At 28.3% G+C, this 115,981-nt stretch overlaps 4 protein-coding genes across 6 annotated transcripts; all 4 read left to right on the forward strand.

Moving 5' to 3' along the window:
• The first annotated feature begins 3,289 nt into the window (after positions 1-3,289).
• Acbp1 (Acyl-CoA binding protein 1) lies at positions 3,290-4,757 on the forward strand. The gene is made up of 4 exons (XM_067283035.1): positions 3,290-3,434; positions 4,059-4,173; positions 4,300-4,362; positions 4,503-4,757. The coding sequence occupies exons 1-4, from the start codon at positions 3,420-3,422 to the stop codon at positions 4,574-4,576; spliced, it is 267 nt and encodes an 88-aa protein (XP_067139136.1). The 5' UTR covers positions 3,290-3,419; the 3' UTR covers positions 4,577-4,757.
• Positions 4,758-19,910: 15,153 nt separating this feature from the next.
• On the forward strand, positions 19,911-20,689 carry LOC136985659 (uncharacterized). Its single transcript, XM_067282983.1, has 3 exons — positions 19,911-20,114; positions 20,181-20,392; positions 20,461-20,689. Exons 1-3 carry the CDS (start codon positions 19,911-19,913, stop codon positions 20,687-20,689), a joined length of 645 nt encoding a protein of 214 aa, XP_067139084.1.
• A 2,590-nt stretch (positions 20,690-23,279) lies between these two features.
• On the forward strand, positions 23,280-57,467 carry LOC136985690 (snRNA-activating protein complex subunit 1-like). 2 transcript variants are annotated; one of them, XM_067283020.1, is made up of 9 exons: positions 23,280-23,416; positions 27,664-27,694; positions 33,558-33,685; positions 35,504-35,644; positions 42,913-43,020; positions 49,186-49,295; positions 49,399-49,444; positions 56,905-57,143; positions 57,362-57,467. In XM_067283020.1, the coding sequence occupies exons 3-8, from the start codon at positions 33,569-33,571 to the stop codon at positions 57,136-57,138; spliced, it is 756 nt and encodes a 251-aa protein (XP_067139121.1). In that variant the 5' UTR covers positions 23,280-23,416; positions 27,664-27,694; positions 33,558-33,568; the 3' UTR covers positions 57,139-57,143; positions 57,362-57,467. The 2 variants fall into 2 exon arrangements, with proteins under 2 accessions (XP_067139121.1, XP_067139122.1); XM_067283021.1 differs by lacking the exon at positions 57,362-57,467 and having other exon boundaries at positions 56,905-57,181.
• A 14,937-nt stretch (positions 57,468-72,404) lies between these two features.
• Positions 72,405-111,829, forward strand: LOC136985700 (transmembrane protein 198). Of its 2 annotated transcripts, XM_067283031.1 has the most exons (6): positions 81,113-81,741; positions 82,864-83,029; positions 92,907-93,236; positions 101,392-101,625; positions 104,359-104,496; positions 110,526-111,829. In XM_067283031.1, exons 1-6 carry the CDS (start codon positions 81,691-81,693, stop codon positions 110,651-110,653), a joined length of 1,047 nt encoding a protein of 348 aa, XP_067139132.1. In that variant the 5' UTR covers positions 81,113-81,690; the 3' UTR covers positions 110,654-111,829. The 2 variants fall into 2 exon arrangements, with proteins under 2 accessions (XP_067139131.1, XP_067139132.1); XM_067283030.1 differs by lacking the exons at positions 81,113-81,741; positions 110,526-111,829 and adding an exon at positions 72,405-72,566 and having other exon boundaries at positions 104,359-104,522.
• Positions 111,830-115,981: the final 4,152 nt, after the last annotated feature.

Raw genomic sequence — 115,981 nt, forward strand, 5'->3', positions numbered from 1 at the left:
ATAGATCGATCAATCATGATTGATTCGATTAAAATGATGCAATCGTCTCACAAATCACTCAGTGAAAACAAATTGATCTTTTTTCGAATCATTTCAACTTCGTTTTAGAAAACATTCTCATTGCATAATGTGCCCACCAGTGCCCGAATAGATAAAAACCACTTAACGCAGGTCGTGGGTTCGCACGTCGTCAACGGGCTGGTCACGTGTAGTTTTTCAGAATTTGTTCTCGTTAGTACCACCTAGGTTAATAAATACTTTTCGTTTTAGATGAATCGATCTGTAAGATCAGATCTAAGAGGATCTCATTTAGCAAGCCGATTATGGGTTTGACTAGACCGATAATGAGACGGTAAGTGGCGAGAGACGGGGCCCGACATCGGGACGGACAACCCTCGAAAAATTCTTGAGGTTTTTCGACCTATCCAGATTCAATCTTGGGTCCACGGATTGTAGGTTGTTATCTTAACTCCATCCGGTCATTAACTTTCTCAGTCATATGGCCTTCGAAAAATGTAGTATATCATTGAAATGTATTCAGAAAGTTATGAGATCTTTCGAGTGAATTGCTTTATTGTGCAAACAACCTATGATTTTTTCCTGGTTAAGTATAAATATGCTATTACTCAACGAGAGTAATTTCTGTAAAGTAAATATAGTATTTCATGGTCATTTTGGTTAGCTTGTATGCGAACTAGATTTCTTTCCGGAAAGCAGGATATAATCCCGAAACTCGACTGTTTTAATTGAATTTGAAAATCCCAAAAATTAGAAAAATATCTGAAAAATCCAAAGTATTTCCCGAATGAATAAAAAATTATAAATTTTAATTCTGTGCTATTTAAGATGTGGATTTCTGGAAATGCAGTCTAGTTCTTAGACTTCGATAAAAGAATTATATTATTTAAGAAAATGTTTTAAAAATGTTATTGACGCTTTAAATGCTCTAAGATAAAATTAATTTCAGATGAAAATATACTGTCATTGCTTATTTTTATTTCCTTTTATATTTTTTATATTGGTTAAATATCCTTATGTTAAGATTAGTTAAGTACGTTGAAATGAAAAAAAAAAATCGTTTAAAAAACAATTTATTTTCTTATTTGTAAATACAGTTAATTGCAATTTAAATAATACGCTGCTTTAGTGTTTTATTTATTCTCTGAAAATAAATAATAGAATGAAAAATGCTTAATAAATTATTTCTGGATTTCTCAGAATCCCCAAAGATGGTTTTTCTCTTTAACTCTTTTCTCCCTAAGGGAAATAAGATGAATTTTTTTCAGCAATCCTGTAATAATAGCTAGGCCCACAATGGGTTGTGAAGTATCAGAATAGACTATTCCCTAAAAATTCCTTGGGTTTTGCGATCTATCCGGATTCGATTCCGAGTCCCTCTAGAGTGGATGTACCGCCACTATAACCGGTTGCCCACCGGCCGTCCTTTGGAGAAGGTATCGTTTTCCTGTAATTACCTGAATGAATAAATCTGTATACAAGGAAAACCATCATTATAATTGGAAAATTTATATTAGTACTTGCTGTACTCGTATATAATATTTTAATTCTTAGAGGAATAAATTCAAATTGATTACTTTCTGTATTAGTGTTATAGTCGACCCAGTTTCTACTCGTAATTCTCTCAAGGTGAAGACAAAAACAAGATCTTTAGATAATAAACTATACGCTCTAAAAGTTTGTTTTTGTTTTTTCCGGACTTTAAACGTCTTTTTTTTTTACTTTACTGTATTAATTTTAAATCCTCAATTATTTCTTGACAAGATAACGATCGCTATACCTATCTTACGTGATCAAACAATTCATTGAAACTGAGAAAATTACTCGACTTCTTAGACTCATATGATAAACTAATTTAAGAAACCAAAATCATGCATCGAGTCATTGATTCTTTATAATCATTTTATTCGTAGCAAATTTTTTGATCTTTCGAATGATTTGAGTCAGTATGAGTCATCAAATCAACAAACAATTCCATTGGAAACTCAAACTGAGTTCTCAAGCTCGAAGTGATCAATCATTTGATCGAATCCTCAGAATGATTCGATTAATTGAAAATAATCGTTTCGCTTGTCACTAGAATGAATATTAAATAGCATATTTATTTATTTGTAAGATTTAAACTTTGATTTAAAAAAATTGTTTTTAAACATAATTTTATTAATTATATTCAGATTTTTTATAATTATATGCATAATACGCATCTATTCATTAAAATGAAATAATAATAAAAATACGTGTAATTACGGTGGCTACCTGCCAAGACAAGTAGCAGCTTCGTTCACTAGCTTATTATTGTTTCTTTTTTATAAAATCATTCGTGTGCAAAATAATTTTAACCAACATCAAAACATTATTATTACTAGTTATATATTCTTCCATCCTCTTCTCTGTCATGTAATTGGTCCCGAATTCGTGTACCTTTTCATAAAATTTGTCTTATATAAACAAATAGAAATTTTTATCAAGAATATAAACGTAAATATACCCGAAACCGGTATTCTTCACAATTAATACCTATTTTATAATATCTGTTTCAGACACAACAAAATGAAAGTACTTTACGTTAAACTATAAAAAACTTTTTATTTTTGATTCTTTCTGTGGACACTAAGGGATTCTGGGAACTCTGTGGACACTAAGAGATTCGTTTTATCACGTACTGTACATTGCGAATTCGCAATGGGGAAGCCTGATGATAAACGGATGACGCCCGACATATCCGGAAAAGAATATTTTCCGAAAATTCCTCTGGGATCCCGGATCCGATCTCAAGTTTTCCAGAAAAGTAAAGATTAAAATGAATATTATATATTATATTATTTTATTTTTTGCTCTTTCCGCCCTGTGGGCACTAAGAGGGCATCTTTTAGCAAGCCCATTATGGGTTCAGTCAATCCCACAATGGTGATGAGGGACAGGAGTCGACATATTCGGTCGGATCACATCCCGAAAATTCCTGGGGATTTTTTCGACTCTCCCAGATTCGCTCTCGGGTCTCCCAGAGCGGTAGGTTGCCACCTTGACCGTTCGTCCGTCTTTATTTTATTTTATAATTTTTTCTTGCACGTTTAGAATACCAATGACTTTTTATTTCCATCCTAAAAATAAAAATAAATTGGCTCTTCACTTATGTTATTACCCATTATATTATTTAACAAGTGAGTTAAATAACATAATGGGTTGTTTGAACTCGTTATAAAATTGGACACGGTGTAAAATAAAACAAAAATAACCGCCAATTCCAAACTTCAGATGGCGCTGAAGACAAATATTTCTGATATAAACAGTAGAAACCTTCCACACTCATTATTTGAATTTCCGTATTCGTCATTGTGGGTTTGTGGTTTAGGGAATTTGCTTTCCTTTTAACGATTAACGCTATTTGCATTTCATAGAACATGTCTCTCGACGAGGTGAGCTTTATATCTGAATGTATAGTCAATTATGTATCTTAGAATGTGTTTTTTAATATTTAATTAATAGAAAGAGTACTTATTTAATTTAAATATAGACTATATCAAAAGTCTAGAAAGTAAAAATAGCTATATTTGATGTTTCGGACTTAGAAGTTTATAGGATTTGGACTTTATAAGTTTGAATTTGAATATATATGATTTAAATTAAAAGATAATTCCTTTCCTTTCTTTGAATGTTAGTCAAAAATTTTATATTACATTTAACACGTATTAATTCAACTTCAAATCTATACAAATCCGAAGTTATAAAGTCCAAAAGATCAAACATTTATCATACAGATAACTCCAAAACTCCAAAGTTACTCAAATTCAAAGATAAAAATCCTAAATTTAAAATATGGTGTTTAACTGGATTCTAGATTTTGGACTTTTGTATAAATTTGGGTTTAGCTGATTATAACTAAGGTGAAATTTACATAAATCCAAGGCTCAAATAATCTGAAATGTATTCTCTTTATTATATTTAGGATTACTTATAAAAAAAATAAATTATTTTTATTTTACTTCTTCACTCATCTTTACTTCCAATACAATAAAAATTAATTTTTTTTTTTTTTTTAGTCTTTCAACAAGGCAGCTGAAGATGTTAAGAATTTAAAATCCAGACCTACTGATCAAGAATTGCTAGAGTTATATGCACTCTATAAACAAGCAACAGTTGGGGACTGTAATACAAGTAAAGTCCTTTTTGAATAATAAAAATTGTTAAATATAAACAGAAGTTAAAAAAAACTTTTTTAAATTAAGATCATTTTCCCCCATTTTTGAATTATAATTTTACTAATTATCAATGTAATTGTAGGTCGTCCTGGAATGCTAGATTTAAAAGGAAAAGCTAAATGGGAGGCATGGAATGGGAAGAAAGGTATATTTACTTTCTTCTGAGAAATTTCCTTATACAACTTTTTGTGTAATTCTTATATTCTATACAACTTTTCCTCAATTTTATAAAGGAAGTTATCTATGTAAATGTTTAAAACAATTTTTTTTTTTTTTTTTATGTAGGCATGAGTCAGAATGATGCTAAGGAAGCATATGTAAAATATGCAAATGAACTCATTGCAAAATATGGAAATTAAATTATTCTAAATGTAGAATTACATGCTTTATTATATATTCCAAGCTTTCATTGAAAGCGCTTGCTTTTTGTCTACCAAATTCAAAAGATTTTTTAATTATTATTGTTTATATATTGATATATCATCTGTTGTTTAAAATTTATGTATATTTAAGAAATAAACATTATTTTCCTTTTTTAAATTAATTGTTGTTGTTAATATATACTTCATTAAAATTCCACTTTTATCTTAAATTATTGTTTTAATGTGTGAAAAAGCACAACCATAAGTTACATTATATGCATTTCAAAATTGTTTATAATATGACTGATTATCATAATTTACATTCAACAATAAACAAATATTTTTTTAAAGATTTCTCAAATCTACTAAATCTTCAAAATTTCATTTTTTTTTACTGATAAGATCCTTGCAAAGTTAGTGATTAATTCAAAAAGTTACTTTCCTATAAGGTCTTGATTGGCTTTATTTTTAAAAAAAATATTTTAATTCATTAATTTAAATTAACAAGTTGTAAGTGTAAGTAATAGTTTCATAGATTCATAAATTGTTTAAGCAGTTCCTTGTATATCAGTTCATAGTAAAATGTTTTCCTTGAATGTTTTTTCCACTTTTTATTCTATGTAAGTTATATTTTAATCTAGTGGATTTAATTCTAAATGTGTATGAGGGTTTTAAATAGATTAAAATGAACATTTTTAGTTAAAATATTCAGGTGATAACGTTTAACATAAATAAGTCTATGTACTGATATCTTCCATTCTTATGCAGTTTTTCTATTTACATAAGTAACTAGTTATTTATAGTAATACAACAAATGTTGAAATAGAAAATCATATTTAATTTAAAGTATAAACTGGTATTTTATCATTAACAAAAAAAATTACTACAGGATAAAGTGTATTTATAAAAATTTTTTTATTAAATATAACACAAAGTTAGAATTTTCTGTTGTTTTAAAATAAAACTATATTTAATAAATCTTAAGACATTTTCACTATTCTTGCTTCTTAATTTTAAGAACTACTATATATAAATTGATATTTTAAAATAGAGAGAATATAAAGAGCAAGATTGTTAACTAGAGCATAAGCAATATTTAGTATGAAATGTACTAATCATATTTTTTTGTACTAAAAAATGATTCAGTTAATCAATATAGTCAATAATCATGCAAGAGTGTAATTTTATAGATGAGAAAAATTCATCTAATTGTTAAAGGATTTGTTTTGCATTACATCAATCATAATTTAACATATTTAATCTAATTATTTTTCATAAAACAATAGAAAAACTATGGACTAAAGTAAAGTATATAATAAGCATATAAATGTAGGTTATATAAATTAGGTCAATACAAATATAGACCTATATATTTCCTAATTTATATCGATAAAAGTTAACAGATATTTTTTAAAGTATACTTATTTTAGGCTTTACAGAGGTGTTGACAATTTAAATTATTTCTATATTTAAATAGCTTTACCTTATCACTAAAACAATCGTACAGAATTTTTTTTTCTTTGATAGCAAATACTACAATTTGATTTTACTTTAAGAGAATTTAAATTAAATTTTAAAAAATCATGTAGAAATTAAATTTTTCACTAACAATTTAAAAAAGCTTTAAAATTACTTTTTTTCCAATTAAATGCAATAATAATTTATATACTATAAAATATGAATACAAAAAAACTGTCTTGAAAAATATTATTTAAGACATTGAACAATAAGAAAATCACAATTTTTTGGTTTGAACTTTGTGTTTTTCTTATTTTACTTCATGAATCCTGAAAAAATTTAAAGACTCATTCTTAAAGAATAGAATGATATTTGGAGCGTGACAAAATGAAGATCTTCACCTTGACAGAGGATAAGCCAAGTTTTTAATATAAAAAAGGAGAATATATTTTAAACCATAATTGTGTAAAAAAAATTAATAAAAGAAAATGAAATATAAAATAATTATGATTATATAAGTAATTATACCGTAGGAAAAAAAATCAGGAATAACTTCTCAGTCACTATCAATTGCATTAATTGCACAATTATTTTTTAAGAATTGTTTAATTCTTTGAAAATAATTATAGAAGATTGAGAAATAAAAATTGTTTCAGCATTATATAATTTTTAATTATTTCAAATTTAAAAAAATTAATATAAAATATTATGTAATAAATTGGAATTGTTTCAATTGAAATAATAATCAGTAATTTATTTCAAATATACTGTATTATCCAAAATTTTTATTATAAAACTTCTTTTTGATATTAATTTGTAAATGTAAATATATTCTAAATACAGTAATTAAAATTTTTAAATTAACTTATTAAATTTATACATCTGTATATAATTTTTATCAAATTATCCTATATCCTATACAATCTTAATATATTTATCACTATTAGAATATTTGTTAGTTATTTTTATTTAATGAGAAAATTCTAGAAATATAAAAATTACTTCATATTTCTCTTATTGCACAAAGATCTGAAGATAAATATAATGACTTATATTCAATTATATAGTTACTGTACCTTAAAATGAATACAATAATCTGATGCAAGGATTAATTTATACATATTAGAAATACCTATTTTGTAACATATATAAATATATTCTGATATTTTAAATTCAAATAAAGGAAATCCAACAGAGAATTATGAAAAGTCTCATTAATCTGAAATTTTCTGAATATTTCAACTACACTTGAAAAAATTCAAGTTTATTTTTATTTTTTTTAATAAATATTTTGAAAGAAACTATACATTTTAATAAATAAATTTAGATATTGATACAACCATGAAAATATTTTAATATAATACATATAAATCCAAATTTTGTTTAAAAACATGTAAAATTATATAATTTAAAAATTTTTATATGGACCCTTGATTTTTCTATTCATTGATTTCTTTAGAATATCATATTTTATCAAATTTTATTGAAACATTCAAGCTTTGCAGCATTGAGTTTTAATAAAAATAATATTTTATAATTCTGAAACAAAATGGCAGACGAAAATCATCTTGTAATTTTAATTAGCAACGTAAAAGATATTTAAGTATTACATTGATACAATTACTGTCATTTTAATTCCTCCCTCTTCTATTCAAGCAATTTTAGGCATTGTGTTGATTCCTTCTTCTCTAATTTATATAAAATTATGTTCATATGCTCCTTATCTATGCTTACAATAAGACTGTATGTATCTTTAAAAAATTGCAATCTGAATATTTTTAAAAGTTAATATGTTTTTATATATTTTTAAATGCAAAATACCTCAAAACTATCTTACATAAGCAACATTTCCTTACCCATATAAGCAAACGTAAGATTCTCTTAAACGCTCAAATGTTTACATAAATCTCAATATTCTCAGACCTTAAAAATTAGAATTACTAGTTCAAATATTCGAAAAAAAATCAATAGAGACAAACGGACAGATAACGACAATGACAAGTTATCTGATTTAAAAATAAACATATTTATATAATTAATATCTTTAAAGAACTTTGAAAGTATGCACTTCTAAGAATATAAAAGTAAAGATTATTTGTATTTTTAATGTTTATAACACTGAAAACTTTGTTTTAATTATAAATTTATTAAACCATGTGATAAATATAGTGCATACTATAATAGTAACAAATTGTGTTTTTATAATTGTGATACTGGTATTTTGAGACTATTGAGTAAGCAAAAATATAACAGGTAAATATAGGTTAAGTACAGTTCATCCTTGTCAATCACGGAAATATTTATGATGTTACTTCTTTAAGAAAAGAATCAGGATTTTACAAATACTTAAATTTTATTAAACAGACATAAAATTGTTCATGCATCAAGTGTAAAAGAATTCATACAATTAACAATAAACGTAAAATTGTTCATCCATTTTCAATGATATTTTACATCCTATGCCCTATTAACTTTTAAAGAATTTAAAATGAATTTTTAAAAATCGATTTATTTATTATAAATTTAATAAAACTACTTACTCTAAAAATAGGGAAATACTTCTAGAAATTTCTAGATTTGTTTCCTATTTGATTTCTCTATTTGCCTTTCTCAGGTCAAAATCTATCAGACTTAAATCAACATTTTGAAACTGTTTTTTTTTTTTAATTTATTAATGAAGAATATTTTTGGCTTAGGAATAAAACTTTTTTTCTAAAATAATGAAAAAAAAAATTTAAATTTTGTAATAAATATTAAACTGTTTTTCATCAAGATTTGAAATCTTTCATGACAATCAGGATGCTAGAAATATAATTTTTAAAATTTCCTACTTAGTTTGTGCTTTGAAATGATATTTAGTCAAGGAATTTCAAATTTTATTCTATTAATTTTTTTATTGAGTCATTAACATTTATTATTTTTTATATATGATAAAATGAGGACACTTTGGCAATATCCATTCTTACTAAATACCTTAATATTTATGTTTTTCTTGTAGAACATAAAATATATTAAGAGTATTCAATCGTCAAATAATTTAAATTAAAGCTGCAAGATAATCTTAATGAACTGTTTTTTTTTTTTTTTTCATTTTAAATGTATTTATTCGGAGATAAAAAGGGTTTTGAGATATTTTACTTCTTAACTATTAAACTGAATAAAGATATTTATAAATTAGGCTTCTGTTCTACTTTTCATAAAAATTAAATTTTTTTACAATTTTTTTGATAATTATTATAGCAGAACTTTTTTTAACATATTGGAAAATTATCACATTTATGTAGGGAATAAAGAACAATTTGCTATTCATCTGAGATGGTAAAAAATTATTTATTTTATTGAAATTGACCAATCAAAATATCAGAATATTTTAAAATGTAATTTACAATTTTCATTAATTTCTCAATGTAATTTGCGTATTTGTTGTTTCAAATCTTTTTAAAGTAAATTCATTTACCAGAGCTCCATTTATGCGAATTTATTTTAACGCGATTGAAAACATTTTTTAATTTTAAATAGACATTTTATGTAAATAAATGATAATTACATCAAAAAGTATGCTTTCTGTTATCAGTAATCTCTCATAAAGACGTGTATTCAAAAAAACATAGTTAGCTAAAACTTTTCTACCCTCTTTTCGGCTAAAACTTTTTAAATAAGGGTAAATACTGTATTTGAGAATTTGGAAAAGATTCCTATTTTAAATAACTTTCCATGGTTCCATGCGGTTTTCATTTATATGCTGTTTTCGTGGAACCAATTATTCGTGTAAATGGAGGGATTAATGTACAGGTTCTATAATAAATTAAGATTAAATTAAGGTAAAAAGCATAATAGAAGTGAAATTTTAAGTAAAAATACAATAATAAGCCCATTTATTTATAAAACATAGCAATTTATAATCATGTATTGGTATATTGTTTGTTATCGTAATATCATACAAAGTATAGTACGGTACATTAGGCCTACATGTAAGCCTTAGTCAAAGAAAAAGAACACTTGTTCTTTAATTGCTTCACAAAATTTGTCAAATTAAATAAGATTTATGAGTAAAATTGCATAGTATTATATAATAAGAATAATCATTATTTGTTTCATATTTAATTTTACTTACATCACCCAAATTTAGAAAAATTTATATATTTTCTATTTTTTATTATGATAACTCTATAATAAAGTTTCTTTGCGCACTTTTTATAATAAAAGAGTATATAATTTTAAATAAAATTACATCTTATTTCTGATAAGTACTAACATTTAAAATAATTATAATTCTAAATTCTTTATCTCTTGCAATAAATTTTAAACGTCATTACTTTTTAACCTATATTTAAATAACCTTGATCTATGAAAAGAGTGTACTGTAGTTGTTATATAATTTAATTGCTTTTTACGATTAAACCTATAAAATGTATTTCATTAATCAATATATTTATTAATCTATAGCATTTATATTTTACTTCACATTATTTATTCAATAAAAAATTGTATTTTCTTCCTCTATACACACGCACACACATATAAGTTATATATATTTCCCCTGGTAAAAAGAAGCAATACAGAAATATCTCTAAATACTATATTTATTTATTTATTTTTGATAAGAAGTCACCTCATATCACTACATTTGCATTATTGTAAGGTCGTTGTCCTTCTAATTTTGATCATGTTTTACAACATTGCTTAAGATAGTAATTGCAGGGATTGCCTATTTTCGGTTGATATCAAATAGGTTTTAACATAAAATATAAAAATTTTAAGATTAGTTATAATAAAATATATAATACTTTTCTGAAAACTGGAACTTGCAGCTTAAGTGGATCGTCTAATGTAAAATAAATTAACATTACCATGTATAAACTTTAACCATTTCATAATTTTCAAAGTGCTCATATAATATATAAAACAGTAAATATTTCCATTTAGATATAATATGTTGAATAGAGCATGATTCCATGTATCCACAATACTCTTCTTTAGATTCTCAAGAACGTATTTTATACGCAGTACAGTATAGCTTACTCAATATTTAGTTAATTGATATTATTTCCAAATTATTGTCAATTATACCAATTGCTTTAGTTATGATTACAGACAATTGTTAGAAATTTAACGACGTTACAATTTAAAAAAAAAAAAAAAAAAAAAAACGAATGAGATCTTTACGTAACAATTGTATTATAATTTGCCGTGAAACTAATACCAAAATAACATAAATATTTTGAAAGAATAATTTCAATAATTTCCTTATTTTTGTCTTATAAAGTATCATATGTCGGCATAAAATAACAAAAATAGAACAGCACGATAATAATAAGTAATAAATGTAGATAATTTACAATAAAGAATTCATAGTATAAAGTTATTGCAATTGATTAACAAACTAATAAAACTGTCAAGAAGAATTTCGGTTGCAAAAAATATCAAATAATTTGAAAACAATTTCGAAAATACATCCTGTTATTTAAAAAAATAATAATAAATCAAATACAGTATCAAATTTTAGAAAAATTGTGAAATAATTATTTAAAATATATGAATAATCAATATAGATGGAAAAAATTATTTTCACTTAATCATTATTCGTACTTTTATAGTACAGTTGGTTCAAAAATAAGTTTTTTCTCCCATCTCTCTAAAGCAAACTTTATACATATATATTTTTAAAGTATGTATTTCGTGCTAAGTGGAAAAATAACGAAAATTTACATAATTTAAATTAAATTATAACGATTATTTATTCTCTAAAGAATGTAGAATAAATAAAATAGTAGGAGAGGTAAAAAGTAGTAGTAGTAGGCGATAAAGGCGCTAGCCTTTTCGAAAAGGTGGTATGACCGGATTTGAATTTTTTATACATCCAGGATAAGCAAAAACACTTACATAGCGTTTTTGCTTATCTTAATTGTATCCATATCCAATCACAGCGCAAGCTGATGCGTGATTGGTCAAAAATTGTCTCGACAAAAACATGTCACCTACGTTATCCATTCTATTTCTATCATCTTTTTAAACTCGTGTCGTACGAAATGAGACGATTATTGTTAGCACATATTCTTAATAAACAGTTATACAATGTTTTGTTTTATAAAATAAAATAGATTTTTATTATAATTAATAACGATTTCCATTGAAGAATACCGATACATTTTATTTTAGGTGATGAATATTATATAGGCTACTTAAAATTTAATAAATAGCACATAAATCAATTAAGCAATTGCAAATAATTATAATTGCTGATAATGTAGTAATAAGTGAAATAATTTTAAAAGTTACAAATATGTTCTGGACTGATTAAGTTTTTATGCTTTTATAATTATTTTGAGTCACGAGAACACAGATTAAGTAACTACTGTATATTAATTAACTACAATTATAATACACTAATTTTTATTAATACCTTTAATAAAACGTTTTTACTATCATCTTATATCTGTATGAAAAGTTCTTACATTTTATATCAAGTAATTTATGCATAGCTTATTTTTTATACTTTTTCTCTCGAGAAATATTTAATAAAAAATGCTATACCCTTCCAAGTTTAAAAACATTTAATTTTATAATTAAGTGTAAATGCTATGACTGAAAACTACTTTTCAGTCATAGTATTTACCCTAAGGGTAAATACTTGACTGAAAAGTATACATTATCAGCATAGTATTTACCCTAAAGGGTAATACTATACTGACTGCTAATACTATGACTGAAATACTTGACTAAACTGCTAAACTAAATACTAAACTGAAATACCAATATTGGTATTTCAGTTTAGTATTTAGTTTAGCAGTTTAGTATTTGAAATACTAAAAATACTATACTAAAAATAATACTAATACTAAAAATAATAAATGTTAATGACTCACCCTTTAGAAAACGTTTTCTTTCCTAAAGAGAAGAATCATTAGATAAATCTTCAGGCATCAGCTTAAATAACTTTAACATTGTCTTTCTAGTACATTAAAAATGATCAAGTATAATTGTAAAAAGCATCATAAATTATTAAGTTTCATTAAATCATTAGGGTGTAAACTACGATAGATAGATTGTAAAGATAACAAATAAGTTTATAAAATATGAAAATGTATACCATTAATTCATACAAAAAAATTCATGCTTATAAATATAAGTTCCAGATAACAATAGATACACATTTATTTCATAAGAAATTATACAAGTAAGCAAAAAATATTGGAAAATACTTAAAATCTAGCAAAAATAGGGTAAATTAAAAGCTATTTTTTGTTATTCGTGAAAGTTATAGTTTTGTATTTAAATAAAAATGCTAAAATATTATGCATACCACATTACTGATTCAGCTTTGTTTTATCAGTTCTATGTACTGTACATAACATAGTTACAAAAATAAAATGAACATTTGGAAGTTTATTAATTGTGCAAATATAAAATTACAAAATTGAAAATAGCTTTTCTTTTCAATCTTAAATCTTTAAAATTTCATAAATGTTTGTCAATTCAAACATAAGAAAGCATGTAATATTTATATAACAATTTAGTATAAAACTCATATTTAAAAAATTGTAAACATTTTAGTTATATCAGAGATCTTTCGACCACAGCTTGAGCTGATGGTATACATCCAGGTTGTATAAAAAAAAAAACCTAAAAAGTTACAGAAAGTGAAATCTATAATGTTACTCTATAACGTCGTTTCTCAACCTCAGGTCACGACCCAAATAAAGGTCGCGAAGGAGAGAATATTGAAACGGCCCTGGTCGATGGCGCATATGCGTAGATATCGCGACATTCTCTACTACAGAGCCATAAACCTTATTAATAATATAGAACATTTACTATTGTCAGATTTTTTTTCATTAAAAAATCTAAAAAGCTATTATACAATGATTATTAATTTATTGCTACCAGTTTAATAATTTTTATAATTATTGTTTTCTTTAATTATTTACTATAAAAAGTAGATAAGAATAAAATAGAAACAATAATTATAAAATAATACAATCTCCAGTTATAAAAAAAATTGGAATGAAAATGAGTATAATAAATATAAAGCAAACGAATATAATGTAAGCAAATGCACTCGTTTAGTATTTTGAGTCTCTCATAAAAAAATACAAGCTTTAAAAAATTACTGTATTGATGAGAATATTAATCGATGTTTTTCTCACTTTTAAAGGGCGAAAATTACTCTCGACTTATATTCAAGTCTGATTAAAGTTTTCTTCAATTTCGATAACTGCCTGTGGTATGCATTGTGCAGAGTTATTAAACTGACAATAAAATTCAGTGCATCAGTTGTTTAGCAATGCTAAACGCCAGTCAAGTTGTGACCTATCATGCTGCAGCCCTAATACTATGTGCAGGAATTAAGCATTTCTCACAATTGTAAATAATCGATTAGCCGATTGTTCAAAAACAATCGACTGAATTAAGTCGATCGTTTGCATTAAGCCGATTGTTATTGCATTTAACAGAATCGGTCAGTTTTAAATAACTCCTACAAAAATTTCATTCTAGTAACTTTATTTCACTTCTAAGAGTCCCAACTAATTGAGCAATCGTCAAAAATCAAGGGAGTATTACTGAAAATTTACTGCGAAATTCATTCTGTTCTAAAGAGTATATTTCTATTGTAATTATATATTTATGTATTTGATATGGTGATTATATATTTTATAAAAAATAAAATAAATTAAAACGAGCAATTATTTATTGTGACAATGCCGGACTGCAATTTTTAATCACATTTTTAATTTATTTAATTTAAAATATATGCTCTCTACCTCAAATTAGTAGTGGCTTGCCTTTATACTGTACTGTACATCATACTTTTTCTTTAACAACAGATTCATGCCGGTCATCTGTCTAACACCTTTCGGGGGAAAATATTTGAATTTAAATAACATAACTTCCGGTTTGCATCAGAAATTCGTATATAGTTAATCGGGGCTTCCAGGCCCTAAGGTTACCATATCTGACCTCGTCTTTCATTTAACTAACTGTTCTTGAGATTAAGGAAAGACAGGCGGGAGAACAACAGACGCTAAAACGAAACACAAGTTTCGTTTTCGATAGTCATAAAACAGCAAATAGACTTTCCGGAATATACGTGAAATATGCATGGAAGCCTAATACTTTTTTATTTGTGGTTTTAGGCCCTTTACCACTCAGAGAGCACAAAAAAGCCTATAAGCCTAATACTAGGTTACCATAATAGTTGAAGGTAAAATACGGACATATTCATTAAAAGTACTCAGACAGCGAAACAAAATAAAAAGAATTTATTCATATTTTTCAGTCTAGTAAATGTAGGCATATAAAGTTTTAATTACACTTTTCTTTGGGGAACAGACAGGACCGGTTCCCCAAAGAAAAGACGGTTTAGCTGCCCGCGTGCTACAGATATTTGGCTGCTTCTATTAATGCTGATCGTAAGTATATAACTAACCCAACTTATGTGAGCCTACTGGTACAGTACATTTTATGACAGTTTCATATAGTTGACAGAGTAAAAATTCTATAAAAATATTTTATATATACTATATTTATTTTAATTCTATTTAAATCAAGCCGCCCCATAGGAAACAGATGCCTTTGTTCAAAGTTACATTTTAGCGCCGCCATAAAATAGAATGTGCAAATTAAAATGAAATTCACTTGAGGAAGTTTTTATTACTTACCATTAAATACAATATATGTGCATGTGTATATAAAAATTAATTTAAAATTATAATTATTAACTTTAGAAAGAGATGGTGCCTAACGCCTAACTCTAGTACCAAATTATCTTATAAATTATTATTATTATAGCCGTTTCTAGCCCGATAATTCGGCTTTGGTTGGTGTATTGCTTTAATTAATTTAAATATGAATATTTGAAAATTAATAACGATCTTGCGCGAATCTCCTTCTTTTGGTTCCGTCGGCAATTAAAACAGTAGTGTAAGTATCGCCTAAAAATTAACGGTACAAGAATAAAGGCCTATTCACAATAAAAATTAAGCATAAACATAAAATTTTGTACCTATATTATTTAATGCAACCATACACAATGAGTTACGTTCGTATAAATTTAAACTTAATCATAAGATGTTAACATAAATAAAGCTTGGTTATTTATATCCATAAACTGTACAACTATATCATCAGTCATCATGCAAACATCAATCTATTTCATCGCCGACCACTATATTAAAATAATATTAAATTATATTTTTTAAAGTGCATTATCGACCGCCCTAGGAATTTGGCTGCCTGCGTGCATGCACGCACTGCACACCTACCAGAACCGGTCCTGGGCACACAATGAAAATTTAAATATAAATAAAGCTATTTTACCACTTAGACAACAAGTATTTTTTTAAAAAACTCTTTCAATGTTGTGATCACTAAGAGAGCCTCTTTAGCAAGTTCATTATTGACTCGGCCAGGCCCACATATTACATATACATACATATTAATTACATTACATATTACATTATACATTACATAATATATATTAATAGAGTATTATCTCGAGTTCATTCTATAACTTTTATTAATTAAATTTTTTACACTAGAACCCCATTTATCTAAGTTCCCATTAACCGAGGCGAATCTGTAAATGAATGAACTACTTTTCTTAAACTGTAATTCAAAAAAGAAAGTTTAAAACGATTACGTGTACAGTATTACAAAATGATTTGTTTCCGTTATCATTTATCATTTAACTTCAAGATGAAGCAAATCATTCATATTAAAATATGACTACAACACGCAATTTTAATACACAATTTTATTTTTAAAACGATTGTAGTTGTTAGATGTATAATAAATGATGTGAAAATTTTTCTTATATATGATTAAATTCACTAAGGTATAAAAAAAGGTTGAAAGATTTTTAATTCATGGCTGTTCATTTTATCCGCGTTTTCGGTTATCCGAGGAAACGCGGGCCACATTACATCGGATGATCGAGGTTCTACTGTATTAATATCGACAGAATGAAAGCAATAAATTACAATTTGTCACTTATGCGTCCAATGCATATAGGCTATTAAACTCTTTGAGTACAATTTTCCAACTGACTACGTATGGTTTAAACATGATTTATAAAAATTACTAAGAATGCAAATAAAAATTCATTTATGATGATTGATTTTCAGCTATTTTCAAAACAAATTTAAAAAGAAAAATTATATTTCTAACTAAAGTAATTTTGAATAAAGAAATAGAGTTGAATGAAACTAATTTTAATAATCAATGGCATAGATAAAAAGTAATAAAACTTCCAAATATTTTTGTAAAAGTTGGAATAACAGTAGAATTATGAAAAATTGTTGGCGAAGACGCAATTATATGTACAGAATCGAATTTTTGGCAACTGATTGTCCGACTCCTCGTTTAATCCGGGCAAAATTATGAGCCTAAGGAACTTAAAATTCCCGCGGCAATCAACCACTAGCTAAATATATACTTAGAATATAAAATAAACAATGGAAAGTAAAGAACGAAACTTTTTAACATTTCGCATGCCAACAATCATACTCAAACAGGTGTAGTACGACGCGTACGTCACCAAACAAAAACAAATAACTGTGGAGAACTATAACTATACTACAGTCCACCAAATTCAAAAAATATCTAGATTTAAAAATATCCGGTTTTCTGATAATTCCGGATTTTTGGTAACGGTACTGTACAGTACATCTGATATAATAAATTTAAAATAATACATTTATTGGGAAGAGCTTAATTCTAAATTTAAACGGTAACTATTAAAATAAATGAAATATCGTACATCCAAAATAATTGTTTTTAAACGTTGTAAAAACTGATATTTTGACATAACATGACTGTGGTTTCAACTTCTACCCATAAGAAGCAAGGTCTATCTATACACACAAGGTGGGGACATGATACCGTGATGCATCGTGACAGTCGCCATATTGAGTCTTTATATATATATTTTAAAAATGGTTTGGTGTTCAGCAATTGTAAAAATTCAACAGCCAAAGGTATAAGATTGTTCCGTTTTCCCTCTGACAAGATCCAGGAGAATGATGATTTAAGATTTAATTTATAAAAATGTTTGCTCTGAGCTCTTGTTTGCAGTTTGTGTAATGCAAAAATGCACATGAATATAGAAAACTAAATATATTTTTATTTCAACTAATATCTCCAAATTTCTTCTCTAATTTTGCATTTCAAAACTAACTAAATTTGTCTTTGTACTGTATTATACGAACCATTGACAGCTTTTTATTTTGAAACCTATTTAGTTAAAGCCTTTAATTATATGTCAGAGTAATCTCTAAACGAAAAGATACTCTATTTGAAATTATAAAAGGAATTCCGAGGTTCAAACTCGAAGGAACGTGCAGTTTACTGCACGCATATAGCATGAAATCTATACGGTGACTTTGTTATAATTGTTTTTACGGAGAAATCAATTTTAAATTATGAAAAATACGATTTTTATTATAAATTTTTAATTTAAATTATGAAAAATATACATTTCATGCTGGATTTTCAGTTTGAATGATTAAAAATATGATTTTTCATTATAAAAAATGGAGTAATAACTTTTCCAATATTTTGTATTTCTGCACACGTTTGATAGTGCCGCTATCTTGTGAGAATAAATGAAAACTATTTTAGAGGAAAAATTTTCTGTAGCCAACAGTTTTAAGAACTCATTGCGGTGATATCTTAGTTTTCGTCGATAATCCGTCTGAAAACAATCGGCGAAATCCGAAACCGACGAAAACCGAGGCAATTATCTCTATATGAATCAATGTAAATCCAATTAATTCGTTCTAGACACTCCAAAATACATACCAAAAACACATTTTATAAAAAATAAATATAGTGTTTAATCCTAAAAACAATACGAAATTAATATAAAATGAATATAAAAGCGGCCGATATCAGCAATCAATGTCGCTTTCGTATTTTTCAATGATTTCCTTCTTCATCTTCGATCGTGTTCCTGGCCTTTGAAGGGCTACTGGCTCTGGAAACGTTCTTTGATCCTATGATGGAGCAAAAAGGAAAGAAAAGGAATGAAATTGTTTGGCTAGAGGCGCGGGGTAATAATGCTCACACAGGAAACAACGCCACAATGAGCTGGAAAATACGTGGGTCGCCCTTATGTTTTCGCAAAATTTGTAGCGAGGTCACGAGGGCAAGCCGACACTTAAATTGATTTTTATTTCAATTATTATTATTATTATTTTATATTCAAAATGGTGCAAATATTCGTGCCAAAAATACTTTTAACAATTTTTGAGACTTTACAATACGTTTTATACGGATTATCGCTTTCATCTTGGGGTGGGGCGGTATGGTTGGTCAACTGATCGAACAAGTAAGTTTGCAAAATTGTAATATTTAATATTATATAATTTAATACTGTAGAATAATTAAAAGAAATTCTAGTTTCTCTTCTATTGTGCATTTCCTATTTGGAAAATGTCTACGTAATTAAAAACGTTTAGAATAAAATAAGCAAATCAATATTGTCGTGTTACATTATGATTAACTAAGGACCTTTCTTATGGTGGGACCAGCTGAGCACGTTTGGTTCAGGTTTCACATTTAAGGGGGCAAAACGCAATTTATAATGCTTTTTTGTTTCTCTAATGTAATGAGACATCAAAATGTTAAATAGTTCGACCTTTCTTTATATCTACAAAGCCCTATAATGACATTTGTTAAAATTTTTATTTTGTTTTTAAATTAAAAAGATTTAAAGATAAATGAAAATTAATTTTTAAGATCATTTCTTCTATATTTACTATTAACTATTTATCAAAGTAAGTAACTTTTATTTATTTGATAACATAATCATAAATTTCTTTTTTTTTTTTTTTTTTCGTGAAGCATTTCACAATCGATTCTCCCTTAAAGCAAAATGTATGATTTTACAGGTGAAAATATTCTTCAAATTGATAAAACAAGATGCCGAATTTTAATTTCTGGCTGGTTATTGGCACTTTTGGTGTTAACACCAACATATAGTGGCATTTTAACCTCATTGTTAACCATACCAATACCTTCGTTAGTGGCTGAAAACATAAAAGAATTAAACGAAGCCGTCAGATTAGGGAAAGTTAAAGTAGGAACAGCAATATCATCGACTTACTATGACATTATAGCTGTAAATATCTTGTGAATTTTATAGGCTATTCATTACTTAATTACATTAATTGATGGAATAGAAAGAGTTCTAACTGATGACAATTATGTCTTTATATGTTCTGAAGAACATGGTATATATTTTGCAACTAAAAATGGTTTAGAAAATTATTTTATTTCCAAAGATACGTTTTTAGAGACACATAATGCCATAGCCGTAGCTAAAGATTTTCCTCTTACTGCAGAATTTAATAAAATGTAAGGATTCTTCTTAATTCTGTTTCATTTCTGAATTATTTTATTAAATTTTCTCTTTACTTTCAAAGTATTTCTAGACTTTCTCAAGGAGGTTTCTTCAACATCTGGTATCGACAATTAATAGAGAGAGAATATTTTGTAGAATTATTTAAATCAGGGATGAAAGGCTCTGAAAAAATGGAAGAAGGATTTGGTGTCATGAAAAGTCCTTTTATTATCCTAATTTCAGGTCATATATTTGCTACAACTGTATTTTTTATGGAAATAATTCTTTCGCGATTTATTAAAACTTTGTGACTTTATTCAGCACATAAAATTTAAGTGAGATTATTCAAATCTCCAATGTATCTAGATTAATTTTGACTGAATAATTAGAAAAAATAATGTATTATGCTGCTTTTAAATATATTTTTTTCCACGACTTCAGCTTGTCCAAAAGTCAGTTAACCGATATATATATATATATATATATATATATACATACATACATATATATACTATATATATATTTTAAAAAAGTTAGAATCGGTTTACAACAGCTGTACATTATTATTTATAATTCAGTTGCTTCTAATTAGGGTTTCTCAAACGGGATCACGGGATCCCGGGATCCCGGTTGTTTTTTTAACCCGGGAAATATTCCGGGAAATCCCGCAAATTTCTTAAAAATTTACTTCTTTCTTATTTTGTGTTAAGGTTGGGGAAATTTTGCAAATAGAAAGTATAATTAACTCATAAACTGTCAGAATACATTTGTATGTATTAATTTTAAACCTACTTATTAGTTTTTTTTTTAATTTTTACCCGTTATGGCACATCACGTAACTTATTTGTGACAGGACTCTCAAAATTCTTTACCTGTAATATCTGTAATAATTGTGCTTACGTTGTCTTAAATTTTAACCATGCTTAGTAGCTTCAATAACTGCGTAACGCCAAGTTGTGCAAATTGGGCAAGGATACAAACGAGTACGAAGTCTGCAAGTATGAAGTTTTTCTTCATAACCTGCTTATTAAAGACAAACGAACTGCCGAATTATTGGGCTATGATCTTTCTATTAAAGCAGCCGAGGTAGACAAATCAAGGATACTAGAGAATAAAAGAAGTACTACAATCTCAAAACGAACTAGAAATCTTTCAGGATACAGATGAAAACACATAATATTTGTCTTCTCTTAAATGCATTAAACACGATTCCAATCACATCAATTGAATCGGAAAAGGCATTCTCGGTAGCAAGACTTTTTATTACTAAAATAAGAATTAGATTGACTGATCGGAGTATTGACCATCTTTGCTTTTTAAAATCTTATAAAAATTTACAATATTTTGTATTAAATTTTATTTAAAAAACGAAAATTGCCTTCTAAGTTAGAAGTTTGATCTAAGTTCATTTTTTTAAAACTCAATTCAAAGCATTTGTTGTTGTGTTGTTGTATGCAGTTTCCAGCAAGCTCTAATAAATTTTTTCTATTTGTGAAAATTTCTAGTAGTTCAAAGGAAATTTTTAATATATATATCTTACACAACGTTATTAATATGATTTTGGAGGTTGCGGAACGTATTAAATTACTTTAAAAGACGAAAAATAATTATATCATTTGATTTCATGATAATTTGTATATGTTAAAAATAATTAATTTTGTCCCGGGATTTCCTGGGATCCCGGGAAACAGTTCACTTTTATCCCGGAATCCCGGAACAAGCAAAAGACCGGGAAATGAGAAACCCTACTTCTAATAGAGTAGCTAATTGTCGAATAATAGCATGCAGCTCTTCTTATAACCATTCTTAAAATAAGCATTCCCTATTCTGCAAATATAAAAGAAATAATAAACGATACTTGTCCATTGACCCATGCAACTTCGTCGTATGTTGACCAAAACCCCATTCTTCCTTTTTAAAGCCAAGTTAGCCCGAGTGCAACTACCGCCACCTTGTAGAATCTTTCAGGTATCAAAGCTGGGTGATTTCTCCCACACAATCTGAAGTTCTCTTTCACTAAAATTCGATTCTTAACTCTTTAAACAGGAATTATTTTCTATTTTGTGGATGGAAAACCTTCCTAATAATCGTAGGTAATTGACGAGAATTATTTACCATAGTCCGAATAGCGAGAGAGTAGACACGAGTGTGTCTGAGATGCAGCGGCACCCGCAGACTATGTGAAAAAGGGGGCACAAGCTATAAAAAAGAGCATCAGCTTCATCTTCTGCAATTAGCTTCAAACTCATAGGATCGCTGATACGACGTCGGATCAGTAATCCTATAAGTTTGAAGCTGATCGTATAATGCTACGATGCACTTTTTTTATAGCTTGTTTGTCCCCTTTTCCTGCGGGCGCCGCTGCATCTCGAGCAGACACGTGTCTACTCTTTCGCTACGCGGACTTTGGTAATTAATTTTCGTCCATTACCTACAATTATTAGTAAGGCTTTCCACCAAAAAACAGGAAAAAATTCCTATTTAAAGCGTTGTGAATCGAATCTTAGAGAAAGAAAACTTGCAGATTGTGGGGGAAATCACCCAACTTTGATACCCGAAAGGCCGATCGCGCCGGGCCAATCGGAAGTTGATCGATTTATAGTAGCTTTACAAATTGCAATTTACAGGGAATAAATAGATTTAAGTTTGGAATTTATTTATTAGAAAAGTTATAATATATTAACAAATATCTGTCAATACGTGAATAAAATAACAGAAAAATATTGTTTCTATTTTTTTGTTAAAATTATTTTTGTAAAAAGTTGTCACCAGGAGTCGTTAACGACAACAACACGAAGTTTTTGGTGGGATGGTTGTAAGTTTGTTTTTCGATCAGAAATTGATTTTATGTGTGGTTTTTGTAAATCTGATTAGTGATTTTGATTAAAATAAATGAAAATGTGGAGGAGTAAATATGTTGCTGCTGGTGTAAGGACTGATTCGGATAAATTACTTCAAAAATTTGTTGAAAATGATGTTATAGAGTATAAAGAGTTTGCAAAATTCTGGAGGGAAATGAACTTCTCTATCATTTTTATGTAAGTAAAAGTTTTCCTGAATATTTGTAACACAAAATGAAATTGTTTTAATGATATATGTATATAATTACATTGAATAACAGAGATTACACCATAATTTCTGTATATTAGCTGATGGACATGAATTAGAAACAGAATCTTACATTTTGAGAATTTGTCAACAGGATGTATCTGTATACATTTATGCTATAAAGTTGGTCACTGTTTTCTCTGAGCAACTAGCGTAAGCAAAGATTGTAAATGATGCTTGGAACCGTGTTTTGTGCTAAATTGAGATTCGGATTGATTTGAACTTGGATTCGTTGTTGTGGTAAGGTGATATTCTGGGATACTGTCTACTAGGCTATCCGTAAATGTGAGCCAGATGTCTGGGTAACAAAATAAAAGATCAATAATGTGAAGACCACATTTCCCCCCTCCAAAAATACCTCGATGTAAGGAATACCAGAGAGAGTAGACCAGAGGTGGTAGATCAGAAGCGGTCAGACAGAACCAGGACAGAGGAGAACCAGAGAGACAGAAAGAGAAAGATATACAAGAAGACAGAGAGAGAGAGTGAAACAGGATCAAGAGACTGACCGACTGTCTGAACAGACGAGAGAAGACATCTTGTTTACCTGGTATCTTGTGAGTCGCGTAGTTTGAATACCCCCCGTTAGGTATCCCCCTCGTTGTATAGATAAAGATAGGCAAATTTCCAAAAATCGGATTTGATAACTTTGTTCTGAACTTTCATTTTTTTTGCTAATAAATTTCCTTTAATTGATTATATATGACTCTGCATTCTTCCTCCTAAGAGGCTCATGCCTGGACTTCGGAGTGACTCTTACCTTTGCGCCTTAATCATTTATTTCATCTCAATCGGCGGTGTGTCCGGTAAAACACACCTGGTGGCAGGACCCTACCCAAAACGTGAATAATATAAATCTTAATGGCCCTGAGCCCCCACAATAATAGACAAAATACAAACTTTTTGTTTTCTTTATAAAAATCACCATTTTTTTCTACTGATCTACCTTCTGGTAAATTTAAATGGTTAATGTTACCTATGGTTCTAAGATGGTGGCTCATCTGATTCCAGCAAGGAAACTGTGGGGATGCACGTTCTAACCTAACCTAACCTATTCTAATAATTTTGTTGGTAATAATTATGGTAATTTATTAGAATAGGTTAGGTTAGGTTAGAACGTGCGTCCCCACTGTTTCCCTTCTTCTATTTGCTGGAATCAGAGACGAGTCGCCATCTTGGAACCATAGGAAACATTAACCATTTAAATAATATTTTTTAAGAAACGAGTTAAAAGAAGTCTTTATAATTAAACATATTTATATGTTTTACATACTTTATTTATTTATTTATTTTAAATAGAAAAGTTCCAAAGGATGGTTGATATCTACCCCAAAATTAACAAATATACATATAAACAGACAACAACTACATAAAATTACAAATACACATTACATTATACATTATAAATATAAATACAATATAAATCAAAACAAAAAAAAAATCATAAAAGTTCTTCAAAAAACTTTTTACAGTCACCACAATATTACTGGTATACAAGACAAACAAAGTATGTAATTATCAAACATTTTGTTGTTCGTTTAATGAATAGTTTAATCGAATTTTGCTAGTTTACTTGGTTATTACATATTTTGTTTAAAAGACTGTGTTTTCATAGAACTGCTTTTCTTTGATGTGCTTGTTAATCAATTCTGGCATTAAAAAAATTAATGATGCTATACTATATTGTTCCAAAACATTTCCTTTTTCTAAGTTGGAAATAACTGAAAACTCTAGTTCGTAACTTATAACTCATACCTCGTAAGTCTTAACTATATTTATATACTGTATATTTTACCAATATTTACAAAAAATAATAATAATAAATAAATAAAAAGTATCTGCAAAATATGCTTGCTAAGCGTGCAAAAATTTTTAAGTTTCTGTTACCCAAAAGCTGTCACCCACTTGAATCGTGCCAATGACCCAGGCCCATCTGCCTCCATCAGTCCACCATCCCACAAGGTATAAATTACTACACTGATAAATCAAAATCTCCAAGGGCAGTGGGTGCTGCTGTTATCCTCAATGATCTAATGAAGAGGACTTTCTGGCAAGGTGCCTATAAACTGGATCCGTCTTGCTCCATCAACCAAGCCAAGTTGCTAGCCATCCTTAACACCCTCAGGCATATCCAGGATAATATTACCAGTTACAACAGTAAAAACATCAACATCATTAGTGACAGTCATGTCGCCCTTTACCAGATTCGTAAGCGTAACTGCCGCCTCCCATAATCAATAACAACTTAAAGATCCTATAAAAAATCTTCAATACTGTCAATATAAAATTTTACTGGATCAAAGGCCACTCAGGAAGCAGTGGCAATGACAAGGCAGACAATCTGGCCAAAAAGGCCTCCTCTTTATCCACTGTGTGGCTGCTACTCAATCTCCCTGTCCTGGGTTCCTCCCCCTTCTACTTTCAAACCTCCAACTAGCCCACCTTTCCAACTTTTTCTCAAATCACTCTCCCTCCTCCTTTCACCCATCCTTCTTATCTTTTAAGGCTGTAGCCTTAAAAGATAAGAAGGATGGGTGAAAGTACAGCCTTTTGAGTACAGCCTTTCTTCTTTCACATGTGTGTCACCCACTTGACCATCGTTCATTGTGGATTGCCCATTCTACAGCCTTAAAAGATAAGAAGGATGGGTGAAAGTACAGCCTTTTGAGTACAGCCTTTCTTCTTTCACATGTGTGTCACCCACTTGACCATCGTTCATTGTGGATTGCCCATTCTGTTACCCAAATGACTGTTGCCTAGTTGACCATTGCCTGTTTGTCGTGTAGGCCCTACCTGATATTCTGAAACTTTACTGCACCTCCATTTGGCTGATACCATTTGGAGGACCAAGTTCAAATCCAGGAAAAACTTTTGGAAATTTTATTATGAATGAATAAATTGGACATACAGTATTAGACCATGCTTTTCATAATCTGACCTCGTGAATTCAGTTGGGTCTATAAAGAGAAAAACTGAAGCTGGAAATATAAACTGTTGTGTAGGAAAATATTCGTGAATCAGAAAAACAATACTGAAAAACATATCCATAGCCTCTTTGCTTTTGTATGTTTCACACTGTAGGAACAAGAAGTTACAGTGGAGTTAATCTTTTTGTTTTGATATTTAAAATTGTCTAAAAATTTCCCTCTGATGATGGCTCATTTTAAAATTATTATTATTATTAAATCATTATTAAACATTTTTTTTATAATTTATACTTACGTAATCATAGTAATAAACTATCACAAATTCAACTTGAAGATGAGCAGGGAGAAAACCTGTTTTTAACTAGACAGTAAATAATTTAATTGAAGACTGCAATTGATTTATTTAATATTTTTCAAAATAACCACTGCAAGCTTTAATGCACTTTATCCAATGATTTCTCTAATTAAGGAAACATCTAGAAAAGTTAGCTTCTTCAGAGATAAATAAAACTTACAAACTTTTATTGTACTTTGCACATGGTTTGAAAACTATTATGCTATGTTTTCAGTTTATTTCTAGGACCATTCTCAGTTTAAAATTGACTCTTTCTGGTACTATAGTCAATTTTAGATGGTTCTACCTGAGGAAGGTCCTACAAGTAACTAGAAAATGTTAGTAATGTAATAGTTTTTAAACCACATACAAAGTGCAATAAGGTTCATTAAATTTTATTTATAATTAATGCTTTGTTTTTAGAAGACTACTTTATTCTTCAGACGGAGAAATTTTTATAATTTCTCTAGTACATGTTTTATTGACTCAAATCCTTTTCTTTTTAAAGTTGTAACTGCTATTCCTTTGTAATTACTCATTTCCCTGATCTAGCTCCTAATAACTTTTTTCTTTACCCAAACTTGAAAACTTTTAATTAAAGGAAAATGGTTTGAGTGAATAAACCTTTACAAGACAAACCAAAGAAAATTTTTTCATTACTGAAATGAAGTTTTTAAATATTTCCTGGTTTGGATAGATCATTGGAGAAATAGTATATTTGAAGCTCAGGGTGTTTTTTAAAGAAATTTCTTTATGATAGTATTTTGATTTTTTAACCATTCCTGGAACTTTTTGAACACCCACGCCTGAACTTTTATAATTTTTATTATTTATGCTTATTTCAACAAATTATATTTTTATTGTGCTTTTATTTAAATGATTTTAATAAAATTTAAAACAATTTTGTTTAATGTAGGGGAAGAAGAAGTTCCAAAGATCTAAGTGAGGTAATATTTTGAATAATTATATATATAAATAACCAATATAAGAAAATAAACCATTTTTATCTTTATTTACAAAAGTCTCACCAATTTGTTAAAAATTTGAACTTTTCTATTCATTATTAGAATAATAATATTATGATGTAGATCTTTAGTTTTAAATCTTATATCAATATAAGCTTTTATAATAAGAACAAATTAGTAATGAAATTTGAATAATGGTTTGTACATTAGAAGACAATTTATTTAATTAAAACAAACTTTATCCTAAAACATGTCTTTATAACATTTCTACTAACTGTATTTATTATGAATAAAATGTTAATACAGGGGGTCCCCGTTTAACGTGGCTAACTAAGACCAAAAAGCTACCACTTTAGTGAATCTGCATAAAGTGGGATCATAAATTCATAGAAAATCATATGAAAATGTTTAATTTGGACTTCAATAAAACAAAACCAAATGAAAAATACGAAAGAAATCTTTATTATTCCTATTTATACATATGTAAGATATTTATTATTAATATAATTGAATATCAGAAGTTATTTATAAATATTGTTTATTACTGAATTTTAGAAGGGCATGGTTGCACTTCATCATTTTCACTGACTGTTGAGTTTTGATATACAAAAGAAATGAATCAAAAGTATGCTGTTTCCTGCAGTTTGTTTTTATTTAATATTGTTCTATAACAAGATAACAAGTCTTTCATCCCATGCTCAAACTTTTCTCCCCGTTCATAAACTGGATCGTTTTAAAGAAAATAATTGATTTCATTACACTTTGCAAATGTGTAATGTAAACCATCAATGGACAGCCCATTTTCATTGGGAATTTTTTCCAAGTCTTCATCACTGTTTTTGATTTCTTCAATTGTATGCTGACATTATATATAATAATATATAAAATACTCTGCTATTACATTATATTCTAGACTGTATGAAGCATGTTTCTTTCTAGGAACTCCATGATCAGTTTTGCTACATTCTGTTGACATAATTTCAATAAGAAAATAAGAAAATGAAACAGAAAACTCGAATTGGAACTAAAATGACAAACGCATGCACAATAATGCATCTTGTGTATGGTGATGTGTATTAATGCACACGTAGATTATGTGATGCGAGAGGAAGTTACCATCTTCCAGGAAAACCTCGTAAGTGCAGGGAATTTTTAAGTGGTGTTCCACAGTTTTTTGACCATGTAATTATGGGAACTCGGATAATGAATACTCATTAAATGAGGACCCCCTGTAGAAAGTTTTATACAATAAATATGCTGTAAATATTAATAGTTTATTTAATTTTTTTGTTGAGTCTTGCTTCTTTACTTGGCTGTTTCTATCTTGATTTAACTTTGCCATATGAGATGATGAAATCACTAGAATAGTTTTTCAAAATCTCATTGAAAGATATTATATAGAATGAGCATTATTTATTGTGACACCATCAGAATGCTGGGCTGCAATTCTTAATCATATTTTTAATTTATTTAATTTAAAATACATGCTCTCCATCTCAAATTATTAATGTCTTTCTCCTGTAGTACATCATACTTTTCCTTTAACAATAGAGTCATGCCAGTCATCTATCGAGAAAATTTCACCTTTCAGGGAAAAATTTTTGAATTGAAATAACATGACTTCCAGGTTGTATCAGGTGTTCATATTATAGTTAATCAGGGCCTGCTGCCCCTAAGCTTCCCGTATCTGGTCTCATCTTTTATCTATCTAACTCTGTTCTTAAGATTAAGGAAAGACAGACAACGTATGACAGTGGAAATTTATAGGTCTGCAATTTTTTCAAATTGCAGCCCACCAATTCAGAAACTACTAAACAGGAAAAAACACTAAATATTTTAATGCAGTTAAAAACTTTTAAAAAACTGGCAAAGGCTCTTGACTTTCTCAGCATTCAAAAAAGAGGTTAAGGGGACCAAGAAGTCTGATAATTTTCAATTAAATTAAAGTATACAATTTAAATAACTAGATGCACATCTCAGCAATGCTTGAGCTTTTGAAAGGATGGAGGGTGAGGTTGAGTTTGAAGAGGGTGATAACAATGGTCTTAGTAACTAAAATGTAGATTTATTGATCTCAGTATTTACAATAATGAAACTGTAGAACACAAAGTCAGGAATATAAAGATTTACATGTTAAGGAATTCAGTTAGTTTGAAATATGGCTACTTTGAAATTCAAAGTGAAAATTCTATCTGAACTGTAATATGCATATGCATATAACTTGTTCATTTAGATTGAAGTGCCACTATGCTATAAGAGAACAATAGACCAAGAACAACTTTAATTTGGTCAATATGGCTTTGCTTCTACAATAACACATTTTTGGGTTACACTTTACACATGGACTAGCCTTTTTTTCCTCTTATCCTCCTCTCATCCTGCTTTTCTGAATTGCAAGATTGGATTACAAGTAGCAGATTGAGATATTTGTAGGACTCTAGTCTACTACTTTTGGTGCCATTTTAAAAATAATTTAGACTACATTTTGAGGAATTCTGCTTTACTTTTTATAAAACCTATTGACAACTTGTGAGGGTCTCTCCAGACACTTGCTGTTTACCTGCAGTTTATTTATATTATTATTATTATTATTATTATTATTAATTAATTAATTAACGAAAATAGTATTCTGCATATGTAGCTGTACTCCATTTCTTTAATAAATCACATCAATTACATGATATTTGGCATACTTTACAGAAACATGTAAATTTTGGATAATTTGAAACTTGATTTGAAGTTACGATTATTTCATCTCTTGAATTTTGAACTAATGAGGATTTCCTGTATTACATCCTGCTGACTGATTCTTCTATACTTTCATTCATTATGGTTTTGTCTTTGGACATGACATCATTTAAATTTCTGTTCAGCCACATTATTTCATTAAGTTCTATTCTTTCACACTATCAAAAAATTAAATTTTTTGAATACCATATTTACTTGCATATAGGACGAGGTGTGACTTTAAAGATCAAAATAAAGAAAATTAGATTTATTAATACAATTCTAATTTTATTTTGATTAATCACAAATAAAATATCAAATGCACATAAATGCACACATTGTCCCACAAAAATTACGGGCATTTTGAACTTTAAGGGAAAATATTGTAAAATCGACAATGTAATTTGTTCATGTGAAGCTAGACAATTAGGAATTTTTTTTTGCCAATTCTTAACAGTCAAATTCATTCTTTGTCATGAGTTTCTCCAAATTGTGATTTCCAAATAATCATCTGTTTTCACATGGGAATGAATTAAAACTTATATCGGGCTCCCATGTAATTTTGGAATTCAATTCAAGTGTTGCTTTTCGTATTGCTATTCATCTTTAATCCTGACAATACATAAGAATGATTGAAACAACCCAGATAAAATATTTTTGTTTATAAACACCAGAAGGTGAGAATCCGGTAAAAAATGCAAATACACAGTTTACAAAAATTATTGCAAAAATGAAAAGAATCCTTTGCTCACGTGTTTAGGATGACTTAGGTTTTTGAAAGAATGAAAAATGAATAAAAACCTCATCTTGTATGCAAGTAAATATGGCATTTTTTTTAGTTGTACATTAAATTGTATTTTCTTCTATTCCTAATTTTAAAATTATTTAAATTAATTATATAAATATGATTAAAAAACAACATAATTTATTATTCACATATAATTTTAATAGCTTTAAGTAAATGTGTTTTTTATTTCTGACAAAGTTAAATGTATTGTTTTAATTCAAAATTCTTTTATTTTTTATGAAGAATGTTTACATTGAACAATATTTATCGTATGCTTTTTTTCATAATCTTTATAAATGCATTTCAAATTTTGCTATTGAGATCTCTAGTAAAACTTTTAATGTTTTGAATAATATCCAATTATCTATCATAAAAATTTATTTTAAAAAAAAGAGTTAGAGAGATTTTTTAAAAATTAAAATACAGTAGAGCGTCGTTTATCCTTATCCGACTGGAAAGCTTTCGAAACGTCAGTTAATCGAAAGCTTTCCAGTCAGACTATCAAGGGGACCTTACGGTCTTGGAAATTCAGTTCGGGACGAGATTTCGCAGGTTAGTAGTATACCTCAAGGGTGTCCACCCAGAAAAATTTTAAAGCGCACTAGCCAGAAGATTCCGAAAAAAAAGGCTCTAAAGTTTTAAGTGCAGCTCATATACTGATCAATTTTACAGCATGGCAACGTAGCGAAATGGCTGAGTCTGTAGAGAGCTTTCTTGCCACGCTGGTGAGCTGGGTTCAATCCTACTGCTGCCTATTTTTTTTTTTTTTTTTTTTTAAATTGTTTTAAAAATTATACCTTTTAAAATAAAGTTAATAACCTAAAAATATTATTAATTAAATCATAAATAATTCTACTTTATTTATGAAATGACTGTTACAGCTAATTAAAATGTGAATTAAAGATAATATTTTATTTTTAAAAAGTTACATAATTTCAAACGCATTTTTAATGGAGGTAAATTAAAACTTTAATTACCACTATAACAAATTTTCGGGTAGGGTTTTATTTATATAAAAATTTGTCAATTTTTTATTTTACATACAATCACCAGAATGATAATTAGTTCTTGTTTTCGATGTTTTTATGATAATTATCATTCTGGTGATTGTATGTAAAATAAAAAATTGACAAATTTTTATATAAATAAAACCCTACCCGAAAATTTGTTATAGTGGTAATTAAAGTTTTAATTTACCTCCATTAAAAATGCATTTGAAATTATGTAACTTTTTAAAAATAAAATATTATCTTTAATTCACATTTTAATTAGCTGTAACAGTCATTTCATAAATAAAGTAGAATTATTTATGATTTAATTAATAATATTTTTAGGTTATTAACTTTATTTTAAAAGGTATAATTTTTAAAACAATTTAAAAAAAAAAAAAAAAAATAGGCGGCAGTAGGATTGAACCCAGCTCACCAGCGTGGCAAGAAAGCTCTCTACAGACTCAGCCATTTCGCTACGTTGCCATGCTGTAAAATTGATCAGTATATGAGCTGCACTTAAAACTTTAGAGCCTTTTTTTTCAGAATCTTCTGGCTAGTGCGCTTTAAAATTTTTCTGGGTGGACACCCTTGAGGTATACTACTAACCTGCGAAATCTCGTCCCGAACTGAATTTCCGAGACCGTAAGGTCTCCTTGTATGTCATGCTGAATGGAACGTTTTCAATACTAGATTGACTTCTAAAGTATAAATTTTTTTTGTTTTTATATTTTTCAATATATTTATTTTGTTTGTACAAAATAAAGAAATAATTTTTAACGATACAATAGCCATGATTATTATTATAAAAATTTTTGTTAGGCTTAAAATCTAAGAAAATTCAATGCAAAGTGACACTCAATGGAGAAAAATTTCAACATGGGATAAGTTAATATTTTTTTTTGTACATAATCAGTTATCTGAAAAATAAGTTATCTGAACAACCCCAGTCCCCAATTGATTCGGATAAACAATGCTCTACTATAATAATAATTAATGACTTGAAATGATTATTTTATGTAAGATAAAATATATCCTATTTCTTTTAAATTTTCTCTATCTCATTTTTATTTTCTGATTTTGTTGAGTGCTAAGTCATTTATGTTTATGCATCTTGCTTTTCTCTCTTTCATGTTCTTTGATTTTCAACTTTGTTTATTTTACTCTATATATTATGCTTAATTTTATGCTGGAAATAAATTGAGACTTTTTGAATATTTTTTGAGCTCTAATGATTTAAATAACTTAAAATTTTATTAATATAATGAATAGCATATAAAATTATTATTTTATGAACAAAAATGTAAATTTCTGTATTTTATAATGCTTATTTTTGATTTAGTTACAAGCTGAATGTTTTCGTATAGCAAAAATGTATTGGGATCCAAAATATTGTCTTGCATATTGTATTGGAGGATTCTTTTTGTTGTATGGTTTTATAAAAAGCAACTTACAAAACCACCACAAAGGGTAGGTTTTAGAATAACTATATATTATTACTACAAATTATAGTTATTATTGTGATTACTCTACTGTTTAAATATCCCGAGGAAAGATTGGTTTGGAGCTTTGAATACCATAATTAGCAATATAACTGGAATGCTACTCAAGCATTACAAGTTTGAATAGAATTCCAAAGCATTTTGGAACATCGAGCATTCCAAACTTTCTTGTATTAGTTCATTATGTTATACTATTATCCTATATAAAAATTATCCCTGAAACATTTATATAATTTAAATAATTCATACTTAATTTTTTTGTCAGTATTAATTTTATTCTTTTGTATTTAAGTTTGACTGTTTTGTAAACATCCAAAACAAACATTAAATTCAAAAGAAGTACAAGTTGAACATTCTTTTAGAACAGTTTTTCTTCTAGACCTTGATGGAGCCATTTAAAATGACTGAATATATTTGTAACTTGTCCTAAAAGTAAGCAGTTAGATTGATATCTTATACCAGTGGTTCTCAATCTGTGGTCCGCAAAACACAGGTGCTTTGTGAAAGCACTTCAAGTGTTCCACGAAAAAACAAATAAGAAGTACAAGTTACTAGTTAATACCAATAAAACTCAACATAATAACCAAACAACCAACAATACAAATGCTCACTTGAAAAGCAAACATTTTCATCCATTTTTTAAAGAACATCTTCAGGCTGGAGTTCAAATATCCACCTATCATTAACAAATACATGACTGCTCCAATCACTAACAGCAATGTAGAAGATAAAAATCATTTAAAAATTATGCAGTTTCAAATTAGAACTTCAGCCTGAAGATATGCTTTAAAAATGGATGAAAACATATGCTTTCAAGTGAGTGTTTGTATTGCTAGTTGTTTAGTTAGTGTTAGTAGTTTTATGAAAGGACAAATTGTTTCATGTAGTCTAGATTTTTAATGTATTTTACACATAATTCAAAACAAAAATCTTTATAATACAACAGTTATTATTTATAAACATGTGTTTTCATATAAGCACTAACTAACTCCAATTTTCTAATATCTAAATACCTACATGTCAGATTTTTGGGCTATTATTAGTTTAATAATTTAATTAATCAAACTGTAATTTGTTCTAAAGATAGACAATTTGGTTGCTTTCCTATATTAGTATAAGACAGTGGTTCTCAATCTTTTTGAAGTTGGGAAACACTAAACTTTCGCATTTTTTTCTGCAGAACACTTACAATACATCAGCTTTAAAGCAGGGATGGCAAACCTTTTTGAAATCAAGCGCACTCGGTCTAGTAGATGACGACATTGGCATTTGCTAATTACATTCCCATACAAAAATTATTTTACATTGTATTAATTTTTCTTTTGCAACAATTTTTAATTGTATATTTGTTTTTTCGCGGAACACTTGAAGTGGCTTCATGGAGCACCCGTGTTCCGCGGACCACGGATTGAGAACCACTGGTATAAGATACCAATCTAACTGCTTACCTTTAGGACAAGTTACAAATATATTCAGTCATTTAAATGGCTCCATCAAGGTCTAAAAGAATGTAACTGTGAAGTAGGATAAAGGTGAAAGTTTTTGTTTGAATTATTTGAATTATTAGTTTCTTATATAATTATTTTGTTCTCATATCTGAAGATAAGTTAATCAAAAGTGCTCATTAATAAATTTTTTTAGTTTAATTAATTGGCTTAAAACTTTCTATTTTTTAATGTCTCAATACTGTAAAAAAGTTATATTTTTATTTAATATGTATGCTGATTATATTTAAGAATTTCAGTATAATTTAAATTTGAAAGAAATTTGTTATTTTAAAATTTAGATAAGAATGCAAATGGAAGAATGGAGATTTGTGATAAATTTAATGCAAATATGCAAAGAAAAGAAAATGTATGATGTAAATTATTTATTTTATACATTATGTAAAGAGAATGCTTTTCATTTTGTTTACAATTCAAAAATGGTAAGAATAATGTCATTTTAAATTTCAAATTTTTAAAATAATTTTTAATTAGATGTAAGTGATAATATTGATCTGATACCAATATAACCATGTGTGAGAATCTGAAGAAGGGGATGATTAAGTTAATCATTTAATTTAAGTAATTAAAGTAATATTACAATCCGATTGTAATACCCCCGGTGTTGGTGACAAAGTGGGAAAAACCCACACATGTCCTATTTCTCGAGATTTCTTGATAGATAAAACAGACCAAATCTCCCTCAGATTTAAACAATTTTTACTAAGGTTGCAATACAAATCCAATTAGTCACCCCAGCAATTAATTTCATTTGTTTGACAGCTGTTATCAATTTTATGAAGTAAACTGAGTAACAATACCAGACAGAGAAAGGTAATAAATTTGTTGAAACGTTTGATTTCTGACAATTAACATAAACAACATCCAGACCCAGTTCAAACTTAGAACATATTACATCATAGATAGCATTAGTCAGCTTCTAAGCAAATGCATATAAAAAGGGGTCACATCTGAACCTTGGGGTGATCATCGAAAAAAACCTCCAGGCCAGTGACTCTGGAAACCTTCAGACCTCTGCTTGACACTCTTGGAGCTTGATCGCTGCATTTCCGAGATAATCACTTAAAGACTGATGTAAACTTTTCTCTCTCGGTAAGGCAGTAGAGTAGTTAGAATAAGTTAGACTAATAGCAACTATCTAAATGGAACCTGAGACGGTATTTTGACAAGAGTGGTGTCAATTCATGTGGTGCTAATAGACTTTTAACCCTTTTATTTTATATTGTACCTTTCATCTTTGTATCTCTTTTGTATAATTTTAGTTGTTTATTAAATATGTTGTTTTATGTCCAAGGCATGTCATCCTTGAGTACGGCCAACACCTTATCACGACCTCGCTCTAACCCCCATTGATGCAGTGACGGAACTCACCATCCCATTGCTGGTAAGCAGGGTCAACTCATATGTGATAACCAAAGGGATAGAGCTTGTAGCTCTACCCCCTTGGTTATCACATATGTATCAGAATATTCCCAGTATATGAGAATTGGTTTGTTTTAGAAATCAATTGTTCAATTTATTTTTTGATAGATCCTTTACATTGTTTTGCTATGGCAAGCAGTTGACTATGTCAATGGATATACTATGCTGTAAAACTGATCCATAGTGGACAGTGTGTTTTCTTTGCACATGATTTGCCATTGATGACCACATGGTATATTGTTGTCACTTTTGGTAAATGCCAACTTAGTAGGAAGCACAGCTTTAAACTGGATGCATTTTTAGCAATGGGCTGGCAATGTGTGAGCAGTGTTACTGGGTTGGTGATTTATTGCAGATTTGGCAATGATTTTTTCAATCATGCAGTTTTTCTATACTATTATAAATTTATTCAAACTTTATGCAGATTTTTTCATAAAATTAATCCTGGAGTTAGACCTAGACAATTATAATTGCTTAGTGCTCAGAACTGAAAGAAGCCCATTAATTGATTTGTAAACTTTCATTATATTTGAATTTAAGTAGTTAGAAAACAAGGTGAATATTATCTAAATCACTGATTTTCAGACTTTCATTTATTACTACCACCTGTAGAGTATGGAAGCAAGTATTTGATCAGTTTGAAAATTATTGGAACCAGATCATATTGGCAAAATTCAGTATTGTATTATATCTGTTTTTAATATTTAAATTTTTATAGCAATAATTAATTTATGGTGGTATAATAAATATTACTGAATAATAAATTAATAAGTATTATTATTTGACATCTCTAATTTCAACATAGTAAAGTTTTTTTTAAATATTAACTAAAATATTCACAGTTAGTTGCTAGATACCAAAAACATTGGTTATTTATAGAATCAGTTCATTTGAAATTTATTTTAGATGAAATCTTCTGAAATCTGATTTACATATTTTTAATTTAATTTTATCTTGAGGAAACCGTGCTTTATGTTTTCTTTCTTGTGAAGACACAATGCAGTGACAGTAGATTTAAAACACTGGGCAAATTTTCATCCTTTGTTCGGTTATTTTTAATTTAGTTAATTATAAATTCATTTATAGAAAAAACTTCATCCAAATTATGTTTTGTTAATTTATTATTTAGAGATATTTATTGTTATTGTTTGTTTGTATATGGCAACATAACTTGCAGGTAGTCTGCTGAGGGGAATGCCCCAGAAGGATTTTTTACAGGAAACTGATTCCTACTTCGGTGTTACAAATGTAAAGAAAACCCAGAAAACTCCATTGGCCAGCTTGTTGGTGAAGTGCAAACCTACAACCAACTACTAGTGGTTGTAGGTTTGCACTTTTATGGTTTTATCCAATTGGCCACTGATGGGCATATATTTCATTAACAGAAATTAATTAATTAATGTTAAATATAAAATATTTATAACTTATATTTGTTTTTTAATCCAAAAGCACTACTAATCAATTAATATTACTAGTTTTTGACCATTTAGTTTCATTACATTTTGAAAAATTGCAATAAAGATAATAACTAGATAAAACAAATTTGTTGATATTGAAAAACTCACATAAATTTTGACATTGTGTTACTAATTTGCATTCATTGAAACTTTGTGAAAGTTTGAATTAATATAATTATTATTTTCAGATGATATTCCAATTAATAATCCTTTGAAGTTATACTGCATTATTCAGATAGTACTGTGACATATAGATGATTACCAGTTATAAATTTTTAAAATAAATTAATACTGAAGTTTTACAATTAAAATCATAAGTTTGAATAATGTTTTGGTGTTTTGATTCAGTTCTTAAAATTTTTTTATAGTTAATTTATTTGAGAAAAATTTGTACAGTTTATATAACTGCTGTATGCAAAAAGTAAGAAATTCGTGTGAAACAAAAATGAAATAAAGTGAATAAAAACTGTTTTAATAGAAACATTAAATTTTAAATATTTCTGTATCTGTGGTAAAAAGTATTCTGTTAATAGTTTTTGTATAGTTGATTTCATAACTGTACAAACTGTCAATTTGTTCAAAATTAGTTTGTTATATTAGAATAAAAAAGCTGCTAAATGAAAAAATTTCAGAATGATAGAGAACTATATTAAACTAGATAGGTGACACCGAGAAACTTGAGAAGATGTTTGTCGATGTAGTTAGCCTAGGCAAGCAGTTTGAGCATTAATATGTCACAAATGAAAGATTACAAGTGATTTATTGTTGAAAAAAGAAAAAAAATATGATGAAAGGTACAGATAAGAAAGAAATTAAATTAAACTGAAGTAAAATAAATAAATAAAGTAAACTAAAAAATAAGAAATAAAAGAATAATAAAATAAAATTAGTATGCTTACATGCGTACTAATTTTATTTTATTATTCTTTAAGCGGAAAAAGTCTTGGATAAATTGGAATCACCTGTTAAAAGCAGCTGTGTTTGAGATATAACATCGGTGAGTTGCTTTACATAACTAAAAAACATATATTTGAAATAGTTACATAAAAGCTGAACATTTCTGATGGGATGAGAAGAAAGAGTTGAGCCAGTCCAATCTGGATCAGGGTCAGTAGCTTGCATTCAGGTCCATCTCAGCCAGGATCCTTGTGTGATATGTCCTGCTATACTAATCCCCTCCAGAAAAACCAAACCTCCCAAGTGAAAGACAAAATTGCTTTGTCTCTGCCAACCATTAGGCGTACACAACATTTAGTGTATTTAACATTGACATATTTTTAGAAGATTCCTAAAATATATTAAAAATTGCTAAATTCCTTTTCTGCTACTGTCCCAATTAAGTGTTTAAATTATGTATTAGTTTATTACTTTGGTTTCCATTCTTTGAGATTTGGTCCAAAAAAAAAGCAGCTGCTTGAAACTGGTGGCCCAGTTAAACAGAATCGGCTATATTTTAGTACAAAATTGAAATCAAAAAGTACACACCTTGAGAAAAATGACACAGTTTGCATTGTTCCAGAAGCTTTCGTTATTAGAGTTAGGTAACGTGGTGCCATCTAATGGGGATGCAGGACATAAATCTAGTTCCTTTTTCTCAGAGCTTGAATAACTTTTCCATAGTTCAACTGAAATTCACCAAACTCTGGAAAAATATCAAACAACTGTGTGGCTTTATATTCTGAAAAAACACCACCCAAAAATGTCAAAATACTGTTTTGTTATTAAGCATCAAAGAGGCAAAAGTTGACACTTGTTTTTTTGAATATATCTTTTCTCAGAGTTAATTATATTTTTCAAAAAGTAATTTATGCACATGCCAGGGTTCTACTTGAGCATTTTGACACTAAATTCATCAAAATCTAACATGTTAGTTTTTTTAAAAAAAACTCAGACAAAAAAGTGAAAATGTTACCCCAGTAGCCTGGGCTATGCCCAGGCAATAAAACAAGGAACAGTCTTCTTCTAGAAATCAAACACACTTATTATTAACATTACATCTACTAACCTGAAATATTTGCCAAGTTTATATAGCAGACTATCTGTATGGTTATATCTAAATACTTTTGGATGTGAAGATAGGATACAGGTCTGGGTAGTATATTAATAATGGGCAACACATCTGCATGGTTTCCAGGAGTTGTAGTTGAGTCCCACTCTGGGCTGATTCTTTTCTTCTGGAATATTCCAAATTTATAATTAAAAATTAATTAATTAATTAATTAACTATTAAATGTACTGTGAGATGGCAACTTAACTGCCTACCTCTGGTCAAATTATTTTATATTCAATTAAAATTATTCCTATTATAACACTAAAATAATCTGATGGATCATTTTACTCTTTTATTAAGTATTTTTGAGTATTCTACATTCTTATTGTCAGAATGTTCTTACCATACTGGGAATATTCCAATATTCAGGACAAGGACTTGGACAATTCTCAAAAGTACTTAAAACAGTGTTTGACTTCTTGAAAAGACTGTTTCCTGTTTTATTTAAGAAAACTCTCTAGAGCATGATATTCAGTAATAGGAACTACAATTTCCCAAACTCTATGAATTACAAAAAGTTTTACAATTATAACACATATATCACATATTTAGGTTATTGCAAAGATGAAGTGTTATAAGAAGTTTATGTTCATTTCATGGGATGTTTGATGTGATCCTGACACAGGTTTATATGAATAAATTTATTTAATGTCTGTCAGAATAATTTAATTGCAGTAATTCTAGTCTTATGTGAGAGTCAATACTGTTACCTTGATGACTTGTGTATGTTATTAAAATCTTTATGTTTAAAATATAAAAATGGTCATTTGTGATATCCAGAGCATTTTATAGCACTAAATGCATCTGTAGATGTTTCTAGTGTTATAATATAATTGTTGCATTACTAGAAAGTTTCTTTTCAGTTTAATTCTTACCTGATTAATTTAATAGTTACAAGTTTGTTTTTTATTACTTGTGTTTGCTATGAAAAATGAAAATGTTTGTTGTACATTTTCTTTAATTTGCTAGAAACGGAAATTGTTTTCTATTAGTAATTTTGCTGTAAATTCATGATTTTAATTATTTTTTCAGTCTTTGATTGAATAGTCAGCAATTACATGATCCTCAGAAATTAGATCTATGATACAAAGACAAAAGTTAGTGAATTTCATACTATTTCTTCAGCACAGAGATATTTCATGTATTTTTCCTAGATATAATTACATAATGCCAAATATAAAATATCAGTATGCAATTCTTGCAATGTATGTTATATTAGTAGTCATTTATCATTGAATATTTCTTAATAAGAAAAGTGAAACTGCTGATTTATAAATTATGCTGAGTTATTTGTTAGACAAACAACTTAACTAATAATTGATTTTATTTTATCATATATTGATGATTTTTATTAAATTATTGCTATTAAATAACTCACTACTCACCACACTGAAATTACTTCCAAAAAATTATGTACCCAGAACCTTTTATGGTGTGGTAACTCATAAATATCATCACACAAACATTTTCAAACCCCTTCTGGGCTCTGCTTCAGGCTCCAAATCATTTCTAGATGGATGTTTGATTGCCGATCAAACTGATATTTCAATGACATGCCAATCAAACGAATTTTTAATGGCAATCGAACATCTATCTAGAAACGATTTGGAGCCTGAAGCAGAGCCCAGAAGGGGTTCGAAAACGTTTGTGTGACGATATTTACGAGTTACCACACTATAAAAGGTTCTGGGTACATAATTTATTGCTATTAAATTATAATCAGTCTTGTTTACATACAATTAAATAATTGTATGTAAAAAAGACTGATTATACATCAACTAACTGTATACAGCACTTTATATATCATTCAAAAGTCAAATAAATTGGAATAAGTAGATTATGAAAGAATATAAAAGTGATTTAATCAAGTTATGATCAACAGGAAAATTTTATATCACAGGATTTGTAAATACAGTAGACTCTCATATAACGCGCTCCCGTAAAATGCGAATTTGTACAACACAATGAAAAAATTGCAACTAGTACTCATACAGCGCAATAAACAGTCCCGTATAATGCATAAGATAAATTTAACATTTTCCCATAGTTTCTGATTTTTTGTTTAGAAAAGCGAATGTATATACTTACCTGTTATTTATATATGAATAGTGAAGCTGATAGTTTAAAGAAGTAGCAGTTTATAAAAAAATAATAATACATACTCATTTAAAGATATAAGAGGAAAATAACTTTTATTCAACTTAAAATAAAATTATGCACTTCACTGTTTAACATCCATTCATTATCGGAAGTATCAACAAATAAGTTCCAACAATGCCGTTTTGTTAATATTGGTTGTACAGTACAGATTTATTGACAACCGTTACAATTTACAGACTCCTGAATTTGCATAAATTGATCTGTCCTGTATAACGCGATTTCCTACAATGTGGAACGTATCCTCCGTGTTATATGAGAGTCTACTGTATTAATTTGTAAAATTTGATACATTTCTAAAATACTCTGTCCAGCAGAATAATTTATTCTTTTTTCGAGAAGATATGTGCAAAATAATATTTTGTATATGATTATTGTTCATGATTATAAATTATAAATATTTCAAAAATACTAAAATTTTAATAAAATATAGCTTTCTACAAAAGTAAGAAGTTAACTGTTTATTATAATTATTAGAATTGAATGATTTTTTAATTTTTTGAAGGTAATCAATTTTAATTTAAAATAAACATAATATGTTTAAACAAATATTTAATACTATATACTATTATACTACTACTATAATACTATATGAAAATTTCAGTTTGGACCCAAAATTTCTTTGAGTGACACCAATGTTATAGAACAAGAAGCACGATGGAAGGAAATTTTAATGCCAATGAATTCTCTTGCTTACAATGGAGAATTAAATGTAAGTGATAATCTTTATGTAAATTATGAATTTGTAGTTAGTGTATGTAAATGTAAAAATTTTTCATATAAAAGAAATTGAAGTGTTAACTATTTAATTTTACTGCATACTTGGCATTGACATATATTTGGGACACAACAGAATATAGTATTGCCTCCAATGCCAGTAACAGGTTGGACTCCAGTTTTGATATCAGACATTTCACATGTCAATAACTGATTTTACATGTATTATTTTGTTTGTCTTTTTGCTTTATAATATTAAATGCATGGTTTTGTTTCAGTGAAAGTAAAATAAATGGAACAAGTGAAATTACTCAGTTCTGGTAACATATTTTATACACATAGTTATGTACACTTTTTTTTTATAAATGGATATTTTTTTTTTCTTCTTTGAGTATTAGCTTGTTTAAATCTGTACCAGTCTCAAAGTAGATATTGCCATTTCGTTTCTGAAACCTAGTCAGTAGAAAGCTTGGACCATCTTCAGTTGGATGTTTGTTCCACATAGCTCTTCTAATTTTGCCTTGATTTACTAATTTCCTTTGTAATGTTCATTTTAAATTTCTCTCTGATTACAGTGATGTAAATTTTCCACATTAAACACCTCTTCGTGCAATTTTTTCTTAGGTATAATTCTTCCCGTGATATTTTCTCTGTTTTTACTTATACAGGATGCATAGGAAAGTCTCTTTAACCAGAAAATTCTTGCAAATGAAGAGAGCTACGGCTATGCAAGTGAGGTAACGGTATAGTAAAGCAACTATGCCTGACCTAATGCAAATTACAGCAGTGTCCCTAGTGGCGAAATTTGAAAGATAGGCAGTGCAAATCGAAAACGAAAACAGATAGAGCAAACTTCCCAATTAGAAAGTTTTAGACCATCAATTAATTAGTACGAAACGACATGTGGTTCACGCAAATAAGATAAATTGTCGCCTGTATACCCTAAAGTGATGCACGCCATTTTGTGTGACGTTTGAAAGGAATAGTCATAGGTATGAATAAATACGCACAATTTATTGCATTAAATACAAGTTTTCGAACGTACCTGACATTAACTTGTTATCACTGTGTGACCGTTTGCCAAGTTAATGTCAGGTATGTTCGAAAACTTGTTTCACTGTGTGACCGTTTGCCTTTCCATTGTTTTTTGTGTGATGTTATCAAACTGTATTGACATAAGTACATATTTTATGCAATAAATTGTGTGTATTTCTTCATACCTATGGCTATTCCTTTCAAACATCACACAAAATGGCGTGCATCGCTTTCGGACACTTTTGGGTATACAGGCGACAATTTATCTTATCTGTGTGAACCACATGTTGTTTTGTACTAATTAATTAATGCTCTAAAACTTTCTAATTGGGAAGTTTGCTCTATCTTCCAAATTTTGCCACTAGGGGCACTGCTGTCATTTGCATTAGGTTGGGCATAGTCACTTTACTATACCGTTACCTCACCTGCATAGTTGTAGCTCTTCGTTTGCAAGAATTTTCTGGTTAAAGGGACTTTCCTATGTACCCTGTATAATCATCCAAAAATCTCTTAAAATATTGATATCAACTACAATATGGCACTCAACTTATATCTCCAGCTATTGAAGAAGGTCTTCAAAACATATTTACAGCACTCCAAAATGCTTTTGTGTCTTTTAGCTCTATTAACTAATGTGAGGCCGGGACTTTACCCCCCCTTGACGGGGAACTGGCTTTCGAGTTAGAGCCATTTATGAAATAAATCGGTGACTTATTTCGTAAATAGGACAGGTGTGGCTGAGGAATGGGGTGCGAGACGATTTTAATTACAATTGAATTGGAAAATGATCAGACTCATCTATATTAAGTACCGTCATCTTTCTTCACTGATCTAGAATAAAATCGGAACAAATAATATAGTCTATTGTAGATTTGCTAGTATGAGCTATGAAAGTGCATTCAATGGTGAGAGAGTGCCATTAAACCTACTGTTTAGTATGAATAATTCACTTACCTGTACAAAGACCAATAAGATTTTCCCGTCAGTATTGACTATTTTGTCTTTAGATACTCTCTTGTTATTGATATTAACTTTTCTTCCTTTATACTTTGTATCTCGCTTCTCACCAATTTGAGCATTGAAGTCTCCTCCTATAATCCACAAAGTTGTAAAATTTGTCCACTGGACAATGATTTTTTTGGATTTCTTGAAAACTCGCCTTTTTATCTATTAACAGAGAAAGGCATATTAGTATAACACCTAATCACGACTCTCCCCAAGATGCCTTGAGTCTCTGTCCCAATTCTATTACAGTAAAGATAAATTTTTCAGTTATATGGAATTGTAATAACTCACCAAGATTTCTTTTGATTTGCAATAATATACCTCTGGAAGGTTGACCAAATCTTCTAATCCTCTGTGCTTTGCTAAATAATACCAATATTTTCATTCAAGATACTCTTTATCTTCTTTATTCATATTGGTTATCCATGTTTCTGTGAAACCAATTATTGAGTGAATCTTCATATATTCTTTTAAAGTATCTTTGTATAATTTTCCTTGCAATCCCTGAATATTCCAGAAACCTATAAATATATTGTTATCTTCAATATGATTTGTTCTTTCAAAAGCAGAAGGCTCAATTAAGTTGTCATTGCTTATCAGGTTTTTCATATTCCAAATGTGGTTATTGTCTAATTCTATCTTTTCTATTTTTTTATTTTTAACATTCGGTGTGCTTATTATGTTTTTCACTCCATTTGCCGAGTTTACTAAAATCTTTGCCAAACTATTCCTAAAAAATGGCCTAATTGAATTACTTTTTCCAAATTGGCATCATATGTATATATTATCTTATTCTTTATGTAGTAATTGTCCCTTACTATAATTTTATTCCCATTAATTTTTACCTGTTTAATTATTGCCTGTAGTTTTTTCCCTTCTTAATCTTGATCTTTTACATAAATCTACTGTGAAAACTATTTTCCTCCTCTCCTCACTATTAAATTTAGCTTTCATTTTCCAGAATTCTCTGAGGATCGAATTTCTTACATATATGGAATCTAGTGTAATTTTTACAATAGGTTTTGTTTCACTATTAGTTAATCTAATTATACTTTCTATGGAATTGTTCACTATTTCCAAATCTGCATTAATAAAATGATTAATATCCTTTATATAGTCGGTTGATTTAAATGGATAATTTATAACTATGATATTTTTATTTGTTCTCTCATTTACCAGTCTATCTATTTCAAATTCTAATATACCTTTGAACAGACTACTATTTCTGGATGTTTCATCCAATTCTTCTATCTTTTGGATAATTTTATTTAATTCTTTTTTAAAACCTTTATTTTTTTTTTTTCAGTGAGTTTACTTCTAACTTAATTACTTGCAATTCTGTATTCAGCTGCAAAAATTTTTCCTGTATTAACTCATAAATTGTTTTTAATGTGTATTGGAACTCTTCTACTACCTGTATTCTGTGCTTCTGTTTCCCTTAATGACTCAAAGTAATATTGTATTTTCGTATTTCTCATAGTCTCTGATCTGTCTTTACAGAAACCTTCCTCAATTTGATAATATTCCTCGCTCAATATATCCACCAGCTGGTTTTCCTTCTCTATTTCACAAAAAATATATATAAGTTAACTACAATTTCATATCATCATTTCATATTGTCAAGAACACAGCTAACATTAGAATGCCTAATATTTGTGCTATTTACAAACAGAGAAATAAATGTCCAGCCATTATGCAAATACTAAACAAACCGTAAGTCAGTAGTAACCAATATAATGTGATAAATCAACCATGAATTTTGACAAGATACATTTATTTCAAAAGCAAAAATGTTTCAAAGAAGAAATATTAAAAAAAAAAAAAAGCTAAGTGAAGTGCTGTTAAATTTGCTCACTTTAAATTGTTTTGAATCGTCTTCATAGATAAGGACTAAGAAAGTGATTTAAATATATAGGAGTGATTTCTATAATGCCATGTCAGAATTAAAAACACAAAATTTGATTTTAAATTGAAAAAATGTATGTTTAAAAGAAAAAGAATTCAATTTCAAAGGTAATGTTTGTTGGAATAAAGCCAAAATTATCCAATTTTTGAAATAAAGATTATAGAGAAATTTGTGTTTCATATAAGTTAAATGGATTTAAAGTTTCTGAATTACAAAAAGAGAGAGAGAGAGATATGCTAGATTTCATTCATCTTAAAAATTAGGATTAATTTGAAATTATAGACTTTTATGTTACATTGAAATAAGAACTTGTACTTGGTTTTGAATAATTAATTTTTTAAAATTTAAACTAATAATCTAAATGTAAAAGTTGTGATTCTATTCTATTAACTATTTATAAGTATTTTTGAAGTTAAAGAAGATGCTCAATAAACTTTAATTTTTAAATTGGAACATGTTTGAACCATGTTAAAGCTACAATTTCCATCCATCATCCATAGTGACTGATCTCATTATTGGTCAGTTTTGTTGGTAATAAACAGAATTAAAGCTTGACTTATGTTTATTATGAACTAATATTTCATGCTAGTAAATTCAGATAAATTTAATATCTTAATAAAAAAGAAAAATAAAATTATAAATAAATAATACTAAGTCTAAACCCTAGCACATTAATTATTTGTCTCTTCAAGCAGATAAGTTATAATTAGACAAATTTATTTGGCTCTAGATTAAATCAGAGATCTACTAAGTAATTCTTAACCTAGAGTGCTTGATACTTGTTGGGTGTAAGATACACCTTTTCTGGGATAAAATATTTCTGTAAGACATTTTACTGAAGGGAATTTTTTCTTTCTTTCTTTAATTGAAGTTTATAAAACTTCTTTTATAAGAATTCAGTTATTTTACTTTCCTGGCTGTTATGTATACATAACAAAGGAAAGTAATAGAATCGTGTCAAAATTGACTCTCCAAGTTTTTTTTTTTTTTGTGTGTGTGTGTGTGTGTGTGTGCGTGCTTGTGTGTATGTTGGTGTCTATTTTGCTTAATATCTCAGGATGGGGTAAACATTAAGAAACAAACTTTGGCATGATGGCTTATATACTAGGGGCATTGATGATATTAAATTTTGGTGGTTAAAGGTCCAGGGAGTGGGGAGATAGAAGGGGTCGTGTGTCATATCTCAAGGGGGTAGGACTAATTGAAGATTTTATTCGTTACTAACATTTATACATTTTCATAAAACTCGTTCCTACCCTCAAAAGTCTTTTGCCATTTTATAGTAATTAAAAATATGGAAAGTTTTTAGAACAAAATATGTTAATAGATGGCACCACACATTTTATTTATTTTGCTTAATAATATAAAAGTTATTTTTTAAATAAAAACTCATAACAGCCAGGAAAGTTATGCAACTCCTTGCTGGAATTTAAAAAAAAAATAAACTCTTAATAAAAATATATCAATGTTAAATTTAAATGTATAATTGTATTATTCTGTTGTAACCTAGATCTATGATCTCAAATTAAAGAATCAATTTTCATTCCTGATCTCTTCAGCTATTCCTAAAGTTAGGCTAAATGCTCATAAGAACATAGGATGACAATAGTCCCATAAGTAAAAAACCTTCACAAATTTTTCTTGGGGATGTGAAAATGCATTCTAAAAATTTAAAGGATGCAGGCAGTTGAAACTTCAATTATACTAACTTTAAAATATAATAACTATTTAAGTAGTTGGAGTTTTCAAGTTATCTTTTAATGGGATTCTTTATCTTGAAAACAATTTATTTTAATCATAGATTTGAAATTTTATTTTCCATTAGGATCAATATGTTTTTGTTTAAGACTTCATTTACTTTCAGTTTGATCCTTTTATTTTTATTTTATTTTTCTGATGATCATATGGTTTTTAATTTTTAATATGTCATAAACCTCATATTAATTTGTTATAGTCCTTAGTAATAAAATTAGTTGCTGAGTTGTTGCATAAAAACATTGTGTATATTCCACATAATTGCATCATTAAAAATATATTTTAGGAACTTTTTAGTTCCTATTGTTAAATTGCTCCTAAGATGTTTTATTTAACACCTTTAAGTAAATTTTAAATTACTTTAAAAGCCTTCTTTTTTAACTATTTTTAAATATAATTTAAAGAACATTAGAATTTTTTGAAAGTTATTTAATAATTAATGGGATGTATAATTCCTAGCAAATTTCAACTATTCATGAAAAATATCAGAAATTAAAAGAATCATTCGAGCCAAGTACTTCAAATAGTTTATCTCTGATTAAAAGTAATGTAACTGATGATGCATTGCAGTAAGTAAAAATAATTTACTTTTTAATTTGATTTAATAATTTTATTAATTTAAATATAGCTAGCTAATAAAATAATATATTCTTTCAAATTTGTTTTTTGTAGTGAAATCAAGAAATTTTTAGAAAATATTAATGAAACAGTTTATAAGGTAAGTTATGAGTTCAAATTAATAAAATATCAAAGTTTGATTAAAAAATAATTATATATATATAATTGCATCCATTACACACTGGGGGTATACATTTTTATAGACTTTCTGATCTTTTTTATTTTTAACAACTTTGGATTGCCCTTTCAGATGCCAGATACCCTTCTCAGGAAGAACATTTGGCCATAAAATGAAATCATATTTGAAATCATACAGATTGTAACAGGCATTTATATTAACAAAAATGCAGAGTACCTAATAAGACCTTGCTTTGGAGCAACAAAAATGCTAAGAAGATGAAACATAACACAGTAAATATAGATATTTTTACTTTTGACATAACTTTCAAGCAGTTTATTAATGCCTGTTAAGCATTATCTCTATAAATAAGTTACAAGTGATTTAATTAACAAAATTATGAATCAGTAATGTCAAATATATTTTCTATGTTAATTTACATTATTACAACACTATGTTACATTAATTTACATTATCTAAAAACAAGTAATACTTTTTTCATTAGGATAAATTTGAATCAAAAATCAATTTTAGAAGTATTTAATATAGAAATAATTCTTAAATAGTAAGTTTAAAATGACTTTAAATATTAATAATTTCAAAGGATTTTGGTTTTTGATATAGACATTGAAACATTACATTTAAGGTCAACATTTTAGTTTTTTTATTGGGAAAAAACTAACAAATCTTGACACCATATAAAAAATATTTATAAAATGTAAACAATGGAATCTGTTATATGATAAGTCAAAAAGTTATATTTAAAACAATTAAAAGTTAAAAAACTTAAAAACTTCTTAAAATAACCATAAGAAAATATCCTTCTCTGTCTTTACTGATTTACAAGGAGAATTATTAAAACCAACTATTCTTAAAAAATTAGAATTTACATAGACTAGAACTTTCTTCTAAAAGGAACCATCTTTATTAGTTTAATATTACCTCAAAATTAAATTTGCTCCATCTCAAAAAAACAGATTAACTAAATTATCAGCAGATAATTCAAGGAAAGAAACAGTTGAACTAAAAGAGTGAGGTGTGGTGTACAGACTAGTATGTACATGTAACCAACTGAAATATTATGTCAGGGAGACTAAATGACAGTTGGGAAAGCAATTGTCAGAGCACATGGCTGCAATAAGACTAAAAAATAACAATTCACCATGGTTTCATCATTGTCAGGAAAATAATTGCAATATTGGTATAAATAACATAAAAATTGTGTATAAGGGAAAAAATATAAAAAGAAGAATTAAAGAACACTATTCAATTGTTATCCAGAAAAATATTATTAATTTAAATACTGGCATGAGTATAGATGCATGCTGGGATAATGTAGTTAAGGGTATAAATACATCTTCATGCGAGATAGTTTCAAAATCATGATGTTTGTGAAGCAAACATTGCTATGGATTGTGATGTTATATCCACTGAAGAGGTCCTGTTATAATCAGGGCAAAATGTATGGAGTTAATATTAAACTAATAAAGCTGGGTCCTTTTAGAAGAAAGTTGTGGTCTATGTAAAATCTGATTTTTTAAAGAATATTTGATTTTAATAATTTTCCTTGTAAATTGGTAAAGACAGAGAAGGATATTTTATTGTGGTTATTTTAAGAAGTTTTTAAGTTTTTTAACTTATACTTTTTTAAAATATAACTTTTTAACTTATCTTGACACCAAGTTTTAATAAAGGGAGAAAAATGCTGCTATGTGGGGGTCATTTGATAAGTAATAGCAACAATAGTTATTCTAAAAAATATGGTGGATTCGTGAAAGTGAAAAATGAGAATTTAATTGATATTATATTATAAAATTCTTGGAACAAATTTGACAAGTGTATCTACAATAGACCTGTCAGTGATGTCATGAGGTTGATGCTGCACAGACACTCACTGGAAATGAAGCTGCAAAGTTTAGAAAGCATAATGAGAAAGTTGTTCTGAATCTTTTTGGATTCTGACAATAAAATAACTTGCCTTATCAACATCCTTCAAAATAATTTCCCATGTATTCCATGTGCTTTCTCATACTTTCCTCACATGTGTCAAGACATGGGGTACTCACCAAGAGTGAACTTTCTTTTATGCATTATTTTCTAAAGAATGTAATGGACTGTATAGACAATAAAGATTAGTCTCAGCTGCTAAATTAATGCAGCTCCATTACCAATCACTCTCAGGCAATGTGCGACATCTACAGTTGACAAATTGCTAATTTGTGTTGGTGGTTTCACCTATGTTGTTCATCTGTCATTCAATATTTTTTTCTTTAAAAGTATTTGTACTACTGTGAAACTGTTTGACATGGAAGATCATTATTTTCTTCAGCTTCTGCTAGTACCTCATGAAACTGTTTTGCAGTTAATCAAAATAAACACAATGAAACCAAAAATATCCAGCATAAACAAATTTTTAATAAATGGAGCTGTAATTCTTTCCATTTCATAATATATATTCTGTCTTCCTGTTTATGTTCTGTTGTAACTTAATTGAATAGAATGGTTTAAAAATGTCAAAAATGGTTAGTTTATTAAAATTTGTTCCTGCTGGATATTTTTGGTTTCAATGTATTTTATTTTGAGTTTCCTTAAGTGATATATTTTTGCAGTTAATCCATGTTTAATAGCAATTTTTAGGATCTTCACTCCAAAGTAGATGATATTCTCAGACTCAAATCTGGGTAGCACTTGATGACATCATTATGGCATTACTATTGCTTGTATCAGTTTCAATCTCATCTCAAAAATTTTGAAATATAACTTACTTTTCACAAGCATTTTTTCTTCTAAAAATCTGTTATAGTTAATGAGATAGAGAAAATAGTTTCCATAACTTATCAAACAATCATCATATTTAAAGTTACCAACAGGTTTTTTGGGCTGCAATTTGAAAAAATTTTACACCTATAAATTCCCACTGTCATCTATCTATCTGTCTTTCCTTAAACTCGAGAATGGAGTTAGGTAGATGAAATCCAAGATCAGCTGTGGAAACTTTAGGGATAGAAAGCTTTGATTAACTATATATGAACTTCTGATGCAAACCAGAAGCAATGTTATTTCAATTCAAAACTTTTTTCTGAAAGCAGTTAATAGATGACTGGTGCGACTTTATTGTTAAAGGAAAAGTATGAGACGGGCAAGCCACTGTTAATTTGAGATGGAGAGCATATATTTCAAATTAAATAAATTAAAAATATGATTAAAAATTGCAGCTCGGCATTGTGACGATGTCACAATAAATAATTGCTTGTTATAAAATTGAACTTTTTGGCCTAATTTCAGGTCATCTTCAACATTGAAAAGAAATTTAAATGGAATAGAAGACTTCCACAATACAAATTTCTACTGATATTGCTGAAGATAGCTGAAAATTAGGCCAAAAATGTTTCTTAATGAATTTGTTGGTAATTTTAAAGATAACATATTTTATACTTTATTTTCCTTCATTTGCAGTATAACCTGTCAAATTATATATACATGGTTGCAGTTATTTTGATGCTTTTCATCCTGACAACACTAAGAGAGCTTTCCTCAGGCCCATTATGTATTTAGCCTGATCCATGATGAGATAGGTCTCATCCTTCACTATCCAGCTGATAAATTCCTGTTATTCTGAGAACTTAGGTTTCACCTATACTCAAACTCAAGTTTCCAGAAAACAGGCTGATCCTTTCCTGCTTCAACTATCCAGTTAACAACTGATACAGATTATGCAAAGTTCTAAATCTGTGAAGTGGCATTGAACACATTGCACTTACTGGTATGCAGTTTAGAAGATATCATCTCAAACATTCCATTTTTTCTTTTATTTCAATTCATTATAGATGTAATTACAAAGTAAGTGGATTGAAAAAGATGGAATGTTTGAGATGGAACTTCCTAAACTGCATTGTGTTAAAAATACAAATGGTCATCAAATGCCCAAATTTTTTTTTTATCATTTTGCTGAATTTTGGTATTATTTATCAAATAAGAATTATAAATGATAAAATAAACTCATAAATGAAGTATAAAACATTTTAATGTCAAAAATATAGGTTTGAGAGTATTTAATGGCTCAGTTATTTATTGTATAGAACTACTATATAACAAAACTGATAGTTTCTTCCTATTTTGTTAAAAAGTCATTATATAGAGGAGGAGAAATGAACAGAAACTTACTGGTTTTCAAGATATAATTTCAAATTCCTATACTTCAATAATAATTTTTCTGAATTGATAGAAAACAAGTAGACATGTCTGATAACATTGGTAGTATATAGATTGATGTATAGAAAATAAATGGATGAGAGAAGACTAAAGACTGGTGAGTGTATCCATTTCTCTTGTGGTTTTTGGAAAAACTCAGTTGCACACAAAGAAGTCTGCAGCATGGAATTTTTCACATTTACTACATACACTCTTAGTGACTTTGGACAAAAGAAAAATTCATAATAAATTACAAGTTGCAGAATTGGCAGATAACCAGTGATTTATTATAATACAATCACTAACAAAAAGTATTTGAACATGATGTAAGAAAATTAAATGCTTAGTTTGAACTCATTTTACAAGAAAATAAAAATGTAATGTTCAAGACAAAATATACACTTTATTCATTGAGTTATTAAGTGCTAATCACTGATTTGAAATGAATAAACCAAACCATTTGCCCAAAAATTAATTTTTACATAAAGCAGTATTGGAAAAAATTTTTGAATCTACAGAAGGTTGGAAAAAAGTATTTGAACACTTCTAAATTTACAGATTTTAGCATTCTAATTTGAATGGAAAAAGTCTTTAGCTGTAAGAGGTGTTTTTGTATCACTTTCAAAGGAAACAGTGATATTTTACTTGTCTTTGCTTAATACAATAACACAAATCAAAGAATTTAGTAATGATGTGAGAAAACAAATTATAAAGATGCTATAAAATGGAAAAACCCAAGTACAAGTTGCAATGTATAGTGGTGTAACGTTAGGAACTATAAATTACACCAGAGACTAAAAATCATGTCAGAAGAGGTTGTCCTAAAAACCAGTAAAACTCTAGATCAGTGGTCTGCAACCTTTCTTATCTCATGGATCACTAAACTCATAATTTTGAATCCTGTGGACCACTATCATGACTTTTTTAAATGATACAAAATCTGTAGAATAATGATCATAAAAGTTTGATTTTACTATATTAATATGAAATGCATTTATTTAATTATAACAAATTAATGCAAGCCTAAAGTTCATTGCTGCTTGTTTGAAATAAGTTTATGGATTCTTAGCACTTTTCCACAAAGGACAACAATCATACTCATAATATTGGTTATTGTTCATTATTTATTGATAACAGTCACTTTGTATTTGGTTTTAGATTTAAAAAAAACCTAATGAGTGAAAAAAGCAACTAAGCATTTTGCATTTCTTTCATAATACTTGGCGTAAGTTTCAGTTGATCAATGCCCAAATTTCTCCATGGACCACCCCAACTTTTTTGCAGACCATCAATGGTCCATGGACCACTGGTTGCCAACTGCTGCTCTAGATCACCTATTGAAAAAATGCTTAAAGAAATTGAAACAAATGTAGAATAAAAAAAATAAAATAAATGTGACAGAACTGTAAAAAATAAACTGAATAACATGGGATTTTCATTTGCAAAGCCAAAACAAAACCTTTTCTGACCAAGAAACAAAAAATAATCATTCATAGAAGACTAGAAAAAGGTTATTTTTTTCAGATGAGAGTCATGTTTGCTTTGGGTGTGGAGGTGATGCAGGAAAATTCACTTGGTGATGTTCAGATGAGAAATTTAAAGATTGCCTGAATAGAAATAGAAAGTTTCCAACAAGTTTAATGATTTGGGACTGCAAGTTAGCTGTTGGATCTGGAAATATGTATATACTTAATGAGGCTGTAATAGCAGAAGTGTTTGAGGAAATTTTAGAATAATTTCTGATTCCAACAGTCAAAGATCACTTTGGTGACGATGATGTTTTTCAGGATGTTAATGCCACATGCAATCAAGCCAAACAAATTTTTAAATTTTTTAAGTTTAAGGTTATTAAAACATTAACCTGGCCTGCAAATAACCCAGATTTAAACCCTATTGAAAATTTATAAGCAAAGTTGAAAGTGCTGGTTGATGAAAGGGCTCCAACTAATAAAGATAAACTTAAAGAAGCCATTAAAATAGCTGGAGTAAAATAACTCCAGAAACCTTCAATGAATTCATTTTGACATTGCCAAGATGCATAAAAGCTGTCAAGAGGATCAACAAAATGTAATCTCTATTATTTTATAATCCTTTTGTTGTTGTTGTTGTTCAAAAACTTTTTCCAATACTGCTTTATGTAGAAATTAATTTTTAGGAAAATGATTTGGTTTATTCATTTGAAATTAAAGTGATCATCATCTTATGATCCAATGAACAAAATGTGTATTTTTATTTTGAACATTACATTTCTATTTTCTTGTAAAAAAAGCTCAAACTAAACAATTTTATTTATCTTATATCATGTTCAAATACTTTTTGCCAGGTGTTGTAGTTTCTTTGGATTACCAGAGTAATTTTACTCATCAGTAACTAGAAGTAGTAGTAGTAATTTTAAATGTGTTTTATTCAATAATTCTTTTAAATATTTGTTTGTATTAATTATTAATTTAAAAAAAAAAAATTAATGTACAGTTTTCAGCTGGAAGATAAGGAATAGTCAGAGTTGTTAACTCATTGTAATTTAAAATAAATTTTCATTACAAAGGATGATTTATCATCATCTTATATCTGATATTTAGGTCTGTAGTATTTTTAATATATTTTTTTTTTTTCATTAAACTGTAGTAAAGGAGTTGAAATATCATTTAGCAGTTTTATTGTGTGATAGTTGTCTTTTTTAAAATAAGTTTTTTCTCACCACACTGAATATTGTTAATAATGTACACGGAACCAATTATGGTGTGATAACGAAAAAATGAACATTTTTGAACCCCTTCTGGGCTCTGCATCAGGTTCATAACTGTTTCCTAGATAGTGATTTGACCATTCCTATTATTTAAACGACATTTGTTAATCGAATAACCATCTAGGAAACGGTTATGAACCTGATGCAGAGCCCAGAAAGGGTTTGAAAGTTTTTTCGTTGTTTTGTTATTACACCGTAATTGGTTCTGTGTATGTTATCAAATTTTTTTTCTAGTGAAGTTTATTATTTTATGAAAAGAATGAACAAGAAGTGTTTCATGTATTATTTTTAACATACTTGAATAGTAATTGAATTTTCAGTAAGCTGTTTTTGTGATTTTCTTACCTGTTTTTTTTTAAGACTCATTAATTAGTTTAGAATTGAGAAGAATTTTAAAATTATTCTGAAAACTAAACTGATAAATATTGAAATTAGTTTTTAAGGAACAAAATCATAATATTTATTATTTAGAAGTGCTAACTAACTTTTAATAATATTTTTAAAGACAAAAGTAAATAAAACAAATGATGAGAACAATGAGGAAGAAAGAGAACAGCAAGAATCGGAAGAAGAGAATATTGGTAGACATAGAGCTGATTTAAAAGAAAAAGGATTCTTTCGTGACCTATCAATATCTCGCACTCGTCGTTCAGTCCTTGAAATTGAAAATAAAGAAACATCTAAGAAGTCAAGATTATCATATGAAAAAGGTACAGAAAGCAGTGATGATAATGATTAAAGTATGTATATTGAGTGAAAGTAAATTATGATTTTAAAATTAACTCTTGTAAGAATTTTAAATTACTGTATTTTTTTACAGCCAAATTTTTTATGTTTTTTACTGCCTTTTAATATTAGTATAATACATCAATATATATTTATCATAATTTCTTAAAACAGAATCATTTTATAAATCTATTAAATAAAAATTAAATTTTTCCTGTAATCTATCCTATACATAGTATGAAATGAGATATCATTCTGCATTCTTCACTCATACTGGGCAACCTTATTTGATGTCAGATTTGCCTATAGTGGCCAGCTATATAACCTTAATACCAAGTACCTCACGTTAATGAATAAATGAAACATAAACGTACATCATATTTCCACATTTGATTCACCTGTTATAAAAATATTTCACCTTTTATTATGTTAAAAAAATTATTATTTTTTCAACATATTAGACCTTTATTTTGAGTAGTAAGAAACTAAAATAGATTACATAGAGATAATGTTAAATCATGAGATAAAACAAAAGACTACCTAAGTAGAAAGGGTTCGAAAAATTCAGTAATCAGGTGGTCAAATACTACCTGGAAATCTTAATTGGTTACAAAAAATTACAGTAGCCAACAGACTATGGGTATTGGTCCAAAGCTATCATCTGAGTTACCAATATCCATGGGTATCTATTTAAGGAATTAGTTGTACAGTATGTAAAAATATCATAAACAAGAAAAATGTTTAAAAATTATTAGTAAATACTTATTATGATCTAGCTAGTTTTTTTTTTTTTTTTTAACCAGTGAACTTTCAAATGGCTAAAATTATTAATTTTGAAAGGATTAGATTGAAATTATGAAATAAAATTTATAAAGAAAGGTGGTTATTTAATTAAAATTACTGCACTTTTTAAAGTTAAAAACAAAACACTTCAGCATATAAAATCTTTTTCCGATTATTAAGCTTCACATTTAAGTTTGAAAATGGAAACCAATATTTCAGTTTTCACACTTTAATTTTTAGAATAGATCATTTCCACTGACATGCAAATTAGGGTATAAAGAAGAATTGAGGTGTATTCAAAGAATTTTATATAATATATTAAATATTAATTGTGATAAATGCAAATTGTTGTGTAAATTTACATGTCTCTACTAATGAAAAAATACAGTTACACATAGTGTCTCATCTAATTTTGCATGATTTTGAAGAAAAATTATTTTTATAAATCAAATAATCATTTAAATGATCATTTGTACATATTTGTAAAAAACTAAAAACACTGGAAGTGGTGCTAAAAATTAATTCGATACTATTGGTTAAACATTCTTCTGACAATATTGCTAAAAACCGTTTGATGTAGTTTAGTGAAAGTAATATTAAAGAAAAATCTAGTACATTTTTATTTTTTAATGACAATACTGAGAAGAGATATACTGTACTTTATGATTATTTTCTCAAGTTATTTTCTGAGAAAATTTAAATAAATTATATATGAAATAAATATACTTTGTCATGTCTATTTTGTAATGAGTGTAAAAAGTTATTTACTATGTTTGGTTGTTTAAACATATTACAAAAACTGTTTAAAACTTAGTACATTTTGACAGAAATCTAGTACATTTTTGGTGTGGAAGTAAGTACAAATTTTTAAAAAATTTTTTTAAATTAGTATTGCAGTAACACTACTGCCAGGTTTCCATAATTCTTGTGTTTATTGTGACATTGGGTTAGCATACTACACAGGGATGAAAAATAGTACAAATTATTTTGTTCACAATAAATTTTAATAAATTCAGTTTTTCAAAAGTTTCTATTACTGTATATTACTATTTTTGTTTTCTTTTGTTTTTTTCATTGTCATATATGTCATATATTCTCTGTCTATCAACGTGATAAATCTGGTTGCCACAAAATTTTATTGTAGCCAGCTGGCTAGTAAACATTTCTGAGTTTTTCAAAAAAACTCTGTAGACAACTTTTATTGAAATTAGCTTTCTAATATAAACTTCATCAAAGATTGTCCCAAAAATAAGCTGACAGATTGAAAATACCTTGTGCTTAAATGTAAATGGAACAGAATCTAAGAAGAATTGTTCATGACAACAGAGAGATTAAAAATATAATTAATTTTGAAGATATGTTTTTACACAAACAAAAACAAACACAAACACCCCCTATACGCACACACACAGAGAGAGAGAGAGAGAGTATATATATATATAAATCACTAAGACAGTTTTAGTGAGATATTCACAAAAGCTGAAAAATGATTGTAAGAGGTTGTTTACTAATTTTAAAAATATCTATTTGTTTCATATAACAAATCAATAATGCAAATACATTTAAATTGTTCTATTTCTCGAATATTGTTCTATACCTGATAAAATATAAATTTTTTCATTGACTCTAATTTCTGGGGAAAAAATTTCATAAATATACTACTAGATTAATTGGAAAAACAGAGAGAAAACATTGTTTGCATTATAATTGTTATTTGGTACTCAAGTATGCTGCCACTCTCATTAGTTTAAATTCCTTAAGTTTAGCTCATTATTTATTTAAATAACAATGTTTACATTTCTGTATTTATAATGAAAATGCTTCATTTTTTGTAAGCAAGAAACAAATCTTTTACTGTAATGAGGCAATTAAAAAGTTTCCATTCAAAGCATAGACCACCTGAAGAAACACATTTCTGATGTGTGTATGCAGAAAACATCAGATGTATTAATGTGCATTTTCTCTAAGTGAATGCAAATTTATTTCATTGGTACTTGTATACAATGGTGTTCAATGAAACTGCATCATCTCAAGAAAACTATTTGCTACCTTTCATGCTCATTATATTTGGCAATGAGTTAGTTGCAACTAAACACATGTATTGCATCATGTATCACTTGTCTCTATAAGTGTTAGATAAGCCAGCTTTATCAGTTATTACATCATATTCCATAAAGACTGTAAGGCAGAGCAGGTGTTTCCATATTGTGACCTTTTTTGGTAGGGTTGTTTAGTATGAGGAAGTATGCATAGTTAACATCAAGAAAAGGTGTTGCTATTATTTGTGTAAAAAAGTGATGTTTTACATCTCTCAGCTGAACTGTAATCTGTCCACATTGTCTCATTTGCTATATATTCTCTCCAAAATGGACTATGTAGCCAGAAGAATAGGAAGTGGATGAAAACAGTTATTTCAAGCCAGAGAGTTTTGAATCATTTATGCCTCAAAAAACTGTTCTTTATCCATACAGCTGAAATATGACAGGAAACAGTATACTGAAATAAGGATAGTTCAGTAAATGTGAAGAAGAGATTATTTCAAATAGAATTTAAAAATTGTCATCCTAGAAAAAGCCTCTTGGGACAAGGAAATGATATTGCAGCAACTTAAATGGGCTAAGGAATATGCCAGATAGTCAGAAGAATGGAAGAAAGTTATTTTTTCAGATGAGTTGAAATTTAATCTGCATTACTCAGAAAAGAGTATGTTAGGCGATGGCAAGGCAAAGATTTTTATTTTGATTTTGTAGGTTAGGGGCAATATTTCTTACCAAGGAGTTGGCTAACTACAATTTATGAAGGGTTCAGTGAATGCAAAAGTAGACATGAGTCACATTTACTTTCAATTTCTGATCACTTTGGAGAGATTGGCAAGTGAATCTTTAAGGTGGCTGTTCAGTTCCAGGATTAATCAAAATAATTAATTAAAAAAAAAGCATTAACAGTGCTAATTGTAGTTGTATTCACTTCTTTTATAAATAATTTTTATCACATACTATTATAATAATAACTTTCAGCAATAAGATAATTAGAAATTAGATAAAGGTTAAAAATACTTCCTCATACTAAACAACCCTACCAAAAAAGGTCACAATATGGAAACACCTGCTCTGCCTTGCAGTCTTTATGGAATATGATGTAATAACTGATAATGCTGGCTTATCTAACATTTGTACAGACAAGTGATACATGATGCAATACATGTGTTTATTGAACACCACTCTATATCAGTCTTATTTAGAATGGCTGCTTAAAAAAGATGAACATTTTGTCCAAGAGGCTTTTGAATTATACTTCAGTTTGAAAAATTGTCTTAGATGGCTGAATCTAATTTGAGTCATGTCTACTAGCATAGATCGGTTGAAAACCTTAAAAATTAATCCAATTTTAACAATTAGTATTGTTAAAATGTAAAGGTGATATGGCGTGATTACCTTATGTGTAGTTGCATGACCAAACCCATGATATACTTGCTATAACAAGCTATAACAATTACCATGGGTTTGATTAGCCTCACAATGGAGAAACAATGATGAGGGATGAACATAGCAGGATGACCAAAGTGGTAATGTACCAGCCTATCGTGGGGACTTGATATTCCTGACCCAGACATAAACTGGAATTTTTTGTGGCAAGTCCATTCTAGATATATTTGGCCTGCATCATCCAACTACAGTACTTCCATCATGGACTTAGACGAATTGATAATTATCCTAGAAAACTAACTCTTCAGTTAGGCATAGAAGACGTTTATTGGGCAGAAACATGCAATTTACGACAGAAAAAGCAAATCGTTAACAATCAGAAGAGACCTGAAAACGAGAGTTCAATAGTGATGAGCAATATTTCATCACCGATGATTTAATCAATGTTATTGAGAAGTCACTGGTAATGCCAGTGACAGTATACTTAATTTAAATATTCGATAATCAGTGATTTTTGTACCGATAATGAACCGACCGTAGAAGTGTCATCCATAGTTAATGTCATGTCCAAGAACACCGATTGGTGAATATTGAAATGTGTCACTCGCATTAACAGTGACTTAAATACAGGCGATTAAATCACCGGTAGTGAAACATCGCTCATAATAACACGTTCTTAAATGGTCGTTAGAATGTCTACAATCACGGTGAGGATGAGATGCAATTGCAAGCTGTGACAATGAAACCGTGATATCGGAAAAACGTGGATTATTCATCACTGGGATTTAACACTACTCAGTTTCTATTTCTGTACACGACACAAGTCAGAGTGGTCGTTTGCGAACGTCACATTATTCAAACAATATGACGGACATACCACAATCAAATATTAGAATGAGTTGAATAGAAACTGTAAGCTGGTAGTGTTTTTATTCTATTCAATTTGTTTTTTCATAACTTTATTGTGAATTAGTGAAGCGATGCTTATGTACTGGTTGAGTAATTTACTGAACTATTAAATGCATGGATCGGTATCGTGATCTTTACAGGCTCGTGCTATCTCTAATAAAAATCCGCGAATGTAATAATTTATCAACAAGAGATCTAATGCAATGATAAATCCTTTAATTTATAAAGAGGAGAATGAAAATGTGAAGTTGCAATTACTTATAAGTTTGGAATTTTCAGAGAATTTTATGTATCCATAAAAATTATTACTGTTGGTAATTTTAAATTTGAAAATGGACAAATGATCTATAGTGGATAAGCCTACTTACAGACGGCCGGATGGCCGAGCGGTAAAGGTGGCAGCCTACCGCTCTGGGGGACCCGGGATCGAATCCGAACGGGTCGAATAATCCCCAGGAATTTTTCGGGGGGTGGTCCGTTCGGATATGTCGGGCCCCGTCCCTCACCACCCGGTCGCCCCATTGTGGGCCTGGCCGAACCCATAATGGGCCTACTAAAAGAGGCCCTCTTAGTGCCCACAGGGCGGAAAGAGTTAAAAAAAAAAAAAAAAAAAAAAAGCCTACTTACAAATAATAATAACTACTTTTTGCAAGATTATTATATTAATATACAAGAAAATTAACTTAAAAAATTGAGAGGAGATTCTAAAATTCTCAAAGATTTTGGCTTCAGTTCAGAGTGACAATTGTAATTCAAAATTTCTGAAAATTTGGAATGCGAGTCAGTCCCAATTATAATCGATGAATTTGTACCATTTCAAGTACTTTTATTCAATAGCAGACATAAGGGTGATGAGTGAGTAAACTGCCTTGTTGAAAGTAATTTACATTGGCTGCGTTCAACAGGCTCAATTATTAGCGAGGCTGAGGCCGAAGTTTTAAACGCGAAAACGTGTACGTCGGACGTTCAGCGCCGCTTTCCTGTAAGAGTAGAAGTTTGACAATGGCGTTTGGAATGTTGAGCATAATTCCACTGACTTTACAAACACCATTATCAAACTTCTTGGCTTACAGGAAAGCGACGCTGAACGTCCGACGTACACGTTTTCGCGTTTAAAACTTCGGCCTCAACCTCGTTATTACAAGCAAGTCAGTATTTTTCTGCTGAACGCCCTCTGTAGTAGCGGAATTCATTTACGGTACCTTCAGTTATCTATAATTGATCAAAGTTGGCTATATCCATATAGCAAGTGAAGTACTATATATATTATTTATGCGTTTGAAGGCGTACATTACAATATTCATTCAAACAACTATTATTAGCAACTAAAACAGATATATGCAAAATAAACCTTTAAAAACGAATTTACAACGTTGATTTTTTAAAGTTTGTGGAAATGACCAAAAGTTGCTCGCATCAATTCATAATTTATTTATTATTCAGTAAATTCTTAACCGTTAGGCCGCGACTCCACTAGCCGTAAAAGGGCCGTAAAACCCCTCACCGTAAAAGCTTTTAATCACGTGACCATGATATTTTACGCCCGAGCAGGTCGTAAAACCAACGTAAAAGCGAGTTGAGCAGTGTTCAACTTTCGAAGTGAATACGACCGTAAACCGGTACCATCCACCAATCAGAAGTCAGTGAAATCTAGGTCATCGTGACACGGTGCGAAAATGGCGGAAAACGAGCTTTTGTGTATGTTCTCTCGTGGCTACTCTAGAAGATCTGGAAAGATTTATCGAAAACATCCGAAAGTATTCATGTATCTACGACAAGAGGTATCCCGATTATAACAATGGATGCAGTGGCGTGCCATGACATTTGATGATAGGGAAGCTGTGTTTCTGTAAGAAGCCGACTTTCAGGGGCAATCAGTTACTTGCGCGTCAGTGATGGTCTAGGGTCCATTCGTACGTGCGAATGACAAAAATAAACAATTTATGTACTTTAATTCTAAAATACAAATAATACATACATAATACAATTGTAGAAAAACTTGTTTCTTTTTTTTATTTTCTATAAATTAACTCTATTCGGCGATGATTTCCCGCAAAGTCGTTAATTACTTTATCATAAAAGTCACTCGTCGTTGATTCCATCAACGTATTTAAAAGTTCTTTTTCTATAGAAAGCAACGCTAGCGACGACAATCTTTCCTCCGACTGAGTGTTCCTGGCGAATGTATGAATTCGCTTCATTGTTGAAAAACTACGCTCAACAGACGCACTGGTAGATGGTATTGTAAAAATTAATGATATTAAACCATATAATTCTATTAGTACGTCTTTGTTTAGGTCATCATTAATTATAATATTTTTTATGTCTAAGAGTGACTTGCCAATATAGTCCGGACACGAATATAAATATTGCAATTCACTACGTAATTTACATAAATTAAAAAATTCTCCATAAAATTTACGTAAAGCATTAAAACTCTCTTCGGGAAATTGTTTTTCATAATATTTAAAATTATTAAAATCTAAAAGTGATAAAAATTCTAGAGATTTTATGTCGGCAAATCTGTCAATACGATTTTGTATCAATGTATCCATTATTTCATAAAACAGACGTCTATATAAATCCTTTTTAGACTCAATATCAGTATGTCTCATTCCTCTTTTTGGTTGAATTTCTAAAAAAGTTTCATCTTTTTTCAAAGCGTCCCAAATCAAATCAAAATCATTTCTTTTCTGTCGTAAAAAATCAATAAAGTGATTTATTCTAGTAATACAATATGCTATATTAAATTTTTTTTTTTGTAACATATCAAAAAGGATATCTGAATGTGCAAATATTTGATGAAAAACTAGTAATAAAAAGTGAAAATCAAAATCTATTAAATAATGGTATAATCCTCTTGCGGCAATTGTAGTATCAGAATCCCATTGTTCTGGACTTTCAACCATATTCAACAACAAAAGTTTTAATTCTTCTTTATACTCCATAACTCAGTTTACAATCCTGCTATTGTAATTCCATCTAATAGGTGTGGCTGAAGGAAAACGCTTATTGACTTCTAGATCTAAGGCGTGAGATCTTTTAGAAGATTTAGAAAAAAATGAAGAAAATCCTGTCATAGTTTGAAAAAATATTTTACATTCTTTTATATATCCAACAGATTGAGAGAAAACTAGGTTCAATCTGTGAGCATAACAGTGTACGAAAATAGCATGTTTGGATATTTCTTTAATTTTAGCTCGGACACCATTATGTTGTCCGGCCATTACGGCAGCACCGTCGTATGTTTGTGCCACTAATTTTTTAGTGCATTGAAATTCGTCTAAGTAACTCTTAATGTGAGTGAATAACGAATTTGCGTCTCTGTTCTCACTCACATCAGTAAAGCCCACAAATCTTTCTTCGACGTTACCGTTTTCTTTCACGTAACGAAATACAGTCGACATCTGGGCTCTGTGGCTAATGTCCGTTGTTTCATCTACAATTATAGCAACAAATTTTGCGTTTTCAATTTCTTTTTTAATTTCTTGCAATAAAACGTTTCCTAACGAATTAACGAGCTCATTTTGAATTTTGTTCGATAAGCCAGTAAAAACTGTAGACTTCTCTAAATACATTTTTAATTGATTATCTGACGTACTTAATAAAGAAACGAGTTCAATATAATTACCTCTGTTATTAGATTCAATACATTCCCTATGCCCTCTAAATGCCAATTCTTGCTTTGCTAAAAAGCATGTAATATCTATTAATTTAGATACAATATATCTATTAGCCGTAACTATCTTGTTATAATTTTCAATATTAATTTTATATTGTTTACTAATGTTAAATTCTATTCTATTTTGATTTCCAAATTGCTTCAATTTTAGGAAAGAATCGATGTGACATTTACGATTTTCGTGTCTTTTTCTAGCTTTACTCAAATTATTTAAATCGTCAAAGCCATTCTTATTCCACACACTAATTTCATTTGAAAATAATAGGCAAGGCCAACAAAACAATTTTTGCATTTTTATGCATCCACAAAGCCATTTTACGTCTTGATAAATTTTATCGTGAAAATGTCGAACAAATTTTTTTGTCGAAGTACTTATATTTAATTTAGGCGTTGGTCTTTCTCTTTTAATAATGGCTTCTTTTTCATTATATTGTCTTGAGCCAAAACTTTTTTTAAGTCAATTTTCAATATCACAATTAGAGTTTAAATCGCTAGCCATGATATAAGGGCTAAAATTAAAAATAAAATTATTAAAACTTACTTAGTAAAATAAAATTTGTGATGGATATACAATTATACATACCTGGTACAAAATATTCAATTGTATGAATATACTTTTGCGAAGAAACGTATATAAAAATAACATAAAATATTGTTTATTTTTAAATATTTAAACAATCCACTGAGTTAAAATTGCTCCCTGCGAGTGGCTCACGAATGGAAACAGAGACGATTTTGGTAGGTGTACAGTGAATGCATGCATGACAAATCCCGAGGGTGCCGATACCGGTCAATGTCAAATGCCTCTTTTGTCGCATCACTAGTATATCTCAAAGGACGCGACAGGGCCGTTGTAAATTTTAAACGTTTCTCACCATAGATGTAAATATGTTAAACTTAATAGTCATTTGTTTTCTAACTATTGCAATTCGTTTTAGTATCAGGTGTACACGGAAATCAGTTCCCCACTGTACTGAGCTAGTAATTGCTTCGGTTAAGCTTTTGTTTAAGTCAGCAGGGTTTTACTTATGTCACCATTCCCTAATCTCTTAATTATTTAACTACTTCTTAGTAGAAATAACTCGAAACCAGTTACTTTGTACTCGAATATCTGTAGTCTTGGGAAAAAAGTGGAAAGAAATTTTTATGACAACCGATACTTAGATCGTACATTTAAGGAAAATAAATTCTAGAGCTTTTTTTTGTACCATTGGTACGTCTCATTCATTAAATTTGGTTGTAAATAATGATGCCAAAGTAACAGTTAATTTTTTAACATTATACAAGAATTGTACACGTTTTTTCTGCATTCCCTTACAGATGGGACATACTATAATCGTAATATCACCGGTTTAACATTGAAACCCATAAGTAATATAAGATGGGAGAGCGGAATAAATATATCAAATATTTTAATGGATTTTTTTAAACTCCCGTCAACTATACAGAACTATCATAAAAACATGCCAGTAAACTCCTATCGGTTGGGTTAAGTTATAAATTTAGTCTAGGGTGGGCAACCTTTTTTATAACACGGGCCAGAATAAATTTTACGTTTTTTCCGCGGGCCGTAGTAGTTAATTGACGCATTTTTGTGACTCGTAATTTTTTTAGTCTGCAAATATGAAATAAATAAATAAAAAGTTTATACTACATTTATTTCTCTTATCGTTTTCGAAAATTACAAAGAATTGGAAAATTAACTATTAATTAGTTATTTTTCCAATTTAATAATCTATTAAAGATCTCGCAGGCCGGATAGAAACTTTTCGCGAGCCGTAGCTGGCCCGCGGGCCGGGGTTGCCCGCCGTTGATCTAGTCTACTCGTGATTCACGTAATCGGGCGAGAGCGGCCGAATATCTAGCAAGAAGGCGGCTAAACAGCCCACAACCGGTCCGGGATATAAAGTTAGAAGCTTTATGTGTGAAGCATCCACCAGCTAAACCGGGTGACGTTGGTGCTCTGTAAAGCGCATGCGCCAATGCCTATAATCTGGCTGCTTGGAAGTTGACAGGCAGGTGGCTAACAGCCCACAACCGCTCCGGGATATAAAGCTGTACTCTTTACGAGTGTGTCGCTTACCCGGTTTAGCCGGGTGAAGTTGGTGCACTGTAAACCGCATGTGCTAATGCCTATATAATCTGGCTGATTGGAGACTGGCCCGGTTTCGACATTCCTTCCGCCACCGAATTATTCGAATATACAATAGCAATCTTATCGTTTTTTTTTCACATGTAGTATAGAAATTTGTAAAAGATACATAATGCAGTTATAATAAAATATTAATTTTAATTAATTCAAAGTACGTTAAAATATGAAAATTTATATTTTATAAAATTCAAGGGAAAGTCATTGGAAGGTGGAATCGGCGCTTCCATCGCTTCCAATGACGGCACGCCACTGAATGGATGCCTAAAACACGCGATATGAACGGCCAAAGGAAAATCCTTCAATTTAGAGGAGTATATAATAAAAAAGCTAAGCTTATAAGTGCTGTATATTATCTTAATAATATAATAATAAAAGTCAATATATGAAAGTAAAGATATTACTTTTACTATATTTGTAATTATAGTACAGAAAAAACTCGTAGAATATAATTATTGTCTTTATATCGATATATCACGTATACACCGTAATAGTACTATCGCCGTAAAAAGCTTCGCTAGCCGGACCTCCACCGCAATCCGAGCGCAAACGCAAATAGGTCACGTGATTAAAAGCTTTTACGGCGACGGGTTTTACGGTTGTTTTACGGCTAGTGGAGTCGCGGCCTTACCTCTACATCTCAACTCAGAGTATTTAGTTTGCTGAACGCAGCCATTAATCGTCCCTTAAGTGAAATTAAAGAACTAACAGGTTCCGTGACACTTTGTAGGCAGAAAGCTCGTCTATGAATGCTTTGCTTGGTAAAACGGCTTTAATACAGCTGGGTAAGCAAGCCAATAAAATAGCCAGTTTTATTTGAAACTAACTTGTCATTGGTTTGCTTATCCAGCTATATTAAAGCAGCTTTATCTGGCAAGGTGCCTTATATATATATAGGAAATCCTCGTTAGTTCGAAATTCAGGGGACAAAATATTCGCGACTTCGAATTATCCGCGATTACATATATTTGTACAATATGCCAAATGCCAGGTAACATGTAATTTATTAAGCAAACGAAATATGGCTACCGCTACTTATAAAGAACGCTGTTTTCGTTCATTAATAACAATAATAAATAAACTGCGTGTAAACAGCACGTATCCGGAGAGAACCTCACAGGTTGTCAGATAGGATTTATAAAAAGTAAAGCAGAATTTTTCAAAATTAGCCCAAATTATTTTTTAAATGGCCCCAAAAGTAGTAGCCTAGAGTCCTACAAATATCTCAATCTCCTACTCTGCCTACGGTATCTTGGGGTTTGTAACCCAATCTTGCAATTCCAAAACCCAGCTCTAGTTTATGAAATAATGAAAATATGTAAGGTCACACCCGAAAATGTATTACTGTAAAAGTAAAGTCATACTGACCCGATTAGAGTTGTTCTTGGCCTATTCTCGTATAGAATGCAGGCACTTCGATCTAAACGAACGAGTTTAACATACGCATATGACAGTTCGGACAGAATTTTCACGTCGATTTAAATTAATTAATTTAACAAATTATATATTAAAATGTTAATAACCATTTTAAAATAATTTACTTCGTCATTACTATTAAAGAAATAAAAACAAAATTTGAAATTAAGACTGAAGTAATCATTAAAAATGCCCAAGGTAATTAGGAAAATTAATTGATTTTCGTAATAAAATTAGTTTTAAAATGAATAAACGTCCATATTCATGCTCTATAAATTAAATTTTTTAAAAAAATGTCAAAAAGTATTTTTGTTTTATATTATTATTTTTTTTAAATTGAGAGTAAAATCTAACGAAGCAATTGTTTATCACTATTTATTTAATAAAAAAAGTTATAATTTTACTATAAAATTTGCGAAAATTATTATTTCTTTTTAAATTCGGAAAATTTACAAAAGATACAGCTTTCCTGCCGAACATATTGCAGTGAAGCCAATCTATTATAAGAATATGCAATGAAAGTGATAATTATTATAATGTGAAACGTAGACGGTCGGATGGCCAAGTGATTAATGAGATAGTCTATTGCTCTGGGGGACCCAAGATCGAATCTGAAAGGGTCAGAAAACCCCAGGAATTTTTGAGGTAAGTCTGTCTCATATTTCGGGCTCCACTTACCACCCAGCTCCTTCGGGCCTTGCGAATCCATAATGGTCTTGCTAAAAAGGCCTTCTTAGTGCCCAGAGCGGAAAGAGTTTTAAAAAAATGAAACATTTATGTCAAGCTATTCCTTTTTTTTTTTTTTTTTTTTTTGAATAATGACATCGTTTATAATTAAACATTGCCATGGAATTTAAACTGTCTTTGTTGTTATTTATTAAAATATAAATCTCAATCATTTGTGTAGAGAAACAGATCATTCTAAAGTTTTCATTAGTATCCATTTAATACATCAAAAAATTCCACCAATCAGTGCCGAGTGGATAATACCATTGAACACTGGTAATTGGTCGTGGGTTCGCGTCTCGCCAACAGGCTATCCACACGGAGTTTTCCGGGTTTTCTTTACTTTAGTAACAGCCTAAGAGAGCCAGTTTTTTTAAAAGACTTCTTGGGAGGTATTCCTTCTTCGACAGATCGCCCATGTGTCGCATTGCCATAAACGAATAAAAAACCAAACCAATCTAAAAATACCTCAAGAAGCATAATATGATGTCATAAATATATAAATATCGTTGAAATTGACACTAAATCAAACGTGGCACTAAACTGAAGGTCCTCAAACAGTGATGTTGATTGCAATACATAATTGTGCATTTAATAATTCGCAGAAACTAAATAGATCACATTTATCGGGAAGATCTTTTTTACAACTATTGGCGATTTAAATTAAGATAGCGATATTTAAGAGATGCTACATCAAAATTTAGCTATATTTTGTAAATTTCCGGGTGGTCGCTTGAAATCATATCCAGGCGAGTAACCACAGAGATTTTTTTTTTTTTTTTTTTTTTTTTTATCGGCGTTCTGTCTCGAATGTATTAGGACCCGCTCCTCACCACTTGGCTGTCTCCATTGTGGACCTGCGATAGGTAAAGAAAAATGACTTTCTTAGCTTCCAGAGGGCAGGACGAACAAAAATGTATTATATATAATTACAGTTTTGATACATTAGAACAAATATATAATATTAAATTTTTTAATCCTCTGTGGAAACTAAGATGGCGTTTTTAATAAACCCATTATGAATTCGGCAAGTCCACAATGGGCAGCCGAGTGGCAAGGAAAGGGTCTCGACGAATCAGAGATCATCCCTGAAAAATTTTTCGGGTTTTTCCGACCCGTTCACATTTGATCCTGGGTCTCCTAGGGTGGTAGGCTGTCACCTTAACCCCCGGACCAGCTACCCGTCACTTACATTAATATAATAAAATATTAATTGTTAATCTCTTGTATTGAATATCTGTCAAAATATGAATTTTAATTTAATAAAACTTAGTTTCTTTCTAAATTATTATAAACTACTGCCATCTTACTCTAAATCTTTAAATGCCAATATATGTCAAATGTATCTTCAGTGCTTGTAGGATTAATGAAAAACGCCTACATAGACATATATAAAATCTTATATTTGTATGAAAATTAAATCATGTGCAATTCTTAAATTGAATTTATATTTAAAAATCGTTTATAAATTTTCAATATTTTAATTAGACGTTTAAAGAGCGCACGAATGCTTCATACGTATTTATTTGAACAACGGTATTATATCGCAGTATTTTTTAATATTGGAATATTTCATGGAATAATATATGTAATTGTAATATTTTATATTTTTGAGAATATTTTTTAAATTTTAATATTTAAATTTATAAATTTTCCGAGAATTTTATAATTTAAATCTATTAAATAAACTTAATTTTGGTTAAAGTTAACGGTTTAATTGGCGCTATGTACAATAATATTGTACATAATTGTTAATAAAACATCAAGAAAAAGAACACAAGAAGTAAAACATCTAATTTTTTGTTTATCTCTGCTAAATATCAATGGCGGAACTTGAAATGTTATAAGCGTGTAAGCAGCTGTGTCGACTTTTTTTCACGCCGAATTCTTCAACCATGAAAAAATTTCTGATTTTTATAAATCACGTAAGGTACATTATTTGATTAAATAATATTTAAAATATTTCAAAATTTCGTATAAAATTATTACTTAAATTAAATTAAAACATTTAATACAGTTAAAAGTATATAAATTCGGCTTATGCGGCTCATAAAATTCCGTCAATTTGACGTCATTTTAAAATTTGGTCATTATAAAAACGAGGAAGTGACGTCAAATTGACGTGTCCAATATCTGACCAAACGAAAAGAAATTCAAAAATGGCGCTCGTTGAAATCGTCCACTAGAGGTCTCATATTGTCGCATAGAGCCCGTCAGTCTCCTCCAGCTGTTTATCAGAGAGGAAGATGGTGGATTGACCATCCTCCTTCTGAATCAAACAAATGGATAGTTTCGTATAGAAATCATCGAAGAGAGTTCAGATTGTGTTTACATATGTAATCCTTACCTAAGTGAGTACTTTTTAAAATCTATTAACCATTTATTTATATATATATATATATATATATATATAATTTATGTTTAAGAAATGATATGTGATCTTCACTAGTTTTTGACATTTGTTTAACTTGTATCCATCATTATTAATATCGTTTACTCAATTATATAATTGGAAAATTATAAAACAATATAAAAACATAAATCTAACATTTATTTATTATATAGAAGCACAGATATAATAAAATCTAAATTTAAATTTTAGGAAAAAAAGAGGAGGACTTATTTCACATCAATACATTCCATTTATTGAATGAAATAATATTTTCTTAATTTAAAATAAATAATTTGCTGCTTGTAGAAACAGAGGATACATTAATTGACAGGTGCAAAAAAGCTTGCATTTAACAGCAAAAATTAGCTAAAATGATTAAAAATTCTGTATTTTAATGACTAAAATGCTTATAAAACATAAAATATATGTAAAAATTTGTTAAATATGTGATAAAATCTTGTATGAGTCTAATAGATGGCTTGGATACATGCTTAGAATGGATCACTTCTTTCCTTTCTGGTAATGATTGATGTAATGTAATGTTATAATTATACCAATATATAAGTTATAACATTATAATTAAATTGGTTATAAAATACAAAAAAAATATGTAAAAGTATGTTTAAGAGGAAATAGTATTTTGTATACATGCTTAGAATAGATCGCTTGTTTTTACTGGCAATTAATTGAAGTAATATAATTGTTCAGAATGTGATTTTATCTAATTTAGATAATAGTAAATGCTTCTAGACAGTTTTGTAAATACATTAGCTTTAAAATAAAACAATACAGAACATTGTTGGATATTTTTGTACGTAATGATACATTAATCTCTTGGGTTATGTGCTTCATTGATTATAAGTAGATGTAATATAATTAATTATTATAATTATAAAAATTTACAGGTATGTGAAATTAAACTTCTGTTGAATTTACCATGAATGATTAAAAAAAAATTATATTAATTAAAACTTTATTCATAAACAGTGCATAAAAGATATAAAATTACCTCTTAACATTTAAAATTATAATTCGTTAGTAATTTAAAATTGATAATTAGAAAATATTGTAAAAATTATGGAAGAAATAATGAAGCTTTTCAGTTTATTTCCTTCCTGAAACTTCAGATGTTTGGAAAGTTTATAGTGACTGAAAGGTACTTTGACCTCTCCTCATGGAATAAACAGGTAATAAAAATCATAAATGATAAATGGAAGAGTCCAGTTTTTGAATTCTGTTGCTCCATTGGTTAATCAAGTTGTTTATTTTATAAATACAGAATGCATGTATTTATATACAATTGAGGATCATTGAATATAAATATTGCTTAATTGGTGTTGAATTAAATTTAACAGTAAAATCGTATTCGTTAACAATACAATAATTATATCAATTCAATTAATCAGTTAAGTAGGTTATAATATTCTGCTCTAATTATTAACAATACTTCTACTTATTGTTTTAGTTCAGTATTACTTTGTATAAGGGTGTACTAGTTTATTTTTATGCAAAGTTATAAACAGTAATATTAGGTAATACTTTAATATTTTAGATAAGAAGCAATTACCAAAATCAAGCCCAAATAAATATCATTGCATTTAATTTCCTGTTATTGATAACTTTAAACTTGACCTAATTTTTTTTTATAAGGTTGTAAATCTGGAGCAATCTTCCCTATTATAATATTGCCCCTAAACAATAATTAGATTTATGTTATAGACACATGTTTTTGAAGTATTTACAAAATTTTTAATTCCTTTACCATAATTTTGATTAATGTTGGTTTAAAACAGGAAATATTTTTAAAATGCCTTCAAACATACAATTATAATTGTGTGTAATTATAACAAAGTTAAAATTATGCACTGATGCTTTTGAAAAAATTAAAATTCCATCCTTAAGCAGTTTAATTATTTCTATAAAGAAACATTAACAAATTGTCAACATTAGAAAAAAATTTCATAGTAATGTCTGCTATTTTTTTTGTTTGTTTTTTGATGGGGTTTGACTATATTTTTTAATATTATATTTTGTAATTTATTAATTTAAAAAATCGAAAATTTGTAATAAAACTTTTTTGACATTTTAGAAAGGAATTCTTTATGATGATGAGTAAAAAAAAGTATTTTCGGTTGACTAATTTTTAGTAATATAACATTCTTTTATGTATAAAATATTTATTGTGTAATAAAATTTTAATACTTTATTAAGTTGATATAAATAAATATTTTATTATATATATAAATTCATTTATTAAATTATTGTTATTGGATAAATCATAAGATATGCTGTAGATAACTAAAGGTGGAATTGTAGTGAGGAAGTTATTTTAGATACAAGGTCAACTAACACTTTATATTTATATTTTAAATAAAGAGTTTTGTTAAACAAAAATCATCAAATGAGCTTAATAATTTAAAAATGCCTTGTAATAAAGTAATACAGCATATTTTATAAGTAAAAATTAAGTATAAAATTCTTCTTTTTATAATTTTGTAATGATTGAAAGTTCTTATTGTGACAGCTATTGCCTTCAATTATGTATTTTTTTATATAAAGAATTGTTAATTAAGTTATAAAATAAATATAAATCTTATCTAAGAAAAATTTCTGTTATCTGTATTGAGATGGAATCTCTAAGTTTTGATTTAAGTGACGACATTTTCCTGATTGATGGTCCTAGGAAGGGTGTGGTTTCCTATCTATAGACTAATAACAGTTAAACAGCAGGAGAAAAACTTTAGTTATCTATCTTTTAGATATAGATTATATTGTATTGATTGATACTGTTTTTTTTTACGTTGTTGCTTACTTCCTCAATGTGTACAAATAGCAGACAGTTTGTGGGTTTTGCCACTTGTGATTCAACGTCGGTTATTCCGATGATGTAATAAATGCATTAACTCTTGTAAAAACAATTTAACTTAATTTTAAATGATATTATCTTTTAAAATCTATATTATTTTTTTATAAACAACTTATCCTGAAACAAATCTGAAAGGAAAACTAGACAAAGGTATTTGGGCTTCATTCCAGAGTTGTCTGCAGTTCAAAATACCTCAGTTACCTCATAACCAGTTCTTGGATATATATCTAAATAAAGCACCCTTCTTTAGACATTTCTATCTTTTTTTTAATTATTTTATGGTTATAAAAATTATTCTTTAAAATAAAATTATAAGGTTTTTTTAATATAAGAATTTCATGCAAAACACTTCATAAAACTATTGTTTAAATTCTGGTTAAGTGAGTAAGAACCTGACATTTCCGTATTACAAATTGCCTTTTTTTCTTTTATAGTAAGCCACATATACTAGTAAACGATTTAATAGTCCAAGTATCATGCAGTTACAGCAATCCCCTCATTTTGCTTCTGGCAAACTTCTTACATACTATCATTTCTTCCCTTACAGAGAATGAGTATCATCATCATTTAAGAAACTCAGATAAAATGAGCCTATTATTAAGAAGGGAAAAATTGATATGTGATACTTATATGTAACGTTGTAACGTATAACTGCTATTGAATAACCAACGGTTTAATATTTACAAGAATGAATCATTTACAAAATAAGAAGCCGATCAGAAGTCAAAACTGTTACAGAAAGAATAATTCCAGATACAGTATTTGATCAAGAAAATAATAAGAATGTGGGAAATAAAAAAAGGAAAGTTATGATCCACAGAAATTATGTTGACAAACCGATCAAGTACAGAAGCTCCGTTAGCGTGTCAATGACAAGATATCTTTTAGTTTAACATTTTCTATATCCTGTGACGTCACCACCGAACTATTGACCTGTTCACGTGACTCGGTAAGGAGCTTTTTATCGCCCCCTTTTTTTATATCCTTAATTGATTCATTGTTCTTCGTGTTAAAATGGAACGAGCAACGACGGTTGTTCCGATTTATTCTGGTTCCCAATTATTATAAAATGAAGACAATTTAAGTAAATTTGTTGGAATGTTGAGTTTGTATGAGGAAATGTGGAATTTTTTATTTCACTTTTTTTTATTTATTGTATACGGTAGATAAAAGATAAATGCATCGGTCGCTTCCCACTGAAAAATTAGCTACATCGTCACACACTAGCAATCATACGTAATTCTGAAGACCCCCCTTTGTTTCCTCATTTGTTTCGAAAATTCGTCCTTCTCTTCGGAAATGCATTGTTGGATGACGAGTTTTTAGTTTCATTTTTCTACTTATTTTTGCTTTTTCATCCTCATTTTTATACAGTTAAATAACTGTTTTTTTTTTCCTCAAATATTTTTATTTAGTATATTCAAAGAATAAAATAATCAGATGATGACTTTTTTCTTAATTCCTGAAGTCACTTCAACCTTTTCTCTTCGTGTTTATCTTGTTTACAAAATTTCACAAAGAAAGCACCTTGACAACTGTAAAGTAAATTACAGCCTATACGCACTCCAGATTCTAATTAAGTTTACAATATTTTTTCTTTAATATTGCTTAGGAAAATAAGTGTTACTGAATTATGATTATGCTTAAAAATTGTTGTTAGACATGTTTCTCTTAGGATAAACGATCTCTTTTGTTTCGTCTGGTTCGTCTAAAAGGTTCTGTATGCTTTTGCAAAGTTCAGTGTACTGTGTTGCAAAGCTAAGAAGTGTCAAAGTAAGTGGACATTTCCTGCAAAGCCGTACTTTCTAACAAAAGATTTTTAAGATATTGCTTATTTATACACGCAAAATTTTGAAGATTGTTATTTATGTAGCTTCGTTTGAATTGGTATATTGTTTATAGTACTAATTGTTCCCCGGAAGCATATTTTATCACACGACAGACACGAATATGTAACGTGTAATTTTATGGAACATATGGTGATACAATTCATTCTAACTTTTTTTTTCTTTTGGTTTGCAACTGACAATGGCAACTGGCAGATGCAAATGGAATGGACATTTTTGTTAGAAATCTGGCAGATGCAACTAGAATGGGCATATTGTCAAGCCCTATTTAAAACCCGTCTTTTTAGAATGCAACCGCTTAGAGTTCGTTGTAAAATGGATATAAAAAACATTTAATTCATCTTCATTGTTTTGTTTGAAAGGTCGTATTAAATTCTTTATTATAATTAATCGAATTTTCGAACGAGTTTTAACGAGACACGTTAATTGAACTTATTGATTAATTTTAGTTTGGATTGTTATTCGTTGGTCAGCAATTAAATTCACTTTTAGTAAATTATTGGTTGTCGTATTCTAGAAGCCATACCAGAATCTATATGTTATATTCGATGCGATCCGATTTTGATAAGAGGGCCACTCTGTTTCAAAAACTTGATAGTTTAGCACTAAGTAGGTCGCTTCTCAGTTTGAATTTGATTATAGTTTATGCGGTTATAGTGTTGATGTATGTCTTGATTTTCTGGAGTATTGATACTGCATTGCTGACTAATTTAATCATTAAAAATTTTAAAAAATTAGTTCACAATTTTGAAAAAGTTTAAGAATTAAGAAACAAATAAGAATCATCAGTACGTGAATTATGTAGATCCTTCAATTCACAAAAAGAAGCTAATGCTCTTGATGAGATCTGAACCCATGTTCTTTGGTGCAGTAATGTGCCACGTACTCTAATCATTCAAAATCGTGTTTCTAATTTAAGGATTCCCCTAAATTTAGGGTTTCGTCGATGATGGACTTGGAGGGGAGGTAAAGTGCGTAAAAATTCGTACAAGGTATTAAGCATTATTAGTCATTTATTTAATAAATTAATTTGCTATTATTTTTGTTGCTTTCCAGTAAAATTACAAAAATGTGTTTTATACTTAATTTAACCTTCATTTTTCACACACCAGTTTGAAGGACTTTTTATCGGATTTAAGAGCTTATAAAATAACTATTACGGAGCAATTGTTATTGACAGGTTGGCAACATTGCCCGAATGAACGGGAAACTTAAAAATTTGAAAACAAGTCACGTGACTGCCTAAAATCTGGTTTAAAATGCGGACTTCCGTATTATACTCGTTCAGTCGCTTGTTAAGAGTTTATGACAGTTTTTAAAAAAGTTTAAATTTTTCAAAAATTGAGGACATTTCCGTTTTTATTGTAATTATAACAACAATTATTATTATAATTTTTAATTATTTTCTCTTGTATTTAAATGATTAATTCTGCTGCATGCGGCTTTTTTTGTGTTATTTACCATCAACTAGAGTTCAGGGGTGACAATTGTCGACTGTTATACTGTTTTATAACTGTGTTGGTAAGTGGTGCCGTACTGGTCGGTTGTTATGACAACAGGACTCTACCACATCATCAGTATAACAGGGAGGGATTGGATATTGGAAACTCAATGTTAAGATGCGGATAACAGGAAATAGGTGTCCGTTATTGAATTGTGAAAGAATGGCGTAATCGATAAAGATATCATCGAGTAGGCAAATTAAGCTACAATTTAATTACGTAATGACTGATACAGATTTCTTGACTTCTGTTTACTTCCCATATTGTTCAGTGCGAGTTGAATGTTCATTGCGGATCAATCGATCGTATACTTTTATACTGTATTTATATAAATAGGCACATTTCCTCATTCTGTAATTCGAAACGAAAGTTGTAACACTTTTTGTATCGATAAAATTGTCACAGAAATTTACTCTCACGCGATTTTTTCGCGTGTCTCGACTCCCTTACTTCGACCTTGAAGGAAGATTGACCTTAAACAGGTGTGCCTTTTTTTCCTCTTTTTTTGCATTGGCTGACTTGCAGAAATTCCAGAGATTTGAGTGACACTCTTCGATGACCCGACTAACAAGAGGTCGAAATTAAGACCCAACCAGACGTGGGAATTTATAAACACCACTTAAAAGTTGTAGGTCAAAGATCGAGGGTACCAAAAGAAGTCATGAATCGTACACGATTGCAGTACGATACACTCGAGAGTAATAAAACAAATTTGATTCTGGTGAGAAGTTTAGTGTCATATAGGCAAATAGATGTCATCAAACCATTCTATGAGTCATAACTTACTGTCTAGGCTTTGAGTCGACAGGTGTGGACTACCTGGCGCGAAGGTACCGCACTTTGGGATAGTGCATGAGATTGAGAGAAATAGCTGGAAGAGATTAGAATTGAAGTGGCTATTATTAACAGAATGATAGGTGTTATGACAAAGAAGTCAAACCGGTCCACGGATTGATGAGTCCTCTTGTTACGGTGGGTATCCTCGACGTGTTTTACTCCTTTCCCCCTTGTTTTGGTTGTTTATATGTTCTCTATGATGTCTAGAATGCTGGCATGATTAGTTGAATACTTATTTTGCCGTATGCAAATGTATTAGTAGTGAATTGCTGCTTTCGTTTTCAAATTCTCTGTTCGATTTTATTGAATGCAAACTGATTAGTTTGTAAGATAATTTTTCGAGTTTCTGAAACCGGAAATTCCCGAGGAAAATGATTGGCTGAAAAACTCAATTTTGATATTAATCTACAAAAAATTGTGGTATATTGTTAAAAGGAATGTTGTTTAAAGATTTGTAACATAAATTATTTTAATATCTTGCGTGTGATTTAAATAATTCTTGAAATAGACGAAAATAAAATACCTAATGATTTAAAAACTTCATTATTAATTAATTATCTAGTGATTTTTTTCTAGTAATAAAATACTTTTTTAAAAGTAATTTAGTTGAAGTTTTGTATAAATGCCAATAAAAATTAACGCATTGTTCTAATTTTAAATTAATATATAAGCTCTAATTTTTTTAGCAAAATTTTTATGTAGGACTATAAATTACTTAATTCATTGACTTTTAAAGCAAATAAATATGAAATTAAAAATTATATTCGATTTTTACACAATTCCTGAATTTGCAACAAGTTTTAAGACGTCAAAATTTCAGAATTATAGAATAAAATTCAAACTGACTTATGAAAAAAAATTGATCTGTCGTTTCTTATTTCGTAAATGATTTTCTAGTATTGAATCACGTCCAAAGTGTCATTAATTCAAATATAAATTTAAAAAAGAAATATTTAAATACATTTTTATTATTCACAGATTTTTGCAATTGAGGTCAATTTTTTTTTAACTTAAGACATTAAAGTAAAAAGAATATAGATCTATAATTTACAAAACTTCAAAAATGTGCGTTTTCTTTAAAAAATTACAAAATTTTTATCCTTTCCTTTTGCAAATCAACCATAAATAAACCGATGATAAATTTTAAAAAATACTTCCGTTTTATACTTTTAGAAACTTATTTTCTAATTTCGTACGCATTATTGGATACTCATACGTGTGTGTATGTAAGAGGACACATTTTTAATGCTTTTTTTTAATTGGAAAAAATTGTTTATTCTATAATTGGATCAGCTGACTTAAGTAAAAAACACGAACAGGTGCTTCAATTTATTTCTTCCTTATAACACGATTTCGTGACATTCTTACTTGCACCTGCTTAATGATCCAAATACTAAACAATGCAGAAAATAAAATACTAGATGATGCCCTTAATAAAATGCTTTCAATAGAATAGTAATATCCCATAGTAACTACGAATAATTCGAACAGTTTTACAACTAACGATCTTATGGTTGGTTTTCTAACGTTTGTTGTAACTGTGACAATTCTGTCATTCTGTCCTCAGTTTGTCCTTCGGTTTGTTCACATTTTTGAACCCCCTTTTCCCCACTTTTGCCAAAGACAGGAAGTAGGTTACCATCGATCCACTAGTCTGTGCGAGTGTCTGCTGCAGACGTATACTGCAGAAGCAGTTGGAAATTAATAACGCATTGCCTATCTAGACTTTGAACTGTCTTTTATTTACTTTATGCATCCTGTGGTCAGTTTATCAGATAAACTGTTTGTAAACTCTAGAGAAAACAGTTACCGCCTCAGTGCAGATTAATTAAATATAGACAGAATTTCGACTTGTAGATTATGTAAAGTTTAAACAAAGCATCACATTATTTGTTAAAGATGCTAAATGTACACAATCTTTGTATAGAATTTTTTAGCGTATGCTTAAAAGTTTAGCGAAATTTATTTGAATAGCAAGATTTAGAAACTTTTCTGAGATTTAACACAGTATAATCTCTGTACTGTATCTTGATGGCAGCTGTATACTTTGTATTCAAGGACGAATCACAAAAGCTATCCAAAGTATGATTCTTATTGATTTTTTTTCCTTTTATTTTTCATTTTTTTATTACTAAACAAATCTTCATCATAGATTATAAAAATAACATTTTATAATAAGAGATGAATATGTATTAAATTTTTATTGAGATGTTATAAAAACTTTAATACTTTTTAAAGAATAATAATAATAAATATTTTATAATTCAAAATATTTTTATTTATTTGTAATTTAAATAAAGTGAGATATTTAAGAAAATTTTTTTAAACTCAAAATTTTTGAAACATTTTGATGTTTTATTTATATTTTACTAATAAATTGTTCTGTTGATACATTTGCAGGAAATGATTCATTAAATCTAAAATATTTTTACGTTTTGAGTTACTTCAATGAATAGCCTTGCCTTAAAATTTCATTTTACATTTTGTGAAAATGAAAGAAATGCTTTAATGCTTTATGCTTTAATTTATAATTTTTATTTTATTTATATATTTTAAAACTATTTATTTTTATTTTAAAGACTTTTCTTGGCTTAAAGAATCTCTTGCTGCTCTGTACCTATCTTAATTTTTAAATGTTATTAAATTTTCCATGTTATTCATTTTTCCTTAATTAGTAAATAATGTTGTTATATTTTAAATATAATAATAATAATAATAATAATAATAATAATAATAATAATAATGATTCATTTTAATTATGTATCCAGATTTAAAATAAATAACATTTATTAACAATTCTGCTTTTGTGAACAAAATTTACATATCAAACATTTTTTGAGTATTTTTTTTATCCTCAAAATTAAATATTTTGAGTACTCAGTGATAAATAGCTTTATTTTTAATTTAGCTATGTGCAGTGCCACAAATTACTTTGCTATAGTTTGCTCTCCTCAAATAATACAGACAAACATGATGAATATATTAAAAAAATTATATATAAATATAATTTTGTTTTCGAAAGCAGAAATTTTAATTATTATAAATGAACAACATTATATATTAATTATTTTTGAATATTTTAGTTTTTATAATGTTTAATATTAAAATTTAAAATTGCAATATTATTGATCTTAAATTAAGATTTTGAGTTATATTTGAATATATTAAAAGTTTTTATTTTAAAGTTACATTTTAATATTTAAGCTGAACATGTCTGAACTTTCTGGTAATCATGGAGACTCGCAAACTAACACAACATCTTCAATGGATGATGATCCTCGCTGCCAATATTTCGACTATAATTACGATGTCACTACCGCTATCATCTGCGGCATGTATTTGGTATTTGGAGTTGTCTACACTCTATATGGTAATTATTTTATTTAATTCAAAATATATTGCAGTTATTGTGGCATTATAAATTAAATTGTTTTATAGCAAATTAACTTTGAATTTGAAAAGGAAAATTATAAAATTTTAGCATTATAAATTTTATTTTATTAACACCTAAATGAATTTTATTAATTAATATTTTTTAAAAATTATTAATGGATACTGATTAACATTCTTTACAAAAAAAGTAATTAACAGTAGTCAACTAAATTAACCTTAGCAACAGTCCAAACTTCTTATATAATCCTGTAATTTTATAGGCCCACATAAAACTATTTGGATGCGTATCAATAAGAAACTTAATAAAAGTATTAGCATTATATTTAATTGTAATTTGATTCTCAAAAATAATTTGCCATTCTTAATTTTAAAATATTTAAGATATTAAATTACTTAGTCTTTCAGTAGAATTGATTTAAATTTATTTAGTTTATCAAAGACAGCAATTTTAAACACTTACAATATAAAAAAAATTCAGGTATCGAGCAATGTACACTTTATTCTATAACAAAAAGGGACTTTATTTCAGCAGTGGCAATTTGATACTTGGCATTTGACTATAAATTGGCTTATTTTGGAATTAACTTGTGATTAAGAGATAATCTCTCTTAAGCATGACGATGATGCAGAAAATTTATCAATGACATTAAGTAAATAGTTTTTTTGTTATGTTTCAAATTTCTAATTAGTAAACTTTAGTAAAAAAACAAGGTTTAATATTTCATTTCTCATATGTTTTCAATATGTAGATACAGCATTTCCTTTTTCTTCTTCAAATTATTCAAAATAATATTTAATTAAATTATTTTATTAAGCCGAGAAGAATAATTAATATAACTGCAATGATTTATGACATTATGGAAAATAATCAATATATTTCTCATTAAGTAAATAACTTTTTAATCATTTAAATATTTTCTTTTGATACTAAATTCTTTTTGAATATAATTTTTATATATTGATCTCATTAATAAATTATTTCCATTTACCTTTTCAAAAATAGTTTTAAGTAGTTTTCTTTCAATAAAAAAAGATGATAATTTAAATAAATATTAATCAAATAATTACACAATAATATTTTAATATGTTTTTAACACATTTCTCAAGACTATTTATAGTAAAATATAGAAAAAAATTTGATAGTTGATCAAATTCTTTTGAAAAATTATAAATATTTGCAATAAAATTTGTTACAGGAAACTTTTTATGTAATTTGATACGTTTGTTCTAGAAATCAATCTACCCGGGTGTACTTTATAAATGCTTATAAAAAAGAAGCATTTATAATATACACCCACTTATTATTCTAAATAATATCAAATAAAATAAAAAAATTAAATAATTCAATCAGAATTTTAAATTATTTTTAAAATGAATAATTTCTTATTAAAATTAGGTGATAACTTATTAATTTCAAAATATACACAAATTTATCTACATTAGAATAAATGTATTATTCAAAAACAATGTTGAAATATGTATCTGTACATTATTAGACAATTGAAATTATTTTATACATTTGTAGTTTTCTTATTATCAATGCTGATGCTACTTAAATTTAGTTTTGAATCTTTCGTAATGATATAATTTAAATAATTTGTACTACAGTGATACTAATGGTTTTAAAAACAATTACTTATAATGATAATAATCAATCTACATTCCATTAAAAGACTCAAGAGTAGTTTTTTTTTTCTTTTTTCTTACTAAATACAATATAATCTTTTTATTAATAATTTTATTTTTTAAAAACAAACTTAATTCATGGTATTTAAAAAATAAATCGGAAAGCTATCATTCATTATATTAAATTTTCTTGAATGATATAAGTAGAACTTTAAAAAGTATGAAATTATTAAATAAAAAAATTGATTATATTCTGAGAATATTATTTGCTTTTTCTATTGATTATTTTGAATTGAAAAAAGTAAAGAACACTTTCAGAAATTCTTTTAAAATGAATTTGAAATGGGAGTTATCAGTAAAAAAATTATATAGCATTTTTCTCTGAAATTACTTTATAAATTTTAGTTGCCAATTTTAAATGGTCATAAAAATATAATTTAAAAAGTTATTTATATAGTTCAATTGAAATTACTTATATTTAAACTTAAATATGTAATAATTAATGATTAACAAATACTGAGATCATCATGATGCATTTAACGCAGATTAATTGAAATATAGTAGCAAGTACTACATTTTTGGAGTTGTTTTAGTTAATAAATATTTCCAGGAATCTGCCTAATTAGCAGTTTCATTGTATTTAGGAAGCCAAATAATCATAATGAGACATTATGAAAACATCCATATTCAAAATAACTTCTTGATTTATAAACTAAATAAATGTTAAAAGCTGAATTTTATGTGTATTTAGTTTGTAATGAAAATACCAAATAAGCAGGAATAAAGTCAGTTATTTTAGTAAGAGCAAATATTTTTAATTGCTGTGTAATACTATTCGAATATACATTAAAATACTTGTCATTTATTTAAAAGAGTGACATATATTATTTAAATTTAAATTTTTCAACTAATTATCCAATAAAATTTTAATTTAAACTTTGTAAATTAAGACTTTTTTAATTAGATTCTGTTACAACACAAACACATATTCATATCTACATCAGTTCATAAATTCCTTATTTTTGGACTGCAATTTGGAAAAAATTGTAGACATAAATTTCACTGTTGTTTGCCTGTCTGTCTTTCCTTAATCTCAAGAATGGAGTTAAATACATGAAATCTGAGACCAGATATGGAACCTTAGGGGCAGGAGGTCCGATTACCTATATAGAAACTTCTGATGCAAACTGGAAGTCATGTTATTTCAATTGAAAAATGTTTCCCTGAAAGGTGTTAGATAGATGACTGGCAGGCTTGACTCTATTGTTAAAGGAAAAGTATGATGTACAGAGGCAAGCCACTACAAATCTGAGGTGGTGAGCATATATTTTAATTTAAATAAATGAAAAATATGTTTAAAAGTTGCAGCCCAGCATTGTGACAATATCATAATAAATAATTGCTTGTTCTATTAGAAAGCTATTTGTAATTTTTGTAATAATTTTAAAGTTTAATGCATTTTTTCTTACATTATCTTAGGACTGGTGATACAAAATCAGTAGCACAACAATATTATATTTATGAATTAGATACCAGATTAATCTTTTTACTTATTCACCATGCTTTAGTTTAAGAATAACTGTATTAAAAGAATTTTATTTGAAGTTATTTTATACATTACATTAAACTTACATATGTTTGGTACGAAACTGTTACTTTTTGAAATTATTTGGATTTACTTTATTCCATTCTATATTTGAATAAATGTAAATTGAGTAAGCAAAATAATTGTATATTTTGCCTTATAAGATACACTGTTGTATTGCAAATATTACATTTTTCACATTGATTTGTTTCGAAGGAAAAAGTATTCTTCACATTATAAGGCACATTCAACTTATAGGACACATTGTAATTTTCAGATAAATTTTAGAATGTATTTTATAAGGAATGTATTTTACAAAAAATATGTATACAAAAAATGTATTTTATAAGGAAAAATTACAGTGAATTTTCAAATTATTAGTTTCTTTTCAATTCAATCATTTTCAATGTTAAATTTCTATTCTTTAAACTCATTTATTATTATTAGTAGGTAGGCCTCAATATGTTTTTATATATTTTGGTAGTTTATTAAATTTGGGATAAGTGTAATGCCATTAATGACAGCAACTAGTGCATGTTTTCCTTTAACAATGATCATTAAACATCTGACAAACAAAATCCGTGGCTTGAAGCAGGATTTTACAATTTGGTCATCTTAACACAAATCTATCAGATTGATATTGTGTTCTCAGTTTGTTTTGTTGATGTATTGGTTTTGAATAGTTCTTGTTCTTTTCTATTGAACTAAAATTGGATAAACAAACAAGTAAACTTATTGCCATAGAACAGTGATTTTCAACCTTTTTGAGATAGTGGAACATAGTTTTTGTTGGTGCAATGATGAGTCAGTGTTACACCAAAGATGCCCTTACATATATAAATGAAACATTATGTTAAAGATCTGTAATTTATCTTTATAAAAATAAAAGGACAAAATAATATTAAAATGTAAACAAAAAATTAACATTTTTAAATGAGTTTTTGAAATTTGATGGCACTTCTAAAGCCAGTGGTACATACGCAACATTTACTAAATCATGAATGACAACTGTTTGCCATTTGTAAATACAGAGAAGTGTGGATGGGTAATTTGTGGTAAGTGTTTGGGATTAGCTGAATATACTCGAATGTTTGCCTTTTCCCATTCAGAGTCAGTCTGTTCTGGAAGTTCTTCAGTCTATATTATAGTCCAATATTCATCCTAGTTGCATATAGAATTGTGATCCACACATTTGATGAATAGGCATATGTATAGTGCAGTACATGAATTATTTGACAGTTTGACAAATAGTACATCTACAGGCAATCATTTGTTACACATGTAACACTGGCTTAACAGAAGTTCATGGTACACCAATTGAGACCCACTGGCCTAGAAAATTTTATACAAAGTTAACCTAATAATGGCTATTATGGAGAAAAAAAATTAATGAAATAAATATGTTACTGGAATGATATGGTTATTTAATTGAACTTTAACTGCTATATTCCTGCAAGAAATCAAGAAATTTTTCTTGTTTTCTTGATTACTGTATATCATTGTCTGTTGACAATGAATACAGAAACTGGAGAGTGTTTGAGAATTTTGATCTGTAGATTTTTAATGACAAAGCAATCTGTTAAACATCAAAATTAAGTTATATTTTTCTTTCATCAAAATTTATATTTTTAGTTTGGATGACTAACTGTGTATATAAACAAACTTCATGACTGCTGAAAATGAAAATTTAGTATTAAATATTACTTTTAAAAGAAAAATTAAATATTCATTCTATATTAATGTGTTTTTATTACAAAAAATATCAATATTTATATATTTTTATAAAAAGTTCCATAATAAACACTTAGATTACCATTAAAACATTCAATAACTGGAGAAATTTTTGCTGTAATAATCTGTCAGAAATTGATGAATAGCAAATTTTTTAGTTTATTTAATTAGCATTTCTTCTTTCTATTGAAATATTTTCAGTACTTCAAACACAAGTGTTTATAAGTTCCTAAAAGCAATATTTATGCTGTATTTTTCTTATTTATACATATTAATACTATGAAGTATATGAATAACATACATTTCAAATAACACTTCTAGTTTTGATGGACACATTTTGTTAAGCAATATATTTATAAAATGATGAAATATCAAAGATTTAATGAAACGGCCTGTAATACTATTTTCTATCATATGATTAAGACTTATGAAATTTCATTATGAAAAGTTTGTATTGTTATAATGCACTAATAAATTATTCATATTGTACTTTTTTAATTGATTATGAAAGATTTAAATGAATACTTGAAGATAATTTTTTACTCTATATAAAAATAAAGTAAAAAAGTTCACTCTCTAAGTATACATCTGAAATGCATTTTGACTTTGAAAGTCTAATAAATAATAATTGTGTTAATTCATTATCTCACTTATGTTGTTTGTATTTGATGTTACAGATGTTTGCCGATATGACTGTTCTCGTCTTCTTTTTAATTTGCTTCCTTGTATCAGTTTCTATATCAAATTTTTATCAATTAAATCATTAACTGATGGAATGACAATGTCTTTACAGAAATAATTTATTTAGAAAGTTGCTATGTAGTTTCTTAAAATTGTTACTTGGAAGAACATATGCTCAATATTCACACTGGAACATGGCTTTCTTTACAAATCTATTTTACTATGAAGTTGTGCGAGAAGAGAATAAATATTTGTTTAAAAGATTAAAAATATTATATTTGAAATATGTGATATAAGATATGTCAGTATACTTGATACATTTATTACTTTTCTGTTTACCAGTGATAAACTTGGTAATAATTTTTGTTGTGTGTTCCAATGGAGCTTGCAAAACACCAGTTTCTGAGGTTTTTGTTTCATGTCACACTATCATTCTCATTCTTTCCATCTGATTTTGTATGAAATACTGAATAGAGACTAGACAAGATAGTAACATTTTTGATGAGAATAATTTCTTTGTTAAAAGCAAATTTTATTTGCTGGATCCTGTTCAATAACATTGATCTCTATTTGTCTTTAGTGAGATTAGATTTTATACTTGTAGATAGATACTTGCTACTGTTAGTATACTTGTTGCTTTTATTAGAATAATAGACACCATTCAGTTGTATTAAGTAGTTGTATCATGAAATTGTATTCTATAATTAATTTGTAGTATATAATGTTTTTTACTCTATAAAAATAAATGTTTTATATTTTATATTATAATTTTTTCTAATTTCCTATTATTTTGTTCGTAAATGTTAGGAGTTAAATAAAGAAAAGTATCATATTTTTAAATCAGGGCCTATAAATCTTTTAATTAAATCTTTCTTTGTAGTCAGTTTTGAAAATAAAGGTATGTAAAACATATTTCTTACATAAAGCAATTGTCTAAAATAAAGAAAGCAAAGTTATCAATTTAAGCATGCTGACATGTCAGGGAAGCTTGAAAAGTAATTTTTTAATATATTTTTAATGATTTATGATGAAAAACTTAATATAGAGAGCTATACTGCTTGTCACAATCAATCTCTGTTTTGTCATAGGTGGGCAGCAGACAAGATTCGCTCTGTGTACTCTAGCAGCCAAATGAAACATCATATATCCATGCATGTTTTTAGTTAGATGCTTCAATAACTATTTATTACAATGATAGATATAGATCTGAAATTTGCTAATGCTATATTTTCGACACAAAAAAGTTATTCTCAATTTGTTTTGACTCACTCTCATATCATAATGTTGAGATATCATATCCAGATTCAAGATGTACTTTTATAAAAAGTATTTGCTCTCTCCACTTGTTTTTTTATTTTATTGGAATGAAATATTTTATAGTGAAGACCATTAAGGATCTTAGAAGTCAGTGCCTTATCTAGTCTACTGTATATAGCAGATTTTTGAATGCATTCTATTGGATTAGCTACATTAGAACATATTTTAACTATTAACATTAGTGATAAGATTAATTTTTCTTTGAAGCAAGTAAATTTATGCAGGAATTTGACATTGAATTATCCCAAAAGAATTCAAACATTTTAAGTTAATGCATACTAGTTTTGTAGCCTATTATTTTGAAATACAAGTTGACAGACAAGTTTTTAATATATTTATGCATATAATATAAATGTATGTATAGTATAAATATATAAATGTAAAAATAAATAAATAATGTATGCATGTAATGCATTCATAATCTTATTGATTTCTACAGTATTCTCTAGCTGATAGATAATGGTACTGTTATATGGTATTTAATGTACTGTACAAGTATCATATTCTAATTTTAATGTATTCTGTCATGCCAACTTTTAGAATATTAATTATCTTACTTTTTTCACAAGAGTTCTTTTCTGTTATATGATAGTTAATTGCATGATAGTTATACAATTAATTATTGATATTTTCGAATGAAAGAGGATATTATATCACAAACCTTATTGGTAAATGGAGCAAATAATTAAGTTAAAATCGTTTAATTTTTATAATTTAAAAATAAATTTGCTGATAACATTTGTGTTAAAAATAAATGATGATAATTTTATCTGAATTTTTAACTTAAAGGTAGTGAAATAAGTATGAAAATTTGAAATTTGATACATAACCTTTTGTAAATATAGTTCAATTATATATAAAATATATAATGTAAAATATAAAACATCAGATAAATTGAGAAACTGTTTGTTCTTTGTATTTGCATATATTTTAAATATTTTGTAAAAAATTTATACTTGAATAATTTTTTAATATAAATTATTATAATAAAATGTAATATTTACAATCAAAAATTAATTTTTTTACATATAAGTTTATAGTAAGTAAATCAATAGTTTTTAATAATTATTTTCAGTTATTGGTAAATATGTGTAATTTAATCAACTGATTCTAATTAATACATTTAATATTAGAATAGACTCAAGTGAATTGAAAAGAATATTAATGTATAATTGAAACAATACAAGAAATGGAATTATTAATAGAATATTTACTTCTTTTAAGACCAGACATTAATTATAAATTTTATTTATATATGCATGATGCATGTAAAGTATTAGCATTGAGAATAATTTAGAATTTTTGCTGACATTTTAATTTATTGTAGATAATTTATGTCATGTTAACAATAGCCTCTTATTGAATAGCTGCCAAATGTATTATTGTCAGATGCATGTTTAGCTTTGACTTTGAAATACAGATATGATGTTTATGATTTACTGTTATAAAAAAAGACAGAACTAAACAATTAAAGGTCATGTAAACTTGTTGTACTAATTGAATATAATTTCTTATTCATAGTCTTAGTCTTATAACTGATATTGTGAACTAACATGGCCATTTAAACAAAAACCATGATCCTGACAGAGAAGTATTTGATTTCAGATGGGCTTGTAAGTTTTATGAATCTGCAAAGTTGGATCTTTATCACATCATAACATATTGAATATTTGTTTAATCATTTAAATGACTTAGACACCTATCTTGTCTTTTAATGCTCTTGTTTTCAAAGTTGTTTGTAGATATCCAGTGATACTTGGAGGTATAGCAGATGGTACACAGACAAAAGCCATATAATAATGTACCATACATTTAAAATTATGTTTTACTAGAAATTTACTGTGTTTTATTTATTTGTCTAATCTAGATTAGATGAAAAAACTATCATTACAATAGTTTAAGAAATAATTTACAACATTTTAAATACATTTGAATTAAAATAATACAGTAAAATGTATTATTCTGATTGAAGTTTTACTACTGATTTAATTGTATGTCGTCAGGATTAATCCATTACATTTTCATTAGTTTTTTATATACTTAACTGGCTTATTGGCTGTCATACAGTGCTGCTCAGATAGCTTTAGAAGTGATACTTTCCAAAAAAGGTTTGAAAAATCTGTTATAATGTGACAGTTAATTTTATCATGAACTGGAGGTCTGTCTTCTTTTGTTTGGAGAATTGTAGAAATAATTCTCCAAACAAATGATGCTGTTTATCTTAACCAATATCATCTTCTCTTAACCAATTTTATTATCATTCTCAAGCATAAACTTCTAACTACTGGAAGCAAAGTAGAACATTCAGATGGTAAGCATATCCTGTAAATGGAAGCAGGGAATAATCCAAGTGAATGGCAATTAACAAGAAACTCCAGGATCAATGCCAGCATTCTCTCATTGGCAGACCATTAGACTCAAAAAGCAGCATGATAAGAAAATAGAACATTTAATTTTAATCATATTATTCAGTATGTTATCAAAAGGTATGAATTTGAATTTCAGTCAGAACTAAAGATATTTTCTACTGATCTTTGTTTCATTTTTAAGTGAATGCATAGTTCATAATGCATATAATAAATTTTACAATTTGGTTTTCAACATTGATTTATAAGAAAAAGAAATAAAATTCAAATTGTTTTAATTTATTAACAATATCAATTTCTTACTAGATGAATTCAAGAACATAAAAGAGAATTTGTCAGTTTATAAAATAAATTCTAAAGCTGATCTGCTGTCTCCTGAACAAATGATCTCCATTTTATATATTTAGAATTTGACTTTTAAGTGAGAGAAATTTAAATAAAACTAATGTGTTGTACTGGATAAACATTTCTAGTAACTTATTTTTTTTTCTTAAATGAATTTTATAAATTTCCATTAAAGATGTTTTTAATGTTTCATTTTATTTCAGGATATAGATGTTTTAAGGCAGTTATGTTCCTGACGGGATTTATCTTTGGTTCTGTGGTTGTTTACCTAATATGTCTTGAAGAAGAACTGCTACCTACTGCCGGAAATGCAGGGGTTGCTGTTGGTGCTGGAGTATTGTTTGGTCTAATTACTATGTTAGTACAGTATGTAGGGCTGTTTATGACTGGATTTCATATGGGACTTTTTGCTGGTGTAGCAATTCTAATGATTATGCATATCTGGTACACTCCAACAACAGTATGGATTACAGTGATTGTTCTTTTAGGAAGTGGATTAGTAGGAGCAGTTATCACACTCTTTTGGCAAAAAGGTAATTTTTATAATATGTTTGATTTTAATGAAACTATCAAAAAAGTTCTAAATTTAGAAACTTTAATATTCAATTGATATTCTGAATATGAATTAAAATAGAAATGAAATTTTATTTGCTATTTGCATTGATGTCATTTTTCTTTAAACTTATTTATGAACATTTGTCTAGGTGAATAGTTCTCAACCAGTACCACAAATTTTCAAAAAAAATCATTTAAAAACATTAATTTTTTGTATATTTTTTTATATAAAAATCTACATATTTTTAATATTACATTTTATGATGAGACACTGACTTGTTGGTATCACTAGCTCAAAAAGGTTGAGAACCACTGTTCAGTTATTATAACAGTTTTCTATTCTATGTAAGATGAAATGTAAGTGACCAATTATCAATAGTTTTGGAATACAGTATTAATTTGATGTAACATTGAAAGCAATAATAACCTTCTACATCATCTTCGAAGCAATTAATCATAATTCAACATATTTAAATTTTGGATTTGAAAGTGTGAAAATTATTTAAAATATTGGAAAAGATGTTAACTAAGTTCATATTATACACTATACAATAAGAAATGCTTACTGGATCTATGTAACAAAATTAAATATATTCACACCTTTGACGTGTCCAGCATAACGTTTTCGATCCCTTTAAGAGATCTTCTTCAGTTAATGTTTACAAAGAAACGAACAAAAAATTTGAATTTAAAAAAGAACGAAGATTTCAAAAACTGATTATAGAATTAAACGTTATGCTGGACATGTCAAAGGTGTGAATATATTTAATATCATACACTATCAAATCATTTGAGATGATAACTTGATTTAGACCAATTATATAATATTTCTTCAAATAATATTTGAGATTAATCTTAATCAAATTAAGAATTAAAATTTCTGCTTATATTCATAAAGTCAAAAAACTTTATTATTGGGTTGTTTTTGGAGTTATTCCACCCCATCTATAGATCTGAATTTAAAAAATTAGATTCATAATAAAATTTCAAAGAACATAAAAATAACAAAGAATAAAGGAATGTTTTAGTAACTTTAAAGTTTAAACCTTTAAACCAGTTTCCATTATCAGAAGGAACAATAGCAAACTAGCTTGACTGCAAAATCAGCTGATGAAGGGCTTTTTGACTTTTCACATTATCTCAGAACTTTATGCTTTCCACACTTTCAAGAATGAAACAAACTATGAAGACACTTTTTTATTATTATTTTGGAGTGTTTCTGTGAATTTTAATTATATACTTAAATTAAGAAATGGTTCCATTAAAACAGTACTTTGAGTTTTTATAATTTTAGAATTTGGAGTTTTATTCGTTATTTGTTAAATAAAATCTTTATTACAGAAAATGCTATGCATACAGAACAATTACAGAAAAACTAAACAAAAAATATTGCTGTATAATTTTATGCAATGACAGTATCCTGTTTGTAAAATAGTAAATAGTTTGGTTTACAATTATGGAGAAACTCTCTTTTAATTTAAATTCTCCACTATGTTCTAAACAAGGGAACAAGAATTGTCATATATCACCTTTATGCCAAAGACAATAGGACAACTCTAAACAAAAGAATGCATTTTGTATAGATCACTGACAATGAGAAGCTAATGCTTCTCAAAAATGTGTTGGCATAATGAGTTGGCTCTAAAACTAGAAATTTGTGTGGTGTGAAGGCAGTTCTCTGTTATATTTTATTTGATTTTCTTATGCCGTATCTGGAAAAGTGTTCATTGACAATTGATTAAAGGAAATATATTGAAATAAAATTATTCTTTAAGTAGTTAATTACATGTGAATTTCTTGTTAAAAAAATTCATTTAAGTTAATTGCTGAATAATTCATCCTACTTAAGTTATTGATTAATTAATTGAGTGAATGGAATTTGTTTGTTGAGTAAGTAACTGTTGAATGATTTATCTTGTATGTTTTGGTTATCAAGTATTGCTTAAAAAATAATTTTCAAGTAATAATTTTGTTATAATTAAAGTGTAGTTTAGTTCTGATTTGTCTATGCAATAATTTTCAAGGTTTATTGTTGAGCATTACTCATATTTTTGCAAGAAATGGTCATATAAATTCCTAAAATTTAATATTTTTTATATAGATTGTATGTTCTATAATTGTTTAAAATGTATAGAGCAATAAATGAAATTATTCCAGATTTTTATATTTATAATTTGCATCTTTATTTAATTAATTTATTTTTAAACATCAAATCTGGTGATGTCTCAAAGACAATATATGACACCTGCACTGCAACAATACCAATAACCAGACAGATAAAAACATGTGAAACAATAAATATTATTTAGAATAAATCATTTTTTTTTACAGATAGCTTTAAATTTGGAGAAATCAAGGAATATTTTATCTTTGGTTTTAGTAGCAGTTTGATCTTGTGTTTATAAAACTATATTTGAGTGACCAACTCATTCACTCACTGTTATGAAATGTTTGAATAGAAGCAGACTTCTTATAAAAACATTTTTTCTTGTCTTAAATTTAATGAAAAATTACAGTATTATTATTATTTACAATTATTTAACCTATTTATATACAAAACTAATATTATTGAATATTTATTGAAATTTATAATAATTCTTTACATAAAGATATGTTGTGAATATGAAATGGTGGGGTTGGACTGTCAAAACAGGTCAGTGACAGAAACTTAGTATGTTATACAATGCTCCATTAAGTTTGTAAAAAAAATTATGCTACAGGTAATCCTTGATTAATGCATTTTCATTTTAATACTGTTCCTTAATTATGAACTATTTTCATACTGTATACCATATTTTTGGTATGATGCCATTTTGAAAGTTACTGCAAGGTGTTACATAGTGAATTTGCTTAGTGCAGTTTTTCTTAACATGTTTTTTTAGAGGAATGTATTTACCATATTAACTGAGCACTGTTTATTTGTATGAACAATTTTGAAAGATTAATATAAATAAGAGAAAATTTCTTAATGGATTATAGAAAAGTTATGCAAAATTTTCTGAAAACTGATATGACAAAAACTACTATTTTTTATTTCTAAATATTTGATTAAATAGTTTATTAAAAGAGAACCCAAATATTAGCAATGTTTTGAAACCATAGTAGAAACATGATTATATAAAGTACATTATCTGAAACTCTGAATTATCTGAACAGTTTTCAAGAAAAAACTAGCATTGTATATATCACAAAATAATAATACATAGAGACCAAACACTACTAAGTCATCTGTCAATTGTAGTGCTGCAAAACTAAGTCATACATATATGTAACATTGCATAAGATTTAGAGTAAATTGATATCCTTTCAAATACATGAACTATAAATACTGCAGTTTTTATAGTTCGTGAAACTTTAAGTGCACAGTTCTTAATGTACATAAGACTCAAAAACAAGTTTCTGGATTATCTGAAATTTCATTTGTCTGAATTCTGTCAAGTTCAAATAATGAAGTTTTTACTATTTTGGGTATTAAGAACAACAAATTTAATTGTTTGAATATTACAGAAATGCTAATAATTAATTTTTTTGTATTTATAAATTTTTTTGACAATGTCAAGAAGAAAATGCTATATAGATAACTATATTCAAGATAGTTTGTTCTCTCTATTCTTTCAAATTTAACTGTGTAGACAATTTATGAAGTATTATATTGTAGCAAATTTCCTTTATCCTTGAAAAAAATCAAACAACACAATTGAATTAAATGTTTTCGTTTTGAATTGGTTTAAAATTACTTTTCAAGCAATTTACAATTTTTTCTCCCAGCATTTCAAATATTAAAATATTTTCAAGGTATTTCCTTTGTTTGTGATTGGAGCACAAATACAACTGCTCATTTTATAATGAAAAATGCACATATTCTTTTAATTTGCATTATCTAAAATATTAACAGAAATGTCTGCAAAATACAAATTTAGAAATAATAAAATAAACTTGGCATTTAACTAACATAATTAATCTCAAAAACATAAAAACCTAGTTTCAAATTTGACAAATATATATCTTATTGGATTTAATCAATATAGTTTTTATTACTTTGATCAAAACTTAAATAAAAATTTATTTTTAGCAGTGGCATGCAATGACATTTAATGAAAGGGAAGCTGTGCTGGCCCTGGATAGAATCATTGGAAGCATTATATGATATTTTGGTGTGTAGCATCGACGAGCTAAACCGTGTGAGGTTGGTGCTCTGTAAAGCAAATGCGTATAATCTGGCTGCTTTACACCATTCAAATATTTTCGCCATGGAAGCTGTCCCGTATTCGACAATACAGTGCTTCCATTGGGAATATGCATATACGAATTTATGTTCAAATATACAATACCATTCTTATCATTTCTTCACATTTATAGAAATTTGTAATAAAATACATAAAGAGATTATAATACAATATTAATTTTGAATTAATTCAAAGTATGTTAAAATATGAAAATAATCGCACACTATGTACTCTCTAAAATATAAATACAGCTTCCATGGATGGCATACCACTGCTTTTTAACCACTTAAATGTTAATGTACTGTAAAAGTTATTTAAGATATAGATTTATGTATATCATGGCATATCAGCAATATCTTTTTTTTTATAAAATGATTACAAATTATTTTAATAATTATTCTTAGAAAAGTTTTAATTACTACTGAGATGTTAAATATATAAAAACATAGAATTAAATACAAAGAAGTATAGATTAAATTATTATGCTGCTGGTTACAGTGAATAAAAGATTGAAAACCTGATATTGATGATATTCAACTCAATATCTTTTATGCATATTCTGTAGGAGCATGATTCATCCATGCTTCTAAATGAAATACAATATAAATGGAATGAAAGAAAATAAATTAAAACATTTTTTATCAAATGTGTTAATTAATTTATTGTTTTATTTTATTTATTGAAACAAAAAAAAAAAAAAAAAAGACTAGACCAAACACATTTTAATAAATCAATGATTTTGATCATTTTATGTAATCTTAATTTTATTTTTAGTCAAATTGTTTTATATAGATATAAATTATTGGATTTATGGGAGCATAATAATTATTGCTAGAAGTAATACAAAAGTACCATGCATTAGAATTTTGAAGGTTATATCTCAGTTTATTTGGAGTGCATTGACATGAGAACCAAATCAAAATAATAAGTGCTTTTTTATTTATTAAACAAATTTATAAATAATTACTTAAAATATTAAAAAAATATATAATTATTTTAAAAATAATTAACAATAATTTATCAAGTAAGAATTTCAATACAATTTAAATGAATAGATCCTAAATAAGGAAAAATTAATTTGATGAATGATTGAAAGCAAATCAAAGTTATTAATTTACTTTGTATACAATTTATATTCAATCAGTTATTTTGCATGCACTTTTTTCTATAATCAAAATGCTTAATAATTTGTTCTGTGTATCACTTATTCGATTGTGCAAACTTATAATTTATCTTAAATTAATATCTTTCTTTACATAATAACTCATAATAACTTTTTGAATAAACATTGTATTATTTATTTTAACAAATTTATGTTTATTCAAAAATTCAATTGACACCCTTCCTGATCAATTTATACATTTAAACCAAAAAAATAATTTTATATAGAGCAAGACAAATTATATGCAGTTTTATTATTCAAATTTTTATCTCATTGATTAAAAAATTGCTGAATGTTTTGCCTCTAAAAATTAGATCAAGGTTATTGATGACACTGATTATTACTGAATTTGATACTGTAGATTTAATAGAAAAGTATATGTTTAACTCTGAATTTGTTACATTTTTCTAAAACTTTTTCAATCAAAGAAAAATTTAAAACATCCTGTATGAAGAATGCAAATGTTTTTGTAAAAATAATGTTTGATTGATTTGAATACTTTATGTATTTTAGGAAAATTCCTTACAAATTTCAGTAATTTTAGGTATACCAAATACTGTTTGACAAATTTATATATAAAAAAAAGTGTTAAATATTTTATTTTCTAAGTTTGATTTAATTTTAATCAGGATAAACACTTTTACAACCTTGCATTTCGGCTTCATATCCAGATCCACAATATCTAAACTAGAACTGACAAAATGGAACATCAACTTGTATCATTTAACTAATTTTCAAGTGGGCAGTTAGTGCCAGAATAATGTAAAATATCCTTTCATTTATTGAATTTTTAATTGAGAAACAACTTTACTATTCAATTTGATGCGATGAATATTAATTAAATCAAGCAAGTTACATCTGCTATAAAATATTTTAGTTTTTTAAAGAGGAAACAGTTAAGTTTACTCAATTATCATTTTTTTAATTTATTAATTTTTTATTCAATCTCCTGTTAATATTAATTGCTTTTCTTTAAATTAAAAATAATGCTAATTATGGTAAGTTAAAATTTTTAAATATATTACTAAGTAATAAATTAAACAGATACAAAAGTAATTTATAGATTAAATATTGATTGTCATCATCATCTTTGAGAAATGCTCATAAAGTAAAAATTTAATATAAATTTTATAAAGCTGATAGATAAATTAATGGTCACTGACAATGTTTTAAGTATTAGTAATTTATAAAATTTATTATTCAAAAATTTTTTGTGTTTAATCAGATAAAGAATTTAGGAAAAAGTATGTTTTATGAAAAACTATTAATTAATGCTTTTCTCTCTTTGCTTATCAAAACTGAAGAATAAATTACAAATTATGCAACTTTGTTTATATAGATTGATGGTATTTTTGTGTTAGTTAAAATTTCTTGGATGCTGTTTTATCACTAAATCAATTGTAGAGAATAATGTTTCATGTGATAACTTTTTTAGAAAATAGTTGTAATGTGTTACTTAACAGAAAGTGTATGAATTGTATGATGATATCTAAGAATATATATATATACATGAGGTAAGTTGGGGAAGATGCCACTAAACTTGTAACTTGTTCATCAGCTGATAGAGGTCAGTGAAACTTATTTGCAGTTATTGCCATCTATATATGCAGTGTAAAACATAAGTTTCTTTTGATTTATCACCAGTCATCCGAGGTTCTGCAAATTTATGTTTATTGTTGCTTGTGAAGTGACATTTTATAATATCTCTCTTCCCAACAGTAAAGACCGTTGATCCTGTGTTGATGTAAACCAATATTTTAACATATTTTAGGGAACTACTTAACTGGGCTAACAAAGAGTGGGTAGGAGTGTGTTTCCAAAGAGCAAGTTTGGGGAGTAGACAGTGCTAGCATCTTTTTCTGATGATTTGAGTAAGATACTAGTTTAAGGAAAACACTTTTTCTGCAGTTAATAATGTTTTAAATTTTAAAATATTGCTTGTTTATAGTTTCATGAAGGCATTTATGTTGTTTTTGTGTTTCTTGAAGTTTATGAAAATGTAATAAATGTAATGCCAGAATGTTTAATAAAGCACTGTAAAATATTATACAGTAATGTCATGAAGTTGGTAGCCTTGGCATTAATTAATGTATGTCATGTAATACTATAAAAGTATTCTTTATTGTTGACTACTTCACATCCATACAACTGGCATCTTCCCCTGTACCATTTGCATCTTATCCATATGTCTAGGTAAGATGCCAGTGGGTGAAGTGGTTTGTAGAGTGTAGATTCTACAAACCTCTTCTGACATCCAACAAAACTCAATCTCCCCAAAATCTTTATCACTTTATGAATAATAAACTGTATAAAATTTAATGAAATAAAATGGACATCCATTGAAGTTCAACCCCCCTTGTCTGATTTTGCCCAACTTGTCATAAAGTCTTTCCTCCCTTCTAGTATGGATGTCACTTGTGGATAGCCCCTTAGAGGTCTTTCTGAATTCATAGCTATTGTCCATCCCCTTGAAAATGCAAAATGAAGCATTCAAAATTCCAGATTTTAAATTTCAGTTTAATGAAATGTGATCTCAAAACTGCTTTGACTTAGAAACAGAATGCATTTAGTCTGAGAGTTAAGTTGGAACCAAAATCAAATTCAAGTTAAGTTCAACTTATTCAATAGTATAAATGAAGATAAAATACAACAATTTATTTTATATAATTTTAAGGAACATTATATTATTTGAATTATCAATTTTATATCAAGACAATTAATATTACAATGAATTTTTATTTTCAGGATGTACAATTCTAGGGACCAGTATCTATGGTGGTGCTATTATTGCATCAACAGCAGATTACTTCATTGAGAAGTTCATAATAGTTCATTGGGTGTGGGACAAAATAAGATTAGCTTCTTCCTTAACTCCATGCTGGTTTTCATGGCTTATATTAGGAGTGTGGCCTTTTATGGTCATATTAGGCACTTTCACCCAATGGCGCATTACTGGTCAAGGTGTCCATCATCAAGAATGTAAGTATATGCAAAATATATATTTAAATTTATTTTATATAAATTAAAGTGTATGTAAGAAAATATACATCATCATATTTAATCCCAAACTTTACAGAGAATTTGCAATGAAAAATACAAGTACAGTGGTACCTTGACTTACAAGTTCCATCATGAAACAAATTAAACTCATAACTCAAATTACTCTTACTTGAAATGAATTGAAATGCCAATAATCCATTTTGGACACCACAATTTTTTTATTACATGTTTTAAAGTAAGAAAAATGTACTTAAAAGTAACGAATATTGTATAAAAACACAATAGAATGTAATGCAATAAACTGGTTTCGCAGATGTTGCAGCATTCACTGCATAGATAAAGAAAGAAAAGATGGAAAATTTGAGAAATGAGAGACAGTGGCGCTGCACACAACATGGAAGTGAATTAATGCCTATGTCACTCGATCGTGTGTTTTTCTATAAGCTAGCCTGTCAGACATTGGAAGAGTAACAAAAATGACGAAATTACAGCAGTTTTCCATCTTTTTCTTAATCTGTTGTTTGCTGTGGCATTTTCTGCACCAATTAGCAGTGGGGTATCTGAAGCTGGCTTGTAACCCAAATTTTAGTTTTCAACTCAAAGCAAAAAATTGGCCAAGAGACTCTTATCTTGAAAAACTTTAAGTTGCGACACTCATAAGTCAAGTTACCACTGTATATATTAATCTTTGACATTCATTAATTTAAAACAGAAAATTTTGTTTAGATATTGAGACACAGTATTAACAATTCCACATATTTTTCTCAAGGACACATGAATGAGAATGAGCAAATTCATTTTTTATCTTATTGTACCTAAAACAATTTTGAAAGTATCATCATCTTACATTACTCTAACATGAATTTTTTGTTTTTGTTTTTTTCTTTTTGTTTATTGACAACTCGGAGAACATGGAACATTTCTAAAACAAATCCTCATAGTCATTGAGACATGTATTCCTTTCTGAAAGAATTCTTTTGATTGTCTTTAGAACCATTCTTAAATAGTGTCTGTAAAAGGATGTTCACATCTTTTCAGCTAGATAGGTCTTTTTACTTACTGTATTTCTGGAAAGAAGTGAAAATAATATGACTAGTAAATATATTGTATTTACTGATTGCATGATAGAACAACTGATGATATAAAAATGGAAACAAATATTCAAGTACAGTAAAATTATGTGATAAGGAATTTTAACATTTTCAAGTGCATTTTGAGTTACATACAGCTCTTAAGATGTTAAAAAGCAGAGAGAATGGATTACCATTAACAATTCACTGAGTGATTTTATTCTTCAGATAAGGGAGGGTGATGCAGCAATCCCAAGAGTAAGCTTAAGAGAGCACCCAGCTATATTTGATAAGGTTTCTCATAAAATTAATGTATACTGCAAAAAATTATGGTATTTACAAATGTCACTTTTCATACTTTACTTTTTAGATAATTTTGCTGAATATTTGCATGAGAACTACTTTAGAGAATTACATAAAAGAAAACTTTTAAAATTTAGAATAATTTCTTATGGGCATTGAAATAATGCAAATTAATTATGCAAGAGAAAGATTTATACAAGAAAGTTTAAGGAAAAATTAAATATGAGTGAGTTGAAGTGCTTCCAGTTGTTTTTTTTTGTAAATAACCTTTTTAAGTATTCTGTTTACCAATTTGCATAAACAAGATAATATTCGATACTTCTGAAAAAACTCAAAATTAATTATAAAATAATAATGGAGGAAAGAATTATTCATAAAACCTTAGGATCTAAAATTTTCAATTTGTAGATTTTTGAAATTAAATACTAGTCTTTCTAAAATTAAAGTTTTGTTTGTTATTTACAATTACAATTTTTTGTATTTCTGTTGTCGGTAACATTGGATATTTCTTGCTACTTTTCCTTACAGCTTTGATGGTAGAATTAAATCAAGAAATATTCAGTGTTGAACAACGTTGAAATTGTTGTTTTATGTTTACTCATAAATGATGTAAAAATATTACTAGCCACTATAGTAACAATATTCATATACACTCAAACCTGTTTTTGTGCGATTTTTTATTTGTGCAATTTTTTTTGTGCGGTATACCAATTTGATTGAAATTCATATACCGCACAAAAAAAGACACACTCGAACCTGTTTTTGTGCAATCATTATAAATTAAAATTACTGAAAATTACTAGTTTTTTTTCAAATAATAACTACTACTATTTTAAATTGCATATTTTGTCTGTAGTTACTGATACTAACTATTTGAGTGCAAATATTATTTTCTTTACATATTAATAAAGTTGTTATCAAACAGGTATAACAGCTAAGTATTTGAGTATTTATAAAAACTTGATGTTTAAAGCAAACTACACTTGAAATGGCAGCTGATATCTTAATAACAAGTGTTACTTTCTGTATACCAGTAATAAAAAATATATAAGTAGGTGTATTTTATTTATTTAAGTCATTTTCTGTTATAGTTTGTTTTCTATTTATTTAATGAACAACGTAACTAAAATATATTTTGCATCTATTTTGATATTGATAAGTTTTCAGAAATTGTTGAATAGTAGACATGGCTGCTGTTTGAGGATGGTTATACTGTAATTCCAAGCAAAAATAAGATGCAATTACTATTTGAATAGAACTAGTAAATAATCAAAATTAGAAACTTTCATCATTTAAATTCTGATTAATCAGTAAATAATTTCTATTGATTTCATTCTAGTGGGACCCTCCAGAAAGTCTCGGCAAGTTAACTTACAGAGGATAAGACAAGAAGAATCTCGTGCTGAACAGCGACAGAGGAAATATCGATATCTCTATCAAGTGCGGACAGCCCACGGAGATGTCATATCACAAGTAAGTGAAGTATAACAAATTATAATTGAATTTATAACAAAATTATAACACATTACAGGTATCAAAGTTATAACTTTCTGGAATAGTTTAAAATACAATTTCCATTGATTTTTAAAATTAATAGAAAAAAGTAGACACAATATTTTTAATAACACACTTTTCTCACAGTTCATGAAACATTGAAAGTTCATATAAACCACTATTATACTATACTCACAACATTGATGTGGTTGCAAACATAGTACAGTATACATAACTTGCAGTATTCATGAGTAATTATACTTGATGCTTGATGGCAGCAAAATTATAGAATCGACTCTGATTTCATCTGCAGAGAGAAATTTAATTGATGAACAAGATAAAGTTTTCCATAGCTGATGGAATTAAAAATTATAATATATGTTAGTATTTAGTGTGATAACTAAGCATAATAATTTGAAAAAACATAAAAACTAAACATTGAAAGCTTGCAATTATTTTATATGATTTACTACATTGTTTTAAAAACTTCTTTAAACAAAGAAATAATTAAATGTTTTTAAAGTAAAAAAAGAATCCAAAGTATATGATCTATTTTATGAAGATTTAAACTTTATATATATAGAAAAAATCCTTTTGGCTTTTTTTCTCCTTTAAAAGATTAATCTAGCAAAGCAAAACTTTATATATTATCTATGTTTAATTGAAAATTTTTCTTATTTTATTTTACACAATTAGCAACTTTCTCCAGTTAACATTGCAATATTAATTTAGTATACTACATCATAGTTGATGTTACGTAAAACTAATGATAAAACAAATAAAAAATAATAAGTTTCTTAATAAATTGTTTACAGTAAGTTTAATAATATAATCTAATGACAAAATAATTCTAGAATATCTTGTGACATTCTGCAGCTGCTAAAACAGTAGTGTATCTGGCATTCAATGTTTTTATGAATAAGATTGTAAGTAGATCTTGAAACATTACAATCATATTGATGCTACTAATTTTTATTATAAAAAATAATGCAATATCAAATTTAATCAGAATATTGTTGACACTAAACAGAACCTTTCCTTGAACAATGATGCACAAAGGAATAATCTTACTATTATTTAATATTAATGATTAATTTTATACCTTATTTTTACAGATTGACTGGCATGCTGGTTTCTCTGGGGGGAGACTATGAAATCAGATATTTCCATATGGTAAAAACCAGCATGCCGGTATGCCACTTTAAGTGAAGCTATACATCTCTCACTAGAGGAGACATTAAAAAAACGAATGAGTTTTTATTCTAAAACTATGAAACTGTCAGCATTACATCGAAAACTATGATTATAAGTTTAATTTCTTTGTTTTTTCTTCTTTCTAATGATGTAAAATACTCGTGGAATTCTGAAAGTGCTTTTTTCATGTGTATTTTATTGCTATTTGATTCAAAAATGCAAACATAAACATTAAATTTAAGAAACTCCCTGTAAATTATCTCAGCTTGCAGGATTAACATGGGCTTTGTGTGAAATTTGAGAGGATGGTGTTATTTTTAAGGTTGGTAGATGGTATAGCCCACACTGCCTAACTACTATGACTACTACTACTATTTTTAATGTCAATAAGTCATTAATTGTTTTATTGTCTTTAAAATCAGAAAAAGAGTTTTCGTTTACATGTTATTTTATTGTACTAGGAAGAAGGTTTTCTGTAATATTTTATTAGATTGATTAATTTTATAATTTAGTCACAGATTAACTGGCATGCCGATAACCCCGGGATTTCCGGTATGCTGGTCTTCTCCATTTGTGTGTGCATGCCAGTCAATCTGTGCAAAATATGCACAAATATGGTTAAATTAAGTTTATTTCAAAACTCTATGTAAAATATAATAATATAAGAAATACTACAATGCAAAAATTCCCTCAACAAAACTATTTCTATTATAGATGAAATTTAAAATTTCAATATTAATGACAAGTCTTTCAAAAATTATAGTGCAGAGCAATGGTTCTCAAACTTTTTTGATTCTAGCGCCCTTGCTAAATGCAGATTTTCCCAAGGTGCCCTATGTCAAATTCTAACATAAAAATTTTATAACATTTCGTGGCACTCCTGTGAGGAAGCTGCGGCACCTAGAGTGCCGCGGCACACACTTTGGGAACTGCTGGTGTAGAGAAAAATGGCCACTGATCATGGATTAAAGAAAACATTTTGAAACTATATTTTATACAACAGAGTAAAAAAAATATATAATTTTTTAATATTAAACTTAGTTAATTCACATATATTGAAATTTATGACACTACAGATTCATATATTCATAGTACAGATGACTCTAAATGAAATGATTTTTTTTTTTTTGGGTTTATAGATTCAGCTTGCAATCAGTAGTAATAATAAGATTAAATTTATAGTTTAATAGTATGTATGAAGATTTTTGTATTTTTATATAAATTAAATTAATGTTATGCTTTTTATTCAGTTTTAAAACTTTGGACCCATTTGACTTATAAAACCATTTCTTAAATTTTAAGGGTGTTTATAATTAAATAATTACTCATATAAAACATTTGTCAACATGATTCTTTGAATTCTTAAAAATAAAAATTTTATGTATGGAGTCATACTACTGAATCAAACATTGATCTTTTAACTCTAGAATACTAAGCATTCATAAAATTTATGAACATATTTTAAAATAATTGAGTATTGCAACTATGTAAATTTACAGGCAGATGTCATTATGTATATTCTCTTCTATGGTGCTGATGAACTGCTTAATCAGTCTATTGTGACAATTTATTGTATACATTTTACTATAAAATTGCTAGAAGGCCTCTTACTGATAAAGAACTGAACAAAGAAAATAATTTATGATGAAACTTCACAAACAGCTGATTAGATCTTGGCTACAGAGGCAACAGTATAAAGTTCCAACTTTATGTGAGAATTCAACATACAAGAACCATCATAAGGATCTAATTTTTCAAAAAAAATTACCTGTTACATTCTTTTATTGCAATCACTGCAAATGAGCATTCTGCACAGAGCATCATGAATTTTTGTATCTAACTTATGAAAATGAAAAATAGTTAGAAGCAACTTAATGTTCATCAGAAACCATCATAACACTGTAGAATGTACAGTACAGTATATTACAAGTTGTTGAAAGTAAAAATATATTACATTTTTTAAAGTAAAAACTTTAACAAATAAAAAAGTACTGTTGTCTATTAACCAGAACGTGATTTAAACCTAGGGTCCAGATCTGACAGACCTGTAAATCAATTTGTAATCTTATAATATTATTATTATCAACCCATCTCGATTATAATAAAGTATTTAGGATTCCAACAAGTAAAACTAACAGAGCATACACAAATAAAGCAAAGATTAATTAAAAAATACCAAAGTAGGTTAAATGCTATTCTCAGAACACAGTTAAATGCAAAACACACAGTCAAAGCAATAAACACATATGTCATCCCAGTACTCACATATTCTTTTGGAGTTATACATTGGCCTCACACAGATCTTGAGCAACTCCAAAGGAAAACAAGAACAACACTCACTAAGCATAAACATCATCCTAAATCCGCCACAGAAAGATTAACCCTTCCATGTAAAGATGGTGGACGCGATCTGATTGACATAGTTAACCTTCACTACAAACAAATATAGTCACTGGGAGTTTTTCTATAAAAAACAAGAAACATCACAGTTACATAAAGCAGTAACTCTAAAAGACTTAAATAACACACCATTAAACTTTTACACTCACATCATACAGACACGGCACAACATATAAAAAGCATAGACATCATTAAGCAATTGTGGGCATCCCTACAACCTGGTCCAGAATTTTGTTGACAAAACTGTGTCAAACAGCTGGTTAGCTCAGGGATGTATCTTTGGGGAGATGAAGGATTCATGATTGCCATACAGGATCAGGTCATAAATACTAAAAACTACAGAAAGCACATACTCAAAGATACAACACTCACAAATGACACATGCAGAAAATGTCACATCATGCCAGAAACTATACAACACATCACCTCTGGTTGCAAGCTCTTGGCACAGACAGATTATTTACACAGACATAATCAAGTAGCAAATATAATACACCAAGAACTTGCAAAGAAACACAAATTATTAGACATCCATGAACCATACTATAAGTACATTCCACAGACAGTATTGGAAAACAACACGCACAAAATGTACTACAACAGAACCATAATCACAGATAAAACAATTTACCACAACAGACCAGACATCACACTCATTGACAAACATAATAAAATCAGATACATTATAGACATATCCATTCCAAACACTCACAATATACAAAACGCATGCACTGAAAAAATTAGCAAGTACACAGAACTTGCCCAGGAAATAAGGCATCTGTGGAGGATGGATAGGGTGCTTATTGTACCTGTTGTTCTCTCCTCTACAGGTGTCATACCACACACACTACACAAAAGCCTGGGCACATTACAATTGTATAGAAATATATACATCACACTGCAGAAGGCCACTATTGAATACGTGCCATATTGTTAGGAAATTCTTGAATACAGACAACTGATACACTTACTTAATTTTAGTTTTGTTTTGGTTGCTATGCCTTGACTTTGGTCCGGCATAGTACACAGCCACCAGTGTTAACCGAGTATAACCCACTAAATCCAACATAATAATAATAAGTGCAGATCCCAAACGGTTAGGAGTTGAAATTTGGAACACAGGGTACACCATGCAAATGCACACTAAGAAGAAATTTTTCGAGATTCCCCTCAGCAGGAGAGAAGAAGAGGGTTAAAGATTACCCTGAAGAACTCGGCTTCTACTATACTATTTTAGATGCAGTTTTTTTGTGTTTTTGTAGGAAATCAAACATATTTTTAGACCAATTTAAAAATTCTCTAATTAGTCTCAGAATAATGGGACCTAATTCTTGCACCCGGTGAAAACAAGTAAGATTAGCTATAATCTAATAATCTTAATCTTAATCTTTGCTATCGTTACTTTTTGCCCAAACAATGCCAGGCTCATCTGCTACTTCACATATAAATAACACAATGTTAATTGTAGATTGAACAGTACTGTACCATTTGCAGCTTCTTCAAGAAGTCTGGTGGTAAATATAAATAACTAAATATCAAACTCAGCATTTTTAAACACTTAATGAAATATCAAACACCTTCTATTGCTGAGAAATGTTTATTTAACAAAACACTAACGTTTTCAGCCTAATAGAATAGACCATCTTCAAGTGTAATTGAATTTGAACGTATTTTAAAATGTTCGGATGTTCCATTGTTAGAATGTTAAATTGTAAAATACGTTCAAACAATGGAACATCTGAACATTTTAAAATATGTTCAAATTCAATTACACCTGAAGATGGCTATTCTATTAGGCTGAAAATGTTAGTGCTTCGTTAAATAAACATTTTTCAGTGATAGAAAGTGTTTGATGTTTCATTAAGTGGTAAATACAAAATTATTGATTCTCTTCTTGGAGGTCCCTGAATCAGGAATTTTCTTCACTTTTTTAATAGTAGGGCTGGATTACTTAGGATACTATTAAAAAATTAGATAAAACAATTAAACAAGCATGGAATTGCAAAGCTACTTTTATAAAAGTTAACACAATGTTTTTATCAAAACTTTTATGTAATCAAGTATTTCAGCAGCTAGTAACAGGTTATATGATATGTATAACCTAAAAGACTAATTTTGACTTGAAATTTTCCAATACTATGATTCAGTCAGTGCATTACAAATTTTTAACATTTAAAAATCTTTATGAATCAACTGGCTTATTAATAAAACACACAAAGTATATTATTTTATGATATTAAACATTTTTTAAATATCTTCTATAGATTTTATTCTACACATTTCTATTTAAACGAATGTTTACATTAAATGCTGAAAAGATAAATAAATTTTATCATTGGTTACAAAATTTTACTATTTGATTAAATTTACTAACATAATAATTCTCAGATTATAATTATTTTATTTTCATTTTCAGAGTTTATATCCAAAGTCTCCAGAAAAAAGTATGCCCTCCTCCCGACGATCCCTTCCCTTCAGATCTGACGCATCTTACAGTTCTAAATCCCTCGGAAAGCACAGCCACCACCATGAGTCAAGTTGCATAGCAACAACGTTTTCCTAGAGAATCTATTTACATTGAAGAAATTTCACAACTGCCATTTGGAATTTTCAGTGATAAAGAACTGTTGATGTTTATCTGCAGAGAACAGGTGCTAGCAGTATGAAGTGACCTTTAACCAAAGCGAGGATTATTTGACTTCAGAACCTATTACAAAGAAAACCACAACCATTTTAGAGCAAAGGAAGATACTGCTGGTGCTATATACTGGGTGCTGTGTATGAATCTGCAGTATTGTTAGATGATCAATAGCATTATTCGATAATGCTTCACAAAGTGAAGATGATTTTGTCTCGATTCTAATTACAATTTTTGATTGTCTTTTTGGCAACGTTTATCGTTTGAAACTGTTAGTATTCAAAAACAATTTGGATAAGTATTTTAAATTCTACAAACAAATTTTTCATGTTTATGTAATTGGTTTTTAAAAATTGATTCATTTTATTGAAGTTATACAGAACTTATTTCAACAATTACTAATCATCATAGACATTTTTTGGTAAATAATTCTTGTTTCTTCATTATCCATCCAGGTAATTTGATGCATACTGCATCTTATACAGGTATCTACAAAAAAATTATATTAGTGCCAAACTTACTGGTTTGGCGCTGATATGTAATTTGTGTTGAAATGTACAGCATGTGATGTGACAAGTCCAGAATATTGCAACTGTTAAATGTTAACTTTTTACATTCCCATAAAAAAAAAAAAGAAGAATGTTATTTCCTAGCTTCTGTCTGTGATGTCAAAGCAATTGATATTTAATTTTGAGCAGATGGCAGCTAGCACTTTTCAAGATTCATAGCATGATACTTGCAGAAGTCTAAAAAAACCAACAAAGATAAAAATATTTGCCCAACACTGCCTCAACTCAATATACATCTAGTAGGTTGGAGAATGTAGTCGTACACCATACATACATATCTCATAGAGTTGTAGTATTAGTTAATTTCGCAATAAAAATTCTCTCATCGGTATATTCCCGCAGATAAATGGAAAAAATCTTGTTTCAACTAAACGACCTCACTCGTTTTCCATTTATTGCTTTTTGCTCACTTTTTATCTGTAAGTTTTTCAATTCAGTTGTTGTATGTTGTTTTTCTTGATAATTACTTGAATATTTTAATTTTTTGTGATTAATAAATTATTTAGTCAACAATGGATCTGGTGATTTATTAAAAAAATTTTACCACAATACTATTTGCGATTTATAAATTTTTTTCAATTTTATACATCACAAATGGTAATGTTGACACAGCAAATCTCAGAATCAATGTTAACCTAAGTAATGGTCATTATTTATTAATTTGCTGTAGCTGAATAAGAAAATGGCATTTGGCTTCCTCCATCATGGGCAATTTTTGTGCAACATTTGCCATGATTTTTTTTTTTTTTTTTATATATATATTTCAAGAGCATAGCACATGTTAACAAGCTATCTGATATCAAGGTGAAGGAAGGTGTATTTGTGGAATAATAAGAAAAAAAATAAATTAATAAAAAAAATGACCACTTCAAATCACAATATGATATTGAAAAGTAGGCATGGATCAGTTTTGTGGTTGCAGTTACATATTTTCTTGGTAAAGTACAACATTGAGAACAAAAAATATGGTCCAAATATCATTATATTGAATCCCAACTTAAAAGTTAAACCTTAAACTTCATTATTGGTATTCTCATTTGAAACATTTTTCTTTGAACTTTGAAACCATAAGAGCACAAATCATGAAACAGTGATATCAAGGAAGTTGGAGTAATCACATGCTACAGATTTCAGTTTTTTTCTTTTGATGGACCAGCAGTAGAGGTCAGTAAAAGAAAGCAATCTGATTATTATTTCACAATAAAATAACACATTTCTGAAGAATGATATGTGCAGTATGTAATTAGTGCAAAGTTTGTTCAAAGTTACCTTTTGCTCGAATGTTTGTTGACTTTGTTATTTGCATTTTTCACCGGATGCTCGCCCTCTGGCTCCAGATTTTGAATAGATTTTTCTTGCAGAAAGCCATTTAAAACAGGAAAACAGTCACTATTTCCTTGTTCCTCTTCTATTTTTCTTTTCCACAACAGCAACTTTTTAAACACTGCAATTTTATCAGCCAGTTGCAGTATATGCATTTCGTTTCCCTGCAGCAATTTATTAAGGTTATTTAATTTATCAAATATGTCGCAGAGGTATTGACTTCTTAATAAAACTGGCATATCTTTAAACTTTTCTGCGTCACGATGCGATTCTATCAATAAATGTGTGTACAACTCATTTTTTAATTTGTATACATGCGAGAGTACGTTATCTCTCGACAACCAACAAGAGTTACAGTAATAAAGATGTGTTCAGCACCCAAATCTTCACAAAGCTTTTTGGAAAAATCTTGCCTTCACGGGTCTTGTTTTTATAAAGTTTACCACTTTAATAAGTATATCCATCACAAGATTTAATTCAGGTGAAATATTTTTGTAGCCAGGGCCTCCCGATGTATGACGCAATGTATCCATTTTGGAGCCTTTGTTTTAATGAGAGCTGACATTGCGCGAGCTCTGCCCTGACATTGCGCAAGCTCCATCCGTGCACACATCGACACAGTTCTCCCATTGAATGTTATTTTCTTCCATGTATGAATCTATGATCGCAAACAAATCTCTAGCCTTCCCGGGACCCAGTGTCAGTCATTTTTTTGCAAAATAACAAATCCTCATATACATTTGTTTCTTCCATGTACTGCAGGTAACATATGAATTGAGCGTCATTATAAACTGTCTGCAGCTTCATCCAATTGAATGGCAAGTAAACCAGAAAGTTTTTCCACAGTTTGCTCATTAATGTCTTCAGCTATGTCATGAATGCGACGACTAATCCTATTGTTAGAAAGAGGAATATCTTTTATTTCTTTAGCCGCCGATTCTCCAATCATCGCTGATACCGTATCAATCGCTGCAGGTAAAATAAGATCTTCAGCAATCGTTTGTGATTTCTTGCATTTGGCAATACGGTGAGCGACCTTGTAAGAGGTGAGCAGTGCTTTGGAGGGAATAGAAGCTCTGGAAAACAAGGATGTTGACTGATGTTTCAGTTCTCGCAATTTTCTTGCAAAAAAATCTCGCAGTTTTCCTTGTAAATTACTGTGAGTTGTTTCTAAATGACGTTTCAATTTATTAGGAAACATACTTTCAGCTGTCAGCATCTTAAGACGAACAACACATTGGGGTAGTTCCACATTTCCTTTTCTAACGTAGGTAAATCCAAAATCTAAATATTTTCTGTACTGTTTTCGTTTTTCTACAGTTTCTTTTCTACTCTTTCTCGAGTCTTCAACACGTTTTCTATTTATTTGAATAAAGTTATCCATTTTACGATGCGTAAATTAAATACAACACACTTGAAATTAAAACACTGATTCATCAACACTTGTAATCGACAAAAACAAAAGACTGAACAATGAACAAACGAAAGAGTGGAGAAATGGAGGAGCAGGGTGATGAGACGCGCGCGCCGCGCACTCATTCGTTAGATCGCGTGCAGGCGATTGTGCGTGTCGTCTGGCGACTTTCCTAGGATAGCGCCGCGACGCCCTGGGGCGTTGCGGCGCACAGTTAGGGAAGCCCGGTGTTAGATATTAACATTTAACAGAACGTACTCAGCAAATAATTATTAGATTATCAAAACATACCTTATGTTGCCGAGATAATTTGTTTTCAATAAACTAATGTTTTCAGCCTATTCCATAGGCCATCCTTCTTCGGGTTAAACTAGAAGATTGGAACATCGGCGTTCCAAAAATAGAATACATAAATTTAAATACTGTACAAAAACTAATAACGGAAACTAAGAAAATAACAGAAAAATTACATATGTATATATATATAAAAGAAACAAAATCAGATATAATAATAAAAATAAACATCCAGTAATAATACCTTAAACATTGATAAATATACCTTAATAATTTCTATTAAACATTAGATATTAACTGGAATTCAGCAAATGTTCAAAAGTACAACATAATGCCGATATCGAGATTGTTCTAAATACAGAAAAGGATCGCTTGAAGCCAAGGAATAATTAATAAAACACCTTTCTTACCTCGGTATCGAATCGTGTCTGTAAAAATAGCGGCCGTTATTCCACACGTTGATTACAATGAAACACTAATACTGTATTTTTGATTCAAATTATTACAAATCGGGCAACGACATAATTATCTCAGTATTCAGTAATGATTCCGAAAAGTTAATTTATTTGAAATACTTGTTATGAAATCGATATACGAAACCTACGTTTCATCAATAGAATAAAATATAGGTTCCTATATTTTATTCTATTGTAATAATAGGTTCTACGTTTTATCAATAGAAAAGCACGTTTAAATTTAAAAAAAATGACGTGTTCGAGCCAAAACTTCTAACAAATCAGTTAAAAATTATCCTTATTTACAGAAAAAATATATATTTTATATTTTTTATTAAAAATTATCCTTATTCGACATTATGAAAAATTTGATTATTATTAACAGGAACATTTGTCAAATGTCAGAAAAATTTCAAACGACGTATGCATCTGATTTCGGATTTAATTTCAAAGTGGCGGCATAATTTTTGGATGATATTTTAATTATGTAAAAATCAATCAAAAGTTAATTATTTATTTTCACAAAAGCATTATTTATAGATGAGCTAAAATATTATACTGACTAGACTTGTAGCCATAGACCGTTAGATTGGAAAATTTCTTACCTACTGTGATCAAAAAGTACAGTGGAACCTCGTTTAACGTAATACCATAATCACATCATGCACGGTACATGTTTACCTTCTAATAAAAATATTTATTTTCTACTCACAATAAAAAAGCCTGATTTTTATATCTCCGGGTCACTGCAAATAAAAAATGAGGATGCATAACTTCGTTTTTGAGATATAAGGTTGTTTCGCAAGCGCACACGACAAAGCGACATCGCAAGAATCGCGCGATGTTTCACGGTCGCTAGCACGTCTTGTATGAGCGTATAAAATCGAGTTCGTTCTCAAAATTTAATGAATCGATTTTGATAAAACTGCAATTTTCCACTAATTGAGACGAAAAATTCAGAAATGTAATACGAGTCCATTTAAATGTAAAAAATTTAGCAACAAATCGCTTAACTTTCCCGGCAACATTTAAATTCTGGTGGTAATATCTGTTACATTTCATTATAAAAAATGTTTACACGTTTATTATAAAATGGCAGAAAGCTTAATTTTGAGGGTAGGGATGAGATTTATAAAAAAAAATTGTAAATGCTAATAACGAGTAAACTCGCCATTAAGTCC

The sequence above is a fragment of the Centruroides vittatus genome, unplaced genomic scaffold, assembly GCF_030686945.1.
Source record: "Centruroides vittatus isolate TY-2023 unplaced genomic scaffold, ASM3068694v2 contig_975, whole genome shotgun sequence".
In the NCBI taxonomy this organism is placed as follows: domain Eukaryota; kingdom Metazoa; phylum Arthropoda; class Arachnida; order Scorpiones; family Buthidae; genus Centruroides; species Centruroides vittatus.

Excerpts from the sequence above, each read along its gene's own strand:
- LOC136985700 (XM_067283031.1), top strand. The coding sequence starts at position 81,691 with ATGGCAGCTGTATACTTTGTATTCAAGGACGAATCACAAAAGCTATCC. Across the intron at positions 101,626-104,358 it reads AGGTGTCCATCATCAAGAAT|TGGGACCCTCCAGAAAGTCT; the intron begins GTAAGTATATGC and ends ATTTCATTCTAG. Across the intron at positions 104,497-110,525 it reads AGATGTCATATCACAAGTAA|TTTATATCCAAAGTCTCCAG; the intron begins GTGAAGTATAAC and ends TCATTTTCAGAG.
- Acbp1 (XM_067283035.1), top strand. Across the intron at positions 4,174-4,299 it reads AGTTGGGGACTGTAATACAA|GTCGTCCTGGAATGCTAGAT; the intron begins GTAAAGTCCTTT and ends ATGTAATTGTAG. Across the intron at positions 4,363-4,502 it reads GGCATGGAATGGGAAGAAAG|GCATGAGTCAGAATGATGCT; the intron begins GTATATTTACTT and ends TTTTTTATGTAG.
- LOC136985690 (XM_067283020.1), top strand. The coding sequence starts at position 33,569 with ATGTTTTCGTATAGCAAAAATGTATTGGGATCCAAAATATTGTCTTGC. Across the intron at positions 33,686-35,503 it reads TTACAAAACCACCACAAAGG|ATAAGAATGCAAATGGAAGA; the intron begins GTAGGTTTTAGA and ends TTTAAAATTTAG. Across the intron at positions 49,296-49,398 it reads GTAACTGATGATGCATTGCA|TGAAATCAAGAAATTTTTAG; the intron begins GTAAGTAAAAAT and ends TGTTTTTTGTAG.
- LOC136985659 (XM_067282983.1), top strand. The coding sequence starts at position 19,911 with ATGTATGATTTTACAGGTGAAAATATTCTTCAAATTGATAAAACAAGA. Across the intron at positions 20,115-20,180 it reads TCAGATTAGGGAAAGTTAAA|GCTATTCATTACTTAATTAC; the intron begins GTAGGAACAGCA and ends TGAATTTTATAG. Across the intron at positions 20,393-20,460 it reads ACTGCAGAATTTAATAAAAT|TATTTCTAGACTTTCTCAAG; the intron begins GTAAGGATTCTT and ends TTACTTTCAAAG.